General features: G+C 41.0%; 2 protein-coding genes and 2 long non-coding RNA genes across 8 annotated transcripts; 3 read left to right on the plus strand and 1 right to left on the minus strand.

The window, feature by feature from the left end:
- Positions 1-752: 752 nt before the first annotated feature.
- Positions 753-33,158, minus strand: GPR137B (G protein-coupled receptor 137B). Of its 3 annotated transcripts, none has more exons than XM_062637401.1 (9): positions 32,808-33,145; positions 27,770-27,862; positions 25,817-26,263; positions 15,984-16,033; positions 10,788-11,010; positions 7,493-7,646; positions 5,273-5,397; positions 2,383-2,507; positions 753-1,362 (listed from the first exon to the last, which is right to left on the minus strand). In XM_062637401.1, exons 3-9 carry the CDS (start codon positions 26,183-26,185, stop codon positions 1,251-1,253), a joined length of 1,158 nt encoding a protein of 385 aa, XP_062493385.1. In that variant the 5' UTR covers positions 26,186-26,263; positions 27,770-27,862; positions 32,808-33,145; the 3' UTR covers positions 753-1,250. The 3 variants fall into 3 exon arrangements, with proteins under 3 accessions (XP_062493385.1, XP_062493386.1, XP_062493387.1); XM_062637402.1 differs by lacking the exon at positions 32,808-33,145 and adding an exon at positions 28,304-28,321; XM_062637403.1 differs by lacking the exon at positions 2,383-2,507 and having other exon boundaries at positions 32,808-33,158.
- Positions 2,246-3,162, plus strand: LOC134173425 (uncharacterized). Its single transcript, XR_009968246.1, has 2 exons — positions 2,246-2,611; positions 2,719-3,162. It is a non-coding gene; the product is annotated as an uncharacterized LOC134173425 (long non-coding RNA).
- A 15,468-nt stretch (positions 33,159-48,626) lies between the features above and the next one.
- NID1 (nidogen 1) lies at positions 48,627-93,301 on the plus strand. Of its 3 annotated transcripts, none has more exons than XM_062637407.1 (20): positions 48,627-48,860; positions 56,213-56,512; positions 57,713-57,942; positions 58,603-59,030; positions 60,144-60,293; positions 61,667-61,918; positions 63,089-63,289; positions 64,646-64,891; positions 65,824-65,967; positions 67,206-67,334; positions 70,653-70,796; positions 71,491-71,613; positions 79,272-79,496; positions 80,167-80,339; positions 81,831-81,957; positions 86,571-86,742; positions 87,265-87,422; positions 88,793-88,916; positions 90,047-90,159; positions 91,835-93,301. In XM_062637407.1, the coding sequence occupies exons 1-20, from the start codon at positions 48,657-48,659 to the stop codon at positions 91,954-91,956; spliced, it is 3,765 nt and encodes a 1,254-aa protein (XP_062493391.1). In that variant the 5' UTR covers positions 48,627-48,656; the 3' UTR covers positions 91,957-93,301. The 3 variants fall into 3 exon arrangements, with proteins under 3 accessions (XP_062493391.1, XP_062493392.1, XP_062493393.1); XM_062637408.1 differs by having other exon boundaries at positions 79,275-79,496; XM_062637409.1 differs by lacking the exon at positions 70,653-70,796.
- Positions 93,302-99,744: 6,443 nt separating this feature from the next.
- On the plus strand, positions 99,745-101,616 carry LOC134173430 (uncharacterized). The gene is made up of 2 exons (XR_009968247.1): positions 99,745-100,817; positions 101,052-101,616. It is a non-coding gene; the product is annotated as an uncharacterized LOC134173430 (long non-coding RNA).
- Positions 101,617-144,179: the final 42,563 nt, after the last annotated feature.

Below are 144,179 nucleotides of genomic sequence, written 5' to 3' on the forward strand. Positions count from 1 at the left end.
TTAGATTTTCTCCTAGGGAAATCTGAATTGATTGGCAGTATTTGTTTCACATGGGAAAGGAGGAGTTGATGCTTGAGGTGTAGAGTACTTCACAGTAGAGCATACTAGTCCGTACTGGGCACAGTAAAAAGACCTGGAGTAGGGGTTCCTACTCACCTTAGCAAGCCTAAAAATAATTAATGCTATGCACTAAATCTATGTGCAAATGTCACACACTAGCATGATATTTATCTACCCTTTCCACCCCAAACCCCCACACTTAGCCCTGAACGTACAAGGCTGAAGCAGGGCTTGGCTGACCTTTTTCTAGTTATACAGAATTTATCCTCTAGGTCCACCTGAGGTTTTTCTGCTGTATGTATTCCTGGCACTTGCCCTGTTCACAGACTGTGCTTCCTAGGTCTTTAATATATAACTAAGTACTGTTACAGTATTCTGGCTAGGTATTTGGCTTACTCTTCTACATAATATACCTAGAGCTGATTGACAGAGGTGATCACATAACTAACTTTTCAAACATAGGAATTTTCAGCCTGCTTTGCTGTTCACAATGCCCCAGCAGAGCAGATGCCCATCCCTGTGCTCTGAGACTGGCCCTCCAGCTGCTGAGAAGATAACAATCGGCTTAAACAAATGTCGTGTGTTTTGGGGTGGTAGCTAGAGTGTAGATAACCTTTAGCCTCCAACCAGCTGGCCACATGGACTAAGCAGTGATGATCCAAAGAGTAAATTGTGCTCTGAGAACGTAGCAATAAGTTGAAAAGACAGTCTTTAATCGGGTTGATACTTTTCCTGTACAGGCTTTCATGTGCATGTAAGAATTGCTGCTGTCATGCGTCTGAACAACCAATTCAGCTGCTTACATTATATTTACCATAATCATGTATTTCTAACCTAATATACAGTGTAAAAATAAAAATACTTAGAAAATAATTATGCCATTTCACTTCATGAAATCTGCTCTTTTAAAATGAGCATAAAATGATTAAATTATGTGCTCTAACAACTCTATTCACAGCCAAAAATACTGTGGCTTAGAACAAGGTATTAATTAGAACAGTCTTCAAAGTTTAAATCATTAGCTTATACTTTTCCTTTAGCTATGGAAAGCTTGTGGCAAAGACAAGTTCTTCATTTATCTGTGCTTAGGAACACTTCTAAAAACCAAAAGGTGAAAAATTGCTAAGCTTTGTTTTGCAGAACACTTGTTTTAATATTGGAATGTCCTGGGACGCTGTAGTTGGTTGAAGTTATATAGGGCTTGGCCGGTCTGTGTCCAGGGCTGGATCATGTTGGAGGGATCCGATGTAAGCCATGAAGCTGTTGTTCTGATGGCCCCAGTCATAGTAGTCTGGAGAGAAACTGGAAAAGGAAACAGGAAAGTTTGTGACTGGCAGGTTGTTTCTGTAGATATACCCTGTTAGGCAATGTGGGGAACATGCAACCACATAGAGGTAGTTCTCACACTCAAGTGCAGAAATAGGGGGTAGGATGATCAATAACTGCAAATAGTGAATATCCAGCTGTACTGAACTGTAGTTTGGGCTCAGAGGCAGTGACTACACAATCTTAGGTAAACGAGTGACAAGAACTATATCCAGGTTAGATTTCATTTTAAGATGACTGATTAATCTACTACTACCATAGTGCAGATACAGGAACAGTGAATGAGTAATGTGACAAGCTCCTTTTTGGGCAGGAGAGTGTCCTGGCAGTGCTTTTCCTTCTCTGAACAGGGTGCTATCATGCTTGCTGGGAACTGCTCCTTCCTGGAAGGGAATCCTTACCTAAAGCTCATAGCTACACAGAGAGAATTGACTTTTTACCCCAGTTCTGGGTTGTGTGGGATTTTGGCAGTTAGGTGGCTTCAAATAAGCTTTCAGCAAGCTGGAAAGCAAATGCCCCCTTCATTTCAGGTGAACCCCAAGACATGTAGCCATGTTACAGGGCAACCAAAGTTGAGAGGCTTCTCACCAGCATCACAAGCTGCTGTCTCTGCTGTCAAGCTTTTCCCCACTCACCCTGAGCAGGGAGACAGCATTCTTTTTCTAGGTTGCCTTGCTCACACACTTAAAATAGTGAATGGCACTTAGGCCACTTTTGGAAGAAACAGAGGGTGAAGCCTGCAGCCCAAAGGTCTGACCTGAGTTTTTCAAAAGGTGGCAGTGCTGTTACAATTCTTATAGTATGTTTTCATTCTTATTCTTTGCATTCCTTGTAGAGCCCTTGGCTCAGTGCTTTCCACTTTAGCTTCCCCTCACCCCCTGGAATTTACGCCACAATTGGAGCTAGACAGTTTACATTAGTCTTCTGCTGTGTGTAAGGGTTTTTCCTCCTCCAGTTTCTGTTACGGGAAGCAAGCAGTTCCCTCGTGTACCTCACCTGCCCTGTGCCCCCTGTGGTGCAATATTCCATGCTAGGTCGTCATCACTGTCGTATCTGCGGGGGTTGTCAAAGAAGTAAGATCTGGGACTGAAGCCATGGCTTGGGACCATTCCTGCATTGGCCTGGGGGAAGGGAAACCTCAGTCAGTATTTGCAACAGAGAGATCAACTGCTTGGGGCCTGGCTTCTAAAAGATGTCACTGCAGACTTACCTCCTGGTTTCCAAAGTAAAACTGGCAGGTTTATATTTCCTATAGGCTGTTTGCATTCTGTTTTTCTCTACCAGCACAGTCATAGTCTACAAACGGCTTTTCCTTTTCCTTCTGGCCAACAGATAGAACCTATTCCTGAAACCACCCTCTGCTCTGCATTTCACTTGGCTGCTGAATTCCTATCCATCCTGGACACTTTGCACTTTCAGCCTGGAGTGAGCAGTAGGGAAGCAGCTGAGGAGCTGCGAGATAGGAAATGCCTAAAGAGACTGGGGTTTACCCCCCACATTTGTAACCCTCTATCCTGGTGCATTACATCCCCTGCCTCAGGAACTGCTCATGCTGAACCTTGGCACCTGCCTCATGAAGCCACAGCTGGAAAGCCCCTTAGGATCTCTCTGAGCAATTTCAATATCTACTCTACAGTGCTCTGGGAGTCAAATCCCAAGGAAAGGCCCTTTGATAAAACAGGGAATGGGATATACATGTAATGCCTTCATTTACAAAGCGTTTTGCTTTTATTTCCCTATGAATCAAAACCGAAAACAAAAAAAAACAACAACAAAATATTCAAAAGGGCAGTCTGATTCTGGAAGTAGTGCACAGGGACACACAGGACCCCGCTGAGCCTCTTCCACTGATCCACTGCTTCCATCCCCAGGGAACAGGGTTCCCAGCACCTGCGGATAAGCCAGGACAACATCTTGGCCTTAAGCGGAGAGCAGTTTAATCTCCCCCTATGTTACTGATGTTAAAGAATTGACACAGATGAAATAAAAATAGGTGCACCTCTGCTGTCTCCCCAGCTCCAAACTGTCTGGCTGAAAGTGTGGCAAGGCAAAGGACTGCGCGCTGCAGTTGACCCTGTGTCAGCGCCAAGGCAGGCAGAGAGCTCCTTCCAGGGTGAACACAAGATGTCTCTACTCAAACCTTCTGAAGAGAGAAACTTAACACCAAAGAACAACTATTTCTTGGGATTGTTCCTTACTAACGAACATTTTTGATTTTCACTAAATGGGAGTTGTTAGGATTTTTAACTAAAAAAGGTTTGTCTTAATTCTAACCCCATGTTTTCTGGTCAAGTGTTTTCAGCCTACTGGGCCAATTTGGTGTTTAACTGCAGTAACAGCCTGCTGGAGCAGCCTACTGAACCGAGGGTCCTGTGGGCCTTGGCCTCCCTCTTGTGGCACACTTGCACTGAAGTTCACTTTTGCCTTGCTGGAGTCCATTTTTTGCTTCTTTCTAACACTTGTTGTTCCCAGTTTTCCTCTTACCATGCTGCTGTTTAACATAAATATTTTTACTGTGTAGAAAAAAATTCATCACTATGACAGATAACGTCATACCCTAAAAAATGTACCCATAAAAGAAGTGATATCACTGATTGGCTCTTCTGAACTGTACCATTATGAAGTTGGAGATTTAAGGCTTTCTGCAAATCCCAATGCAAAAATATAACATTACAGCTGTTACTGCAGCGCTCTCTGACTTGTGAGAGAATATGGCCTGTTTGACTCTGTCAGCCCTCATCTGAGTAGGTTCCAAGTCTGTATGTGACCAGCTTTTGGAAAGGAGAGATTAGGCCACATCCCTTATTTTCATCTTCTTGGGAATCTCTCCCACACTATCCAAGCTTGGCCACCAGGTCCAGCCTTACTAAACTGACTTTAAATAAAATGACAACTCTCTGGGGTCACTTTTTAGAAGAGCAGCAGCACTGGACTGTCCTTTAAAACATCTCTTCTTTTGCAGTTGTCCTGGGTAACTCCTCAGCAGGAGTGGGGCTGAGATGGACACTGAGGCCCATGGGGTTCCTTTAACTGTGCTGTCAGGTGTTACATCAGCCTGACTTTACTACTGTCTCTGAAATCTGCATATGAAAATAAAAACCGCCTTCTGTAAAAGCTTATTGTGTTAATTGCTTCTCTTACTTGTGAATTTACCATTCACATCCATCTTGGGGAATACTATCTTTGGTTTGGCCTATGGAAACAGAGATATTACCTTGGTAATCCTAGTGCAGGGCTGATATTCCCCATGTGCCTCTCAACCAACACATCCTATGCTAACCTGGAGACATTGCCTACAGCTATAAAAAAATGCTTGTCCATCTATTAACTACCTAAATATTAAGGATACTTACAGGGAATTATCCTTCCAACTCACACCTTAATCTCTGCTCAGCTGAAATAGCAGACAAATATGTCAGCAAGTGTTTATTACTGCATTGGTCTTTAACATGGAAACAGATGCACGGCTGAAAGAATTCAATCCTTTATTTCATACATGCTTTTGAACAGTCAGCACACATACATTTTCACTGCTATGTGGTGAAAGATCCCAAGTTTGGGTAACAAACTAACTCCTTTTCTACTGACTCCAGTAAAGTACTGTATTAACTCAAGGGGAAGATGTCCCTACATTAAGATGGCTTCCTATTTTTAAGGGAAACTGCCTGAGAACCAACCACCTTGTCTTCCTTCTGGGTAGATACAATGAGTTTCTTTCATGGGGAGTTAGTATAAGGAAGCGGGATGTTTGAGTTGCTTTTATTCTGCCAAGGACACATTGGAAAAAAAAGTCAAAAACGTACAGAAGCAGAAGCTGCTTCAGCAGCTGAGCCTCCAGACCTGCCTGGACACCACAATAGCAAATACAGTAACAAATTCCACCTACCAGATCTTTTGTAGGGTTTCGGACTCGGAAGAAATACACAACCAAGGAAGTAGGCAAGAGCTCCCAGATGAAAAGGATCACTCCGAACACTATGTAACCTGCATCTCCCAGCTGACATTTCAGATCTGCCTGTTTAAAAGTCAGAGAGAAAAGTGTTCAAAAGAAACAAAGACGGCAGCTTATTTAAAGGTGCAGGAGCAACATGTCTTCTTATAAAGATTTGTATTTAAGTGGCTGAACTGCTGGACAACATGGCCAGAAATTCCGTTTGGTAAAGCCAGATTAACCTGCCTAATGATTAAAGACATACTGAGAAAATCAATACACTGTCTCATTGGGTACATCCCTTTCTTTCTACCTTCCCTCTTCCCTCCTCCTCCTCCTGCTATCTTCGCTTGAGCAAAATCAGAGTTTACTGCAGGGGTCTTCCTAGCCTAAGAGCCTGGCAAGCAACCGTTTGATCAAGTGATCAAATGCAGGTAATGAGAAGTTAGTTTTCCAGTCTTTTCCAGCTCGGAATAATACATAAAGAAACAATTCATGCCCAGGTCTTCAAGGGCATTCCTGGCAATCTTGCTTTTAAAAATGAAGGCTTGTATCCCTTCAAATTGGTACACACTGTTAGCTTGAATAACCATGTTGTTATTCTGGCATTAGCTTTGAACTTCTCTCTAGGTTTCCCCTCCACCATTCACCATAGTTGCAGAGGGAAAATCCTGTCCTTTTCTGTGTTGTGTACAGAAGGGAAAAGGGTAATGTTTCTGACAGTGACCTGAGGCAGTACCACAGTACAAACATTGGGCTATACTTTCAAGAGCGACTTTTGATTCTGGTACCAAGTTGAATACCTGCTCCTTAGTTTCAGGCCCTTTACATATGGCTCAAATAATTTACCCCAAAATCCAGGCAACAAGTCAGACCAGATGTTCAAAAATCAGTAGCAGTGACTTAAGGCCTAAGGCATTCCAGTAAGCTCCCTATGAACAACCTCTGCATCCATGGGAAAATGTGACCAAATATTCTGACCATAAAGTTCCAGCCCCTGTTATTCCAAACTACATGAGTCAGCACAAGAAGTGGCCCCTGCAGGGGCTCAGCAGGAGCAGCAGTGACACTCCAAGCCCCAGCAGCAAGAGGGCAAATGTTTGATTCAGGAGGTAAGTCCCAATCTAGTGCCCTTCTGCCTAAACCTGTGTGTTCTAGTGACATGGCCTGAGAACACCTTGCTGCGCTCCCCTTCTCTGCACCATAGCAGGGTTGATTCCTGGCCCCTTGACAGACCCTGCTCAACTAACTCATAATGAAGTCCTCTGGGCAATCCTACCCTACCATTTACCTTGCTTCTCATCTACAGTTTTATCTACCGCTCAACAGAGAACTGTTAATGGCTCCAGGTTTGCTTGGCCACCCTGGCAACACAATGCCCTTGCGAGGCTGGGAGCACTGCTTTTGGAATGCAGGGGCTTGCTGAGAGGATGGGGAGACATCAAGTGTCTGGGAACTTGAGGCCAAAAAAATATACCCATGGTCCAAATGCAGGCCTGCCATTCTGCCTAGCTTTGACAGAGCTGGAAAACTTTGGGGATCTAACCACATGCTTCCAAGCAGAGAACGGAGCTGGATGCCCAAGTTTCATAACATTCAGTGAAGAATCCCCTGCTATATCCCTCTGTGCTTTTATCACTGTTAGGTTGTGAGCTGAATTGCCATTTGCAACTAAAGTTTGGGAAGAGTCTTAGTCTTATCCTCAGACTACAGAAGTTGTCATGCTAATGACAGGACTAAAGTAAGTAACTCCACAGCTCAGGATGCCAGTGGGAGATTTGGTGGTGACTTCAGAACTGAGCATTTCAGAGGAATCAGGTGCTGGTTTTCTGTTTCTCCAAGTACAGAACAGTCTTTCTAATGGACAAAATAACTGCCTGGTTTAATAAAAGGCACCTTTTTTTAACAATAAAGTCAAGATAGATAAAAGATTGAGGTTTTTTTTAATTATTATTATTTGCCTATTGTGTACCTCTTTCTTTTAGCACTGAAGGTGGGGTTTTTTTCTTCCTTAAGCTGAAATTACCAGAAATTTGTATTTCTGGAGGAAAACAATCTTAGGGCATTGAATTAAAAAAAAAAAAAAGGTTTTAATATATTAATTCCTCTTTTGATAGCATTTAAAAAATTAATCACTTACAGAATGAGTTTTTTCATTATCAAATATTTTCACACTTGCCTGATCTGACACGTTGTACCAATCATAATCAAAAGAATTGACTTTCTTGGTTTGGGAGAACGATAAGATGAACAAGTTGTAACAGGCTCGTGAGGTATAAAGTAGTATAACAGTCACTCCTATACTTGTCACCTGACAGACAGATGAGCCCTGGAAGAGATTTAAGCACAGGTTATTATTCATAAGGGAAGTTGAGAAGAACATTGCTTTGCATGGGCTTCACAGATTGTCAGGCAACTGTCTGTCTAATTCAATGGACTTTTCCTTCTTTGATCAGCACAACCTACACTATGTATTTTCCTGTATTTCATCAGTACAGTGGTTTCCAGGCAATGGCAGCAGTTCCAGCCCTTACCAAGATGAGGTGTGATTAATTCCTACAACTTTCTGTCTGCATGCTATTTTCAGAGCAATGAAAACACATAAGAAATACACTTGGTATCAGAGGGAGCAAGAGAATTCAGCCCTCAGCTCTCCATTAGCTATAGAGCATCCTGTATCACGTGTTGGCTTGTTAGCAGGATGCAACCTTGCATCTTCTTACAAGTGCTTGCTATGCACCTATTTCCTAAGTATCAAGTAGATGGCAAAAGTCAGCAGTTAAATACAACACAGGCAGGAACAAAACATCCTGCCTTGCCTAATGTCAACACAGAGGAGACAAAGTAGAAGCACGGTTTATGGGCAGAGTGACCATGGCAGGGCAGCCTGTGAGTGGGAGCTTGCACACAGGGAGAAGAATGAGACTACAAAGTGTGAAACCACAACAGTTCCTAAGCCCTGAGAGAAAAGTGGACAGGTGACCCTGCAGCTCTGCCAGCCCAGTTCCTTCAGCCTGCATTTATTAGTGTAAGAAGGAGCTCAGGAGTAGTTAGAAAAGCCTGCAGAAAACCAGCTTGCCTGTTTTCCCAGCAAAATAATGTCGGTTCAGGGAACAGCCAGGCTTAGGAGCATTACAAAACCCCCGGTACAGTCAACTTCCCTGACTGAACTCCTGATTACAACTCACTGGAACTACCACTCTTCACCAGACTATATCCTGCAGCCATGTCAGGAGTGAGCCAAGAGCCTGCTGCTATACAGGAATTGGAGCCAGATCCATAGTAAGCAGTGGAGAAAACTGTGGCAAGACCAGCAAGTAGGAAGTGCCACAAAGAGGAAATGTTTGCTAGGCACTTCTCTGCTCTCCTTTGGTATTAGCAAGCCAGTGGCGCCGTCATGGAAACCGGAGGTGAGGCAGGAGAGAGAAGGTGCTGACTGGCACATACCATATCACAGCTCAGTGGCATTGGCAGACTGGTGATTGCAGAAGTGAAGAGCAGAATGGGATTGGTATCTCCCTATTGAGGTTTCCCAACATAGCTGTCATTCTTTAATAGTTAATAGTTAAATATAGTAGATATTTAACAAACTTCAACCCCAACAAATACAAAAACAGGGGCAGAAGTGTCCTGATTTTGCTGCCAGTCAAATCAACTTAGTGGCTTGGAGAAGGGAGAGTGCAGCAGTAAAAATAAAGCCAGAGGAATCCTTCATCATTCGCAAGCCCCTACAGAAAAGAGGGGTCGCTCCAAGCTGGTAGCATGTCCCATTACATGATGCTTCCAGCCAGCCCAAAACTGGCCCAAGTGGGGACCAAAGGGCACCCCCTTGGTGCTGTTGTAGCCATGGTGCAGAGGTCCAGGCCAGATCCCCATGCCAGGTCATGGAGGTGAATGTGTTCCCACATGTTGTCAGCAGATTGGAGACGCAAATAAAAGGCTGCCAGTATCAATGCCTATCTACATACACTGCAGAGCACACATTATCTCCAATGCTGCTTCTATTGTATCACTGCAGAGGATGGATTCTTCTTCTTTAGCTAGGGTTTTTTTTTTTTCACACAACAGTAGCAGAATAAACCAGGATGTGTTTTTTTCCACTGCCAGCTCCAGCCATCTGTGTCCCTAAGGTATGAGCAGTCAAATCCTACTGGAAGTCCCCAGAGAAACTTCCATTTCAGGTCAGCAAAGCACTTTTTAATTCTCATTTCTACATTCCAACTTTCAACAGCTGAGCATTCTGACCTTTCCTGTCTGCAACAATGTCAGAGTTTGTTTGGGTTTTGTGAAATAACTTGAAGTAAAGAAGATCAGGTTTCCTGCAGGAGGAGGAAACGGAACAAAGTAATCTCCCAAAGCCTCCCTCAGGTTAACACTGCTTTGTTACAGAGATTTACACTTCCATGATTTGCAGAAGCAGAAAAACTTTTCTTACTAGTAAAAATAATCCATTGCCCATGCATGCCCTTTGGTCAGCAAATGAGAGGCTTGAAAGAAAATTAAAAAAAAAAAAAAATCAACAAACTGAGCTGAGTTTTTAAATCTATTCAGCCCTGAACTTTCAGTTGTTGTGCAATATGGCCAGATTTATTAAACAGGAAAAGTACTCTTTTCATCTGATTAAGTAAATGGAGAGAGGAATGTTATTATATGATTTTCTAAATAGCAGCTGAAACTTACGTTTTTAAGGGTTTACTGTGGTAATAGTAATGTGCTATTGATTAAACTAATAATTTCAGATTCAAATATCTACTGCAAATGCAAGGCCCTTTGAAAACCCTGTTTCATTATTTATAAATATAACCCATCTTCACTGATTTCCTAATAAACACTGCATGCTTATGTGATGCCACCCAGCACCTTGACTACTGAATGTGTGCAAAGCTGTAAACCTAACAATATTTCTTTAAAGAATATTTTGTAGCGTAATAGGAGAAATTTTTTTCCTCTTCTCCCCACTTGGCTAAATTATACTATATTCAGTCTTTTAAAACACATTCTCCTTATCTATAGGACATTATGCAAATATACACAGGGAGATTCCTCTGTCTGGTTTATCTTCAGCCTGCTCTTAACTTAAACAATTAACTTAATCAGTCAATAATTTGACAAGCTGAAGGATCCTGAAGTATAAACAACTGCTTTGTGGCAGTACTGAAATGGAGTGGTCCTCAGATAGGGACCTGGAGAAAGCAGTATCCACTTAAAAGCAGTTGTGAAAAACTCCAGCCAGTAAGATCTGTAAAGGCTGCCTAAAAAATACATATTTGGGGGCCACTGGAATTGGCCAAAAGCACCCTTACTGCCGCTTAGTATTTAATTCATATATTGACCTACATTGTGAGCCAAGTGCAAGCCATGAAGTTTAAGGCCTCCAGCTCTCAGGGGATGTGAAGAACTGCATGGCTTTTGTCTTGCACTGCCCTTGTCTCTGAGAAGGTACTTGAAAAGAACTGAAAATGTACCTTACCTTGGACTCCAAGTAAATGTTGGCTAAAGACATCTTGGAAATCTTATACAGGCAGATGGAGAGTGAAACGGCGCACAGCACAAACAACGTGTCATTAATTGCCACCCGGACAGAGACAATGATTTTTCTCTCTGAATTCTGTGTCCTCACCAATACTGCACATGTTAAATTCACCAAGAGGAAGAGGAGACTTATGAAAAGAGAAGCCAGGTAGAGGGGTAACCTGGGAGAGTGAGGAGAAAACAGTTTTAGCAACATTGTTCAGAAAGTGTATGTAATGAGACCCAAGTCGCGCCTGTTGGGCTGCCACAGCTGACAGAGTGACCATCAGCATATATCCAAATCAAAGTGCTCCAGATTGCCGGAGAGATTAATTTAGCTCATGTCAAACCTGTTTTTACAGTTACACAACAAGCTGTAAGTAAAAAAACTAATATCAAGCAGCAAAACATGTAAGACTGCAGCAGAAATACAACAGCACGGTTCTTAAAAACTACTTAAAATACACATGTACTCTCTTAGAGCATGCACTTCATACACAGCAAGACTGTCTAACTACTACTCACTGACAGGAGAAATCTTGCAAAAGGCTGAGTTGCTTGGAATGGACTGGGCTTGACCCTGGGTTTGCTATACCAGCACTGCTGTGAGAATCATCACTGACTGTTGATGTTTGCCATGAGATTTCATATTAAATTAGGGAATTGTCTAGCAATAGGGAAAATGTCTGAGTTAATGGTTCCCCAGCATCTTCATCCATTTTCCTAAATAACCTGGTCATAAGCAACTTCTTGAAAGAAACATCAAGAAAGTTAAATATGCATATTGATTCTGGGCTGGCATGTTGCCATCTATGCCAGGCAGAAGGCGTATTTGCAGAGCTGGAACAGAAATGCGACAGACACCCAGGAGCTGGACTGGTTTTCTCAATCTGTTTTTTCTCACCTACTCAGCCTTGATACCTGCAATATAATACCACATACTCAAGGAAAGCTGCTTCTAATTCCTCTCTACTCCTACATACAGCTGTGAAGCTTTCCACTAAAAAAAGGGGCATGTCTCCAGTTCAGGTGTTTGATTACTTCATTGTCATCACAATTACTAATAAGAGTCATAATCTGCAGACACTGAACAAGAGGTTTTGGCCACAGCTTTTGTGCCTGCTGGAAACTTTGAATATGGCAAACAACAAACACCCAGACTGTCTCTGAGAAATCCAGTTCTGATTGCTTAAGAATACTTTACTTAATTGTGGCCTTTTTCTTTCACACATTTGTATCCTTTTCGGATAGCATCAATGAAGCCGTAAAGCTGAAGCACAGCTGGTTTCTTTCCAGAGGGCAAGAAAGGAAGGGGTGTAACTTTGAGACCTTTTAAATGTGTAACGAACAGGGAGAACTGAAGGCCCAAAAGTCCCTGCTTGTGAATCAGTGCCCTTTCCAGCTATATCTGGCAGTGAATGAGGATGCTGTCTTTCCCTTGACAGTCATGGAAATTTCCTCTCAGGCAGAAGATTGTGCTCACTCTTAACCTTCCAGTGCAGGGCTCTGTTTTTAGGATTAGCAGCTAGAGATAGTTCCTTTAAATCTCAAAGTGTAATGCTGGAAGCACTGCAATCCTGAAGCTCCTCTTACAAAGCTTCCTCTGGGGAATGCAGTTCCCAGTTGCAGTGATTGTACCTTTATAGCTTTAATTAATATCTCAAAAGTGGTGGTCATGTGTCTTCCCTTTCTTCCCCTCCCAAAGTCTGTTCAATAGTCTCATCTCTGCTCCACTATTATAGTGCAGGTAAAACATTCTTGTGGGGTTTAGGCTTACAAGGAAAGGTATGCTCTCACACACTGTGCCTACTTGCTGGACAATAAGTACACGCTCTCTTTTTCCCCATCTTAGAAGGACCTTCTGCTTCAGTGCAGCCTGCCTGTCCTTGCTGGCTTGCCACCAGCAAGGCTTAGAGGTTTCCCTAACCAGCAGGCCAGGCTCCCTGATGGAGTTTAGCAGAAACAAAAAGCATTGTCACGCTTTCATGCCCACACAGTCCGTACGTGCCAGAGCGAGCTGTCATGGCCAGTCAGTGGTGCAGCTCTTCACATAATGATCTTCCATCCCCATTATTAACATGATGTGGCTGGGGAAATGGCTGCCTGTTTTGACAATAGGAGTTTGTTGCTGAACTTCTGAATAAGCACTGATAGAGATGCAGGCTGTGTCTCAGGGCAGTTTTAGGGTCTCTGTAGCTGCAGAAAGTATTCTCAACTTAAAAGTAGAATCTCAACTACAAGGGCACCTACAAGGCATGAATAAACATATGGGATTTTTTTAGAAAATAGAAAAGCAGGACAGGAAAGCTGCTTCCAGATTGCACCAGTGACTGTTCAAAAGCTCATTGTGCCTAAACCCCACTTCAGGGCTAGTCTCTTAAAAGGAGCTGTGTGTAATCCGGCTTGGCCAGGGAAGGCACGTGCCAGGGTCTTTTATTCTTTCTGCATTGGGCTGGATGCACCCTTACATTTTAATTTGAGCTCAAAATCAAACTTCAGATCAATGCAGTGAGCATTGCCTTGTTTAACAGGAAAATCTGTTTGAAACTACTGTATTTTATATGTGGTTTCCTCAAACCCATACAGGGTCTGAGGCTTGTGTGTAACAAGGCATGCACACACAGCACAGCAAACCTCATCCAGACCCACTTACTGTGAGAAGTCCCCAAGCTCAGGGAGATGTGCAGAAGGGCTGTTTAAATATAAAGTTGGACTGGCACAGGCTTTGCCTTGAGGTCTTTTGCCACAATGACTAACATCATGGAGGCTGTGCTGAGCAAAGTTTACTTAACATTCTGGATCGGGTAACATTCTGGGTAGGATTTTATCCGGTTTTGCTCTATCTGAAATTACTCTGATTTCTGCCAATACATACAGCAGTCCTACCCCACTGTTGCCCTGTTATGTTGCCATTATCTATTGCAGAAATGCCAATACCAGTCAATAAGGTCTGACACTTTTTAAAGGAAATGGGGAAAAAACTCAAAAGTAAATATTCAGCTATGAAAAAAGATCAAATTCAGTAAGTGCAGACTCCAGCCCCTGTCTGTATGCTGTCCATCTTTCTATCATCCATCTCTCCATCAGGATTTGAGCAACATGAAAGATTGGGATGTGGGGTTGGACTGGGTGATCTTTAAAGGTCCCTTCCAACCCAAACAACTCTGTGAGTCTGTGATCATTCACTAGCTTGTTATAATTAAAATTCAGGACCTCAGCTGTGGATGTGCATGTATTACACCACATCAATGGCACTGTGTGAGATAGGAAACGAGGTCAGCTTTATTTATACGGCTCTTTCACACAGGCTAAGCTCCTTCGTGCTAAGAGAGCTAGACCTTAAAACAAAATACTACTGAAGTCCTTTACCAACAGACCTAAATAAGAAAGAAAAGGCTAGACCAGATACAAGAGTGATCTGTGCTAGAAATGCAGTAGGCAAGAGTCAGGGTGGAGGTGTTATGGGGAGGGTAATCTGTGCATGAGTAATTCCAGTCACAGTACTTAAGTAGCTGGGAACGGAAATGCTCCAAGAACTTCATGCACGGTGCTAATGTAGTCACTTTATAGGTATTGACTAAATATCACAAGCTCCCTTTGCTGGAATAAAGACATTATCAAGCATTTTTCAGGAATAAAGCCTTGCCACAAACATCAGTAACAGATGGGATTCAGAGCTTCTGTCTCTCATCTCTAAAGCCAGCCAGGAACATGTTCACAGACCTGCCCTATATCACCCTGACCTGCAGCCCAGGCCTTGTGCCAAGCCATCCTCTTTGTTCCTGTTGCCTATGTGTACCACCAGGGGCAGGCACTCTTGCACTGGGGGCTGGCTGGGGACCTGGCTGGTATATGCTGTGCTTGTCTGGCCACCATACTCCTGGATTTCCTTCCCACAGAAAGCAGAGTGCAAAGGGTGGGGTGAATGTATTCGTATACCACGGTGTTTACCAGAGAGCATCCATCTCTTGCTCCTTGTGGTTTGGGATGTGGCCAAGGTACACACACAGACCCACTAACTTGAAAGCATTCCTGAGGCCACCAAAATAGATGCAGCCTCTGTTCCCATCCTGATAATTTCTGCATCAGCTGCGGTTCAGCATGGAGCCCACATCCCTCAGTCAGCCATCACCCCCTGTGTGTCCCACACCCTCACTAAGCACAGCCCACCCCAAGCCTACTCTCACCGTTCTGCCTTTCTACTGAACGTGGTTTCTGAAGCACCTGCTCCAGGATCACCTCTCCAGCTGTATCAAAACCCACCTGGATAACGAACTTTCCAGGGCAAGGACAATGTTAGTATTTGACTTGTTGATACAGTACTATGTTCTCCTAACAGTAAGCAAGTAACAGGTCAGATTTCAGTTTCAAATTAATCTTCCTACCTGAATTCAGAGTGTAAATTCTTCAGAATGGAGACAACCACACTTTTCCCCCCTGTCTAAAAAACATTGCCCAACTGAGGCTTTTAGGCATTGCCACAATAAACATTAATGCATTGAGCTCCTCCTCAGCTTTCTGGACATTACTGCCCTATAGGGATCTGTCAAGTAGTTCCTGACAATTTCTCCTGCTCAACAAGATCCCAAACAAATATCTCCACCTAAATGCAAAGTTATGATAACCTCAATCTCATGGAGTCAGGGGACATTATTTGTGAGCTCCCAAACACAGCATCAAGTTGAATTCATTCTTTCTTGCTCTTTTCCTTCAAAAGTCTTCTCTCACCTTCACAAAACTTTTGAGTCTTTTATTACCACTGACCTCACAGATTAACATATACCCAGTCCCGCTCATTCCTGTCAAAATAAGTATATCACTCTGCTACCTTTACCAAAGCACTGGATCTGAATTCACCTAGCAATACTTATGTTAAGAACCTGTAAACTAATCACCAGGGTCTGTTTCTCCTGCTTGCATCTGAAATATCTACCTTTGAAATAAGTGAATATCTAAAAATGGTGCTTGTGTTGAGAAATGACACAAACTTCTAAATGCCATAGGAAGAAGCTGGCCTCAGAACTGTCATCATAAAACACTGGTACATAAATACGAATAGCTGAGATATGAGTGCCACAAATTATAAAAGATGCAATGTTTTTCAAAAAGCATGTCTACTTTTCTCTAGCACATTAAATGTTTGCATGGTTCTTACCTGTATTTCAGTAGTTCTGGGGAATATTTTGACTTAGCTTTGAAAATCACCTGCAAACCAGAAAAGTACTGCATCAAATACATGATACACATAAATAAGGCAAGATGCTGTGATCTGCAGGAATCCTGTCTCACAGGCCACAAGAAAGGCAATGATAGGTTTCATTACATGAGATTTGCATTTATTGCTTATCCATGGCAGGCAAGCTCTAAGTAAATTATTAAAATCACTCAGCAGGAGATCATGATGTGCTTGTACACAAATTGTCTACTCCATTATTTTTACTTACTCTGCCTTGGGACTAAGATCCTAGATACCAGGGTTCATTAGAAGACAAGTATCAGTAAAATCATAGAGGCAAGTAATTATTAGGCTCTTATATGACCTAGCAGCATATGTGTCTCATGTAGATGAGGTTATACCAGCATATTGCATCAGATGCCCTGTTCCCATGAACAACCCATCATAGTACCCTGGCATGCAGTTGGATATATAAGCATTCGACACTGTCCCACACGACATCCTTGTCTCTAAATTCGAGAGACATCAATTTGATAGGTGGACCACTCGGTGGATAAAGAACTGGCTGGATGGCCACAAGCAAAGAGTTGTGGTCAATGGCTCAATGTCCGGCTGGAGACCAGTAAGGAGTGGCGTCCCTGAGGGATCAATGTTGCGACCGGTCTTGTTCAACATCTTTGTGGGTGACATGGACAGTGGGATTGAGTGCGCCCTCAGCAAGTTTGCGATGACACCAAGCTGTGTGGTTCGGTTGATAGGCTGGAGGGAAGGAATGCCATCCAGAGGGACCTTGACACACTTGTGAGGTGGGCTGATGCCAACCTCATGAAGTTTAACCATGCCAAGTGCAAGGTCCTACACCTGGGTCAGAGCAATCCCAGGCACAGCTACAGGTTCGGCAGAGAAGAGATTCAGAGCAGCCCTATGGAGAAGGACTTGGGGGTGTTGGTCGATGAGAAAATGAACATGAGCCGGCTCCAGTGTGCGCTTGCAGCCCAGAAAGCCAGCCGTATCCTGGGCTGCATTAAAAGGAGCGTGACCAGCAGGTCGAAGGAGGTGATCCTGCCCCTCTACTCTGCTCTCATGAGACCTCACTTGAAGTATTGTGTGCAGTTCTGGTGTCCTCAACATAAAAAGGACATGGAACTGTTGGAACAAGTCCAGAGGAGGGCCACGAGGATGATCAGGGGACTGGAGCACCTCCTGTATGAAGACAGGCTGAGGAAGTTGGGGCTGTTCAGCCTAATAGCAGCCTTCCAGTATCTGAAGGGGGCCTATAAGGATGCTGGAGCGGGACTCTTCACTAGGGACTGTAGTTACAGGACAAGGGGTAATGGGTTAAAACTTAAACAGGGGAAGTTTAGATTGGATATAAGGAGGAAGTTCTTTCCTGTTAGGGTGGTGAGGCACTGGAATGGGTTGCCCAGGGAAGCTGTGAATGCTCCATCCCTGGCAGTGTTCAAGGCCAGGTTGGACGAAGCCTTGGGTGACATGGTTTAGCATGAGGTCTCCCTACCCGTGGCAGGGAGGGCTGGAACTTGATGATCTTAAGGTCCTTTCCAACCCTAACTAGTCTATGATTCTATGTATGTTTGCACTCATGTTACATAGCCAAAAAAGATGCCATAAAGAACCAAACTCATTATTTTAGTCTGAGTTATTATCTGGTTTCTGCTTTCTGTCTTTTCACTAAACAGTATGTATTTTTACAGAGAGATAGCTCAGGCCCAGTAATTACCTTGCTGTAAGAGAAAAGACAAAACCTGGATGTTTTCTGCAACAGCGCTAGGTAATATTAGTCATAGGTGTTTAACCACCACCAGAAATTATACAAAAATATATGAGCATATTTTATATCTTAGTCACTAAAAAAAAAAAAAAGACAGGAAGGCATCACTGCTTTTTCATAAGCTAACATGGTTTCCAAACACAGTTAGTTTACAAATGTTCATTTAAACCAGAACTGAAGCACACTGATTGCTCGTATTGCAAAAAAAAAAAAACATTACTTATTCTGGGTTCTTTCCTAATTGTTTTCTCCTCAAGTTATTCTGCCTTATCCATTTAACTTTGTTTTGCATGCTCTTTAGTACAGCTTGCATAATATTTCCTACGATTATCATGCTTTCCCAAGGAAATAGGACTTACATGATCACTATGTGTAGGCATGTGCCTGCCTGTCAACCTGTTTATCTGTCCCTACACTGATCTTAAAATACTGCAGTCAGAGAACTGATGGAAAAACACTTGAAGTAGCAACAAATGAGCCTTTATCACCCTTCTAAAAGTTAATGACTCAAAAGAAGTGAGAAACCCTATAAATACATTTGATACATGACTTCTGTGAGGAGAACCCTGCGTAATGATCCTACACACCACCCAGTATGTGAGAGTCTGAATAGCAATGTATTGTAAGAAATGCCCCAGTGAAGGAAACAGCTCAGAGTCAAGCATGAGACATAGATTTGGAGAAAAATCAAGCTCCACTTGTTCCAGTGCTCCTGGAACAACTTGTCATTTAACTCCTATTCACCATACACAGCTGCCTTGACATGGAAATAATTTTTGTGATGTACCAGCCTGCTCAGGACCAATTGAACCAGCAGAGAACACTTGAGCTTTTCAGCTGGCCTGGAAAAAAAATCACCTGAGAATAACATTGAAAGGTTGGGGAAAAAAGTCTCTAGAAATATCCTGCTGGATACTGTTTTCAAATAGTTAACATCTCTGGCCGCAGCCCTTACAGAAGATTTCTGTGATTCATTCTCCAAATTCCTGGATCATGAATTCTCACAGGAGTTCAGGAAGGAGTTTTATGTTTCACTCACTTGCTACTGAAAACAGAGGTATAAGAGGCTTGTGTATATTCTGCATTTCTGTGGTGCATAAAGAAGGGCTGTCACGTATTAGAGAAAAGATGGGGTTCAAAATTCTTCCCGTATGCTTTTCTGTGCAAGATTTATTGCCCACCCTGCTTATTCTTGAAGAGACTGCAGGAGGAACGGATTCCTGACCTTGGTGAAACTAAACAAGTAAAACTTGTCTCTAGGGCCATTCCACAATCCTCACCTGTTCTGAGTAGCACTCACACATACTGTACCGTTAATTTTGACAGCTTTCAGGAATTGCAGAGTGTTCAGAGCCTGTGCACACAACTGCACAAGACAAGCAGTTTGCAGTGGGCAACAATTTGTGCTGGTCCACAAAACCTAGAAATTCGCAAGAACCTGAATACAATCTCCTGTGGTTTCCCCAAAATGATCCACTCGTCCCTATAAGGTCATAGAGCAGAACCATCACATAAACCAGTCCAAGCTGCCCTACCCAGCAAAAGCTCTGTGCATAACAGCTAAAACCAAACATGATGTTCCAGCTGCAGATCCAGCAGGATCCCCAGATGCAAGGTCACTAGAACAGCTGTTACTGTGATTCTACATGTGGTGGACCTGCTCCAGATGATAAATGCTTCTGAACTTTATCAGAGCAAAATGACTGTTAAGAAAGAAAATGAACATGGTACAGCGAGTGGATGCTATATGGAATGAAAGCTACAGTATAAAGCATGGACACTTACTAAATCATTGCTAGACAGAAACACCGGCAGCCAAGTTCTACCACCTTTGCTTAAACACTGATGGGGCCTCAGCTGCTGGAAGCAACACAACTGACACAGAACAAACAGCTGTTTAGTGGGAGTAAGGATGTCAGAAGCTGATCTCAATATACTTTATATGTGTGGGTGCAGCCTTTTGGTTATAACAGCTCAAGAGACTGGTTGTTCAATGGCCCCTCCCTGCAATAGTGTTGAGAAAGCTTCCAGTCAATATCTGACTCATCTAAGCAAGTCTTCCAGCAATCCAGAGCAAACCAGGCTATTCCTAAGAATAGACTAAAGAGCAAGCAGAAGGCAGACTTTAAAAAAAAAAGCTTTCTGAGAGCCCCAAGTTGAACAGCACCACAGAAAACTCAGTGAAAGTCCTTGCTAATTTTCTAATGTCTACAGGGTTACTTTTTCTTCTTAAAGGTATTTCCCCTTTCACTTGCGCTTTAAAGGAGAAATATCCTGTTTTGACTCCTTGTTTTTGCCAAAGGACTGAAAACCTCAAATTAGATTCTCACACTCCCTCCTCCACTCCCCTGAGGTATACGTCTGGCATACAAAACTGCAACAGCACAAAAAGACTCCAAGAATCTCTTCATAGAGTCAGGGAAAATTTCTGTTGCAGGAACTGATGTAAACAGCTGACCTTAAAGGCATTTTACCAGGCCCCAGCAGAGGAGCAGTGTGGATGGCATGGGAGCCCGTCAGCAGCTCAGCTGCAGGCAGCTCTGCAGAACTTCTGGGCAGCACAGTAGGCAGACAGGGCCAGGCTGCTGTAGCTTAAGGGGGTTCCAGGTACTGTTATGAAAGTTAAATCAACAGCCGCTCTGGCCCTATAAGTATCAATGAAACAGGTGTCAAAGCCAAGTCACATATTCCCAGAGCAAAAGAGAAAGAGAATCTCACTGCAGTAATTTTCAGTTTTGGAGTTTCAGCTCTGATTTAGCTAAACTGACATGACGGCTGGCAAAAACCTCACTGTACCTCTTGTGCTAGCTGATCAATTCACTTTTACAGCAGCCACAGCTTAGCTTACCGAAAAGCCTCAGGTATGTTAAGTGCTTACATATGTCTCAAGCTGGCCCTTTGCACAGGAATGAAGTTCAGCTTTATTTACCAGTTCTCATTTCAAAAACTCCACAAGGAACATAGGATGTACTTTTCCTTCCCAGTTCCTTTCACCATGGCCCCTCTCTTCCTGTCATACTACATGCAAGCTTCTCTTTGCACCCTGAAAATATGCCACAACTTCATGCAGGCCCATAGCCCCTCACCATTAGCACATACACCTTTCTTGCAAACCTTGCTGTATATCTTCCTGTCCCAGGCCAACCTTCCCCTTTCTCTCTTTCTCCTTTGTTCATTCTTTCATTTGGATCAAATTCCTCAAAACATGCAAGCTTTCCCTCTATTCTCTAAACTCTACATGGATTGTAAGACCTACAGACATGGGCAAGGTGACTACTCAGCTTTGTGTTGGTAACAAAAGCTCTGAAAGGACAGTGACCATCATGGGCAGCCAGCCACAGTAAACTTGCATGTGTAGCTTTCCTATCAAATTATTTTCTAAGTCAGATAATGTCATTCTTCATGTCAGATGCTGTCAGATGCTGTCAGCCTGAAGCTGCAATTTGTCTCCTATAGATCCAATACTGAGGGCAATGTCTGACACTCAACGTATTTGCTGATGCTTTACTATCCATAGTTAGACTACTGTGTAGTTCTATGTACAACTAAAATATGCTTTAAATTAATAATAGGTATATTCATTCCTACTAAAAAATAAATATTTCTCCTAAATAAAAAGCCTGGTCTGTCCTCTCACTGGTGGTATTATTTTTGAAATACTATGCCCAGTAATTAGAGGATGAGAAGTTCTCTTAATTTTCCTCCCAGAGCTAACACGTACCCCAGTTCCACTGAGATATACGTAATCTCCCCGAAAGCCTTGTGCTGGTTTTTCCCCACCCTGCCAGGCACCGCCAGCGTGGCAGCTCTCCTCTACACTGTCTTCCTCTGTGCAGTTTCTCTTCATTTGAAAGTCCCTGATTTTATCAGCCCTGCCTGGGAGGCAGGGTAAGCTTCTCAATCTGGAGAAAAGGGAAACTGGTTAAGGAGGAGGAAGAAGTAAATCTGCCTATCAGCCCCTCTCCACCCATACGGCCTCAGTTCTTTAGCTCAGCTCCTTAGTTCCTGGAGAAGTTCCCAACCTGAAGATAAACCTACCACCCACCAAATGATTTGCTATGCCTGACCATGGGGGAGGCCTGGGACTTCCAGCATCCTCCATGGCTCACGGTCTTTGGCCCTGACCTTCTTTCTTGAGTCTGTAACCCTGCATCCAAACTCCCCTCCTGGTTCATTTGTATCCTGTTCCCCTGGGAAATGTAAAGTTTGAGCAAACAGGATGAAATGAAGCAAATCCTTCTCTGCCCCCCCCCTCAATACACACCAGAAAAGGCAACTTCTTACTTGATTTCACAGAGCCTCTTTACACTTTTGTGCACTGTATTGACTGTAAAGCCTGAGGACTCATCTCAGCCTCCCTTTGTCAGGGGCAGGAAAGATTGGGCTAAGCAGGACATCAGGAAAAGAATGCTCGAGTCCTGGCATCCTCACTGACTGGAGTCACTGAAAGTGGAAATTGCCTTATTTGCTGATTTGCAGTCTTTGCTTTATCAAGCAACAGAATAAACCTGTGGGAGCTGCAGGTGTGAGCCAAAAATATCTATGGGATTTTTGGTCTCTGTAGGTGGAAACACACACTTCAGCTCCCTATCTGATGGGTTAAGATCAGGGAGCTGCTCTGGCTTGGTACAATGCAGTCATATGCCAGTGTTTTTCTATTGTTTTACAAAAGTGCCACTGGATCTGATCTTCACTTGAGATTTAGTTCAATGATTTCTAAGCAGACAGAGGCTTATCCTGAGAGGGTAGGTCACATTATTTCTTTTTTTTTTTCCTTTACAAGGGAATGAATACACACAAAGGACTAATAAATTCTAATAAGCGTTGTGCTCTCACTAGAAATCACATATTTTCCCCTGCATGGGATTTCTAAGAGGAGTTAATATTGTATAGGCCTTATCTGCAGCACCCTTTCTGTTCTGCCTAAGTAGGGCAACAAGACCACAGCAAAGGACCATGAATTTGGCTCAGATCCCTTGTTCTGAGTCAAAACTATTTTGATTGTAACTTCCCTTTCATCCATGGGTCCCCTGCTTTAGCAACCAGCCCCAATATACTACGGCTCCTTCTGCTGTATCTGCTGATGCTCAAGTCTGGGAACAACCCCCGCTGTGCTGACGTCGTTGTGGCTTATTTGTCATGCTACACATGAAATACAGTTGAAATTTGTGTCCCCATTGCTTTAGGATACCTATTAAAATGGGAATAGTTGTGGTTAACTTTCTGTCAAGTTCGAAGGTGCTTATTATTCTGAAAAATGTCCTCAGGCACTTGCCAAATGAGGTTTCTTGTTTGGCCAGGAGGATTTGCAATATAGTTTGAATCATTTTTATTTCTCACATCTATGTCTAGAAGCTTTCCTAGCAGTGCCACATTTATAAATGGTGGGTGCTGTACAGCAGATGATAAACACCTGCAAATTCCAGAGATCCCTAAAGTCTCTTCCAGTCCTCTGTCCCTGTACTGTACATAGATCCCTTCTTTCCCTCTGGCTAAGAACCAGTTAAGTAGCATGGTTTTCATGCAGTGAGACACAGCTGCAGACCCTTCCTGCCTGCCTTCTAGAGAAAAAAGGATAAAAGTTGCTTCTGAACAGGTCTGTGAAGTTATAAGCCATTACTGAAAACAAAATTCTTTATCCCCACCCCTTTCGCGCTAGTTCTTGCTTGCCTGCTGTGGAAAGCTAGATGCACATTAAACATACAGTCTCAAGAGGATGCTGAATTTCAAGCCAAACCACCTTTTCATGGTTAGAAGTAAAGAATTAATAATAGCGAATTAAAAATATGAGCACTTATTCTGTGTCTTACGTTATATATTGTACAATGGCTGTGCTTCTATTTCTTAAGGCTTTGCTTTGGCTGAGGAGATATTTGAGATGAGATTTCACTGGGAGCCACCAGCTCTAAAGCAAACAACAGTTCTAATAATACGCCTGTCTACAGTGGCCCACAATCTCTAAAGATGATGACGCATATCACGAACTCTGCAAGTCCCTTGCAAATATCATTTCAAAAGCCTCACAACAGCTCTTCAAGACAGGTAACTCTTGCAGTCTTTTACAGAGGGGCTCAGAGGAAGATTGTGAGGACTCATGATGACAAAGCAGAAATTGTCTCAAAGGTAGAATCAATAGCCTTAGCATTTTTTTCTGTTTCCCACCACTGACTTGTACTTCCTGAATGAGATCAGACAGCAATGCCAAAAATAATTTACAAGGACATACGTGTGCATTCTGTATGCTCTCTTTCTAGATCTTCCTTATATGAAAGGAATCAGTTATTGTCAACAGCTAGCCCCTGAGTGCTGGCACTGTAATGCACAGAGTGCAGGCTGCTGTGCCCCCCTGTGCTCACGCCAGGCTCAGCTTCTCCTAGTGAAGAGCCAGGATGCTGCATTCTGCCTCCAGACTTCCATGGCAGGCCTGCGTGTGTGTCAGAGGGAAGAATTAGACTTAGAGCTATGACAGTCCCAGTGATAGGGACTGGCTGTGCGATGATGGACATTTGCCCCTGTGGAACTGCACCATTATCAAATAATTCTCACAATAGCTATGGGATAAAGCATATGTCACCACATGCCTGAGCTGAATTTGAGTAGCATGTAGATGAAAGGTTCCTGTAACCCCTTAATATATCTCAAATCCCAGGGAGCAAAGCAGGTTGAGTTAGCAGGTGTTTCAGACACTGAATCCAGAAAAGTAAACCTAAGCACAAACTCTGTATGTGGTTCTAAGTATTTAATACCCTCTACAATTCAAGTGATCTTCTTAAAGCTGCCATGCTTACCATTGCTGCTTTTTCAGCTCTGAGATGGCAGCTCTCACGAAAGGCCTGATCTCTCCAGCCAGGCTGCTCAGGATCGTCATGCCTGTAATCACTTCAGAGCACTGTTAAATACACTAGGTACTACAGAAGTACCCAGACCCAGAACCGAGCTGGTTCCAAATGGGGCACACAGCAACACCCAAAGCATCCTAAGCACTGCTGGGGGTGCTCTCCTGGCCAACTACCCCTACACTGGGAAAAGGGACTTTGACAAGGGTCATCTGAGTATAGGCTTGGCTTCTTGCTTCAGCCACCTTAGTGGGATTGAGGAGGTAGGGAATCCACTCCCTGCTGTCCTGCAAGCTCCCTGTGTGATCTTAGATAAGCCCGGCAGACTTCCTTTGCCTCAGCATGCCAATATCCCATCCTGAGCCCAGTGCCAAGATACCCACGTTCACCATAAACACTTCCAAGCAAGTCTACCAGCAGTAACCTGGAGTGCTGTGCAGCCTAACTCATCTGGCTTAGCTATCCGCAGCACAGGTACACTCTCGAGACCTGCTTCTGAAATGGAGATACAATTTCCTCTAACTCATTATACAGCTAATTTACCTTTACATCAAGTGTCCTTGAAAAAGAGAGTGTCTCTTTATACAGCACTTAGCACTTACTGGGGTCCAGAGTCACTGCTATTTGTAATACAGATGACGATAGGAATTTGGGTCTGCGGCAGGACTTGATCAACAGTTTTGAATGTGATGCACAGAACAGAAATCTCACTCAGAAACATATAAGCCAACTTGTGAAAAACAGTTTCAGCAAAATTAGATATTACAATTCTGACTGATAGAGATCAGGAATGCTAAACCAGGAGGTTTATGAAGTCTAACAACAACAATAGGAATAAAATAATAATAAAAGAACAGCATTTTGGGTGTTCAGTTTTCAAGCTCCCCTGTACATTCTTTTCCCAACCTTTAAATTAAATGACACACATTAAATAGACAGTGCATATATATATATATATATATATAATTTGCCATTTCTGAAATGATAACTTCAGGTTCCAGTTTCATTGTAACACTGATCTCCTGAATATATATCAAAAGTTAAAATTTCCAACTGAAAACCTGGCATTTTCTTTTTGCATTACCAAGGTACATTTGTAAATTGCATTTTACATCTTTCGTATGATTCTTATAAAATAATGCTTTACCATTCTGGAAGATTTAATCAACCAAATATCTGTTGCTTACCTGAGTGAAGTAAAGATTCATCAGGGTCAGGGTGAAAAACTGGAGGCAGACTGGGAAGCAATAGAGAAGCCAGAAGATGAAGGGGCTGAGAGAATTTGCTGTCACAAAGTCTTTGAAGTAAAATGAAAAGAGCACAGTCCTGAGAGAGGCCCAAAACAAGCACAGAAACAGAAAGACAGTCTGGTAACTGAACCTCTTGTGCCTGTAGTGAAGGACCAGCCAGAGCTGGATGTAGATGAACACAAAAAGCAGTGAATAAAAAACAGTATATACAATGGTCAGGCCCAACTTCACATACGGAGGGACAGCTGGCGTCAGGGTCGGTGGAAGGGTGTCATTTTTCAGTGGATCCCACTCAGGGGCCTCCATTTGATATCAGGAATCGTCAGAATTATTTATTAAGTTTGGCTGCCGCTGTTGCCTCCTCCTCCTTCTCCTTTCATCTTCCTACAGCATAGGAATCAAGAAAATGAAAGAAAACAAGCTGCACTTCCTCTTTGGCAGCTCACTGTGGGCTGGTAGCACATGATCACTATTCAGAATGATTCATTAGGACTGCCTTTGTCAGCAATTGGCAGGGAACAGCTCAGAAAGCTGCCCTTTGCTGATGTCTGTGCACGAATCTTTACCATCCTCAAGAAACAAAGAAATCCACCAGCCCCTGAACGGTTTACTGCTGTTTTGTGGTTTTTTTTTGTTTTTCCTAAGGAAAATTATCTGGATTTTCAATTAGTTAAGTAATGTTCTATTTTCTACAAGAAGCAAGTACCTGACATTTTCCCTGTGGCAGCCACATCGCATCTTTGTCAGATTTTTTTGGTCTTGTTTCCTGTTTAGCAAGCACTTTATTTATATGCATTTTGTTAGGAATATTTTTAAGCACCTTAAAGTACTAATAAAATCAAAACCATTGTAATAAGCTGTAACAGTTCAGCTCTGCATTGCAGAAACCTTTGTGTTTATAAGGAAGTATACAATTTACAGCAAATTTAACACATTCTGTAACTTCTTTTTTCTTCTAACACAAAACATTTCATTAGAATGGAAGAAAAGGCACATCAGGGCTTTCAAACGTAGTGTATACAGAGACAAATAAACCCCCCTAAGTACTCAAATTCACCAAAGCATGCATGCAGCTACAGGTTCTTTTCTTCCTGGTTGTTGCCTATTTGTGCCATCACTGTGGCAACAGCTGACCAGACATACCTTCTCACAGGAGTGCAGATGTGCCCTTGGGATTAAATTGATAAATTAATAGGTGCCATGGCAGGCTGCTGGGTTCGACTCATGGGGGTGAGAAGTGAGAACTGAAACTGAGTGGTTTAGACATTTGTAGTGTGGTGGAAACGCTTCATTATCTCTAGGTCATGTATAGCACCATATACTATCAGACAACAAGGTTTTTCAGACGTGCGTTGGCTGGATTACTGCCATGTTTTGTTCTATCATTTACAGTAAGATGATTACAAGAAGTCCTTGTTACCTGGAATGATCCCCAGGGAGGACCCCACATATCTTGATTCTTTTAATGAAAGAGTCCATGAAATGAACTGATACAGTGTCCAGGGAACACAGATACTGATACTAAGTACTAATTAAAACTATGGTTTCTATTATTAATGGTCACCCCAACAGGAGTTCAGAACTACGGTTTTGTTGAAAAAGACAAATTTTATAACTGTGCTTATTTATAGAAACACAGTATATATAAGTTTGCATAGTCCCTGAAAAAGATCTCTAAGTAAAATCCATTCTGCTCTAAAAATACCCACACTGAACACTTAAAGCTATGTTCCAAAATCTGTGTTTAGGTACTGAAAAAAAAGGTTCGATTTTAAAGGTACTAAGCAAACACAGCTCCCCTTGACTAGAAAGGGATCTGTGAGTTCCAAGTGCTTCTGTAAATCAGGTCACTTCTATTGTGGTGTCTAGTTATGATTTTAAGATCCTTACCAGGAGCAGTCAGCTTTGGAAATCCTGGATAAACAGTTTACAGAGGCAGAGTAATACACAGCACCTACCGGGTGGCTGTGTTGATTTGACTACCTATAGAAATACACAAAACACAAAATGAATGATGGGAAAGAGGACAGAGGATAAGAAACATTGAACCACTAAAAATCATGTACATTTACAGAGATACATTGTAGCTTTGCACAGAAAGAGAATTTTATAGATTCAACATAAATAAACTTGGACTTAATTTTAAATTACCACCTGCTCTTAGACCTTGTGTATTTCCTGGGAAAAAAAGTAAAATTTACTCAAAACCAGGATAGAACATGGAAAACTTAGCAATTACTGAAGCAAGTTTGTCAGAGAAGCTGTCTGCCTTCAGGCCATCACATTCATTACACAAAAATGGAGAAGATAAAGGGCCTGGACAGGAGCTTAGGAGAGATATATATATATATATATACACACATATATATATATATATAAAAAATAGAATAGAATAGATACAACAATATATATTTCAATACATACTACAGAAGGCTCTGTCTCCCAGATCAGGAAAACATCTTCCCTAGATTGATGCATACTTCCTTCTGGCAGACAAGGAAAACCTCTTCCTAGCTTTTCCCAGTTCCACTAATAGGCCTGCCTTATACATCCCTTGGTCTCCACAACCCCAGTGCACACATGCACTATCTAGAGGACAGAGTACAGTGATAATAAATTCAGTGGGTTACACACCACCTCTCTACTTTCAGCATAAACTTTCTGATTATGCTTGTGGCTAACATTAACCCATGGTGGCCATAAGTACTCTATTGCTTTTTATCAGTGACCCATAATAACTCTTCACAGCTTGTGCTGTAAGACTTTAACCTGCTAAATGAGGGTAAAGGCTTCCGCAACATACCAGTAGCAAAAAACACCAGGATTTTGAGACTGTCACATGCCTGAAGAATACTATAAAATGTATATGAAAAAGAGAAGCAGGAATCCATTTCTACTCAACAAGCTGCTGGTTTACCTTACTGCCTTTGTGAACGTGATTGCCAACTCATGCTTCATGGGCAGCATGTTGTAAACAGCCAAAGAAAGTTGCTTCTCTCTTGGGTCAGGTGTTGCCAAGGGACAGCAAAGAACAGTGGTCACACAGTCTGCATCAGATGTGTCCTTGCCAGTAGGTGAGCAAAGGTTGGTTGGGAAACAGTGCATTGCAGTATTACAAGAAACTTCTTGATAGACCAAACTTCCCATGCAGCTTTCCAGTGCTTAAGAGGTCTAGCCACTGCTTGGTCTTCAGTACAGTCCTGCTGCTGTCCAGGGATGTTGAGCAATTCCAGGTGATCTGTTTGTGTTACTGTTTTCTTTCTAAGGGTCATTGTCCAAGAGAATAAACTTGAGTGGAACTCAAGGGTTTAAAAATTTGCTTAGCTATGCTGTCCCACTGCTATTTGACTTGAAATGAAAAAAGTAGATAACATAAAGTATCTGGATTCTGCAACTTGAACTGCTGCCCTGCTCCTGAGCAGAGAGGTCTAGAGTGCTCATCTTTGATGTCACTTGCAGTTAATAAATTTGCTGGCAAGATTGCTAGTAAATCACTGTTTGCTAAAGCGCTCTGCACCTAATGACTCTCACTGGTTCAAAAAGCCTTTTAGAAAGAGTTTTGCAGAAAAGAGCATTTCTAAGAAGTAAAGAAAATAAAGTAATTTAAGATTTTGTTAGATACTGAATGATCTTCATCTTTGATTTTATACTGTGGTAGTCCAGAGAGTTTGTCCTCAGTTACACTGGCAGGTTTCTCATTCTTTTGAGGTCTCATGCTTTACTGAATTGTGTTTCCTACAAATACCAGGCTTACAGTTTAAACCTCAAGGACTGAGTAAAGTATTGTAGCTGGACCTTAAAGTTTGTCCTTCTTTAAAAGCTGCTTTTCCCTCAGGTTATCTAAAAAATTGTGAGGGCCCGTTCAATCCAGTTCCATCCCAACTGAGACATATCAGAAGAGGCTTTCAGATAGGCAGGCCTCTTGCCAAACCACAGAAAAAGAAATGGTATTCTGGTTCAACACTTTCTTTTGCTCCATACTCCATGAAGCCTACGATTACAAAACTAGACAATAACATTTTGAAGGAAATAGTTTCTGCTATTTCTACTCAAAAAACAAGTGGGACAAAAATCTGATGTAGAACAAGATAGTGTCAAGATAGCTGGTGGAGAGTGGGAGTATTAAGACTCTCTGAATTAGACAAAAGGCAGTGGTACTGTGGAATTCATGATGATTTAATTCACACAAATTTGTCACAACATGTACACCTCCTCTTTCTTCATTTTGTGTCCTGCAGATACAGCAGCTCACATCTGCATGGTCCACTCATTTCAATTTAAATATTTTTGGTTTTTGGAAAGGCAAATTCCTCTGAAGCCTTGAGTCACGCTGCCACTAGAATGCAGAAAATTAACTATGTGGTGTAGGCACACACATTGTGCATCTAATTCTTAGGCCATTGCAATTTGATGTATTACATGACATGATGTCATGTTTCCTGATTAGAGATGGTGGCCGGAATGCTGAAAACAATGGACATTCCCTTGGAAGATGCTCAGGAATCTGATTTAACTACAGGGCAAGCACCTAAACTAGTGCCTGCCTGCTCAACAAGATGGATGAATTAAGCCATAAAATCTGAAACTGTAATTCCTCATTTGTCTTTGGATTCTGAAAACCTTACATTTGAAGTTTTTTGAATGTTACTGCATTGCACAGCATGAGTAATTATCCTTGGAAAATACTGCTGATGGGATACTTCTGTCCTTCATTTGATGTGGGCTCATCTCCAAGTCATGGACTATGTAACCATCTTCGGGATCCAGTGTCTCTGTGCCATTCAACATTTAGCAACTCTGGCAAAAGCCAAACAGAGGGCTGGGAACCAGTTTTCTCAAGAGAAAAAATGTCCTTTCATTGTTGGGCTTTCTCTGTGCCTGGGCATGTTAGATTTCACTATTAATCCTGACACAGACCTCATACTCAAAACATGTCTAAATAAAGCCTTCATAATAAACCAGGATTTATTATTCTAATCTCATTTAGGTCATACACTGGCATACAACACTACAAATGTAGGGCCTTAACCCATAATCCTTAAGGCAGCCAAAGCTTCCATTGCTTCAAATAAAGTAATGCCTATGCATCAAGGGCAGGAACTCACCACACAAACTAATCAGACTAATCCAAGTAGCTTTAAAGCAAGAAGACTGTGGTTTCATAATTTCAGCCAATACTTGACCCGAAGAAAATTTTCTAGAAGAATTAAATATGTTATCCAGTGAATAGAAGACGGAAAGAGACAGATTCAGTGAAACAGAAGCATCAGAACCACAGTGTTTTTTTTTTTTCATTTTGGAGTTTTGTTTCTATTAGGGTGGTTATACATAGATTTTACGCTCTCCTGCAGACTTCTCCATTGCACAACCTGCAACAGGAGCAGACTCAAGCTCAGAGATGCAGTCTGCATTCCAGACTGGTAAGAAAGTCTTGAACACCATGAAATTTCTGTCCATGCTGCATGTTCCTTGGGGTATAAAACATCTTTAGAGCTAAGATTAAAAAGCACTGAAAAGGATTTGTTGCTTTTCACTGTTTTAAGTTCTTTGTGGCCTTCAGTTTCCCAGATGCCTCCATAACCAAGAAGGATCCTTAAATCCATGTTAGCCCAAGTAGAATATATTATCTCCTTTGGTAGCCTTCTCTGCTTTCCTTGACTTATGGTTTACCCTGTTCTTTTCACTCCTTCCCACCCCACCCCCACTGGAAAAACCCGTAAAAGAGGAAGTAAAGCAGTTAGGTATTTCCCTTCAGTGGGGATTCCTTTAGATATATCAGTCAGCTGGGTATGAGCTGACTGGAAAAGGGAGGTGGATTAGATGTGAACTGACAACAGAGGGGAGTGGATTTGAGTGCTAAAGATCGCTTGGCCCAATGTCTGGGGTTTCATGTCATCTATGGCACATTCTGGCAGGGAACAACCTTGACAAGTAAAGAATAAAAGCCCCTTTAAATAGGGATGATCTTAGCCACATCCAGCAAAAGAAGTTAAATAATTTTCTTTCCTTGGCTTCTGATACTCAAACAATAAGAAGCACCGGGCTCACAGCTAATAAAGCCCCACATGTAAGAAATCACCTGCTTCAGCCCTGATGATCTGCTTGTTCCAGCAGCTAAGAATTCAGCTGTGGAAGCAAAAAGCCATGAATCTTGCTGCATCCTTCTCAAGGGCAATGTCTGGAGAGGCTTTTTAACTCCAATATCCTAAATCTACTCCAGTTGGTACTAACATCCATACTAGCTCAGAGGACTGTGTGATGATAGGAAGTGGGCTCACAGATGGACTGAGCAGCTTGATATTTCCTCACTTTCCAGAACTTCATTTGGCAAGGCTGCCCTCTGAGTGGTTGCTGTAGAAACCTGCCAGCTGTAGGGCTATACTTGGAGTAGTGATTAAGACATTTTTGTTGGTGAGGGACTCCAACCTGGCCTTTCTTGGATACAAAAACAGGGTGGAAAGTGGTAGCCACTGTGGCTGGAAGAAAAGGATCATGTCTGGGTCTGCAAGGTGATCTAGCTGTGCAGAGGAACAAAGAATTCCTGATCTACATGCCAAATCTACAGGTCAGGGATGAATTCCTACAGGATGAGGTTTCTTTGATTGTTAATGAATCTGTACTTAAGACCTCTGCAAAGACCCAAGAGACAAAAGTAACTCCTGGAGTAAAAACAAAACTGCAAACAAACCTTCACAGAAACTTTGTGTGCAAAATTTAACACACAGTATTCAGCCAACAGCACCCTTCCTTGCCCCATACATATGTATCACTTGTATGTTGTACACTATATTCATACGTGTGTTTTTTGCGCAGCTACTTCCCTGTTGCTGTATGACTTGTACAAGCCATTAGCCCATACCTGAAGACAAAGGACTCTGGTAGGTCCTCTAGGTTCAATTAGAAGAATGGGAGACAGCTGGCACCTTACCTGGCAGGGCAGAAGATGGTAACTACAGCTGCCTGGGCTAAGCTGTGTCCTCACCCCCTCCGAGGTACCCCTCCGTCAGCAAAAAGAGATGACGGCTGTCTGGGATCCTTCACTTCAAGGCACCAGTTCACCCCTGCCAACAGCAAGGGGTACAGAAGGCACGCTCACTGCCTCCTCCAGCTGCCTCGCTGTGGGAGTGGCCAAGGTCCTACACCTATCTCACCACGGGTTGGGAGGCAGAGGCTCGAAGGGACCCGCAGGCCCCGAGAAGAACGGAAAGGGGTGTGAGGGTGCGGTGAGAGGGGCTCCCGGCGGCCCTTCCCCTTCAATTACACGGGCAGAGGCCCAACGCCGCTCCTCTTGCAGAGGTCCCCCCGGAGCTGTCTCTCCAGCACCACCGCGCCCCCTAGTGGCGCAGCGCGGTGTCTGCAGCGCTGCCCGAAGCTGGCTGGAACCGGCTGGAACCGGCCGCAGGCCGCCAGGGTTACCTCAGCGTGTGCGGCGGGTACTGGTCTCCCACCCCGGAGGGTGCGAGGTGACTAACCTGTGTGCTGTGGATCATTTATTTGCTCATTTGTTAAGGCTGCCACGTACAGCATTCAGAGTTACAGGAGCCAGGGGGCTAGGCAGGCGTTTGACTGGTCTTGCTGATCTCCTGAGAAGGACGCGTTTTCTGCTCTCTCGAGGGCTGCCTGTCCTGAGGGCATCTGTTTTTTTTTGAAACGCTTGCCTGTAAAGAGGGGAGTTTTCTTCGTAAAACTCCCCTGGAAAGGAAACAGAAGTTGTTACATAGGTTCATGTCCTTCAGCCAGCTGCATTTAGCCAGGCGGTTGGTTTCCTGTCCCAAACAACGGCTTTTCCAGATTTATCCCTGTTGCAAAGCAGCACCCAGGATTGTCCCACTCTTTCTTCTGATTGCTTCTGCAGGGCTTTATGTGTCCATGAACTGTGGCCCGGTGGCAGAAATCAACTCAGCTTTATCTCCTCCTTAACATCATTAAAATCCCTTTATGTGAAAAATTATAGAAGCTGGCTAAACAAAAACTGGGTTTACTGGGGGAAAAGTGCTGAGAATATACTGTATGTTTGTATATGGAGCTACTTTTGCTTCTAACACAGTAAAATGGAAGAGGATAATTTCATTAATTTAATAATGAAGCAAGCTATTTATGTTTTTTTATACTGTGACAGAACATTAAGTGCATTAGGCTTCAAGCGGCTCAGCTGAACAAATTCCCTCAGTGGTGGAGCAGAGAACTGTGAGAGTGTGAAGAAGCAGAGCTGCAGTTGTTACTTCAGGGGCTGCTCAAAAGAGAAACTCTACCTGGAGAAAGTGAGCGCTCTATGGATCTCTTAACCTGTGGGGAGTTTTGTTAGAGTCTCACAGCAAGTTGTTTGGCATCATCATGTGATTAGCAACAAGTTTGGCTTTCCCATTTCTTTTCATTAACTTGTGTCTGTAAGTTTATTATTTTAAATAACCATCTTAGCTGCAATTCTAATTCCTTAATCATATTTAACAATACATTCGCAACACAGTTATAAAAAGAAATACATTCTGTAGCAATATTATTATATATTAATAGAAATATAAATTATAACTAAACAATAAATTATGTAATTATTAAGCAATAAGATATTATTTAAAGATTAGGAAAATTATGAATTAAGGTTGCAAATGCACATTTTATTTTAAAACCTTTGCAAGTGCGTTTTGATGTTACCTTTAGTGACTGTTTTTCCCCCAGGATCCTTGCTTCATTCAGAGGATAGAGTGGTAGTGCAATAAGTGTTCTAGGAGGAATCAAAGTAGTTAGGAAGTGATATGGTTGGTTGTAGGGTGTAAAATATATGTGAATTGGGGTTTAGTAAACTAAGGGTTTGCATAAGGGTGCATATCAGGGCTTTGTAATTACTCAGTGAGGAGATCTGAGGAGTTTTGCAGAGAGGAGAGGGTAGAAGCTGTCCAGTGCTACATGCTGTGAAAGGAAAAGGGGTATAGTGACTTAACAGCTGGGATGGAGGGCAGGGAGTAGGTGTTTATCCTGGACAAGCTTCTGTCACCTCCAGCTGTGCTGGCTGTAGTTTATTTGGGAGCAAAATCCAGTATGGTGCAATGGCAGATTTCCAATCCTCTTATAGAAAAAACAACATTGCAGTAAAAGGACTTCAGTCACTTTTGCTATTAAAATGTTTTAAGATGTGTGTTCTTATGTGCAGCTGTATTTGCTTCATCTCAACCATGCCACTGCAGAGAATGTTTCATCAGAAATTGCTGTCTTTTGTTTTATTTTCACATTTTGTTGCCCCTTTCTAAAAGAGTAATGAATGTCTCTATCTCAGCTAGGCAAAGGGTACAGCTGCTTGGTAAATTAAGAGAAAAAACATATAGAATTTCAAACTAACCTAACGAAAGAAACAGCAGCTGAATTTGATTTTGATTAATCAGTATGAAATGTTTTGAGATATGCATAACCTAATTTGTCAGTTTAAATGTGGGAGATGTACTAAAAGACAGCACTCGGTGGCATCAACGACAAAGCTAAAATCAAAAGTGATTTCAACTAATTGCCAATGCTTGTTGGGATTGCCATATGTTGGGGTATTATTTGCACAGTATATCCTCTTTATAAAAGTCTTACAGTGGTATATCAAAAGTGAATAATAATGGTTTAAAAAAAGTGAATTTACAAAGAAATTAGGTGTATTTTGAAAAAAAAAACAACAAAAAAAGCCCAAGTCTTTCTTTTAAAAAATAAAGCAACTCCCTCTCCTTTGATGCTTTCTCTTGTAAACACTGACAGGGACCATGGCAAGTTCTCAGCCTTTTTTAATTTGCTGTAAAACCATAGAATAGAAACATAGAATAGTTAGGGTTGGAAAGGACCTTAAGATCATCTAGTTCCAAACCCCCTGCCATGGGCAGGGACACCTCACACTAAACCATATCACCCAGCCTGGTCTTGAACACTGCCAGGAATGGAGCATTCACAACCTCCCTGGGCAACCTATTCCAGTGCCTCACCACCCTAACAGGAAAGAATTTCTTTCTTATATCCAATCTAAGCTTCCCCTGTTCAGTTTTAACCCGTTACCCCTTGTCCTATCACTACAGTCCCTAAGGAAGAGTGCCTCCCCAGCATCCCTATAGGCCCCCTAAAAAATAGAGAGGTTAATAAGGAAGGGATACAAGTGATACAGACTTAACAGTCTGTGTTAGCATTCATTATATATTTTTTGCTTTTCATTAGCATCAACCACATTTTTCACTAGTTTTTACATTTAAGAAATTTTATGAGGATTTTTTTTTGTTCATTTTGATAATGCAAAATGAAAGCATTTTTAAATTACATGAGAACCTACACACTACCAGATTATTAGAAAAAAGCTTGAGCATCACTAGAATTGGAATGGGTAAATTTACTAATGGTGCCATCACTTGTGTTTTTGGGCAGGGAGACAGATAATGTTGGTTTTACTACACAACTCAGGGTTATATTTCTGTCTTGGAAATCATTATTTTTTTCAACTGTACGTATTGACTTCACTCAAGTTTGTGTAATGTACTGGTAAGAATTTGTGGTAAGAATTCATTTAGTCACTGCATACGTAGGCTGTGTCTATCCACTCACATGATCTTGCAGAGCATATTTCAAATGCAGTCTATCCATTTAAATTCCACATAAATATTCAAATTACATGTAGTCACAGTAAGCAAATAGAATGTCTCTAAATGAGCTTCCCCTGTTTCAGTCTGGGTATTTTTGGTTTTATAATTGGTAAGAGTAGTCAGAATCAAACATACACATCAATTGGGCCTTGGAGTCATTGCTGTCCTGCAGGAGCAGCCACTAAAATAAGAATAAACTATTAACCTGCATGAATGCACATATTCTAAAAAGAAAGAAAATATTCCCCCCAAAAAATATGTTGAGGTCATGAAGTGGTTTAGGTAAATCATTATGCATGCACTTTTAGGGGTTTATTATTGGATACCTTGATATGGCTAAAGAGTTTCTGTACCTATACAAAATAAAGATTTTTAGATCATTAGTATGCAAATGATCTTCAAAGGGAAAAAAAAAAAACAAAACCCAAAACAAAACAAGTTCAAATATGCTAAATGTGTTTAATCACAGAGAGTCTCTATTTACTTTTTTTGGATCAAATGAAAGACATTTTTGCCAGACTGTCATGCACACAGACACCCTGTCTTCATCATATGTAGTGGCTTTTTGTTTGTTTGTTTGTTTTTTTTTTTGGTTGAATTTTGCGCATATCCAATTGCTGGGAATCTTGGAGGAAAAAATACAATGATGATAATAGCTAATTTAACTTGGTACTATAACTAAAGTGCTAATTAGGATCAGTGTGCTTGGGAAATACATCTTTTTGTATATGGTAGCACAGGTTATGAATCTTGTTATTAAGTGTCCTTTCTGTGCATAAGCTTTATAGTCTCCGCCTCAGCTTTTAAGGTATGCATGGTGTAGTGACTGGAGGCAGCTGGAGGCCACTACTAGAGAGCATGACCTATTAGTATGTTTAGTAAAATGGTGTGTTAGCATAGCAGATCTATCAGAGGCTCGTATCAGTCCCTTACTGCACGTGTGTTCATGGCTGTGGCCAGCGGAGGGTGCTGTTGTTACTGTTCTGTAGCAGAGCGCGCTGGAAGAAAGCTGTGTAGCGCAGTGTGCCAGCTGCTCCCCTGCCAGCATGAGCTGTGCAAACTCCCACAGCCTCGAAAATCTACGCAGCGGTTGATAGTGGTTGAGAGTGAGCGCCATCTCGGTCTGAAACACAGGTTGTGTTAACTACAGGGTGACCGGGAGAGGTGGGGGAGCAGGAAGGGAGCAGCTTCCCTTGTGAAGGAGTCTGCAGCAGAGTGCTGCAAAGAACTGTGTGGTTAGTGTCAGTTGTTTGTCTCACTTTCAATGTGTAAGACTTGACACCTTGGCAAGGCAAGAGGTTCTCGTCAGTCACTGGACCCTGTCTGTCACACTAGGTGTTTGAGCTCTGTTTCTATTTCAAACTATCTCTGTGGAGCTATGCAACAGAGATTTACCTCCTTTAGCATAAGCTTCGGCTGCATGGGTACATCCTTTGTGGTGACCTTTTGCTTCCCTTCTGATACTGTAGCTTCTCGGGTGTTTTCAAGCAATCCTGATGCCAACTTTGAAGAGTCACCTTTTACAGGTTGCAAGGTAAGCAAAAAGTATCATTTACTGTAGCCCATGCATGTTGAACAGCATATGCTTGGATCTTTGCTGGTTGACTTCGCATGTATGGGATCTCAGACAAGGAAAAACTTAACGGAGCCCTCAGCTTCTGCTTCCTTATATTGGCAGTTTGCCAGATATCCTAAAGAGAAAGCCTGCAATGCCAAGAAGTCTTTAATATTGAATGCGATCTGAAGACAGAAATAAACTGTTAGGCACAAGAAGCAGAAGTCAAACTCAAGAAGAAATAACTTCTAAATACACAGTTTAAGCTTCTCAGTGCCTCCTTTGTACTTCTTTGTCTTTTTGGTTGTCACTAACTTCACCCAGTTTTTGCTCTTCGGGCCACTACTAGTGCTTTTCTTGTGCCTTCAATCAAGTCAGGCATGCCTATTTCTTTCCATTCTCTAAGCACTCTTCCTCATTACTTAAGTGGCAGAATTTCTCCTTTATTCAAACACAGTAGGAACTCATTTAAAGAATTAACTCACCTTAGCTGAGCATTGCTGAAGGTAAGAGATCTTTCATGCAGGGTGCCAAGACCAGCAGAATCAGCAGACCTGGGGTTTCATTTGGTAGGGCTGGGAGTGTGCTCATGGTTAGGCAGCAGTCCACCTCTTGGTTCTTTGCCTGCAGGACTGGATAGCCCACGTTGTTCTCTTCTGGTTGCTGTTACTTTGTGATCAGCCCCCTCAAAGTGAATGAGACAACTCACATGCACAGATGCTGGTAATGTCAAGGGTTGTATTTGTATCTTCTGGCTTAAAAGACACAGCTTCTCTTTCTCTCTCCCACCATCTTTATCTCATCTGACTCTTTTTTGAAATCCATTTTTTCCCCTCCCTGTTTATTCCTCCTCAATTGACATTCTCAAAATAAGAGTGAGATTACTGAGGCCAATAGAAATCCAGCAGGTTTCCTCTTCTCAGTACTGGGTCAGGCTGCACCACTGCTAGGAGCAGCTGAAAGCAGCTGGTTTGGAAGATGGAACAGTAACGGAATTGTTACTCTGCTGAAGCAACACATACAACAAATGTTTGGTATCAAGAGAGATAAAGCATGTTTGGTGAAGACAAACTCTTTGGAGAAGACAGAGGTCTTGTGCTTTGGCAACGCTGAGCAGTCTGGGGGGGATTTCTGTTGTAAGTCAGTCCGAAAAGCATGAGAATGCTATAGTTCACTGTAGGTAATGTTCAGAAATCATAGAAAATAGAAAAATTATGAGAGTTATTGGCAGTGAAATAATAAGGGTAATGCACTTACAAATTCTTCTGTAGGCATAATATATATGATACTACATAAAAGCCTCAAGGTTGCAAATACTCAGGCAGAAATGTTGCCAACTTTGGAGAACACTTAAATACATGAAACATATGGATGTATGCTGATGAGCATCAGCAAACAAGAAAATTAAGTTAGTTTTGGTCATAGTTTGCCATGTAAAATGCACATAATGTTATGAAAACTTTAATGGTAAAGTGTTAAGCAAGAATCATTCCAAACAAGTTCCTCCCTATTTCTTTGTACTTTGCTGTCTTTGGATAGGGGGTTATTTGAAAAATACTGCACTGTCAGGGGTGATTTTCTGCTGCTGTTGTGTTATATCAGTCTGTTTGTTTTACTTTACTCTGAAGCATGCATCCTGTTTTCAAAGTGACAGCACAATTTATGGAGATCAGAAACAGCTTGTGGATATTGAAAGCTAGCCTTTTAATTCCTCTACCACACAGAATGGAAATTGTTGCAGAAATTTTGTATCTTTCTCGGTTTACTGGATTATAATTTGTCAGTCATATGCCCCCCTTTTGGGCTGAATTTGGCAGCTAGCGACATAAGTATTTGTCACATATCCACCTTAAAAAAAAATTACTCTTAATTTTTCTTTCTGATTTTTTTTTCTTTTTTTTTAAATTACTTTCTGCCATGTGGTAGCCCTCTGAATATCTCAAGTTGGTGAGCTTTCCTGAGGCTAGTGAGCATTAGGGAAAACTAACTCAGCTCCATGCTCTGGATACCCAGAGAAAGTCATTAGTTGTAACTGGCATTTGTCTTGGAAAGAAACATGATCTGCTTCACTTCAGAAAGCTGCTTCTCATTGTCAGGAAATCTCCACTGAGTTCCCTGTGTGTTTTCTGATTTGCCAGGTGGACAAGCTGTATTTCTTTGGTGCCTTAATTTTTCTATTTGTGAAGTGGAAAAACAATAAATGTTTCTTAAATCACCAGGAAAGGTTTTGAGAGGTGACAGAGTAGTAATAGAAAGCGCTGTTGAGACTATTACTATCATGATTCCTCTATGAAAATCTGCTTTATACTTTAGCACAGCTGCAGGGAATATGCTGCAGAAAATAATTACATTTTGGATGGGGCAAAGTCCTCTTCGGAGTGCTTAAATAACAGAAATGTATTGACTCATGGGGAAGAAGCAGAGGGCAGTAGATTTCCCTCAGTAAGAACACAATGCCCTTGTTCAGCCGTTGTGGTTTATTCTTCAGAAGTGAGATTCCTCCTCAGATGATAAAAATATAAATATCAGTACATCTACAGAAAACAATCATCATGTTAAAACTTAGGTCCAATGCAATACATGTTTTCTTCCATTGTTTCTTTTCAATAATTGCATCTATCTATTTTCAGACTACATAAGCTGTGTACACACAGTGAACAGGGGGTCTCTAAATGGCAAATTCAAATTCTATTTAAAGGGCTGTAAAGATGGGTGGGATTGCTGGATCAGATAATTGTTTTAAGGAACAAATGCATTAAATAAAATGCATAAATAAGAATTAGTATATTTCAAGAAAAAAAAAACACGGAGAATTAGGGATCAGATTTAGATAGTCTTATTTTGGATAATACTTTTTCTTTCTTAAGTAATTTCCTTAAGTTTAGTGGCCTTACTTTTAAATAAGAATAGCCCATGCTGGCAGCATTGTGCTTTGAAAGATCTGTGCTGCTGGAAAACTTTCAGATATTTTTCATGCAGGAAGTGCTAGAGAATCATAAAAGATTTGCAATTAAAGGAAAACAGACATGAGTTTCTCTGAGAAAGAACTCAAGGAATGAGAACTGGTCAATGAGCCATGAAGCGGGTCAGGCCTAAGATCCCAAAAGGTTAATAAAATGCCTCTTCTGGAAAAAGACAAGGAAGGAAACCAGGGTGAACATAACCGGTACAGAGTTAACGGCCCTATCAGTGAAAAGGTGAAGGAGGAGGATGTTAACAGTAAATTCGGAGAGCTCAAGGGAGAGAAAGTATGACAAGAAAGATCATGTGTGTAGGTGGAAGTCCAATAGTGACTACAGAGCAAGAATAAACATTACTTGAAAAGGGTTTAGGTAACCTTTCATTTGCAAGTGTAATTTTTTCATTTGTAACAATCTTGTTGTCTTTCCCTCTTGAAAAACTTAAAAATGTGTCTCTGACTGCAGATACACAGGTACATCTGTATTGCTAAATGAGAGAGGCAGATCTCTGAATGGATGTCCAAACTGCTTGAGTGTTAGCTGATTTCCTGCCTGCTCCAAACTGCTCTTTCCAAGACCAATCAAGGATGTGGTCTGGGGACAGTTTGCTCCAAGGACCATGCTCAAAAGGCAGTCCCAAGCCAGGACCAGAATTCATTCGTGGCCCCATCTAATTATCCAAAGCTAGCCCGAAGGCTTTGCAGCTTCACGTACCTGCACATGTCACAGGCTGTGATGTATGCCCTTAATTTTCTGCTGTAACTAAGCCACTTCTGGATTCTTAACAGTTCACTTTATTTCAGACACTGTGAACTGGGGGAAGAAAATAAAGGAAATGTGTTCCAGGGCTACAGTAACCCAGCAGAGATCAGGGGCTATATGCTGTGTGGCGTGGGGACAGCCAGTAAGATTTAGGGGTTAGCAATTTGGATGCAATCCAGTCCTTGCTACTTGGCCTCAGGGATTACACCCTGTCCCTCTTTTAATTGGGAATGTAGACTACACACAGAGATTGTTCTCAGCAGCCTCTTGTCGAAAAAAAGAGTTCCTGCTTTTCTTGCTCCAATCCTGTAGCTTCTCCAATGAATAAGTTATTGCATCAATCCTACTATTTGCAAATAATGCCTCTTTTTTTTCCCAGGAGCAATGTGATTGTTTCTGTACAGAGTTGCTTTAGGGGAAATCCTCATATTTTATTGTTGCTCTATGACAAAACTACTGTTTCACATCCTAGGCTAAAACACTAAACTGTGTTTGGGAAGAAATGAGTGGGCCACTGTTTATGTTAGTCTGCAGATTCCAAGTGAAGTGGACAGCAATATAAGACCTTGAGTCAGGAAGAATAAATAGTTGTAATTCATGGAGTTATTCCTGGGTTTTTGGATCTGGACTGTTTCAGGCAAGGGGAAAGTTCACAGTCTTTACACAGCTTTTAAAAACAAAGGAGAGAAAAATACTTCAGCACTGTAGATGCCTAGTGTGTTAGAGCCAGCTACATGTGTTATGTCCAACATTTTAAGCATATCTATAAGCACACAAATTAAGCCTTCAGATTAAAAATGTACTGTAAGTTTTTGAATTTATGCATGTCTAAGCTAAGAATTAATGATTAAATTAATAGGACCTCATAGCTGCAATTTCAACTCAAGGTAGTAGAAATGTTATGAAGAAAAGAAAAATAAATTAAAGAGCCCCAGTGCCAATACTGAGTTTCTATGCAGCAGTTTTTACTAGTAGTTTGTGTGTAATGATCAGCAGAATTGTCACTTCAAAATTTTGCCTCCTGACACCATTCTTGGAGTCTTAAGGTTATGATTCAGCCATCCTCAGGCAAGGTTTTGCAAAGAAACATTTTAGCCTTTGAGCACACACTTATATCAATCTCACTCAGCAAACTGTCTTAAGCTCACAAATATATTTCAGTAAATTGTAGGAAGCTTTGGTGTGTGCTGAGTGAATTCCCAAAGGTAGGAGAGGTCAGGAAGCACATCTTTTTGGGGGGTGGAGGAATTTTTTTCTTAGTAGACCTAGTTCAAAAAGAAAATATTTTCAAGCAGCCTCCTTAAAGGAAATATTAAAACGTAGCGTTCAATCTGGCCAAGCATGGACTGATATAGGGAACTTTGTTCTTTCTCTGTGCAGGGCTTTTGTGTTTCACCTACAGGTAAAGATGAACCAAAGCCTAAGTTCGAGACCATATAATTAGTAAGAATAGATGTTATATTTATTAAATATTTCTTCCTTTATTCAGCCCTGTTGTAAAAAAAGAGAGTAATTAAAATTGTTGGCCTTTGCTGCACCATAGCATCACCTACCCTGAACAAAATTCAGTTTCTCTGTCTTACTTGCAGCTGTTCAAGGTGATGATATATTCTCCTGGGTAAATTTCATAGGCTTAGGCAATGGATTCCACTTCAGAAAATCAGTTTCAGAAATAGTCTTTTTCCTTGTAAAAAGGATCGTCCAATGATGATGGGGGAAAAAGAGTTAAGTGTCTTTTCTATACGATCATGGTTATTCAGACTCACCTGAGAAATCGTGTATTCTTTTTCTAAATGACAGCTGTTGCAAGTTGTGATAGTTCAGAAAGCAGAGAATCTAGGCAGGGCCAGGCACTGTGAGGTTGGGTGCTCTGTAGGCACAGGGAGCAGACATGAGGTAGTAGCTTGGCTGTCACAGGAAAGACTGTGCCAATGTTTCAAACTTTATTTGCCCTTATGAATGTAGAAAAGTTGAGGCTGAGCTTCTCTTGTAATCATTTGTTACTGAATTTCTAGCTGCCACTAGCATCAGACCAGTGCTTTGCCTCTCTTTTCTTCATGATTGTCCTGTAGAAGCTTTGCTGCTGGGGCTCAATGCAATATCTTTTTTGTGTATTCCATGTACAACCGAAATTCACAGTCATTGCAGTCGAAGTCTGGGTTCCAAGTAAAACAGAATACAAAATTTAGCAATACTTTTGATTTGGGTGCACATTCAATCTGAAGTGATGGTTTAACTTCAGATACATTAAATACCATCTCATCACCAGACTATAAGATGTATGTTCCCTGCCTATGTTACCTCTGTCCTAAAATCTGACACAATAAGATACCAGTGGGTCAAAGTACTTATTTTTCTAGTCTCAGAGTAGATGAGAGGTAAAGGATACCTTTTCTACGTCTGACTTCCTTTCGTATTTAAACTGCTTTTCCACGTGTCATTCCCATTGTTTAAAAAACAATGTTCCTTCATTTGTGATTGGGTTTTGCATATATGAGAAACTGCTCATACATTTTGTCTTCCTGTCTTCTGTGTGTTTTTTAAAAGTCAGTACTTATTGTCTCTTTGGAGTTTTCTGTTGCACAAAGCTAGAAAACTTAGATAATAACAAAACAGGACTAGGAGTAGAGGTAGTAGTTGACTTGGTGTAGGTGTACTAGTTAGTGTTGTGCTGAATATTGAAATAGAAGACTAATTACATACCTTCTTACACTATTACAATTCTCTCTTAGAGAGGTCTAGTATTCTTACTGGATTAGAGATTCCATTCTTGAAGGACAACAAGCATTAGGATACAAGAAGGATATTTTCATAAAAACATATAAAAAGATAAAAAGCATCATATTTTTCATGTGGCTACATGACAGATGGGAGGATTGTAAGACTTGCTTTTTTATGTAGCCAATTTCTGTGATGCTGATATTTTTCTGTCCTGTTTTCCATCTAATTTTCCCTCAGTTACAAACTGGGAGGAAGAACAGTGTTCATGATTCTGTACAAACATAACTTCACTGCATAAATTCTTCCATGATAATTTTTTTTCATTCTCTTATTAATGTAGTTATCTATTCTAATAATGCTCCATGGAAAGAGGTGGAGGTAACCTTAGAAATGTAAACAGTCTCTCCTAGCATCAGACCTAGGAAGAGCCTGAGAGATACTGTTTCTCCCGTGCTTCTTGCCCTGCTCCAGGCAGTTAGTAATCCATTACTGCCGTGGAACATTACATCGCATGAGGGTATGTCTTCTGTAGTGACCAGGTCATTGGCCAAGTGTTAACACTTCCCTATTCTTGCCCAGCTGTTCCTTAGAACTGGATATGAGTTCACAAGGAGCTTGTCCTTTTGTTGACCTGCAAGATCTCTGCGTGCAAGAAAAAGAAGGAATTCTACAATCTTCCGTACCCTACATTAATGCAGAGGATGAGATGCAATATTGCCCTTCATGTACATCTCCTCTCAAGAGCATTTAACAGTGCTTCAAAATTAGTCTTTCTGTAGGGAGTTCTGCTGTAAAATACACTTTTTGCAGTTGATCCTGAGATGTGACATGGCTCATGTAGAGTTACAGATGGAATCTCATTGTTTTCCACTCTAACGAACATTAAGTTCCAAGACAGAGTGATTTAAATTTATGGTGCTCACTCCATGATCTTCCTGAAAGCCTTGCCTTTGACCCTGATTCCCATGACCTTCTCCCTCTAAAAAATGCTCCTTCTCAGCAGACCTCAGTCCTATTCTTTCCTGTCGTTACCCCAGATGCTCAGTTCTCTCCATTTTATTACCACATGGTTACCCTCTCCTTTGATGATCTGTCCTCTAGAATGCTTTGTCATCTTTCAACAGCAGAAGATCATCATGAGGGGCCCATCATTTCCTCCCTCCAGTCATCCCAGCAAACGGATCACTAACTCTCTTCTCTCTGTTAATAGAACCTGAGGGTGGGGATTGAGGAGGTCAGGAGAGTCACAGTATCTGCAATCCGCTTTTCCAAATCTCCTCACATGTGGGCAGTGAAAGTTTTCAAATATGTGTGTGTGTTTGTGTGTGTGTGTGTATGCCTGTGAGCTATTTTAGTACTGTATGAACATAGAAACTCAGGTCAAAATCAGTTGTCTTCTCTCATGATCAAACACAGAATTCTCTCTTAAGTTTTATTCTTTAGTAACCCTACCAAACCTAGTGTTAGACACTTGGAGCTTTCTGTCATTCTGCTTCTACTATGCCTAATCTATAATTTTTCTGAAAATAGACCATTGTAAGGAAGCATTTTCTGACACTTCCATGGCTTCTTTTGGTTACTGTGATCTCCTAGTTATCTGTACTTCTCAAACTTACCCATGTAATTTGTCTGTTTGGTAGCACTCTTCAGATATTTGAAGACACTCTGTAGCTTTGGTGGAAGATGTTAATCAAGTGTCCTCCCCTTTATCATTTAGCCAAGTACACATATTTGGTTCTTGAACAATTCCTTTTATGCCACTCCCTTTGGTCCTCTGATCTTTTTTAGTGTTCAACTCTGAAGTCTCTCTAATGGTGAATTTTCTGTGATAACACTGATCTCACAAGCAATCTCTGGAAAAACAGCATCATTCTGTCTTAGAAAATGTCACTTGTAACACAGTAAAACCTGCTCATTTGTTCTACAGGATCTCAGTAGCTGCTCTGGGAATGCTGTTGCTTTGTAAACTGCTGTCATCTCTGATTTATGATCTATTGAAAATGTGATGGTCATCTTGGCATTCACTAGCTATGCTTTGGAAGATTTTTCTTGGTGGTGTGTTAGCTGATGATATTGCAGTTTGCACTTGAATATATTTCTTCCTTCTCAAATCTTGCTAAAGTCTTTCATGTTCTCCATTCTGGTTGGTGTTAGCAATTAGTATCTCCCAATTAATTACGTATTATGTAAGCATGCTTTTCCATCCTTTTTCAGGTCATTACTGAAGATGCTAGAAAGGACAATTGAAAAAATTTTTTTTTAGTTTTAGAACTAACATATCTCATTACTCCTAACAGTGGCAGCTGCAAGCTCAAATTATTCAGCTACAACAGAAACACTGCAATCCTCTTAAAAACAGAATAAACAATCACAATATACTGACTAATGGACAAAGGATTTACCATGACATTGCTGTTACTCTGTTTTAAACAGGCAGATGAAGATACTTAATTCTTTGGCTTTCAAATCAATTTAAAATTTATTACAGTAAGTTTCTGGCTCCCCAGTGGTCCTCATCCTCTGAATTCTGGACATAATAATAGGAAATCATGTGGATCTGACAGGAAAATGTTACCTTCGCAGTTTTCTTCTTGCACTTATATCTTCTTTTTTTTTTCACATTGACTTTAGTATTGAAGGGAAATGTGGCTATGGAAAACTTCAAGCCTAATAGGAATGACATTTTTTGTTGTGAATGTGCGAATGTGTATATTGGATCCTGGAGGTGTTAAGGAGTTTGGTTTAGGCTTTCTCTTTGCTACACTGCACAAGCACATCTTGCCTTTAGGTTCTGCAGGTTTGGGAATGGGCTTATGCTGGAGAGACAAGGTTGTAACGGAAGGATGAATGGTGAAGGCAGTAATATTCCACTGTATACATTTAATGTGGGTAAGAAGTTACAGTTTGTTTAACTCCTTGTTTAGGTATCCATTTGTCAAATGAGGAGAAAGATACCTCAGCTGGCTATCTTGAGATGTCTTTGTGAATATGTTTATGCTCAGATAGAGTAATGATCCAGCCAAGAGGCTGCTTTTCTAGCAGTGATTAGCCAGCTATCCCTGAATCCACCAGTTACTGTCTTAGGGGCTCTGACACTATGGAGGGAAGTTGCAGGTACAAGTACAGCAAGAACTGAATTGTGTGGAGAGGAGACTTGCCTTCCTCCGAGAGCACCATGCCGCTTGCTTCTGTTACACCGAAATATGAAAGTCAATTGTAAATAACTGTAAAAAAGCCATGTACAAAGCATGTGGGTGGCATTTCAGCTGCTTTCCCTCTGGTGATTTTCTGCTATAAACATTCTGTGGAAATATTGGGGCTTACAGTTTGCTGATCAAGGCTTAAACACTGCTGTCTTCACTTTGAAGGTTTAGGAAAGATATATTAAATGTACCCAATTCTTCTGTTGCTTCAGAGTTTTACTAAGCTATAAACTAAGAAGACATAGTCAGAAAGAACATATTTAGATATCCCGTATTTCTTTTCTGTGTATCTCATGTCAACAGTGAGTTTTCATTTACAGATTTTTTTTTTTTGTTTACAACTAAGTGCACGCCTCTCATTGATGATACTAATTTATGAAATACATTTCAGTGTATTTCTTAGTTTTCCACCGCCATAATAAGCAGCTGGCATCAAAATGATTTCAGAATACAGCAGAGGGGCTCATACGTTTGTTCCACATCGATTTTGGTACTTTGTGCCTTAGCTGTTGCCGCACTGGTGGAAGATCCTGCAGCTGCTGAAGTAACTTGGAGTCTGCATTTCCCTAACTCCGAAACCGCAGCGGTCCTGGGAGAAGAGCCACAGCTTTGAAAGCAACTCTCGAACTCCTACGTCCCCGCACTCACTTAGCTTCCCAAGTTCCTCACCCCTCAAGCGGCACGCTCTGATCCCGATAGCGGCTGAGCCTCACCACCCAGCGACCCCCGGAGACCGCCCCTCCGTGCCGGAGTCAACGCCACTACGTCCCGCCCCGGGCTGTGGGAGTAGACCCCGGGGTCGCAGTGGCGGGCGAAGCTGGGTCCGGGTCGCTCCGGGCGGGGGAGGAGGGGGGGGGGAGGCGTATGAATCCTGCCAGCCCCTCGTCCCCAGCGAAGCCATTGGCCGCGGAGCCGGCCAGGCCCGGCCTCTCGCTCTTATACCGGCGGGACGGGGCCGCTGCTCCCGGATTCGACGGGATGCGCACTGTGCGGAGCTGGCCGCGCTGGGCGCTGCTGGCCCTGGCGTTGCAGCTGGCGCGGCCCGCCGAGTGCCTGGTGCTGCTGCCCCATGGCGAGGAGCGCGGCGATGCCGCGCTGGCGCACGGGGACGATGTGCGGTCGACGGCGCTGGAGCTGAGCACGCCGCTGCGGTTCTACGGTGCTGCCGTCCGCTCCCTCTACGTGAGTGTGGGACCGAGAGGGCACGGGGCCCCGCTCCGGCTGCCGGAGGGGTGGGAAGGCGTTGGGGTCTCCCCGGGGGGCTTGTCCCTTCTTGCCGTGATGTTGTCTGGTTTGGGGTTGATCGTACTTGTTGGGTTTCACGTCGGTTGTGTGAGCTCCGTGATCAGTTATCGGTCCAAACAGCTTCACTGTTCCATCTGTGTTGTTAGGTATCAGGGCCGTGTTAGTTCTCGCAGTGTGGTTGTTGCTGATTCTTTGCAGTGCATGGCAGCCTGTACTGGAAGGCGATAGAACAGTCAGTAAGAGAATAGAGTGTAACCGGTTGTCCAGAGTGAGCACCATCCCCAGGCGTTTTTTGTGCTCCTTCATAGGGTGCACATCCAGTTAAGGAACATGCTCGTCGTGGTCTATGTTTTGTGTGCTTCAGCGTGCCAAAGTCACAAACTGAAACCGTGAATTTCTAACCAGCAGCCCGATATATCCAAGATTAGCACCTCTGAGCACTGAGTGCTTTCTGCCCATTAATATCTTGGGCGCTCTCAGATGTTCATTGCTCAATGGTCTTTGGGGTGGGGAAATCCACACCAGAGCAATTGCAGGCTTTGAGCTGCAGGCAGAGCTCAGCTATGTGTGCGTGCCTTATAGCAGGATCCGCATCCCAGAGGTGTGTGTGCATGTTTATAGCTAATGGCAGACATTTAGTATGTAAAGGTGGGATTGAAAACAGATTGTCTGAAACAAAGCTGGTCAAAAGTAGCTAGGAGGAAAAAAAAGGTTTATAACGGCAGGATGTTTTCAAAATACTGCAAGAGTACTGACTGATCTTAGTAAAGAAGGCCCAGTGTGTGTTTATCTGGTCAAGTTAAAACCCACCTTGCTGTCTGAAAAAAACAACATGCTTTGGGCATCGTCAGTCTGGAGGACTGATGCAACGTCATGAGACTCTGGGGACTTATCTACATGGAAACACTTGGAAAACTAGACCTTCATTTGGTCACAGTTATTCAAAATGTGATGCAGTTCCCAGGTACTTGAGTCAGTTTTATGGGCATTCACCAAAGATTTAACATGCTGCCACTTAAGTTATATTCTTCCATTTTCCACCCTGCCTGTTCCTATATAAATCCTGGAATTACATCCAAAATCCAGAATTTTGAGGGATTTGAGTTATGCCTGTGTGGAAAATGGATGTCTTCACTGCCAGCCAGTGAAGACCAAGTAATTCACAAATATTAAGTGGAGTTCAGACTTTGGTGTGACCCTTAGTTCATTGTCTTGTCTTCCATACTCTAAGTTGGTCACTGATTAGCCAGCAGAAGTAAAAACCACACTTTTTGAAGTACAGGCATATTCTTGAAAGATAGCAGGCTCTGTATCCTGTCACTGAGAAGAAAAGATAACCAGTAATGTGGCAGATAAGTGACAGAAAGGGGACAGTGATTTCAAAGAGCAGTAAATCGGCTAACCACACTAGGTTTCTTTAGTTTAATGATCTTGTTACTTGCCTGTGCCATAAAACAGGAACAGTTCTAGTTAGTGTTTGTCTGAAGGAATACCTGTATAGAGGCTGTGTTCCAGAATCACTTTTAGGGCTCTCTTCAGCATGATTACTCAGTAAGAAGTAAGGGTGATTTTTAATACAAAATCTGATAATGAAAGGTATTTTAGTATTAGTCTCCATAGTATAGTGAGTCTTTTTATCTTGCATTTCATCTGTCACAAGTATTGCAAAACAGAACAGTACAAACTATATGGGGATAGGAAAAGGAGGTGCTGGGTCTCAGCATACCTGTTAAGGAAATGTATTGAGCAGTCTTAACTGCTCTTTCACAGTACACAGCTTTATTGTATATTGGCAGTGAGTACTTATTAAGCTCTCTGATGTTATTCAGTAAGCAGAATTTACCACAGTATTGCTAGTTAATAGTAAATATTATCAAGCTGATATCACTGATGTGTTGAGAGAGACACATTATAATACATAAAGGAGTTCCTGAATCAGATTTTGAGTTGTCATGTAATACATCTTTCTGTATAGCTCATCAGGATAATGTGATAAGCTTATCTTAATTTTCCAGTGCTTGATTTTTGCGATTTTAACCTTCAGTCAGTTGCAAATCTGTGTGCGTTCTCTATTTCCCCCCCCCCCACAGCATTTGAGAAGCTGAGTTGTTTGAGTTAGCTCTACACATGAATAAAAATGCAAGGAATTCCAAGGAATGATTGTTTAATGTCAACTTGTCATAAAATTCTTGGCAACAAAACTTTTATTTAATATAAGTGAAAACAGACTTTGACATACTATGATCTTTGAGATGGTGTTTTCCTAGGCAAGATTTATAGCACTGAATTGTATCAGTAACCCATACTGATCTATTTGTTTTAATAGCATGCTTTTATTAAGCTTTTAGCAGTTTACACTAGGGCTCACTGGTGTGGAAAAGTTAAAGGATTAGGGATAACTTCCTTTTAGGGAAGGATCAGAGTCCTTTAAGACGAGCTTGGATCAATTTTTTGATCAGTACCTTTACTAACTTCCTAAATTAAGAGTTGGTCATGTTTGCATTAGAAAGATTTTTTTTTTTTTTTTCTGCTTTAAGTCCACTGGCACTCTATTATACAAATAAATGACATCTTTTCTAAACTCTCTTATGCAGAAATACTCGAGTCCTCAAAATGCCTAGTCATTGAATAGGGGAAGTACCTCATTTGTTTGAAACTTTAGTTACTATTATACACACACAGATACTCTTTTTTTTTCAATTGAAGTACTTTGTTCCTTGGTTCTCGCTTGGTTTTTCAAGGTTGACCTGTCATAGTGGGTGATTTGTTCTGCTACAAACTACGAATGTATGTTAACTATGCGTGTAATCCAGAAGTTTAACATGCTAAAAATACATCTGTGTTAGTTCTTGTCAAGTTACATAGTATAATACCCTAAAAGGAAAGATGCACCGTACAGCTGGTCTTTAGACAACGCCCCCTTCCTCTTCTCTTTTGACAGGAATGATACTTTAATGAAACCAGTTACTTACCCTGAGTTACTTATCTTTATTTTGGGCTTCACATTTTAACCTGTGTGTCCTTAAAAGGAACATGGTAAAGTTAAATCATGCTATTCACCATCTCTGTCAAAATAAATGTATTGTTAAATCTGAAAACTAAAAGCACTTCTTTTTTCAGTAATAATGGATGTTCTTTCTCTGCACTAAAAATCCCTTTTCAAAGTGAGCTGTTTGTGTGTGTATTTTCATTTAATGGCTTGCAAATGTTTTCTGGGTGATTGAGTACTTGCAACCAAGCATTCCCTTCACATTTAAAACTGAACTGCCTCATTTATGAATTACAAACAAATGAAAATGGGGTTGGCGGTTTTGCATTTTCTTAATGAAAATGCTTGTTGCATTTAAGTTTTTAGCAAGATAGGAAATGAGTATTCAGAAGCATGCCCCTGATAGGTGAAAAGAGAAGGGCCAAATGTTGGGTCATTTCTTCTGCTCTCTACTTTGTTCAGTAGTATTAACTAGTACTGACTGTGTTTTCTCTTAATGTTATTTTAATCTCTGCCATAAATGGGGGATCATGAAGCCACAAAGTCTGCACGCACCAAATCTGATGGCGAGCATGGAATTTGTTTAAAATACTTCAAACATCAGTCATCTCTTACAAGAGAAATTAGAGTGGGAGTAGGGGTGCTTGTGTACAAAACGTGTAAGCAAGGCGAAGGAAGGGAAGAACTTCTAATTTACTCATAAATATATTACTTTAAAGGTGGAGTGCATCTCCTTGCTAAAAGGTCTTGGCAAGTAGACTGTTATGCCCCCCCCAGCCCCTGTCTTCCCTACTGCTTTCCAGTGGTATAGTTTAACAGTATAGTAGGGTTTCAGCTTTGCTTTACAGGGTTTTGAGGCATTTTCTATCATGTCACAGAGTTTTGGGAACCTATCTGGACTAGCTCTCTGATGCATGTCTGCCTGCAATTGCAGGGTCTAGACTGGAGAAACCCAGTCTTTTTAGTTCTGTATTCCAGAAATTCACAGTTCACCTTAGGATCTGTGGCTACTGTTTAGTCACAAATGATTAGAGGAAAACCAATCACAATGCTCAGCTGCTTCTCTCACTTTCTAACATGACCTGTGCTCCCATCATGCTTATGCAGATTATGTACTGCTTATATATCTTAGATATGCTGTTCATCCATAAAGTCAACTTCCTTTTTTTAACATGACCTTGATGTTTTTAACATTTTTCACTGTAGCGGGTAATGAAATTATACATCCGCAGAGAATGTAGTCATCATATATCAAGCCATTTTTAAAGTAGTCTGATATACCATGTGAACTGTATGCAAAGCTTAGCTAATGGTTCATGCTAACCATTGCCCAGTTATGCACCAAGCTGATTGACCACTTGCCTGTGGCAGGGGGCATTCTCTGACCCGATGGGTAGCCAAAGGGTAAGTGTTCCAAGATATAGGTGTGTGTTGCATATGAAGGGGTGATCTGTAGCATGAGTTTCTGTACTAGATCCTTTTTTTGTTTGCTATATGTAGTAGTAGTGAGGGTGGTCCGAATTTTAAAGGCTGTTGCCAAGACACATGTAGTCAACATCCTTGACATGTTTGCACAGCCCACAGTTTTTCTCTGTCTTGAAGAATATATGTAGTAGTGGCCTCCTTCTTTCCAAATGAAAAGGGAAAGAAAAATATGAAGATTATGAGAAGAGTTAATAAGTATATGAAGGAGATCCACTGAGGATGACCAGTCAAACCACAGGGAATCCAGTGAGCTGAATAGTTAGGGCTGGAAAGGACCTTAAGATCATCGGGTTCCAAACCCCTGCCATGGGCAGGGACACCTCACACTAAACCATGTCACCCAAGGCTCTGTCCGTCCCTGCCTTGAACACCGCCAGGAATGGAGCATTCATAACTTCCCTGGACAACCCATTCCAGTGCTTCACCATTTATAGTAAAGAACTTCTTCCTTATATCCAGTCTAAACTTCCTCTGTTCAAGTTTTAACCCATTACCCCTTGTCCTGTCACTACAGTCCTTAATGAGGAGTCCCGCCCCAGCATCCCTATAGGCCCCCTTCAGATACCAGAAGGCTGCTATGAGGTCTCCACGCAGCCTTCTCTTCTCCAGGCTGAACAGCCCCAACTTTCTCAGCCCGTCTTCATACAGGAGGTGCTCCAGTCCCCTGATCATCCTCGTGGCCCTCCTTTGGGCTTGCTCCAACAGTTCCATGACCTTCTTATGTTGAGGACACCAGAACTGCACACAATACTCCAAGTGAGGTGTCATGAGAGCAGAGTAGGGGGCAGGATCACCTCCTTCGACCTGCTGGTCACACTCCTTTTAATGCAGCCCAGGATATGGTTGGCTTTCTGGGCTGTGAGCACATGTCCTTCTCTTGTTCTGCTGCATCTGTAAGTAGCAGATAGACCTGGGGACAGGCTACTGGGCTAGAAGGTCTTGCAGCCTGAGTCACAGTGGCCATTCTGACCCTTTTCCAAGCACTAATAAAGGTTGTGTAGTGTCATAAACTTCTTGACCGTGTGAGAAGATTCAGCAGTAGTTTGTTCTTCTTGGACTCCCAAGAATCCCTGTGAGTCAGATAAACCTGTGGGAAATTGCAGTTTAGTTTCATTCCTTATGGTGCCGGGTTTAGGACCTCCATCTCTTTGTGAGTCATGTGTGTGTGTGGCAGCAGCTCTAGAATGGTGAGTGCCTGGCTGCCTGTAGGTAGTCAGGTATGCCCTGTTATTAGGTAGTCAAGCACTGAGAATACTTTTCTAAGTGGCTGATCCATACAGTGCCATACATGTCTGGAAGAAGGGCCCAGGTCTTGTGTGTGAGCAGTTTGTGTGCGAGCAGTTTGTGTGCTGCCTCGAGGCCTGACACCTGTAGTCTTGCTTGCTGCTTCTATGGCTGTGAGAGTGAGCTCTGGTTTGCCAAGGGATTTCAGCTGTCATGCTTGGACAGGCCCCAGCATCTACCTGTGTGTATGTTATTTTTAGTCAGGTGGTTGGCTGCAAGTCATCATCTCACAGACCAGCTAAATCTCACTGAGCCAGTATATATGCATTTTCATACCAAGATTTCACTTATATATGTTACTGTGGTGTTGTACGTTGTCTGTCCCCTGTGTGTTGTCTTTCCTCTCCTTTTCCTCCCCCAAGTAATAGGGCCAGTTTGCCACAGGACAGTGTCAGGGCACTCACCTATAAGGAAATTTATAGGGTAGCCTGTATCTGCTATAGAAAGCCTGTCTCCTAGCCTCTATAGCCTCTGGTATAGGAGCTGAGCTCACAGTACGTCTTAAGAGTGAGCAGCAGCTTGTTGCAATCAACCTTGCATGGTAGCAGAGAAGTTCCAAGAAGGATGGTTGAAATGACGATTAAAGCAGTCCTGGCCAGACAAATGGAAATCTGTACATCTTCCCAGAAGACTTTCACCTAAACTATTACAGCACTTAAGTGTGGAACAGGTTTTTTTGGGTAAGCATCTATGTATAAATTAGTTCTTTGCTCAGAAGTTATATCAGCTTCTGAGGCAGTGCTGTAGTAGCAATGAAAGCTCAGCTGACCCACTTGCATCCTGACTTCCTAATGAGGTTTTCGTGGGAATGACATGGTCTGCTGTGTGGGACAAGACAAGGCTCTTCAGTTTCTCCTCCCCCTGCCCATTTGTGGTTTGTTTTTATGGGCATCAGACTTTCTCAGAAACAGACAGCTTTCTAAACTGTCCAGATTGAGTGTTCTCCTCTGCCTTCATGGTAGAAGTCCAGATTCCTAGAGGGTATGCTATTACTTTGATAGAGCATCTCTGTAGTCTACGTTGCTTTACACCAGATAAGAATCTAGCTAGCTGGTTAACCAAAAAAGTAGCTGTTGCAAATACTTGCTTTGTCCTTTCCATGCCCAGTGATGCTGACACTTGTCTGTAAACAATTCTTGACAGACTCAGAGAGGGTTTGTGCTGGGTCTCATCCTGAGAAAGACTTGGAAACTTGTGAAATGTGGTGGTGTTGTAAACCTTTGTTAGGAGAGGCAGTAAGTGTCTGACCTTTAAATAACTAAAATCTTTATCTAAGGAAAAAAGGTTGGTCTACCTGTAAAGTAGGCATCTGGGTTTGGACAAGTGAAATCCCAGGACTCCTGACAAAATAGGATAAAAAAAAAAAACAGCAACAAACTTGAAAAAATTCTGTTACTTTTCAAGTACAAGATTGACTTTTGACTCAATTTCTTTTGGAAATGCAATCAAAATATTGTGATTTAAAACACATAGGTGTGGGAGACAGCCATATGAACAGTATCTATTTTATAATTTCCACCTTTTTTATTAGATTACCACTAATGGGATTATTGCAGTGAATCAACCTTCAAGTGAAGAAAAATATCTCGGTCAATTTCCAATCAGTTTTGGGGCTATTGCTCCTTTTATGGCTGACCTGGACACAACAGATGAACGTGGAACTGTGTATTACAGAGAAGATTCATCCTCGGATGTCTTGCAACTTGCATCAGACTATATCAAAAGAGGTTTTCCTGAGACTACTTTTGATCCTAGCAGTGTTGTCATTGTTACCTGGAAGCTCGTGGCTCCCTATCTGGCATTGAGAGAAGATCATGCTTTGGAAGAAAAGGTGAGTTTTGAGACATGTTGGACACATGGTCAGCTGAACACCATAAGCTGTTGTCTTGATGGCTTGAATTCCTTTGTGTTTAAAGGAATCTTGTACAGTTCAGAATGTATTTTATTGTTGAAAAAACTGTAGCAAAATAGGAGTTTCTAGAATTTTTACTTCATTTTTAATTTAGAGTATTGTATTTATTCAAAAGAAAATCCTTGAATCTACATAGCTGACTTCTTTGTATTCCCTGACAACTCTTACTCTGAATGTTAAGTTTGTTTGGGAATAACTGAAATCGTAGGATATCCTGCCCTCCATCTGTGCAATTTAATGCAGTCAGTCTGCATTTTTTAATAGACTCTTACATCTTTTTGACATCAAACTCTCTAACTATGTGGACTAATAGGAATTTGAAACTGTGGCACTCTTTTGGACAAGTGACACTGCATTTATAGAAATGCTTTGTAGCTAGTACTGAATGAAGAAGCAGTTTGAGGTTGCTTTGTTTTTTTTGTTTTTTTTTTTTTTAATACATGCAACCAGTTTTCCCTTTTAAAACCATGTTAGGTACTATCCTGAAAAAAAAATGTCACTTTATGTACCATAATTATCCTATCTGATGACTCTGCTCAGAGTGTTTAAAGTTGAGAACATTATCACAACTTAGAAAACCTTATTTTGTCGAGTTAGGCATAACCATTGTGTTTATAGCAATGGCCCTGCACTCAGGTAGCAGAAAATAACTGATGCCTGAGGTGCTGTCTTGATGGTTCCAAGACAAGATATTTTCAGCAGCATGAAACTTGAACTCTTCTTTAAATATTCTGTTTACAGAACTTTTCTCTTTAGTCTAGCACATCACTCCCTTTATTTTAAGGAGGTGATATAGAATACTATGCAAGCTATAGAACTTAGAATTGTTGTGTTTTAGGCAGCCTCTCTGGCTATGTTTTAACAGATTTAACTTACCTTTGATAATGCTTTTTTTTTTTTTTTAGTGTTTATGCATATTAAAGCTAAAACTGCCTTAGCAAAACTTAAGCATGTGTAATACTTATTTCTCCTAGGAAGAACATGATGCATTATGTGTGATGGAAATTCTGACTTTGACTTAGTATTTAAAAATAAGTTATTCCATTGTCAATCATGACTATTTTTTCATAAGTAAATGGATGCTTTTCCTTTTTTCCTTTTTTTTTCCCCTCTCCACAGAGAAACACATTCCAGGCTGTTTTAGCCTCTTCTGACTCCAGTTCCTATGCTATTTTCCTTTATCCAGAAGACAGTTTGCAGTTCTATAGCACATACTCCAAGAAAGATGATAAAAAGATTCCTGCTATGGTTGGCTTTAGTCAAGCCTCTACAAACTACTACTTCTGGGAAAAGCCAGGATCCTACAATGTCATCGCTAATGATGAAGACAGCATTAGAAACCTGCACAAGTATGCTTTTTTTGTTTGTTGTTTCAACTCCTTAAGAAAACATCGAGGAGTTCCATATTTTTCTTAATTGTAGTATGAGCCAATGAGAAACAATAAGATCCCATTAGTCATTGCATGAGAAATTGCAAAGGCTGTCATTGATAAATATCCACCCTCATGGGAAATATGAGGACTTTGTTCTAATTTGTTGAAAGTCCATGGTTCCGTTGTCAGTGGCAGGAGCTGCTCTTTAGTTATCCCTTCTATAAATAAGACCACTTAGACTTTAACTTTCCTAGTCTATCCTGGACAGTCTTCTCTTTTGAAAGAAAGGGTGAACAAGAAGGAAATGGAATGAGTTAAGAAGTTCTAGTAAGTGTTAGCAAGATCTCTGTGGCCCAACTGTCTCCTTTTATTCCCATCACTTTGGAGACAAGAAGACTAGAAATTCTAAGGAAGTGATCTCTGGGTGTGGAGAAAAAGATGCCATCCAAACTGTCAGGGATTTTTATAGCTGAATAAACTGTACCTGTAGATAAACTGTAGATAAATATGTGGATAAAATAATTCAACAGTTTCATCCTGATACTTGTCAGTGAAGGATAGCATTTTGTGTAGGCTAGAAATACCACACAACTTGTACTTGATCATTTTGATTTGGTGTGTGCTTATCTTTGATAGAAGCAGCAATGCTGGAAGGAGAGGAATCTGGGTGTTCGAGATTAGTAGCTCATCTGACAGTATTGTGCCTGCCAAGATAAGCAACATTTTGGAGAGCCTAGAGTCCAATGAACAAGACCAGGACTTGACTTCAAAACCATTTATGTCAGATTATGGCTCCACTGAAATACAACAGCAGTATGTCACCAGTAGTACGGATAGCACAGAGGAGGATCAGCACTACGTTACATATAGTGTTCCTCAGCTGGCTGAAGAAGACTATCTGACTTCATACCAAGATGTAACTAGAACACCTTCAACTGAGTCTTTTTACAGTCATCAAGACTTCCCAACAGCAAAAGCCCCACCTCGCCTGTTCCAGGTCCAGCAGTTTCCCCCACAGCAACCCCAAGTCATAGATGTGGAAGAATTTGATGAAACTGGTATAGGTAAGGTCTTTTGTACTGCTTGGGTCATTCCGAGATGTATAGGCTGTGAAAACACAGCGACATGAAAAAAAAATTGAAGTACTAAAGAAATAATCAATTTCCTTCTCACTACCTTCATATCTGAAAATCTAGATATATTTAATAAGTTTGTGTTATTCATCAAGCTACTTAACTTGAATGTCATCTTAGACTCAAATGTTGCCAGTCTGGTAAACTAGTTTCCCTGTCAAGCTCACAGGACAGCACATTTACAGCTTGTCTGTGGAATCTGAATCCCTCTGAAGGAAAGATTCCTCCTACAGAGATATCATATTCCTAAAGATGACACATTCTTAGTGAGAACTGATTTCCCCATCTCTTTTGCCCAGGACTACTGTTAAAAGTATGATCTTAACTTAAAACAGCTGCATTAAGTGGCTGCTTCTGGTAAGAATTAGTTGATCAGTTCTACTGAAATCTAGCTTTTTTTTTCTCCTTTCACAGATGTGTTACTGAATACAGGTTATTTAATAAAGGTTAGGAATAGTAACTCTTGTAAAAAATGTTTGCTAGGGTTTCATGGCCTCAAGTTTTACAGGGTGGGATTAGCAATTCTAACCTCTGAGCAGGTGTTTATAGAAAAGTCAAAACTGTGTGACTGACTGTCCAGATGTTGTTTCTTGAAGCAGATGTGAGAATTGTTTTCTCCATGAAATGAAAGGGTAAAGCAGTTAGGATTACAGGGTGCATCAGCTGGTGCACGGTCCTGGGTACTGTACTGATGTGTTTTATTTTGAGGTTGGAAATTCTCCTTTTTGCCTTGTTTTGGAAATGAGGGCAGGTTAAAATTGTGTGTTTTAATTTCACAAAGACAATTCAACATATTGGCTGAAGTCAACAAAATTAAATGGTTTTCTAGCACCTGAAAGCCCTGATGTTTTCTTCAAAACAGTGGAATATTACTTGCATATTGCGAGGTTAACAAAAATCAATTTCAATTGTTTGTTTTCCTTTCAGAGAAAATGAAAAAAACCCTAATCAAGTTAGTCTAGAGAGAATTTAAACTAAAGCAGGTATATGTGAGCACTAAAGTAATTACATGAAGTATAAGCATCTGGGTTTTTTTTCCTACAGTGTTTCGCTACAATACAGATGTTCAACAGACCTGTGCTAACAACCGCCACCAGTGCTCTGTTCATGCCATCTGCAAAGATTATCCCAACGGGTTTTGTTGCAGTTGTATTGCTGGTTACAAAGGAAATGGCAGACAGTGCATAGCAGAAGGTAACATTTTTGAAAATGAGGTGCATAAGCAGCAATCACACACGGCATTCTTGAATGAGGTGACCTGTTCAGTACAAGAAAAGACGTGGTTACATACGCTTTGAAGGACTTATCACTGAGATGTATTGAAAGATATCTTAGGAAGTGAGCTACACTTTCTAAAATGGTGTGGTTTTTTTGAATGAAGCAGATTATTATTTCTAGAAAGTCATGTTAAAATGCCTGATGCATGTAATCGACAGCCTAAAATAAACTCTTCTGTTATTGGCACCATTTAATAGAGTAATATCCGGTGTTTTGGCTTGTTTTGTTTTGTTTTTTTGTTTTGTTTTGTTTTGTTTTGTTTTTTGTTTTTTGCTAGAATTAGTGATGAAAGTCCAGTGTGTTATAATCTGATATGGTCCTCACTCTAGAAATGGACAGTTCAAAGAGGATGAACAAATTTACTTTGATTGTTAAACTAAAGAGCATGGCTCCTCTTTGTCTGACTCTTAAACTTTACTAATAGGCTAATCTGCCAGGTTTTATTAGATACCCATTTAAACTTTGTTCCTGTGTAAAATCCATAAAGGAATTCCTTATGTATACACTTGTAATCCTCAGTGACATGACCCACAGTATAGATACATTTCAACAACCAAAATAGCTGACTACAGACTTTGTGCTTTATAAGACAGGAAAGCAAAAGCTACTACTTAGCTTTCAGTTCATGAAACTGAATTTTCCAGAGAAAGAGAAGGATCTGGTGATAATGGAATTTGAATTTGCATGTAGGATACTATATACAGAAGAAAACTAGCAATAGAGAGTATTGGTGCTAGAGAGCTATTGGTGTAAAACACTGACAGTCTTTAAAATGGTCAATATTTTTGACCACTGAGTCAAAAAATAAAATAGATTAGAATAATAGGTCAATTATTCTAATATCTAATTGCATTAGCCTTCTAATAGGGAATGAACAAATTCACATTCATTAGCTTTTGATATGAAGTGTGATCTTCAAAGAATGTTTCTGTATGCCACTTACTGTCAGAGATACTGTACCAGCATTACGGAGTTATCCTTGCAGACAAAACTGTTGATGAGGATTATCTGTTAATTAATAGTTAAAACTGTTAATGAGGGCATCTCTTCTGGCAGTTTTGGCCAGTTAATCATCTGTATAATGACAACACACACACAGGCACATATGTACATGTGTAAGCAAATTAACACACTGCTTGTGGGCAGTTTCCTGTTTGAATTCTGTGAGTGTTTGTTTGCCTTTTATTTCAACATCAGTAGCTTTTAACACAGTGAACACTCTGAACATGTTCCTTAGAAAGTATGTGAGAACCGTCATTTTGTTCTGATGGATTGTATTGATTTTCCAGGTTCCCCTCAGAGAGTCAATGGGAAGGTCAAAGGAAGAATCTTTGTAGGAACTAATCCTGTTCCAATTATGTTCGAGAACACTGATCTCCACTCCTATGTTGTGATGAACCAAGGGCGTGCCTACACTGCTATCAGCACAATCCCGGAGACTTTGGGGTATTCTTTGCTGCCTCTTGCCTCTATTGGAGGTATCATAGGATGGATGTTTGCTGTGGAACAGCAAGGATATAAAAATGGCTTCAGCATTACTGGTAATTTCTAAGTTAAAATAATGTTCAAAAAACTGTGCTATGCATTCCTCTGTCTTGAGAGAAAAAAGTATATTTAGAAGCAATATAGGATGAAAACATGTTTATTCTGAGCTGAAAATAGATTTTTCATAACCAACCTCACCATTTTTCTTGTTTAGAGGGTATAGATATTGGGCTTTTTAATTTACTATTGGTGCACAACCACATAAGTCTTTTGGGAAGAAGAATGTCTTTTCTTTTGCAAGAAAGTCATTATTAAAAAGGATCTGATTTTTGGTACTAGAGTTTACAGAGCTACTGAAGAAAGCTGTCCCTGTATCTGTAAGAGGGTAAGAGGTCTGACATGTTAATTGCCTGATTGTACTAACGGAGCAAAAGAGAAGTGAATATCTGACGTCCTGAAGGTCTGAAATTCTGAACAGAAGCAATTGCTTTATGGTGCAAATGATTCAGTTAATTTTTTGGAGGAAAACCCCATTTCACAATTACATGTTTTCATCAGAATCTGAGGACAAATCTGGTTGGTTTTGCACATGAATTCAAGTTGTAGATCCCATCTGTTCTACAGGAACATGTGTTTCTTTATAAAATTTTATACTTTACAGCCCTCTACTATGAATTTAGTTGCACATAACCATTTGTTTTGGGAGGGATTCTTGGATTTGGTATGTTTTAAGTTTGTTACAACATACATTTCATCTGGTTTTGATTTGGAAACAGTTGTACCAGATTTTTAATTCTTTTTTATTTTTTTATTTTTAACTCTCTGTATTCCTAATGGGGGTTTTTCTCTAAAGTGTACAACTCCTTTGACATTTCACTGGTAGGATAAGACCTACTGTTAATAGTTTTGTTGGAACTTTTTTGTTTGTTTGTTTTAAATTTAAAAAAACCCAAACCCTGCTTCTTCAGGCTTACTTGAAATTTAGTGTGTCCAGTGCTTAAGAAAAGACAGTTTCCACGCAGCATTTAGTCATATTTACTATACCTCTTAAAGTTATTTCTGTAGAAACCCAAAACATTAGCAAATACGCTGCATCAAAGCTTGCAGAAAAGACTTATTTATATTTTATCTACTAGAAGCAATACTTTGAATAGAAAGTATAATTTTGATATGGCATATGCTTCAAAATATGATATCAAGTGGTTTAACTAATACCATTTCTTTAGGTGGTGAGTTTACACGTCAAACTGAAGTCACTTTTCTTGGCAACAATGAGAAACTTGTTATCAAGCAGAAATTCAGCGGAATTGATGAGCATGGTCACCTTACCATCAGCACAGAAATGGAGGGCAGAATACCTGAGATCCCATCTGGTGCATCAGTCCATATAGAACCATATACTGAACTCTATCACACTTCCAGTTCTGGTAAGGTTCCTTAAGAATGAAATTATAAGAAAGTAAACAATCCTACAGTAAGATAATTTGGAAAACATCATTTTATTCTCTTCTTAGCAAGTGTACTTGGAAACCTTTGATTTACAGAAGGTTGATTTTTTTTTGCTTCTTAGGAACAGGTCCCAAAAGAAGGTGGATTTTGTGTGGGGCAATGCAAATATTTCTAAAACTTTTTATTGAAAAAATTTGTTTAACAGTCTATGAACAGATGTTTGCAAAATACTCTCAATTTCCCTTTTTGTTGGCTTTATCTTTACATTGCTGATGGCTGTCATACAAGTTGCAAAGCTCTTTGTATGGTCTACAACAATTCAGTAGGAGCTGTGCTGGTATGTGCCTTTTTGTGGTAACGTCATTAAGTGGGCTTTGGTCTTGTCTGAGAGTGTGCAAACCAGTTATTTACCAGGACACACCATGTAAACTACATTGCAGTAACTGTGCCTTGTGGTAGCGATATGCATTTGTCAGTATTATTTGAGCTCAATTTGAACAACTGACCGGATAATTAGGAAGCTCTTTATTCCCTGATCAGTTTCATCTGTTGTCTCTTCAATACTTTCTTCCTCTCTCTCTTTTCCTTACCCCAGACTCTGAGATTTGGTAAGGGAGCCATTCTTCATTTCACCATATATAGGGAAATCTCCCTTCTTTTGCTTTCCTCTTCCTGGATAAAATTATGGGTATTTCAGCACATCAAAATCAAAGTGATGCTGAGGTGTTGACAGCTTGGCTAGCTGGCCAGCAGCAAAGAGCAATAAAGAGAAAGCAGTCTGTGAAATGCCCAGGAATAGTGGAGTATTGAGGAGCTTTTCTGTTGGTGGGAGAATGCAGAAGCCCGGATTTGCTTTGAAGAGTTTTGGTCACAATTTTTCACAATGTAGAAAACTTGTGAAGCATTCAAGAGCTCTCAGACATGCATCTTCTTCAGGGCTGTGTTGAAATCCAAGGCCAGTATCCTACAATGAACTAAAAGTGGGTGTAGTTTAGTGCTGGTGAGATGGCTCTTGTCCTTCACTTACAGATCCATCTAAAGAAACCCCTGAGTTTTCTGAGTTTTTCCTTGCTTTACCTGGCAACTTATAATGTTAAATTTTTGAAAGGTAAAGATAAATTGTGTGACTCATTCATCAAAGCTGCAATACCTGATAACAGGGTAAGCCTAGTCAAGTGCCTATTCCTTTGCACAGAAATACGTCCGCTTTCATAGTTTCTTTACTTTGAAATTTTGATTTACACTGCTCAGCCTGTATCTTAAGTCTACAGATAGGATTTGGTGTACTATTTTTATTTCCTGTTCTGCTCAGTGTTTTTCTTGCCATGTTCCAGTGATCACCTCATCGTCCACAAGGGAGTACACGGTGACAGAGCCAGAAAGGGATGGGGTTGCTTCCACATACACAGGCGCTTATCAGTGGCGACAGACAATCTCATTTGATGAATGCATTCATGATGACTCTCACCATGCTACTTCTGCTACTCAGCAGCTCTCAGTGGACGGTGTATTTGTCTTGTATAACAGAGATGAGCAGATTCTGCGATACGCTATGAGTAATTCCATTGGCCCAATCAGTGGTATGTATGAATTGGAAATCTTTCTTTTTCTCTTTTTTGAGTAATTAAGAGCAGGCTTCTATATTATCTTAGAGTGCATTAGTTGGGTATTAATGAATTGAATTAATTTGTTGCATTAGTCAGTAGAAGGTCCATCAATTAAGATGAAAAATGGGACCTCTGAAAGTTTGTATCTTTACTTGGAGAAGAATATTTAAGGGATTATCTCCTCTTGAAATTCAGTGGAGTTTGCATCTGATTGCTTGAAATAATCTCAATGTGCCACCTTAATTCTGTTGCTGCCCAAACACATGGAGTGTATCATTTACCTAATTTATAGTTCCTCTATTAATGATTTTTTTTTTTGTATTGTCAGAGCAAAGGGCAGAAGAGTGAAACAAAATTTGCCATTGAAACAGCTCATTTCTATAACTGATCTTGAAACATGACACTATCCTGGAAAGTAGGCAGCCTATGAAGTGTATTTTCTGTTTGAGCTATTCAAGTTTGTCTGTTTGCCCTAAAATCAGAAAAAAAGCAATTTGAAAATTAACACTGGCTGAGTACAAGAAAAGACACTTTTGTTGGTTGCAAAATAAAGTTCTATTAATTAAAATGAATAAACCAAGCTGTTAAGAATCACATTTTGAGTCTAGTGGCAGTGACTGGGAGATGCATTATCATTGTCAGTCTTACTCTTTAGAGACTTTTGTGTAGCTTCTCTATTTTTTTAACTCTGCAGTCCTTTGCACAAGTAACAAGGAATACAGGGTGCAGTTGCCATGTCTAACATTCATGTCCTGCATATCACCTGCAAGTCCTCTTCTTCCTGGTGCAAAAAGTATTCTCTTTCCTTGTTTCATGTGTTCTACAAGCAACCTCCTTCTGGGCTTTTAGCTGAGTGCTATGACTTGGGTAGAGCTGTTGTGATTAAATATGGTCTCTCTTCTCAGATGGCTCTGCTGACATTAACCGGAATCCTTGCTACACTGGTACCCATAACTGTGACACCAATGCAATCTGTCGTCCAGGAACTGGAAATCGTTTCTTCTGTGAATGTTCAATTGGCTTCCGTGGAGATGGAAGCATTTGTTATGGTATCAGAAAACTTTCATTACAAAATGACAGCTAATGTAGAATTTATTTTGCTTGAGTGTATTGACCCTTAGGACTAGCCATTCCAGCAAAGTGAAAATATCCTGAAAGGCTGTTTTAGGGAAAGTGACATGGTTAATGGTGGACTTGGTGGTCTGGGGTCAAAGTTGGACTTGCTGATCTTTTCCAACCTATTTGATTCTATGATTCTAAGATAGGTTAGAGGGATGCTGGGGTAGCTGGCGTAGTTCAATAATCAAAGTATGCATTTGACTCTCTTGAAGGGTCAAACTTGGGTATGTTTTTATAGCTTGCAAAACATCTTTCCTACCCAGCTTGTCTTTTCATAAAACTTGTAGGAACTAAGTTGTGAGACATTTACTACAAGTTCTGGTTAAAATGAGTCAACAAGGTTATGAGCTCTTGAGGGAGATGAAGAATGGCATACATACAGATATGTGGAACCAATTGAAATAATCTATTTTAAGATCTGCTTTGAAAATCCTTTTTTGTTGAAGGAGACTTTTATTTCTCAGCTCTGTATTTTGAATGTATCTGGGGTTTGTTTTATAATCAAGTCACAGCACAAATACTTGTTTTCAAGAGATGAAATTGTGTATTAATTATTAACCAATAGGGATGATACATATTTTATTAACTGAGTTGTTTTAGGCAGTCTTGTGTGTTTGTTTATTTAATAAACCCCCCCAAAACCCAACCCTCTCTCCAATCCTTAAAACAATTTTCAAATGAAAATGCCAGCACCACATTGTCCCTCTCAGTCCTCTGGTGCTGTGAGCTGAGCAGCAGTGGATTAGAAGTGTATACGGATAATGAAACGGGAAGTATTTCCTGAAGTTCACATTCCCACAGTAGTCATCACTGCTTCTGATCACCTTGTAGGCTGCATTTATTGTTTTCTCAGTGGTTCCTTCTTCCTGATTTCCTGACCTCTTCAGTGGTTTTGTTTCAGTTTTGTGGTTTTGTTGTGTGGTTCATCTTGGGTTTGTTTGTTTGTTGGGTTTTTTTTTGTTGTTTTTTTTTTTAATGCAGATTAGTTGAAGATACAGTTTTCTGAAAACTTATTTTCAGGTTACTAATATCTCAAGAGGTATGGTCTATCAAAGATGTGGTTTAAATATGCAAATCTGCTATTATTGAACAGTTACACCGTTTCTGTTTTTCTGATATCAGTATTAAATGTATCCTTGTAATAACTGGATTCCTTATAACATTCTAGATGTTGATGAATGTTCAGAGCAACCAGCTCTATGTGGCAGCAATGCGGTCTGCAACAACCAGCCGGGAACCTACCGCTGTGAGTGTGTTGAAGGATACCAGTTTGCAGCTGATGGGCGGACTTGTATTGGTAAGTTTCACATTTCTTAAAAGCAATGCCCACTGGGCTTTTGGGCTGTTATTCATCTCACAGGGACAGATGATAACAACTTTAGGGATCTGCAGTGACTTTTAACATGAGTTGAACTTAGGAACTCATGGTGCAGGTAGTGGTACAATCCATTAGGTAACAGTAACTGAAGAAGCTGCCCAAAGTATTTTGTTTTCATCTTACAAAAATTCCCCGTTCCAAATGTTTCCAAATAGAAAGTGGAAATTACTGAATGCTTCTGTCCTTTCTGTACCAATAGATGTAGATTTCACATGGAAATAAAATCCAAATTTTTAAAAGCAGGAAAATTAAAGTGAGCAGTTACTAATTTCTATGATTCTATGATTTGTTGATATTTCACAGCATCTTACATACAGGATGAGGTAGGGCTTTTTCTGCATTTTCTGCAGTGCTGCACTTTGGCTTTTGCAGGCTTTGGGGTTTTTGGTTTGCTGGTTTTTTGGGGGGGTAGTTTTTTTTGTGTTTTTTTTTTGGGGGGGGGTGTTTATTATTTGTTTAGTGGTTTTTTGTTTGGTTTCATTTTTTTTGTTTTTTTGTTATCTAATCCAAAATTAAATTTAACAGATTAGACTTTAGTTACAGATTCAACACTTGACAAGGCAACACACAGGTCTAAACCAGTGTGAGTGTGTCTTGGCTATTGCAGGCTTATTCTGAAGTGATAGTTAATCATGCTGGAAAGAAATTACAACTACAGATCATTTCACTGTTAAAAATTTTGTGATTTGGAGGAAAGCTAGCTGGTCTGTTGATGAGCCATTAAAACTTCAGTAGTTGTCACTGAACTGGTTATTTAATTAAAAATCATTTTTTTTTCTGGATGGAGCCTGAGTTAATCTGTACTTGCTGGACTAAGGTTGCAAGGGATTTTTTTTCCAGTTTGCTCTGTTTTTCACTGAAATTGTAGAAATTCGATTTGGTATCTGGCAGAATTGCAAGATGATTGTGTGGGATGTATATTGAAAGTGAATTTTCCATACAGAAAGAAAAACCATAAACTTTACACCCCAGAACATTAACCTGATTCTTTCTGGTGTCATTTATATTGCAAATATCAAAAGCTAAATAAAAAATAATCTACAAATGGCAGCTAGAAGAGCTATGACTCTACAGCTAGAGCTGCAACTGTCAGGATAGGATATAGATTAGGGTTTTTCTTTTTTTTTGTTAGAAATTTTGTCTGTTTGCAACCTGACAGTAATTCTGTACTGACAAAACCTATACACACTCTTCCAGTACCATTAAACCAGTTCCTGTTTTATTTGGAAATAACTGATAATAGCTGAGGATTACATTTGCTTCTGTTGTGACTGCTTTGTGGTAGGAGTTTAGTTACACTCTGATAAGCTAATGCATTCACGTCTTTCCTCATTATAGCCAAGAGTGTTCTCCAGTTAAGACTGAGAAGCCTTCATCTTTCAGCAGAAAGTTGCATTGCTTCCCTTAAAGTGTGGCTTTACATGCTGTATATTGCATTCCATCACAAGCCCCTTTTCTCTACTTCAGTAATAATTGCCATTCACATCTGTTCACAGTGCACCCAAGTTTCCTCTTTGTTGCAGAACAGTTGGAAAAAGCAACTTCTGCCACGATGCTGGAAGGGATAGGGTGAGATGTGTAAAGGCAACTTTATGTTCTTTCCATTATGTCCACCACTGCACTTCCATCACTTGGACCTGAAAGGGATCATTCCTCCCTCCAGCCATGACCATGCTGGCTTCACTTTACCACTTTTTCATGAAGTTAATGTGTCACACTTCTAACAAGTACTAAGTAATTCCTTGCCCAGCTTGAAGGACTTCAATTTGATCCCTTCCTTCGATCAAAAACTAAACTTTGCATCTGTAAGACTGAAGAGAACCAAGATGAGTTCTAGTTTCTCAATGGACTGAAAAATATCATGGCAATCTTTTTCCCCTTTCCTCAGGGGAGGATTTTATAACCCACAGACAACTTGACCCCCAGAAGTGGCAACAGTTAACATCTTTGTGCTTTTGCAGGTTGCAGTGGGACACCAACTCTGATTCAGCTTTTCTAGTACTGCAGCTTTTTTGTACCGACTGTGAGACTTGATGGATCTCTTTAGAAGAGAGTTGTAAATATATCCTGTTCTCCTTTTTGTAGGCTGAGGAACAGGAAGATTTGGGCCCTCCCTTTGAGCTCCAACTCCCAGTCTTATGCATTTATTGTGCAGTTCTGAATAGATTATTTTGTAATATAAAGCTTTGTCAAACAGAGATATAAATGATTCTAAGAATGATGTCATCTCCTCCAGAGAAATGGAAAACATGACTGTTTTCAGATCTGACTCTGGTAGATTTTTGTTATTTCCCTGCTGGTGGTGTGGTAGTTCACATATGAGTACTGTGATGAAAGGAGCATTGTAAAGTCTTGTCTCGGACCCCTGTCAACTCCCTGTAAGAACTGTGTAAAGAAAGCCTTACTTGATTCTCTGTCACAGCAGCTGGAAGTCTGTTCCTAAATCTACACACTGCAAACTCACCTCTTTCTGGGCCCAACTTTTCATAGTATTTTGCCTCCTCCTGTTTTAAATACTATGGTTTCTTTTCCACTTCTTTGACATAACAGGTAAGCATAGGCAGGGCTCCAGTGACTACCTGAAATAATTTGTGTGTAAAGCAGTGCAATACCTTCAAAGTTACTGCTGTCAACAACAAGAAAGTTCTAAAAAGCTGCAGGACTGGTCTTAGCTTCCACTGTTGGTCAAAAGTCTCCCCAAGAGTTGACAAATGTGTCTATCTGCTATTGAGTGAGTCACAACTCCTCTTTGTTGCCAAGTGATGACAGCCCTTGGTCAGTGCTAGATGAGTGTAGTGGGATATCTAGTAATTCACAGTGAAGTGAACTGGCCACTAACTGACACACGAGGTATGTCTGTGAGATGACTTGCATTTCTGTATTCAGGACCCCTTATTCTTAACAAAACTGTCATGGATATTAGGGTCTGTCATTGTGGTAGCCTTTCTGCCCTCTTCAATATTAACAAATATCTAGGAGATGCTGAGGGCATTAGGTTCCTTTTAAAACATTCATAAGAGGATTTAACACCAGTGAAGGGGGAGATCTTGACCAAAAAAAAAAAAAAAAGAAAAAAAAATCCCAATCCCCAAACCAGCTCAGTTAATTTCCCTTGTTTCCTTTCTCTTCTGTATGCTTTCACAGCTAATCTTCTCTCCCTAGAAACTTATCATGAGCTTTAGACTTCATGGAGGGAAATTCAAATTTTCATCTCCTCTCTTTATATCTAACCTGCAGCTGTTGAGTATGCCATAAACCATTGCCAGACAGGCACACACAACTGTGACATTCCTCAGCGCGCCAAGTGTGTGTACACCGGAGGGTCTGCCTACATCTGCACATGCCTCCCTGGCTTCTCTGGAGATGGACGAGCCTGTGAAGGTGGGTAGCACCATTTGTTGGGGGGTTTTATACTCTTTATTGCACAGTTTAGCTGAAAGTGTCTACCTGAAAGATAGCTTTTGTCCTTTTCTCCCCTCACTTTTGAGTTCACTCTTCAATATTTCAACTAAAGACTGTCCAAAATGAGTTAAATACAGAAATCGCAGTATTGCAGTTAGCAAACAAGATATTCACCTGATGCAATACTTTGAACTATACTGATGTATATGAATGAGGCAGTGGCACATGATGTTCAAGCTACGTAAAAAAAAAAAAATCATATTCTGTTTCATATCAACTGGAGTGCAGTAGAGGAGCAGCTTTACCTAACTATGTGTTGGAAATGTCGCTGGCCAAATCCCACTTATCTTGCTGTGTTAAGTCTTTTCCTTGAGGAACATGGGCATGTATTTCTAAAGTACTATGTGAGCTAATGCTAGTTGTTAATCAGAACAGCAGAGTGCACAGATTTGCCAAGAGACAGTAGCTAAAATACATGCCTGCTTTTTTTTTTTTCTCTTCCTCCTTCTTTGCATTTCTGTATAGACTTTCTTTCACAGAACTGTCTCTTAACTCTAATCAGAACCTAAAAAAAGAAGCCTGAAAATAATACGGCAGGTTTGCACTTTAGTTTGTGGCTCTCATTTGTCCATCAGGAGGAACTGTTACCTGAGATTGCTCTTTTCTTTTACAGATATAGATGAATGTCAACAGGGCCACTGTCATCCAGATGCTTTCTGCTACAACACTCCTGGTTCCTTCAGCTGCCAGTGTAAGGCAGGGTATCGTGGGGATGGTTTCCGGTGTGTATTAGGAGGTAAAATTTTACAGTTCTTGAAAGTTGGATAGGAAATATAATTTGGGAATTGAAGGATCTATGTTAATTTGGTTCTTCTCTGGAACAAATTGTGTATTGTCTTATTGAGGTCTTTATTCTTTCTCAAATGTTTCAGTTTTTGAACTTCACCAAACTTGTGTCAAAATCTGTTATCTTGACTATTACCACTTTTCTGTGATACCTTGTTCAATGTGCCATTTCATGCTGTGTTTGTTCTATACTCAGCAGTTCTCAGCCCCAAGCTGATACTGTCTTTTGAAGTTGCCTTGAGTAAAAGTTTGGTCACAGGTTGATTTGGTTTGCATACCCAGTAGTTACTTATCATAAAATATCTGGAATTATTGGCACTGTAAATGAAAAGCAACAATTTCAGAAGAAAAGTGAAGGATGAGACCAAACTACTGTTGTCTGCAGTGGGATCTAGATGCCACCATGCCACGTATAGCCAGCCAGAGTCCAAAAAGAATGGTACTTAGTTGTTTTTCTATTTACCCAGCTTGTTCCATATTTAGCAGAAAGTTCTTCACCCGCCCACACTTCTGTTCTTGTGTTGTACTTTGGGCCTTGAAGTATAAAACTTCTGATCTTGAAGGTATGCTTAAGAAAAGAAAGTAAGGAATACCAAAGCACAAAGTAGCGTCATTCAGGTTGCTTTAATTAAAAAGCATGGCAAAACCCATGGGACAGCACTCAGGTTTTGCAGAATGTCAAACGCTTCCATTGCTGTTTTGCAGTATTTAATTCTGAAGCTCTAGCTTTTTCCACTTTGTCAGTCCTTCAGTATTATGTTTAGCTAGCTTTTCATGCATGAATGTCCATGTGTATTTTCATTTTAATGCCAGATGAATGAAGAACTACCTAGTATTTCTGACCTGTGTCAAAATATTTAGCTAACTAACTAGCTGATAAAAGCAGGATTATTCCTCCTAGAGGAGAAACTTGATGTGAATAACTTGAAGCAACATCAAACCTCAAAGCTTCCAGTTCTTCAGGTAGAATTACAGAGGCAGAAATAGTGCTTTCATGGCTGGCACATCCCCTTTGTAGCTGAAACAGATGGTTTGGTAGGCTGATACTTGAATCCAACTGATTTACTTTATTACCAGGGCACAATTTCTTCTGAGTGTATGTGAGAGCATACTTTAGTTGGGGGGGGTTTGTTTGGTTTTGTTGTTGTTAAGAACACCACCTTTTCATATGCAGTAGTTAGTGTGTCTACTAAACTGCTAAGCACAGTGTACTATTTTGTAGTAGCTTTGTGTTATTTTTTGTCCTTATCCTGTATGCTTTTTTACGTTCTACAAGCAAAGCAATTGTATCTTGAATGTTTTGGGTTTGTTTTGTGTTTGTTTGTTTGTTTGTTTAGTTTTTTGTTTAGTTTGTTTAGTTGTTTGGTTTTTTTTTTTCATGGCACAGCTTTAATGGTAGTAATAAAATATTTTGGAAATTTTTGTTGTACCTACTGTTTTAGTCGGTGGGATCTGCCAGGTTTTGTTAGTCTTCATATATGCCTCTCTGATTAGTTCCTGTTTTTAGCACTCTTGTACTACTAGTAGAAGACATGCTTTAGAATCACTTGTATAATTTGGCTTTCCTCATGAAAGGCATTGAGCAGAAAAAAATCTGTGTAGATTAAAAAGTCCTACTTTTGCTGAATCCTGACTGAAGCTGAGAGTAGCTGTATTGCTCTGCTGGTATGCAGCAATGGCAGTGTTTGCAACAAATTTAGCTACTGCTCCCTTCTTAGAGAGTTAATAGAACAATAGCTGCCCTTGGGATGTCATCTGTTGCTAAAGTGTCAGTACTTCTTAAATGGATATATCCAACAGTTAATCATTGCCAGGAGATAGAATCAAAATACACTTTCTGAAGCCTAGCAAAAAGCATCTTAGTTTACTTTAGCACCCGATTTGTAAAGTAAGTTGCTTCAGAATGGAGACTCCAGATGAGGCTGTACTGTATTCATCTGAGAGAGAATAGAGACCCTTTCTTCCCCTTTTTAGCCACTAAAGCTTTGATCTAATTAGCCTCAGTCAAGTAATTTAAGTCTTTCCTGGTTGTTAATGGCATGGAAAGTTTCATTCATCTAAATACTCAGTTCTTTTTGCAGTACCCTTTTCCAATCCATGCATACAATTCCTTGCTTCTTTGGTGTCTTTATTATTCTATGAAACCTACTATTGAATCATACCACTGCTGAACAGTAACTCTTGAAACAAATAGATTAACAAGTAAAATGGATTTGAATAATGCACAGGAGTCTGTAGGAGTGAGCCAATAAGTTAAGGAAAGAGTTAATGATGCTGGAATGTCCCACTGCTCACAGCTATTAAGGAAGTCTGTACTTCATTATTTCCTCACGCTTCATTTTTCCATTTCAAAAAACCAGATGTCTGAGTGCTTCTACCCCTGCAGACCCCAGACACTGTTTAGTAAACAGAAACAAATCTAGATTCTTGGAACTAGGGGTCTGATTGTTAAGTGTCATTTGCTGGTCCGCTGTATATAATCCACTTCACATGAGAAATGCACTTAGCAAGGCAATGCTGTAAGTGAAAGATTACAAAGGAAAAATGAAGGGACTAAAGCAAGTCTGTTGATTTTTGAGTTTTATACTCCTCTCTTTTTTTTTTTTGGGGTGGGTGGGGAAGGGGGAGACAAAGTCTGAGAACAGCAATTCAACATGTCCAATATAACTCATTGTGATACATGGGGAATAAAGTAATCCACATAGGAAATTAAAAAGTACTCTCTGACTACATACTGATTCTGGACACAGTTTTAAATTACTTGTGCCTTTAGCTTGCGAATGAATGAAAACCTGTTTGAGTATCTATGTCAGATCTTTAAAAATTTCTAGATGTCTTTGCAGAATTTAATTGAATTTGGTTTAGGGTTTCATACTAAAATCCCCTGCGAAATGGAAGATGTCCCATATATCTCTGTTTCTCATCCTGTTTCCTTAGCCTCCCTTGTTTTTGGAAAAGTCCATAAATCATTTTCTGCAAAGTCCATAAATCATTTTCTGCAGTGCTGTTTCAAGAGCTTTCCTTTAAGATCTTGAGTACTTCTACAGGGCTTTAGGTTGCGGGTTTTTTTCCCCAGTTCTGTTTATTTCTTTACTTACCTGAGAAGTGCTTACATGTTTGGTTTTCATCTGGCTGCTTTGCATATCCATGCTATTCCCATTTCATTTTTTTCAAGTTCCATGATATATTTCCATGACTTTTAAATTTCAGATTGCTACTAGTAGCTTATCAAGCAAGTGGATGCACCGTTCTACATCTCTAATCTGACTTGTGTGTACTGTGGTGTCCATGGAACATAAATTCTTCATCAAGCCTTTAATCTCTGTTCCATGCTATAGTTTCTCTCTTAAGAGCTCTTTTCTCTACACTGGTTCAGTTTTTCATTGTCTTTTTGAACTGTGGGTACCAGAGAATCATCTCCCGAATCCCACGTTGCTTTTCTATACCTGTGTGTTGCTGAGCTCTTATTTATACACCCTCACAATGCCTATAGCACTGAGCTGGGTGTTGACAGCTTATCAGCTTGCACTTACCTGCTGATAGCTCTTTTTGGTTGTGGTTTCCAAGAGAGGTCTATATCTTTAGAGGATGGACTACACAGCTATTCCAAGAAGTGTAACTTTCCATTTGGCTGTGTGAATCTACTGGTTGATTTTCATAAGCTCAATTTAGCTAGTGATGAGGTCCTGCTGTCATGTTTATAGCCTATTTGTCTTCCAGAAATGATGCAATCCTGATAAGGGTATCAAATTTCTTGATAAGGAAATTTAAAACCAAGGCTAAGGTAATATGGAAATTTACTAGAAATATCACTACTTCATGACATCTGTCTGCTGTCTCAGGTGATTTGTCAATTTTTAATTGTGTATCAAATTATGGTAGCTCACACCATGTTGCTTTGTCTTGAAAATGATACTGTCCTGTGGGTGTAGGTAGAGTGCCATAGGGAAACACAAGCTATTGGATCAGCGTGTTACCCTCATCAGCCAAGCGTCAACTGCATTGAAAGAAAGTGGGAATGGATTTTTACTCACTTTTTTTAACAACATCTAATCAGTAATGTTGAAACACAGATACTGAAAAATATTGAAACTTGGTTCTGCTGCTCATAAAATGCTGTTGCCAACACTACCTTACTGCATTACCAAAGATAACCCAGGTCTTGCTCTTACTGTTTGTTTCACCTCTGGCAGTATGAACTAACCCTAGTGTATACCATTTTTCTTATTATTGACATGATCATTTGCCTTGACTTTCCAATGTGGGCTTCAAGATTGGTAAGAACCTCTGAAAATCAGGGCTGATAACCTATAGATAAGGAGTCTTGAAATAGGCATGACTTGGTTTCCATTTGTTGCAATCAGGTAAAGTAGCAGATCTAACAGCACCGCTACACCCAGTAGGTGTTACTTGCTCTTAGCTCTACCTGCTGTAGTTGATGGAAGTGTTTTGGTTTTTTTTTCATGCCAATCAAGGGATCAGAGAACTGTCCTAATGTTAATTGTTCTGTATCTTTGAAGTCTTGACTGGATGAAATATTACTGTATTAATATTAAAGGAAGAGCACCAAGAAACCTCATTTAGGCTGCTGTAATGAAGGAAAGGAAAGTTACTAACTAAAAAGGTTGTGTCTGGAAAGCTGGCTTACAAAGTAGCCTTGCCCTTGGACTACTTAAATATGTGCCAGTTCTTGTTAGATATTTTAACTTGTGCTGTTAGCTGATCAAGGCAGGGAACGTGCTTTATTTACTGTGTCAATCTCATCTTTCCAACTCTATCATAGCTAGCCTCATCTCAGGCAGGTAATCAATGGAATTTAAAACTTACAAAATTGATCCGTCTTCTCTTAAGCACACCGAGTAAAATGTATTAACTGTGTAAGCAGACCATTTATCCCAACCAGATGTCACTGCTATCTCAGATTATTGAGCCTTTATTGCTGCATAGGCTACAACACTGGACTGGGATTCAGCTTGATTTTCCTTGGGTGTCTCTAAACTGTAAGCACAGTAATTCTGCTCATGATTCAGAGATTAGGAGAGAAAAAAAATACAGGGTGAATTCCAAGTGCCTGGTTTGGACCGTTATAACTAGTTTAGGGGTTGTTTTGATTTATAAAGTTTAATATTGGCTAAATTCATGTTAGTTGAAAGGAGTTTAATGTTGAAAGGCAGGTTAAAATGATGGAGTCGACACATATAAATAAAGCCAGTACTACCATGTTCCTTTCCAGAATATTTCTTTAACATGGATTACTTATCACACTTGATACTGTTAAAAAAGTTATAGCAAATATAAGATGCTTTCAGGAGCACAGAAGCAGTAAAACACAAAAATTATCCCTAAAAGTGAGTGGCAATAGGGTATTTGACATCTCTTTATGCAGCCAAAAGATCAGTGTTGATGAGACTTTTTTATAAAGAACAAATTGTATTTTCTGCCTTCTAGAAGCTGAGTACTAATTTTGAAAATCATTTTGCTTGACTAGTCTCTTGACTTCAGTGGGGCTAATTGCACAAGCAGTCCATTTGTGAGATTGATCTTGATCATTATAAGATCAGTACTCTTGAAAAATTCTATCAGTATTCCTGTTTAAAATCTGCAGATAGAAATGTGAATATTGTCTTGAAATTGGAATGTACACTGGTATTTCAAGTTACCAATAATACTAATATATTTTATGTATTATACCTGGGTCCTGTCTGGGTCTATACACGCTCATATTTGCTAACTCATTTTCATAAAGTTGATTTAGTCTGTGGATTAAAAAATACGTAAACTGTTGAGTATTCCCTAATTCTAGGAGTTTCATATGGGAAGGAAAACCAACCAGCTTTTACACTTGCTTTTATATCCCACTGAGGTGGAGCTAATAGCATCTCTCAAAGATGACATGAATACAGTCAAGATTTTGTTCTGCAATAAATAAACATAGGGTGGGTCAGTCTACCAATATTCTTTATTCCTCCTGCTTTCTCTTGTGAGAAATGCATATAATTTGAGCTTAAAAAAAAAAGACCAACCAAAAAACCAAACCAAAACCTATCACAAAATTATCTGGTTGCTAGAATCAATATTTTTTACCTGTATATTCATAGTGCATTGGATACATGAAAAGAAAATTTGAGATAGAGGCACTTTCCTTCAGCCTCTGGCTTTGTAGGTTGATTCAGTGCTCTCCACCACCCCCATTACAGCTGGTGCCAAATATTTCAGTTGTTTAGAGTGAGCTGTTCTCCAGACATCTATATTTCACTAATTGTGTCCAGGTGCATGAAACTTGTCCAAAGCTTTTGCTTGCATAACTAGTTTAATATGAAATAGAAGGATAGTTTTTTATTATTTGTGTGCTTTACACAACAACAGTCTGTGGGTGTGGGGGATTATCTTTACTCAGCTGGGCTGGGTCTAGTCTGAACCACACATAGCTAATGCTGTCCACCAGGCAATGTAAAAACAAGGAAGGAATAAATGGAAATGTAATGTTAAAGCCTCTTCAGCAGGCAGTTTGTGGTAAGTATTTCTAACTGTCTGCAGGAATCATTGACAAGGAAAAGAAAATAATTAGAGCTCTTTCTCTCCCAGTGCACAGAACTATTCAAGGTCTCAAGTGTTAAGTAAAACTAAGCCAGGTTTCTTTGTCTGAGAAGGAAAGATGTTATTTTTATTGTATTCTTTTAATTTCATTTTGTTGTTTTGTATCTAGAAGGGTATATCGATCCAGATGACATCCCCTATCACATAACAGATAATACAATAAGATGTATCTTTTAGTCCAGACTGTTTTGTAAAATTGAAACCAAACTAACTGAAACCCTGAATCTCCTGTTAATCTGGGAAGTTAGTCTTTCCTATGTAATCTCTACAACAATACATATGCATGTGGTGTAGCTGGTTTGCATATGTTTCTCTGCATACACAGTAGTATTCCTTTTTTCTACATAGCCTTAGTTATGCTCTTATGGGTAGTCTGTCCTTGCAGTTCCTTCTTAAGTCCAAAAGTATCAAACGAGTGCTCAAACTTGATAACCAAGCTCTAAAAAATCTAATAGACATCAAAGCAACGAGGAGTTTCACTTCCTAGGTTCTGTAGAGGGCTCAGCATCTGTCTCATGTTGCGGCTTTCTCTTGTGGCTCTGAAGGGAAATTTGACTTTTAGTATTACAAAAAATCCTTTATCCACTGTATGGTCTGGCTGATTAGTTACATTTTAAGGTCCATGGATAATCATCATGTAAGTAGATGTAGGGTTCACAAGCCGGACAGAATGTTCTTGCTAATGTGCCTCAGGGAGAAAGACTGGGTTTTCCAGCTTCTGTTTATGACCTTTCAGTGTAGGAAGCTACAGGGGGGGCTGTTTGTTCTGTTTTAAACTAGACAGCAAAAAATAAAGTGATGTAAGTTTAGGGCAAATGAGACATATTTACACAGGGCAGACTTCCTGATGGTGAACTGAAGGCATATGCCTTCAAGGTTTGTAACACTGCCGTGCTCCTCCAGCAGTAAGAACACTTGCATCATAAGTGGTCAGTATACATTAACTGTTTATGGAACATAGTTATAATGGAAATAGTCACTGGTCTTTTTCGTTTTTTTCCTTCCTCACAGAAGTGGAAAAGACCAAATGCCAACACGAGCGAGAAGCAGCTCTTGGAAGTGGAAGCGCGTTCTTTCCAAGGGAGATGGGAGTTCGTCACTTCATTCCCCAGTGTGATGAACATGGGAATTACCTGCCTACCCAGTGCCATTCTGGCAGTGGATATTGTTGGTGTGTGGATAGGGATGGAAATGAGATTGATGGCACCAGAAGTGGCCCAGGAGTCCGACCACCATGTAAGTGGCTGAAGTACTTGTTCCTCATAGGTGTCTTTCGACCCAGGTGCACTGTCCCCCAAATGTGGGTCTTAGTCATGCCCCTGAGAAATACAGCACAGGCTTGGAGCAATGCAGATCTTTGCTGTCTCAGTGATAATATGGCTCATGCTGCAGCCATTCAGTAACTCCAGCATGTGCATTGCCTTCAGTTAGGGCACCTGAACCACTGTGGTGAGCCTCTGGATAAAAATTTGGTTTTCTTACTTCTTTTCTGCCTTGAAACTGTGAGGGGTCCTGTAGTTTCTGCCATCTGGGAGATGTGGCAAATCTGAATGCGTGGTAACAGACTTGCCTCAGGACAATAAGAATGCTCCTTCCTACATCTTCCTCACTTCAGCTGTGAAATGCATCCTTCTGTGAAATAAGATAGGTCCTTCTAAAGAGTAGAAGGAAAGAGCAACTACAGAACTGAACATGAAAAGACTTATTATGTCAATTGGTCCTTCTCTGTCAGCCAAGGGGGAAAAAAATCAGAAGCTTTCTGCATCTAATTATAGCTATTAGTGTCTGTTTATAGGACTGTTTCCTTCTACGAAGTCTGACTGTAATTGTGTCTCTGCAAATAACAAAGTTTGTTATGCTGTACAAGCTAATTTTATCCCTATCTGTTTCCTTCTCTATTAACAAGGTCTGAGCACAGCTGCTCCTCCTGTTGTTATTGGGCCCTCTGTTCGACCAGATACAGTACCTCTGCCGCCAGGAACACACTTGCTTTTTGCCCAAAGTGGTAAAATTGAACATGTTCCACTAGAGGGGAACAATATGAAGAAAAATGGTGCAAAAGCACTCCTGCATATTCCAGTAAGTAACCTACTATACTAAATCTATGTATTTTAAGATGTGTGACAAAGATGAGTGTTTTATCTATATAACTTAATAATTTAAGTTCCAAACTCCATTTTACCTTTGATTAAAATTTCAGTATCCCATCACTTTGCCACTGAAAATTCCTGACCTGCATAGTCAAAAGCCTAAAACTGAGCTATAGAAAAAATGCTTTGCCTTTAAAGAATAGCTCATAAGACAAAAATCTAATATTTGTGATCTTGCGTGCTTCCAACAGTTCATCACATAAACTCTCACTTCCATTTGCTTTCTGACTCTGATATCGAGGTCTAGGAGACTTACAAGACGAGTATATGGAGAGGCCTTATTTTTCTTTCTCAGTCATTCCAGCTTTCTTCCTAAGTCTTGATCTCTTCCTGGTTTTCAGTCAGTTCTCTGCACTTCTTGGCTACAGATATATATAGATTATTATTGTTTGTTTTTTGCTTGCTTCTCCATGTGCAGGCCCAGTGGGTGGCAAATCTTTTTCCCACACTTCTTACTACTGTCCTAAGAATCCTTTTCCTTGAGAATGAATCCCTTCTTCTGAGAACCTATCTTTCCCATCACCTGTGACACAAGCCAACTCTTCTCGCTTCCAATTTCATCACATTAATTTGTTTTGCCCAAAGGCTGGGATTTCTGTTTTTGTTCCAGTGGTACTGTATTTCTAATAGATAGCAATACCAGGTAGTATGGTGGCTGCTTTTGACATTGCTTGTGAATATTAAGGAGTCCAAATACTGACTAAATTACACAGATTTAGTTCAGTAAATAGTATCACGAACTGTGCTGTGATGTAAAGGTAAAATCAAGCTTTTGTCTCTTGACTAAAGTGCTGTTGCAGTAATATAAAAATGAAGTAAAATAGTGTGCAAAATGGGTGGGTTAGGCATGTTATAGAGACATGATTCTGAATCCTTATCAGATAGTCTCATTATTTGCTTGATCTAGCTGAAGTATCTTCAGGAAAGGGCTTCCAAGAGATAAGGTGCAACTAAATCTTCCTTAGAACTTTCAATTAAAATGAAACTTTCCATCTCTAACAGTGTTGTCTCTGTGTTGTCTCAGCATTGTGTATTTGCAAAGTGACAGTGTTTTGCAGCATAGAGGTGTTTAGATTTTGTAACCTACGCCATTAACGTTCACTGAGTAAGAGTGTCTGGTTTAGTGCTTTTTGATCATCTTTCTAAGAAGTTGCGAGTTACAAAAGCAACAATGGTGACAGACCTGAGAATCCGTGTGAAATTATTGTTTTACCCTGAAAGTCACTTTCATTTGCCTGGAGGAAAGAGTTTCAACTCTAAACTCAAACTCTATCTTCTTCTGCCTGGACAATTGCAGATACACACATACTAGAATTTGGGATTTTTTTTTCAGGCTTGAGACTTAGATCCGTAAGCTAGTGCTGCTGGCAAATAATTGTTATGTAGCATAAGGTGATGTAACTTGTTTGTTGACCAACAGGACAAAGTTGTTATTGGAGTTGCTTACGATTGCACAGACAAGATGGTTTATTGGACAGACATCAGTGGCCCTTCAATCAGCAGGGCTAGCCTGAATGGTGGGGAGCCAACAACCATCATCAAAACAGGTAATAGCACAAAACTCTTCCTCTTGCTACCCCCTAAGAATGGCATTAGACATGAATTTAGTAACAGGTATTTCCCAGCTATTGCCTGAGATATAGCATTATATGTGGGAATTATTTGGATAAGCAATAGCCAAAAAGCCTGGATAACATAAACTAAAAAAAGATCTGCTCCCTGTGCAATAGCCCTTCATCTGTCGTTCTACTGCTAAGATAGGCAAGAAGACGGCTCTCTTTAAATTAACTTTACGGCTGGAAGAGGAGCAGCATGTCAGTGAGATGTTTCTGTCCTTAACTGCAGTTGCAGAATACTGTATCTGTCAAACCACTGAGTACCTTATGAACATCACTGGTAACATTTTTATAAAAGGTTGAGAGTTTTTAAAGATGAATCAAGCTGCTTTGGTGATTTTTAAAGCCTATCTCAAGGCACTAATGTGTGCAGGGTTCAGAGACTCATAGTCTGGGCCTTGGACAGTGTCTCAGCTTCTCACAGAAATGGTTAGAGGATATCTGTACCTAATTACAGTCTTAGGTACTGCTTATGTTTTTGCTGCGTTTAGGAATGTTTAAAAAAAAAACCAAAAAAAAAAAACAAACAAATAAACCAAAACCCAAACTCGTCCTCCTTTGGATGCTTTGTCCCTTCTAGGGAGGAATTTTGAGGCAGGCTTTTGAGGCCTTTAATTCTCTCTACGTGTGGTGGGATCTTAAGGGCTGCCACTAAAGTGGGGCAGCACAGCTAGTAATCTCCAGGCAAATCCCCAAGTCATGACAACCTGGATTTTTAAAAAAAGCCAAGGCCTCACTTTCCCCTGTTGAAGAGTGGCTGTGCTATGTTGTGCTCAGCCTGGCAGTCTTTGTGTAGCCTACCTCTTTTGTAGTCATGTCTTGTCAACCATGCTGGAAAGGCTCCATGCTTCTGGGCATGAAGAATGGAATGCATAGGTAGGCTAAACTCATATTACTGTAGATAGATATTATTCTTGCTTACATGCAATGGCTACAAGATGTAACTATGTGAAGAAGGTTATCATTAAAACCTAGGTCATGTACTGGAGTTAGACCCATCATTGTTCAGTGTACTTATGATCTGAAAAGGGGATGATAGATTGTCAGTTTGCTGTTGAATGGGTATTAAATGCAATCAAAACTCAGGCTGAGTAGAGTTGCATTTGTATGTTCTGTGGAATATCATCTGTGGGTGTCACTTATTTTTTTCATCTGGCAAGCAAGGCAGATGCTGGCTAGCTGAGATTTAGGTGTCAGTTTCTCTCCTGTTCTCTGCCTGTCAGCTGCCTGCTCTGGTGAGCAGAGGCTGAAGAGAAGAGCCCCGGCTCTCTGTTCCTGGGCTGTGGGTCAAACAGTTGTGAAGTCACAGCTGAAACAGTTTCTAACCACCTTTCCATGCCTCCCAGTCAAGCTGTAAAATAAAAGTGAGTAAAGCCACCTTGTTCAGTTTTTGCCCTTAGAGTTGCTCAAGGATTTGGGAATTGGACTAGAGGGTATTGTGAAGTTAATGCTTTTATGGTTTATGTCCTCTTCTTACACTCCTTCCCCTAAGGAAGTTGCCTGTGCTGTGATCCTTTGCAGATCCCTTGTCACAAATACTTAGGAAATGATTTTAGAAAAAATGATCAACCAGTTTTAAAACTCTACAACAAACTTGCTTTCATTTTCTTTGGATGGGTTGAGTATCTCTGCCTGGAGTTTGTACTTCAAAATAACCAGCTTGCTGGGACTCCATTCAGGCTCTTAGGGGCAATGGAAAATGGAAGCAGCTTGGATCCTACCATTGTCCTGCAAATGGAGAGCTTAAGACCATCCCTAACCATTCCAGCAATTACAGAGCTTCATATTTCTGTCCAGTTTGAGATATTTGAAAGATGTCTTTTTCATCTCAACATATTTAATCTGAAAGGGTCTCTAACCTGTAGTGTAAGCGTGTGCCCGTATATTCAGAAATTCTCCATTTCTGTGGGTAAAGGATTTCTAATTTCCACTATTATTTTCTCAGATTCTGCCCTTTAAAAAGGGAGGGATATTGCTATTGCTAAAGATTGGATGTGGATGTGAATTAGTCTAATGAGTGTGAGCACACATTAAAAATCTTGCAATGTATAAAATATTTTTAGAATATTTGTGAATGCTTTCAACTAAATTTGGTTGGTTTAGGTAATTCAAGGTGCTTCAATGCCACATGGAAATGTCACAGGTTTTATCTGCTACAAATAACATTGTATGTGCACAGACATCTCATGATTTCTGTTCTGTTGTCTGCATACAAAGTGAATGCCGTTCCTGAAGAGATGTTGAACACTGTTGCACTTTACTTTCCATATGTTAACAGGCTCTTCAGTAAGGAGTCAGAATAAAAGAAGGCTGAATATTCAGTATTTGAATGGATGTCTTCAATGCTGCCCAAAACTGAAACTTTAAAATTTCAGGAAATAAGAGAATGCCTCCCTCTTAGAAAACTCATGAGAATCACTTGTTTTGATCTTTGCCTTCTCCTCCTGTGAGCTGCAGCTGCTTTCTTCAGTTCTCGTATTTTTGTGGAATGCACTGTTTTTTTTTATTTGTGAAAACTCTTGTGATCCAAGTTGTGTTACTTTGCAGAAACATGTTTTATTGTGGAGCCCCATCCAGTTCTCATCCATCGCTGCAGCTGTATAGCCTGTGGAGGCTTTCTGAGCTTTGCAGCTGTGGAGGGCAGGTTGGGAAGGAGAGCTTTCCTCTTTGTACTAGTAACTTATCCGCCATACATGACTATACAAGCATGTCCTCAGGGACAGAGCCTCTGACTATCAGGCCTGATGACAGTATAGCAGGAATATATTTATGCCCCAGGAAAGACTGGTGATACATGAAGGCTGTGTATTCATTTATCCTTCCATGGGGGACAGTTTTTTATGGCTCATTGTCAACAGGACAAAGAGACTTCTTTAAATCTCCTGGCATATAGCTGACACAAGAAAAATGAAGCAAGGAAACCAGTCAGGGAACAGGGGCTCCTGAAAATCAGTGGCAGAAGATCTTTTGCCTGCTACTTTCTTCCGTTCCTAAAAGAGACTGGGAGCTCCACTGCCGCCAGTTGGTAATCTCAAAGACTGGGGATTATCACCAACGGCACCTTAAAAAAGGAAGCCACTGCCACGAGCAAGAAGAAAAGTAGAAACATTTGAGGGTCAGAAATATACGGTGAGGGTGGTTTCTTGCAATGGCAAGTTTAGCTCCTCAGGGGCAGTTGGAGAAGTACAGGTAATAGTGTGAAGTCAGTGTAACTAAGTTAAAGGATGCCAAGTGCCCTTTGGAGGACAAGAGATATAACTGATTCACTTTCTTGGGCACCCACTCTGTATGAGTTGTGAGTCAGAATCAGTGAGGTGCATCTTATTTGTTCTTTTCTGCCTCTTCAGCAATGAATATACATCCAAAATGTCATGTGTCCAGGTTAAGTGTGGTAAGTGTAATCTACCTGTGTGAGAGGACAGAGGTTCTCTCTGTTGATTTTGAAGCTATTGTGCAACCGTTATTCATAGCGAAGTCACGGTAGCAAGTTTTAGCCAGCTCTGCCCAGTGTTCTGGACCATATGTCTTTTCTCCACAAAGGCTGTTTGTCTCACATACTGCTTGTTTAATGGCTGTCAGTAAATAAACTGGAAAATCAACCGCATGCTACAGGGTCACATTGTGTCATTCTTGGATGGTTACATGATGTGCGGATCTGCATTTGAAAGGTGGCTCTTTTCAACAGCTGGCTGGTATGAAGTGTCACTTCATCTTCTTTTGTGAGTGATTATGTACAATGCTCTTTCTTTTGGAACAGAAATCAGACTGAATTTGCTTTGTAACTTGCTTTGACTTCACTATAACCCACACAGCCTGCCTGCTCTTTTTCAGTGGATGTATGAATCTTGTTTTTCATAGTGGCTGAATTAAACCTTATAGCTACATATTTACTCTGCATCCTTCATCTGTGCTAGAACTTACTGCTTTAATATTAGTAATGTCATTATCTGCTAGTTCCTGTTGCTTTTGGAACAACTAACTGCCCAAGAAAAACTGTGTACATACAGTACTAAAATGTTCCAAAAAGAATTGCTCTGCAAAAACAAAGAACTGGAGCTAAATACTAGTATCATTATCTCTAGTGCTTTGGAGCTTGATTATCTTGAAGGATTGCATTGGCTAAATTTAGCATAAATCCGGTTTTCAGAGACCACATATGACAGTACCAAAGAAGAGGAAACATTAAGGATTATAAAATCCATTATAGATCTTGGCCTGTTAAGGAGAATAGAAAAATATTCTGATAATCTCTATTTATTTCTCTACTATCAACTTTTTTTTTGTGCCCACCCCCCAAGGGAAGCTCATGTGCGCGATGAGTTGCTTCCTCATAGAATCTGTTATACTACGTATTTATGAAAATTTTGTGCATTTGAACTTCATAAGGCAAATTGCATATTTGTCTTCCAACTGACATGAAGCAGCTTTTGTTGGACCATAGCCAGAAAGCAGAAGAAAATCTATCTCTAGTTAACAGTTATGCTTATGAGACTGACATTGTGTATTAGGAATAAATAGGCATGTTTTAATCTGTTTTCCTGCAGACTTGGGAAGCCCTGAAGGGATAGCTGTAGATCATCTGGGTCGCAACATCTTCTGGACTGACTCTCAACTGGATAGAATAGAAGTGGCCAGGCTGGATGGGCGCCAGCGTCGCATCCTTTTTGACACTGGCCTGGTGAACCCCAGAGCAATTGTTGTGGATCCTATGAGAGGGTATGAATATGTTGTCAAGAGACCTGTGCAAAGTTTGGTTTTTATTTATTTGTTTAACAATGGCATATGTTTTTAGGCTGTATGTAGACAATAATAGCACTAGCTTTTCCTAAAGCAACTAACAAACAGAAATGGTACCTGTGTCCTCTGTCTGAGTGGTACACTGGAAGTAAAACTTGTAAAATACCTGCTAGGTAATACTGTGATATTTTGTTGAGATGTTTGTCAAATACTTATTTGTACCTCACTTTAGGTACATTGTTTGCAGGATGACAAGTGTTGCTCTTACCTAAAAGAATATTTTTTTCTTTTTTCAAGGTTACTGGTCTAAAATACTAGATTTAAATATTTGTATTTTCATTTCCATCAAGACAACCCTTCTTTCTGTACAATGTCATCCTTATTTCTTTAAATGATTTAAGGTGTGCACATATTACTTTTATGTCCTTAGCATTTTTCTTAATTACAACAATATTCTGAGATCAGTCACTGTCTTAATTCTTACCTTTTTTTCCTCTTAAGAAACTTGTACTGGACTGACTGGAACAGAGAAGCTCCTAAAATTGAAACCTCATACATGGATGGCACAAACAGAAGAATTCTTGTTAAAGATGATCTTGGGTTACCAAATGGGCTGACATTTGATCCTTATTCCTCAATGCTGTGCTGGGTTGATGCAGGTGAAGAGCTGCTAAAGTCTTTCTTCATAATAGTAATAGAATGAGTATATCCAATCCTGAATTATCCACAGCCAATTAATAGCTCTTTGGGCTGCATCTCAGTCTTCATGTCTTTCTTTTTGGCTTTAATATTTTCTCAATTTATTCATTGTTACTACTGCTGTAGTATTTACATCAGAGTGTGTGAAAGCTGAAAGATTTCAATTCTGATCACAAAAATTTCTAGAAATGCAACAGGTTTGTATATGTGTGTCTTGTGTGTGGCTATGTCTTTAGGTAGTGCTTAGGCCTTTGTAAAAAAAGTTGTGATCTTAAGACCAGGAAAACACAGTGATTCATTTAATCTGGCCCTACAGAATATCATAATGGCACTGTTGCAAGACCTGTAACCTTAGGCAAAAGTCAGCTTATAAGTGACTGAATCAACTATTGAAAAAGCAGGTCACACTAGATTTAAAGATCAAGAGATGAAGGTTCTGCCACCAACCCATTATTAGTTGTGTGCCAGTGTCCCGCCAGTCAAAAACAACAACAAAGTGCTTTTAATTCTCAGTTAAACTTTTTTTTTTTAATCTTGCTGTCTTTCATTCTGTAGACTGTGCCAGAGATCTCTTCCTGTGGAGGTGCTTTTACACTTCAAGTCACCTTTCAAGCTTTTGATAAACTAAAAAGATCGAGCTCTCTTTTTCACTGTAAGACACTTTCTCCTAGCTTTAAATGTATCTCCTGGTGCTACTTTTTTCTTCTTTTTCTCTCTTCCTCTCATTCTCACATTTTCTTTCTTCTCTTTTTTTCTTTTCCCCTAGTTTGAAACTACTTAAGAGAAACCTACAGGCATTCACATTCACTGGCAGTGTTCTCTGTGTATAGTAGCCTTTCAGGTAGACCTTTTTACATCCTATTTGCATCTACAAGTGAGATATTCTTTCTGCAGTCTTGCCTTCATGGCCTAACCCAGCAAGCATTTTGGGAACACTCTCGCCAAACTAACTTTGCAAAAATGCCTTCCAGAGGAGGTAGAACTGGTTAGTGGCTGAAGTATCCCTCCCGAATAGAGTCAGCTTCCACTTCAGCCTGAGGATACTGGTATCTGAAGCAGGAATCTCAGCTTGTGAGCAATGGCCATGGTTTCACTGGCCATGTGGGGTTCCTGTAAGTGTGTTGATTAGCATTAGTACCAAAGTGCTTTACCATCCAGTCTTTGGCACACGCCGAGATGTGGCATGGGGGTGTGCTTTGACTAAGCAGAGTACTGAATGACTTCAAGGAGAATTTATTCAGTTCATGCTTGCATACTTATGCATATCTTTAATCCGTCATGAGAGTTCTCTTGCTCTGGTTCAAAGGCTTAATTGTTTTACTACACCCAGGTACCAAGAGGCTGGAATGCATGAACCCTAATCAGCTTGGTAGACGAAAGATTGTTGAAGGAATTCAGTATCCTTTTAGTGTTACAAGCTATGGGAAGAATTTATACTACACAGACTGGAGAAGGTATGTTATCTGCTAAAGAAATTATGGATTGCTTTAATCTGTTCTTCTGCCTGGTAGAAACTGAAGTAGATACTGCATTTCTCGTGTCTGACTTCTCACCCATTCCTGTTTTGTTGCTTTCCTAGTGAAAGATGATACAGGGTGGGGTGGATCTGTAAAGCTGACCTATTGATGTTGCCAGTTAACTGAGATTTCATTTTCAGCATAATGATTTGTCCCCTATGACAATATTTTAACAGTGAACTTTTTTGGGAAAGGAGTGGGAGCTAACATGTTTCCCTTATGGCTGTTCTTGCTGTGTCGTAGAGGGTTGAAATTTATTACTCATGGCTTCCTATGCCCTATATTATCTGAGTGTTCAACCAGCAATAAGAAAAAAAAACATACTTATTTTGCTGTCTTGCTGACATTTTATTTGTGGCACATTATGTAAACCATTGACATATGATCATGTCTTTAGAGTTTACTGTATTTTACAGAAAAAATATTTAGTTTTCCTTGACATAAATGGTTGTGTGGGCTCTGTCTGCAAACTCTTACACAAATGAATTCGTCAATTCCACCAGGAAGAGCTATTAATATGTGTAAGGATTTCCAAGCTAGAACCTAACAGCTGGGAAATGCTACTCTAAAATAGGCTTGTGAAATGGGAAACTGTGTTACAGGTCTGTCAGTAAAATGCCCTTTTATTTTCAGGAAGAAAAGATTGTTTATGACTAGCTGTATTCTTTCCAGATATCAAGCACCATCTGAAATACAACATTGTCCATGATCATTATGTATAATAGCTGCAATGTCTGCTCTCCCACAGAAAACATCAGGGAGGCAGAATACAGGGAATGTGTTGAATGCAATCCTGTAGAAAGACATTGTTCAGTGTTGGAATTACCTTCAAACTTAGTAAGGTGGCTCTGTCTAAAATTTCCTAGCTGCCTAGAATGAAGGTTATGACTCATTTGAGTTGTCCAGGAAAGATGATGTCTTGGAGGATTTTGCCTCTGGCATCATTTTCTAATTGTAAAAAAAGAAGCAACTTCAAAAGCCTTCCTTTCTTTTTGTTTATTTTGTTTTGTTCTCCCCTGTACTTCCACATTCATCTCATTCTGTATGTTCTGTTCTGCATATGGCAGGGATGCTGTTGTAGCAGTGGATCGCACGATTTCAACAGAAAATGATAACTTCCAGCCTCACAAGCGCTCCCGTCTGTATGGAATCACTACTGCCTTTGCTCAGTGCCCAGGAGGTAATCCAGATGATTCTCAAGTTTTTCCAGCTGTGCAGCACCTTGGCAGATAAATGAATGTAGTAGTGGTTCCCACTGACTAGCTGCCAACTGATCTAGGTAGCTAGTGATGACCTGGTCAGTGATTAGATTTGATTACTCAGAAATTAAAAGCTACCTATTCTTTTTCTATTTTTTTTTTTTCCCCTGTGAAAGCAGCAGTTGTGGTTTCCATATGAAACTAGAATAGAGAGGGAAGAAGGGGTCTGGTCTGTCCTTTTTGAAAGAACAAGTGTATGATCAATAGAAGTATCTGACATGGCAAAAGCTGCTATCTTGTCATTGTCTAAATTGAATGCTGTTTTCATGGTTAGGGCCTTATTTACTTATTTATTATTATGACCCATCCTGGCAGTGTTCAAGGCCAGGTTGGACAGGGCTTTGAGCAACCAGATCTGGTGGAAGGTGTCACTGTCTGTGCTAGGGGGGTTGGAATTAGGTGATCTTTAAAGTCCCTTCCAAACCCATTGGAAGGGTTTCTGTGATTCTATGATTTTTAACTTTAAAGTACAGAAATATCATGGTCTTCCAGATGGCCTTAATGAGATCCGATGTTTTTAGAAAGGGAATGTTGAGAACACAGCAGGTGGTAGAGTAGCTGCTCTGGTCTTTCTGCTCTGTTGAATGTTAAATTTTTCGTATACCTTATTGAAAAGCTCCTTGTGAAACTTGGAAGAGAGGAAGTTAATACCCTTGGAATAACAATTTCTCCTTGGGAAGCAATATCACTGTTCAGTTATGTTGTTCTTAGGAAATCACGGAAGAGTTCACTTTTTTCATTATTACAGCATGGCTGGAAATACAGAAGTTGTAGTGTTTCTACTTTAAGACTACAAACAACTAAGATAATTTCTCTTCAAATGGTTCAACGTATATAGTGAAAAACTTACTTGAAAGCTTTCTTCACAGCTTAAAAGCACATATAAATGTCATAATTAAGACATCAGTTACATTGTTTTTACTAGTTAATTCACTGTTCCATTTTCGTAGGCAGTGTAAGACAAAACAACATTGTGTGCTCTGAGTAAATGCGTATGTTTATAATATTCAGAACCTTGGTATCATTTCTTTCTTATCATATATCCATTTCAAGTGTTTTTTTCTGGAACAGATGCTTTACCCCTTAGATCCGTTACTTCTGGCACTGGCTTCTCTTTCATTTTACCCTTCCACATTAATGTGCTCCTGTCCACCTACTTAATTTTTTTTTGGTTTTGTGGGTCACCCCTCCATGTGTTTTGCAGTGGGTGGTATCCAGGGATGATGTCATGTAGTATTTTGGATTTTGTCCCCATGTGCTGCACTTGTATTTCCTCACTCACTGTCTTCATTCTAATGTCTGTGACCACTTGGCCAATTTATGAAAGGCATTTCAGCTCATTTTTTTTCATGTTGCCTCTCCTGCTCTGTCCTTATATTATGATCTTTCTTTGGGGTGAATATCAGAAGCTGACACAGGGGTATGATGACTCTCCTCTCCCTAAAGCATACTTTTGTTTCACTCTCAATCTTCTTACAGCTTGTTTTCCTAGTGTAGTCGTGTAATCTGCACTTCTTTTGTATTATGCGGATTGGTTTTACTGAGGTTTTGCTGTTTTTTTTTTCTTTAACGTTTTATATCTCTGTTCTTTTCCAGGACATAACTACTGTACAGTGAATAATGGCGGCTGTACTCACCTCTGCTTGGCTACCCCAGGAGGCCGTTCTTGCCGCTGCCCTGACAACACAGTGGGAGTGGACTGTATAGAAAGAAACTGAGCATTAAAATATATTAGAGCAGCAGAAGCCTTTTGGAAATGTGCTGTAAACAATTCACTCCTATCAACACAATCAGGCCCTAAAGATAAGTGCTCCCTGCTGCTGAGAGGAAAGCCATGATGCACATATACAAGCACACACACAGGCAATAACTGTTTTGTAGCAGTTGAGCAAGACAGAGCTGCCCAGGTTGGGTCCAACTGTATCTTGTTCCTTGTAATATTATCTACTTGCTTTTAAAGGTAAATGTGGAGACAGTAGCTCATGTGATCCTTTCACACAGCAAGTGATTCTTTATAGGTGATCAATACTGCCTAGTGGATGTATTTGAAGTTTTTGTTAGATTTTAAGAGATTTATTTTTCTTCTGAGGTGAATTCCTGAGCAGTTTCCTAAAATCCACTAAACAAACTTCAGATATAGATCTCAATTGCTGAGAGTTCATCAAAGAATGGATGTTGATTCATTTGAGACATTTGGCTTTAGCGACACACAGTCACATTTGTTTCCTGAGAGCTTTTAAAATAACAATTCTGTGCTTGATTCTATTAGCCTGAAAGTGGTCTTTAAATTCTAGCCTAGAAGTCTTCCTCCTTTAGCAAACTCTGCTATGCCTTTTTGTAGACAATGAGAAACCACAGCAGTTAAAAATCTGATTTCCAGAAATGTCACCTGTGTCTTGGTGCTTAAAAGACAGTAATCCCCTATTTGTGTGCCAGTGTTTAGTAACAGCAAAAAGTGTGCTGAAAATCAAAGCAAAGTTGATGTAATTATCACCAGTGAGTTTGGAGCAGGTAGGGAAAATCAAAATGCATATTCTTATGTCAAATTAGCAGTACAAATCTGGGAGTGAAGTTTGGCTTCCACACTGTGTGTTGGGAAGGAAGCTTATCCACAAGCCAGCCTGCAGCAGCAGAACAGAATGGGGCTTGTGAAGCTTCTGCCAGAGCACATTTCACAATGTCATGATCAGAGTAGTAAGCTAACATCCCCATTTCCTCACTCCCTCTTCAGACACAACCGTAACAGTTTTAAACAGAGCCAAGTGAGTCTTAACTGTGTGACAACTTCCTCTTTAATTGTATATTTATCATAAAATAACAAAGCATATAAACATTTTAAAGATTTTTTAATAACTTTTTATAACTTTTAATTCATTTTATTCATACACTTAATCAGGTATGTTTTAATGTAAATAACAAAAATGTGTTGAAAAGAAGGTGCTTAATAACTCTTTCTCCAGAATTATTCACATATCTGGTGAAATATTAAAGTTTACACTCTGTACAGGTATCTACAGTACAGTCAATAAAAATGTTTGGGTTTTATTTTCTGTAAAAAAGAAAGTTATGCCTGCAGAAGGAAGTGTTATGTGGTGTCTCAAATCTCTTTTCCTGTTGAGTTCTGGGTTTTAGCTAACTCTTTTATCTAGTGATGGTCTTTCTCTTGTAAGATGCAATACTGTAGGGGAAAAACTGCTCTTTGGGTTTTTGTATGTTGAAACTCATAGGATACTTTTATTTAAAACAAGTATGTGAGAGTGCTTAAACAGACAGCTCCCTCTGTTCTGACACAGGGCACTGTTAATGGCTGCTGAACTTTCAAGTAAGCAAAATTCAGTTATATCATACTTCAGACTTACATGTTAGTGGAAATATAGGGCAAGGACTAGATTAAGTGTGTGTACTTGTCGCAAGTTCACTGAAGTGTGAGGTGGTGATGCTGAGATTTGAACTCGGCTTTTATGGCTACAGCCTGTCAGTGCCTCAGGGAGGGTGGCAAAAGGCTCTGTAGTACTGTGTAGATAGACAGCTGGAGCATGCCTGTCAAGGGAGCTGTTGGAAAGGTGGACAGTGAGTCAGCAAAGAGCTATTGAGATCTAAAGGGTGGTGTGTGGAATTACAGAAGGAGGTTGGTGTTGATCCGTAGTGGAGACTACACATGATATTGGAGGAAGTTGGGTCTTTAGTTTTTTATTCACTCTCTGCTTTGAATTTTTTTTTCTTTTTTTCTTTTGAGCCTTCAAAATTCATGATTGCCTGCTTTGTATATGGACCAACACAATATTTCTCTTTGTGCATTATGGCAATCGCTAATTTACTAAATCCCAGTCAGCTAATTCTGTGCTTATGAATGAACAATGGCGGATGTCAAAGAAAATATACCTCAGCAGAACTTCTAGCATTAATATGTGAGCTCCTATGTAGTCTACAGGACAAGGAGAGAAATTATTTTACTATGGGCTCAGTTTTTAAACTGAGTGTCTCTTAATTCTGGTATCACATCTGGCAGTAGGTAACACCTAGATTAGGGGAAACTTCAGCAGATGCGTGTCAGCAGTATAGATGTGGCAGTTTACACAACTTTGAACCAACCTTAAGCACCCTGGTCCCTAAAAATAAGGAACTTTTTTAAAGGCTTCAACAGGTTTTGTTTCTCAGCAAATACTTGTTGAACACTTTAGCTGTTGTAGCTTTATGTCAGAGCGCAGCAACGGCTAAACTGTCCTTTCAGGGAAAGGAGCCCAGCAGAAGCAGTGGCTTCACCTGCAAGGAACCAATCCCACTGTACCCCAAGTGAGGCAGATAATGCCATGAGGGTAGTTGGTTCAGCCCAGGGGCCAGAACATCAGGCAGTTCTGTAGTGACAAGGTAGGTCCAAAGTCAAGTTGGGGAAATTGAGTCAGGATCACAATCAGGTCTGGACAGAGTGATCAGCATCAGTGGTTTCCAGACATGTCAGTAGTGGTGAGGCAGGTCTGCAGTTAAAGCTGGGAAGATGGACTGGATCTGGATCAAAATGGGGTGCATGGCCATAGCACAGCTCAGGCAAGAGCCAGGGTGAGAGCTTCAGCTTTATAGCAGCCTTTAAGCAAAAGAGCGCTGCCCTTATTGAGGCCTCCCAACAGACTGTTTGAGGGTGAGCCTCTGCTGAAGTTCCTCCAAGTTTTTTTCATACCTTCTATCAACCTTCTGGCCTTGTACAGTCGGCTAGCTGCTAGTGGTCAGAGCGTGCTCCAGGTCTTGACACTCTGGAGTTCTTTATTCCCATATAAATTTGCTTTCTCATTGAATCTTGCTCAATCTTTGTTCTCCAAAATGATCTGTGGTGTTGAGTTCCTTATTTTTATCACAGCTGGGGCAAGAATCTTATACTTTGAGATTTGGTGTTAGCTATTCCAGGGTATCTGTCCTATGCCTATCATATTTTTTCAGTTAAATGTTCACAAGTGTTTTGAATGCTGCAAATGTGAGTTTTCTGGTTCCTTCTTTCACCCCTAAAGAGTTAATGGCATCTTTTTATAATACAGAGCTTTCTCATGCTGACATGTCTAATTCATCTACCCTCTCATTTTCCTGACTTGCTTATTAGTGTCTGACTATTGTCCTTTTGTTTGGGAGCAAGTACATTTCAGTTATATTTTTACATTGCATTTTAGTCTAAAAGGGTAATGGAAAATGGGTTGTGTTTTATTTCATTATTAACATTTTTTTTTTTAGCATTATAATAGGCTGGGACTGGTGATCATATCAGTCTCTGGTTGAAGAAAAGATCCAGTGTGACTCCAGTTCACTTGTTTTGCTACAAAAAATAGTAGATTTCCAGGAAAGGAGAACAGTTGCTCCAGTGGTTAAACAAAAGACAAAATACATCTTAAATTTATTCCAGAGGTAAGATAAGTGTTTTCTTAAATGTTTCCATTCAGATCTTCCAGCACACATGGAAATATTTGACGGTAAGACCATTAGTGATGTTTAACAACAATGTAATAAGTTGCAAAACAGTGAAATTACTTAAAGTAGCACTGGCTTCCTGGTGACTTAATGGGGTGGTTCAGCTACCTTTCCATCCAAAGGGTGTTTGGAAACCCCTACTTTACTCACTTTTTAACCTGTAAAGAGTTCTTTCCTCATGGTGGAAATTCAGTGTGGCTTTCTGAAACACAGCATCCTGTCCAGTGTTGTTCCAAGCTGGGAAACTGCTTACTCTGCAGTTCTTCAATTGCACAGTTTTGTCACAACATATTAGATTTTTAACTTGCAGGCATATAATCAAAAACGACAGATGAATACTAGAGGATAATGGCCTTTCAATGGTAGTGTCACAATGCATCAGTTGAACCTATGGTTAAATGCAAACCTTTCTGTGTAGTATTTCATAGTGTATTGCTTAGATATCTTGTTGGGGATTAATTAAAAAAAAAGGCAGGATGTGAAACTCACATGGCTATACAGAATACAGTTGTGAGAAGCCCCCTGCTTGGCCAGTCTGCAAGAACTAAATATTACCTCCAGAAAGTCTTGTTCCTATCTGAGTCCCTAGCTGGGGATTTGGCAGCAGCCTGGTCATAATGTGGTTGAATCACCTCCTTTGTTTAAATTCTACTCCACTTGAAATCTGCCCTATATCTTAGGATAAGTTTAGGACAGCATGCCAACACTATAGGTGACAGGTCAGTATACTGTATCTTATGGATGTGCATATTGTTGACTCTAGGGTTTGCTTCACTAACAAAAGGCTCAGCTGCCAGTTGAATGCAGTGTGTGGGCTTCCCTGCTGCTTTGTGGCAAAGCAGATGTGACTGTAGTAACTTAATGTCCTTTTTCCAGAAGGATTCTGGAGTTGATGAATGGGGACAGACTGCCATTCCTGCAAGTAATCAGGATGGTATATTTGAGCCTTTAGTTTCTTTGTCTTAAGAATTCACCAGAGTCCATTCAGTTTGTGGTGGTGTTTCTTGCTCTGGGCAGGAAGTGTTTCCTACCCAGTGGGGTGTCTGGAACACACAGGAAGCACATAGAGGATCTGCTTAGTGCAGGGCCTTCAACTTGAGAAGAATGGGGTGGTGTACAGATGTTTGTGGGGTATGCCAAGTGGCAGCTGTGGATCTGACCCAGTAACTTGCACAGGAGCATTGGGGATGACAGTGGAAATCTTTCCAGGAGCTGTGTAGTATTATGGAGAAAAGAGAAATGTGTTGGAAGGCAACTGAAGGGCAAGATTTTATGACAGTGGTTGCAGATGTGTGTGAAGTTTGGGAGGTGGGGGAAGCAATTAGCATGATGATGGTGATACTGTGCTTTTGTGGCCCTCAGTTAGTTCAGCAGTATGATACAGGGAAGGAGTGAAGGAGACCAAGATGCAGAGTTGTTAAGCTACAGTGGGTTTTGGAAACCTTTCCAGTCTCTTCTTTTCCCAGTACTACCACAGTATTGCACTGACTACAGCAATGTCTTCAGGCACTGTGGGATAAACTGTGGGATCCCAGATCCAATTCTGTTTAAGGACAAAACCCAAGAGCACAAATTCTTTCTACCTCTCTTCCCTACTTTATGCAGATGAGAAACCCAAGTAGATAAGCCAGAAGAGAGTAAAAATGCAGTCCATCCAGCTTCCTACCAGAGGGAGGGCATGCTGTCAAGCATCGTTTCCCTCATTTCTGACACTGCCCCAGAATACTCTGGTGAGCCACTGATGGCATTTCATGGTGCAGCTGCTCTTCCATGTTGATACTCCCCAAATGGTTTCTAATCCCCACTTGCACCACCCCTTCCAGGACTAGATCCTCTACCTATGACTTGCTGTGCACATTAACGGCTTTCAAAGCGTGTCACAGGGCTCTTTAATAATAAACAAGGACAAAAAACTAGTCTGCTAACAAGCTGCTAAAACCTAATTCAGCAGCTTGAATCCAAAGGTCCCTGTTGACATGTTTGTAAGCATGAGATTTTTTTTTCTCCTTGCATTGTATTACAGGCTATCTTACTGGTTATTAACCTTTGAGCAGATGTATCTCATGTATTTTTAAGTGATTGCACTGTAATTAATAACTTACCTTAGAAGCCTGTTGTCCTTTCAGACATACGCATTTGGGAAAAGGCAAACCACACAGCTAATTTCATTCTCTTCCAGGCAGAGTAACCTAGGATCTTGGCTCCTAAGTGACACTGCAACCCTGACACTGATTTCTTCACAGCAGCCTGATGTGGTGATAACTGGCTTTTGTGCTTATATGCTTTGTAACTCAAATGTACGCATGCTGACATGCCATACTGACATTTTCTGCTGACCTTCACCTGCACAACATAGAATTTTGCTTTATATCTGTTTCAGCCTAAATCCTGATATGTCTGCTAGAGCCTGTGCTTTTACACTCAACTAGTAAGGCAGAGTATGAAGTCCGATGTGGCTTCTGTATCAAAGAAAACATATTTGGTCCTGACCCTAAAGAAATAGGCATGATGTATCTTCTCCAGATAGATGTGTTCATGTCCTGTCGTGGCAGGAGCAACTTCCAGCAGTGTTAGATGGCTGTGGTCTTTGTGTGCTTTACCCTACCTGTCTGTGACTTGCACTCCTTTAGTAGGTCTTACTGATTAACTTTATGAACTTGAGTGTCTGGACTTTGCCAGTAAAGATGTTTTTTGTATCACCCATTGATTAAGACAGAGAGAAGGAAACTGATTCTCTCAGGAGAGGTGTTGCCACAGATTTATGTGCTCCCTGCAAAAGCTCAGTCCTCTCTGGGTGTTCCCTGGAATCCAGACTTTTTGACTACCAGTTGGCAGTACTTGTATTTGTCTAATTGTTTCTTAGCTTGTCTGCTAGATTGGCTCCCTGTGAGAAATGACATTAGAGTCTGAAAACCTCTGCAAATTACACTTTTGTTTTGATACAGTGTTTTATTACTAGTGGGGCAAGAAAATACAGTTTCATTTTTGTTCTCTAGTTCTGTGACACATTTATGTCCCTGCGATTATGCAATTTTTTATTTTTTATTTTTTCAATTTAAACTTGAATTTTTTTTACTTGAATGAAGAATCTTATATAAAAAAACCAACAATTCCATAAGACATTGTTTTAATGAGCAACAAATGTACAACATGTACAAATACACAATATGAGTGTGTTCACAGATTTTTATCAAAAGCTTTTTCTCCTGGAGCCTCAGCTCTTATGCATGACCCCAGATAACCCCGACTGCAAAAAGCAAGTAAAAAAGCTAACAATGTGATGCTATTTTTTCCCAAATCTATTTTAACTTTCTGCCTTCTTAGAAAATCCATAGAGAAATTTAGATTGGAAGGAACCTCTGGAATGTGTCAAGCCCAATGGCCTGCTCAAAGCTAGGACAACTTTCACATAAGAGCAGATTGCTCAGGACTTTGCTCGACTTTTGAAATCTCCGAAGATGGAGGTGCTACAACCTCCCTCTCAGTACCAAACCACTTTGGTGTTGGAAGTCCTCAAGTCCAATGGGAATTCCCTTTGATGCAATTAGTGGACATTGCTTCTTGTCCTTTCGCTTTGTGGAGGATTTGGCACTAGGTCTTTTCTCTAGGTAGCAAAAGACAGCAGTTGTTTCATCCTTTCCTCATATGACACATAGTCTACCCCTCGAACCATCCTAGTGGTCTTCAGTGGACCTTCTCCAGTTTGTGAGTATCTTTCCTGCCCTTAGGCATGACACATGTGTACTCTAGACATCGTCTTGTGACACCCGAATAGATGGATGTAATTGTCTTGGTACCTGACCAGGGTTTTGACTTTAATGCTTAGGGTGTCAATAGTGAATGCAGTTCTTAAGAAGAACTGTCTATAGAGACTTTGGTTTCTTACACTAAGCTTCCCTTTGAGGGGGGGAGAGTTGGTGTCAGGCTTTTCCCCTGGTCATTCTGAAAGCAGGTTAGTCTTCATGGCTCTTTGTATTTCTGTCTTGTTGGAGCCTTATTCCAGCACACAGAATAGGTATTTAGCCATTTGTTGGTTCTCTTTTCAATTCTGGAGGGGTGCTTTGGTTTAACCCCTGCCAGCAACTAAGTACCAGCCAGCCACCCCCACGGTGGAGGGGGGGGAGAGTTGGGAAAAGGTAAAACTTGTGGGTTGAGATAAGAATGGTTTAAGAATTGAAACAAAACAAAGTAAAATATATTAGTAATACTAATGATAATAATGAAAAGGAGAGACGGGGAGAGAGGGAGGAATAAAACCAAAGAAAATTAAGTGATGCACAATAGAATTGCACACCAGTTGCTGACTGATGCCCAGCCAGTCCCTGAGCAGTGATTGATAGCTCCCAGCCAGCTCCTCCCAATTTCCATAAGAAGCATGACATTCAATGGTATGGAATATACCTTTGGCTACTTCGGGTCAGCTGTCCTGACTATGCTCCCTCCCAGCTCCTTGAGCAGCTGCTCACTGGCAGAGTATGGGAAACTGAAAAGTCTTTGACTTCAGAAGCACTACTTGGCAATAACTAAAACATCAGTGTGCTATCAATACTATTCTCATACTAAAATCAAAACACAGCACTGTACCAGTTGCTAAGAAAAACAGTTAAATCTACCCCAGCTGAAACCAGGACAAGGGCCTGAGCCACTACCCCCCTCCACTGAAAGCCCTGGAACTGGCAGAAGTCCTGGAAAATGAGAGTGCTCTATACATACTCCATGTCCGAGAGAAGTTAATCCACCAAACTGCAATTTTAGAAGGACTAGTGTAAACACAGGAGGCTTCTGTCAAAATGCAGCCAAAAGGCTTTTGGGTACAGAAGGGCAGGAGTGCTTGGAGGGAGCTTCACAGGGAAGGGTGGCATGAGGCAAAGAAATGTCTCATTTAAAGTTCTGCCGGGGCCTAGGGACTGGGCAGGTTCAAGTTATAGAGCAGGATATGCACCAGCTAAAATTTTGATCTTACAGTGACTGAGTGTGCAGAACGGGGTGTGAAGGTCTCCGTGCTGCGCCTGTGATGATGGGTATGACCCCTTCTGGGTCTGCTCCCCATTCCTTTCATGTGATTCACTGAACAGTGATGGCTACTGGTGGTGTTCCAGTGTCAAGGGGTTTTCTGTGACACATTACTGTTTGCTTGCAAGTATTTGCCAGGAAGTGGTGTTAACAGCTTCAAACTCACTAGTGGGATGTTAAAATTTCCAAATTTTAGGTGGTTAAAAGGAAGATTATTAACATAGGAATCATGTCAGCAGCTCTGCTACCTATCAGACTGTAGTCTTAAACCATGAAGTTCAGGAGTGCAGCCCTCAGACTTATCTGCAAAGATACATGTGCTGCAAATGGGTAGGAGGAGGTGTAGGAGGATGGGATGAGGCTAAGTATTATCTCAGAAGATCAGTAGGGCAAGAAGGACCCTCATTTAACTCATTTATATTATACTGAAGTCATGATAGATGCTGTCATAGGAAAGGGAGCCTTCTGGAACACGTTTAAATTAAAGATTTTGTTACTTCAGTTACTAACAAGGCATAATACAAACAAAATAATGGTTCTAATATAACAGTCTGAAATACAATAATGGGTTTGGAGAATGTGAAACTAGTTGTGTGTCACAGAAAGCTATGAGATCTCTTATTTTCTGTATCTGTCTGTATTTCAGGTTCTGCATTTGCGCCACTCTGAGTTGTCAGTGCTTTCATGAGCTCATGAGATATTTAAAAGACAGTTAGTCCAATCACAGGATACCAAAGTATTCAGCAGCAAATACAGCTGAGTACAATATACTTTCAGGCAAGTCACAGAATTTAATACTTGATGCCAAGGTATATCAATAAGTTGCATAACACAGTGTTTTAAACCATCTAACTACCAATGTTTAGCCACCTAACTGCACAGTTTATCATTTTAAAGTTAACCATAGCATTGCATATGGATCTGGTATCATTATCTTAACACAAAATTGCCCAGTATCACTTAAGTTACAGTAATTTCCAATTCAGCATTTCAGGAGGCTAGGTAAATCACTAATTCCAAAGGAAGAGGCTTCACAAATAGTTTTGGTAGGCACTTCTCTATTTCCGTGAGAGGCTTCCCAAAGCTGTGCAAGAGAATGATCTTTTGTTCTTTGTATGTTGGATCTGTGTGCTGCCTGGAGCTCCAAGATGCATCCAGCTGCAGCTGCTTCACAGGGAAAATAGATTGAGTGTCAGAGACTTTTTTTTAGGCTGCTTGTAATTGTCTGGAACCCAGAGCCTTATTATTTTGCTGTGCAGTCCCCTTACGGCAACTCAGATGTCTGTAATTGTAGTGGGGTTTGTGGGGGAAAGGGGTGGGGAAACAAAAAAGTAAAATGAAGGTAATTCCATAGAAAATGGGACTTGAATGGTTTAGATTAAGCTAGCAGTTACAAAGACTACATGTAACCTGACTGACATCAGTGATGTGTGCCTGTGATGGACACACTGGTTTCTAACACTCTTACAGAGTAAGAGTCCAATTGTATGTGCAGGTGTCATTCTGAGGAGAAGCTGAAAAAGAGAATTCTCTTAAATTGCAGCTAAACAGCCCTGAATTCGTGAGTTCCGTCACTGGGTTGGCTGTCTCCATGAACAGCATAGGTAGCTCTCAACATCTCTCATTACCAATCACTAGAGCTGATCAAAAGGTCTCAAATGAATTCTTATATTTAGTTTTAAATCACCCCATCCCCCACTGTGATACTGGTAAGTAAAGGGGTTTGCTGCTTTTCCACAATGAAACCATGCTTTCAGAGACTTGCTATGCAAACAGTAAAAGTGAGTTCAAGCCACATTTTCTAGTCATTTCACTGCAAATCTCTGGATAAATGCGCTTTAATGCTCCTTTTCTATTGCTCCTTCCTCTCTTGCCTTGCAGAAGCTGTTTTCAGTCTTGCTAAATGAAAATTTAAGTGTACTAACTCAGCAAGTAAAGAGTTAATGTGCCCTGGGTTTCTTGCTAGTGAATTACTGAGGCCCCCTGGTGCCTTATTTATTAGATGAGCTGGGAGCAGCGTGAAACATTGCAGTGACTAAGTTTTCCGTTTGTCCTTGCATTTAGTTATACGGGTAAAAGCAGAATAAAGGCGAAGGAGAAAACGCTCTTCCAGTACACATTCGTGTCTGGATCCCCTATTTCTTTACTGCTGTCATAGCCTTTCTTTCTCTTGCAGTTTGCCTCATAACAGTATGGTTCTACAGTAGCTCTCAAATGAGAGGTGAAAGACCACATACCAAGCTCCACAGCACACAGGAAGGATTTAGTTTGTTTTCAGACTGTTGTTTATAATCTCTTTTTCTTGCTCAGTTGGACAGTGGTGTTAGTGTTTGCTCTCTGGACTCCCCTTTTCATTTCTCTTTTCTGTTCCCTCCACCCTCCCTCCTACTTTTAGAGAGGATATTTTGCATTATTTCAACTCTGGCTCACATTTCTTTGGTTGCAGTTAGGTGCTCTGTAGTTCATTGCTTCTGTTTATGCAAGAATCCACATCAAAGACTTTATCATTCCCCACTTAAAGGACTATACAGAGATCAAAAGTATGACTTAAAAAGCCAAATCCCCCTGGAAAATAGCTTTCCCAAAATGTCAGCAAAAGCTGTAAGAGTGAGCATTCAGCAGTTCAGAAGGCTGTATTTTGATTAATGCAGGTGTGGTTACAGCTCATATAACTGGACACCATCTAGTGGCACAAGATCAGAAATAATCTGATTGCAATTGTGTTGATCTGTTCTCCGGGGTTTATCCAAAAGCTATATTGAGTCTTCTTGCTTAAGATCTTTCTGTGATCACAGACCAAAAACTTACTTGTAGTAGTGATTCATAAACTCAGGAAATTAAAAGTCAGCTTCTTGTCAAATCATCTATTACCAGTTTGCAAACAGTACCAGTGTATTTATAATTTGAAGTTATTTTCCAACCAGTATGATCAGTCAGTTTAGGAGTAGTCTGATGTGTAGAATTCAGTAATGCATTTGAAACTTGTTGGTTCCTAGACATGCATGGGTTTTTCTTCGGTTGCAAGTTGGTTGGTTGGGTTTTTTTTTCTGCTCTGATTTAAAAGCATGAATTACTTGAGTGCAGTGCTGAAGAACAACTTTGCAAGTACTGCTTAGTATTCACATCATGGGTTTTCCCTAATATTTGTGTCAAACTTCACACATTCAACTGGAGAATGCAGTGTAAAAAAAAATGTGAAAGACAATTCAGTGTTTGGTTTGGATGTTGTTTCCACAAACAGACATGTTAAGGCTTTTGTGTTTTGCCCTTTTTTTGTTGTTTTTTGTAAATAAGGTGTTACTTTTTTTCCTGAGTTCTGCTTGCTTTTGTGCTGCAAACAGGATGTTGAGTAATTTTGTGTTGGCAAGCACAGCATGATGGATGAGTTGTGGAGGCTCTCAGCTGATAGTACAGATTCTTTTCTTAGCAGAATAAAGCCAACTTGAAAAATAATGAACAAATCTCAACCGTGTTAATACAGGGCTGTTGTACGCTGTTAGAGGTACTAAACCTCAGAACAGTACCAGGTATTTTCTTTTCCTGAAGCCTGCATGGCCTCTCAGTTGGGAATGAAAATTTGTCAAAAGAAGGTAAAATTCTGACTAACTGCAAATTTGAAATTCATCCCCTTCTCTAAAATGGATATTTCTTTCCAGCACAGGAAGCCAATACGGAGTTTACATCCTGCTTGCTGGAGCTGTCTCCTAACACAAATAGATGTCACTTGTTAGCAGTGTATTTCAATTCCTTTCACTTCATTTTTTGACAGTCATTCACTCTTCAATAGTTAAGTGGAAGACAAGGTCACTGTTTTGAAGCCCAAAGGTCTTAAATTGGCATCTAATATGAGCTGCTGAGAGCAAAACAGAGCTTTCTCCAAGAACAAAACAGCTGGGTTTTTACAGCGTCCAAAGAGGAAAGTGGAGTTTAGGAAGCGGAGAGGGGCTGAAATTTGAAACTTTGCAGCTGGGTCTCATTCTCTTTTGTGACAAGACTCATATTTTACCAAAGCTTTAGACTGCGCACAGAAAACTTGAGGGGTGAACTTCTGCCTTGAAATAAATATGTTAAAACATACAGGTTCTACACATAAAAGCAGAATGAGAGATCTTGCACTAACAGTCATATATGAGAAAACCCTGTAGATAGAGTCTTGCTTTATCCAATGTCTCCAATGAACTGCATGAAAAGTGGAGGTCAATGTAAACACTGGAGTAAATTTAAAGCCTCAAGCTCAAACGTATTTTTACTGGGAAAACTCTTACAATATTGACTCTGCAGTCTTTGATATAGGAAACACAAATAGAATATCTTAAATCCTGTTATTAATCAGTCCCATTACCACTAGGTAAAATATCTGAAGCATCAAGTAGCAAACATGATGCTGATACCACAAGTCTCTTTCTTTTTTCCTAAGAGGCACCCATGGAAGCCTATCCTCAGCCAGTCCCTGTGGGAGCACAGCCACTTCAACACTGCACCCAGACTTGCTGACAGCACTTTGAATTACCTTTTCTACCTTCTTAAGAAATGAGCATCAATGTACAATCAGCCTTATACAGCCCCAACACCTGCAGGTTTTCACCTACCCAGCAACCACCAGCTCTTTCTCCCTAGTCTAACATCAGGAAGCTTGTGCCAGACGCCTCCTCTCTTCAAAGTCTCACTGGCAGCTGACTGGTTTTGTAAAACTCCAAGAAGTTGTCTTTGCTGCTTTTGGCTGAAGAACTCAATGAACAGACTGATCTGATACAGAAATGAGATTGCTGACATCCCTGTTGTTTGAAAGAAGTCAGATTAGTGTGAAGCTGTGATTTATTACAGCAAACAGCTGGGGGGAATTTGTTTTAAGCACAGGTGTGAAATAGAAGTAACATACTTCACTGTAGATTAGAAGCAGCCAGTCTGCATTTAAAAGAGTCTTTGGCAGCTACTGAGCAGAGGTTGTTAGAGAGCAGGAAAGGAGAGAGGTTTGGTGGTTAGTGCCTGTTAGAGTGAGAGGTGAGGGGGTTATGGAGTTCATTGAAGTTTTGTAGCACTTGCTGGGGGTTGGTAGAGGGGTCTGCCTGATGTCTCTGCTTCTGTGGGTGCACATTCTGCTTGAATAGTCTGCAGGACTGCAAGCTGTGCATGGTAGAACTTCAACAGGCCTGAGAAGAAATAATGGGTAGATTCAGAAATATTAGAAATATGCCTCAGTTCTTGTGTAAATCAGACATGGAAGGGAGCACAGAACATCCCATATTCCAAGCTTGGACACAAGGCTTTATGTCCAAACCTTTTCTGTTGGCAGGCTTATGACAGAAAGACAATATGGCTTGCTCACTTTTTTTTTGCTTTAAAATAGAGGAGATAATAGCTTCTCACCTCATGGTTTTGCTGTCAGGATCAGCTTTAGACCATTAGTATCAGAACATCTACAGAATTGTCATTTGACAGAACTGGGGCACATACAGCCTTGGTCTAATGTGGGGAGATGGGTGAGAAGAAAGGCTGTGTAGGTCTGACCACATTTGCTGCTTCACTGGCAGTGACAGTAGCGGGTCACAGCTCTGCTGCCCACTCAGTAAGTCACCAAGTTCCTCACACCACACTGTGAGACTTTTTACTCCTGTGTGTGAGCTATTCATTAAGGTGTCTTAAATGAGGGTTAAAGCCAGATTCATGGAGATGAAGGAAGAGCAGATGATGGAAATTTTGAGCCCACTTGCATTTTTAAACAAGTGGAACTCTTCACAACCCTTCTCGAAAGCAAAGATTGGGAAAATGCTTTGTCATCATATATTTGCTGCCCATAAAGAGCTTTTAGTACATAGACCTCACTGCTTACCTCTGTTATTGTGCTAGAGCTACCAGGCTGCGTTAGGGAAGGGCATGCTTTTGAAGAGGAGCCCTGCGTAGTGTACCCGCTGTACTAAACCCTCTGTAGTGACTTGCAAGAGGAAGGTTTTTCGGAGGTAACATAGGAGGCACTGTGAGAGTGCCATAAGAGAAGTAGCAAATCTACCCTTTTGCTAGGGTGAAGCTAGACTGTAAAAGTTTTTGAAGAAAGGACAAGAAATCGGTACTGGAGACAACAGGAGAAGGTTAAAGTTGAGGATGTTAAGAGGAAGAATCATGACAGTTTGGATGACTCAGAGGAAGAGGCATCTGGATCAGCAAGTAGATGAGTTGCCAAAGCAAGAGGTTAACAGGTTTGAATGACAAGTTTAGCCGCCCTAATTATGGACTTGAATGGTGATATGGCTGCCTGGAAGGAGTGTCTGGACAGAAAAAAGGGGAAGGTTTCAGAAGAGAGGCTGGGTGTTGTGGTCTGATCCTGTAGAACAAAGTGGAAGGGGGTTAACACATCTCTGCAACCAATGTTTTGTGCTGCATCTGAAGGTCTGCCGACATGGTTTTCCTAGCAAGCAAGGCTATGCATTGTGAGATTACCTGAATGCAACAGTAAAAATGGCATAAGCATGACAGGGAAGTTAATGGAAGAGTTCTATGAGAAGAAGAACAAAAGGCTTAAAAAATAACATACACAAAGACATAAATAATAGGTTCAATCTAGAATTCAAAGTAATTTGACTTAATCCATCATAAGTGACAGAGAAAGCTACCCGTTAATGTGTTTAGAATGCACTGTAAATAAGGTCAATACAGAATTTCAAATGTAAAATGCTGTTTCTCTTCTCCTCCACTTCAGTGCAACCAAACTCTGGGATTTGGAAAAGGATTCACCTCCGTAAAGTGTTCCACAAATGGAACCCTTCCTATATGGTCAAAAGGCAGTCCATCAGTTTTAGAAATATTTTACATAGAGAGCTGCTAAACAGTAATTGTCTCATACTTCACTACAATCCCCAAGCAGTGGCGGTGATCCTTGGATAAAGCCATTAAGAGAAATTGCCAACTTGCCAAATCAGCCAAAACAAAATGTCAAGGGCTTCTGCAAAGAATTCTCTACTTTCCTTCCAAGGAATGCTGAGGTTAGAGCTCTGCACTATTGTATGTTTTCACTACATACTTTAGCCGGTGGGAGAGTTAACGCATCTGCATTTCAGTTTTAAAATCTGCTAACTAGCAAACAAAAACCAAATGTGGCTGCTCTGCAACTGCATATTCACACTGATCAACCAGGGGAGCAGGATGTTGTCTAATGCTTTGTCCTACTGCAACCCTTGTTTTTTGTGGGATGTTCTTGACTTGTGTGTTTTGGAAGGGTGTTTTTATTTACCCCCTGTTCTCTGGTTTCTCAGGGCCTGCATAGCATCAGAGTATGGCGTAGCATTCTCAAATCTTCAAAAACTGGTAATGGTTAAAATGTTACTGTGTTTTTGGCTTAATATGTTTTGCACACCTTCTGGCGCAAGGCCTGAGAAGAAAAGCAGAACTGCTTTTGAGAGTATTGTGTTAGATAAAGAGTCCTCCTTCAGCTGAAGGTGTTTCCTACTGTCTGCTTTTGCCCTCTGAAGCTGGGTGGTGGTGGTTTTGAGCCAGGGGCTGAAGGGTCCTGCTCCTGAGGGCAGGCACAGGGTGTCTGTCTGGGAAGCCTATTGTTCCAGCTGGAGTTTGCCCGAAGGAGCCAGAGCTACTTCGAAACATTGGATCCATGTTGACAATCACCAGCCCAGCTGCCTGCTTAACCTTGGGGAGGGAGAGCTGAGCTCCAGACAGCAAGAAGCAGTACCTCACACAGTACTGAGGTAGTACTTAAACACCTCTGCTCACACAGATTTTGCCCTGTGTGCTGCAGGTCCCTAATGGAAGCACTGATGGTTTGGGCAGAGCTCACTGCTGGGTGGACAGCCAATTTGCAAAAAAAGGGATGGTGAGAATCAATGCTGTTGTTCATGGTGGCTTAGTGAGAGAGCAGTATCAGGGGCCCAAAAGTGCTGCATAAGCAATGATTGGCACAGCATAAGTAATGGTATTTCTCAGGACTTAATCCTGAAACCGTGAGATAAAGTTCAGGTGGCCGAGAGCCCAGTGAGCTATGGGGAATGTCCCACAGGGAAGCCTGGGTGGGAGCAGTACTTGCCACTAGGTGGTAGTGTACCAACACAGAACGGGTTTTCCCCGGCTCTGAGCCTCTCAGGGCTGAGGCAGGGGCACTCAGCGAGACGCTGGGCAAGGTTGAGAGCTGCAGAGCTGTGATGCCTGGACTGCAAACCGATGTAACTGCACCTTCCTGCAAAGCCTGTGGTGACTGGGGATTTGAACGGTACCACCAGGAAGAACAGAAGGTAAAGAAAATAAAATGTTAGCAGAAAATGGAACAGAAAAGATAATCAGATAGCTCTGGGAGTGGAACTCTTTTCTTCCCATTAAAAATAAAAGAGAAAAAAAAACCAAACCAAGCCATAATCTGCCTGAACATGGTGAGGCAGACCCTTTGGGGTGGCACTGTGCCAAACGGACTTTCTGGGTTACTGGAAAACAGCTATTCTAAGGAAGCTGCTATAATTTCATTAAATTGTCTTAGAGTTCTTAGCTGTTATCGTGCTACTGAGATGACTCTGCATTAAGGCATCTAGGCCTAGGCAATCTTTAGTTTATGGGTCCCTGGGCAGTACTATGCTTCGCAGCAAATCTCCCAAAAAGCTGCACTGAAATAGTGTTAAGCTCATTTCCATCAGTAATACATATCTTGGCAACTGACGTAGTTTTTCTAGAACTAACGCATTATGAATGTCAATGTTAAGGTTCAGTTGAGGCACTCAGACAGTGCAGGCAGAGAGAAGCTGTGAAATAACCTTCGTTCTGCTCTGTACTGGCAACAGCCTGCAGTAATACCGGGGCTGGTCAGTGATCTTATCATGCAATAGTTCCCTATGGAAACAAAGTTCCAACAAAATAATGTGTTTTGAAAATATTAATTAGAATCATAGAATCATAGAATCGTTAGGGCTGGAAAGGATCTTAAAATCATCTAGTTCCAACCCTCCTGCCGTGAGCAGGGACACCTCACACTAAACCATCTCCCCCAAGGCCTCACCCAACCTGGTCTTGAACACTGCCAGGGATGGAGCATTCACAACCTCCCTCGGCAGCCCATTCCAGTGCCTCACCACCCTAACAGGAAAGAATTTCTTCCTTATATCCAATCTAAACTTCCCCTGTTTAAGTTTTAACCCATTACTCCTTGTCCTATCACTACAATCCCTAATGAAGAGTCCCTCCCCAGCATCCTTATAGCCCCCCTTCAGATACTGGAAGGCTGCTATGAGGTCTCCACGCAGCCTTCTCTTCTCCAGGCTGAACAGCCCCAACTTCCTCAGCCTGTCTTCATACGGGAGGTGCTCCAGTCCCTGATCATCCTCGTGGCCCTCCTCTGGACTTGTTCCAACAGTTCCATGTCCTTTTTATGTTGAGGACACCAGAACTGCACACAAGACTCCAAGTGAGGTCTCACGAGAGCAGAGTAGAGGGGCAGGATCACCTCCTTCAACCTGCTGGTCACGCTCCTTTTGATGCAGCCCAGGATACAGTTGGCTTTCTGGGCTGCAAGCGCACACTGAAGCCAGCTCATGTTCATTTTCTCATTGACCAACACCCCCAGGTCCTTCTCCACAGGGCTGCTCTGAATCTCTTCTCTGCCCAACCTGTAGCTGTGCCTGGCATTGCTCTGACCCAGGTGTAGGACCTTGCACTTGGCATGGTTAAACTTCATGAGGCGGGCATCAGCCCACCTCACAAGCGTGTCAGGGTCCCTTTATTAATTTATGAATAAACTGATCCCTTTGTTGAAAAGGTTCTAAATGTTTTGTATTAAAGGCACAAAAAGCACCTTGCAAAATAATAATGGAAGGATAAACTACAGTAATAGGGTCATCTGAGTATCTCAAAAGAGGGGATGATACAAATTGAGAAAATCTGAGATAATTCTGTGTCAGTATGAATGTGCCATTCAATTCTCTTCTCTATGCAAAAGGCCTTTTATATATGGCACTTTGAAATAGCAATGTGTTTAAGCCAAGACCAGAATTAAGTATACGTTATGGCCAAATACTGCAGAGTTTAGTGGAGTCAATATACATTTTAGCACGTATTCATAGAATGAGAAATTACCGTCAGATTTGCCTGGGAGCTTAGTGCTTGGAGGGGTCTTCTAAAACAGTCCAGTTGTCTGCTGTTGCAGGCAGCCTTGTCCTATTATACTTTTATCAGGTTTATAAAACATCATCTTAAAACTGATTAGGCCTCTTGCAGCCATTGTTCCTGCCTGGAAGTTTGTTCCAGAGCATCACTTTATTGATGGGTAGAAATAATACTCGTCTAAATTGTTCTTTCTCTTTCTTTGTGTTTCTTTCCAGTGTTTTTACAAAAACCTGGAGATGCCCTCCCAAACTTTGTTAGATGAAACAAGCTTAGCTCTTTTAGTTGCCTCTTATGAGATAGTTTTAGATTCCTCACGTCTTTCTCTGCACCCCTTCCAGCATGAATTCATTCTTCCTGAACAAGGGGAGGCATGATGCTGTACTTTGTTCTGGAAAAACCTCAACCAAGCAGTGCCTCACACCATGGAATTTGCACACAGGGCTTTTCTGCAGGGTTACTGCAGTGCATGCAAGCTTTTGGCAGCTAGTCCCATCATCCATCATCCCAGGCATGCCCTACCCAGCCCAGCCGAGTGTCCTATGTCATTACATCCTCTCCATTGAGGAAACAAGCTGGAGGCAGAAAAAAGAAATAAAAGAACTGGGCCATACAGGGAAATTCAGCTCCAGTCATCTTCCCCTAGACAGGCCACATCAGACAAGGCTTAGAACAGTGTGATTATAGACTCTATAATTTCTGATTTGGTCACCCATAATAAGAGGGTGTTTTATCCTTTATTGAATGTTTCCATATCCCTGTTCTATAAACACAGTCACAAAATACTAGGTGCAGCCAGTCCTATATGTTTGATAGGATTTGGAGTTCTTCCAGTTTGGCCAGATAATGTCTTATGCTAATGCTTTCCCAGGTAGTTTTGAGGGATATGGGTTGGGTAAGCAGTAACAAATATAACAAAGGGTCTCGGATCCCTGCTACACAGTGCAGAATGAAACTGTCATTCTAGAATCATTTAAAATTAAAACATGTTAGGCCTACTAATGTTATTTAAAAGAGAAAGCCAGATTTAGATTGTACCCAAACCCGCTCAATCTAGTGAGTTTATTGGAAGTGGGAAATGCTTTTCTGTATTTGCTGGATTGCAAGTTTGTGACAAAAATGGAAGTAGAGTATAACTGTTGCCCGTGAACAGTGTTTGGAAGGACACCATAGGTTCCTGTGTCAGAGGTGCTCTAAGGATAAATACAGCTACTGCTTTTTTTGAACTTAGTTCTTGTTTTGCCTATTCCATTTAATATCTATTGATTTCTTTGGAGTAATTTCTCATTTATACAAGTACTTGGTCAGAATATAGGAATATGGGTAAGACCCTGAAGAGCATTTGGACAAAGTGAAGAGTAAATAGTATATTTTGTTCAGTTCAGTGTTTTTCAAGCTAATGTGGCTAAGGTGGTATCCTCAGCTATCTTAGTCCTTGACTGTATTTTCTGTTCTTCTTATGTACCAAGTTCTGCTTTTGCTGCATTTCTTTCTTGAATTGCTTTGCTAATATATGAAAGTCAATGAAGTGTTAAAAAGATGAAATTGTCCAGATATTCAAGCTCATGACAAATAAGTGGATCAGCTTGTTTGTTTTTTTTTTAAATAGGTATTGAGCCAGTCAATCTGTTCTGTTGCTTTGCTCTGCTGAATGAGGACCACTTTGCCATGCGGAAGGCTAGACTGCCTAAAAGGGAGCCTGTACAGGGGACAGGTGTGTAGCTGCATCTTCCTCTGGCACATTTAGAGGAAAATATATTAAAAGTAGCGTCTGCACATAACAAATGATGGACATTGTCAGCCTGAGAAAAACCATGTAATACCTACTCCCCTTTTCTATTTTTTGTTCAATATTTATTATTATTATTTATCCCCCATTGACTGATACAAGATAATGAAGACAAATGCAGGTATTTATCACAGCCATATTTTTCAGTAGGCTGTACCTAGTGAGAGACAAGATTACCTCTGTATGCTGCAGACCATATGGAGATAAGCAGTTTCACATGGCACCTTCTCACTTACCCTCCCAAGGAAAGTCCCTTAGCTGAAGAGATTTCTTAATATGGGGCACATAAATAACCAGTAATCCAGAAAAATTCTGCTGCCAATCTCACAGTCTTGTTTTGGGATTAGGTGTTCTGCTTGAGATTTCCTGCTCATTTTCTATCTTCCTGACTTCTGAAACCCTTTTCCTTTTCCCTGCTTCTAGCCTCTCAATCTTTCTTCTGGAACAAGTAAGAACAAACTTTTGCTATCTAGTTGTCGATGTCTCTGCTTCACAGGAGGAGAAAGTGCTAAACAAGAGTTGGTGCCTTTCACTGTAGTTCCCTGAGAAAAGCTGTAAATGCTCTTACTTGTCATAGAGATTCTACCATTGCTAATAATTAGGACAGAGATCTCGGTTGTCATACATAAGGCTTATGTTCAGTACTTGATCAATAAAAGGATTTGATCACATGAAGTTCTTGATTAGATCACAAGCAGAGTTGTGGTTAAAGGCCCATAAATATAAATAAAGATATAACTAAGTCTTTGCAGACAGGATGGGTTGTAATCATGAATTTGTATTCCAGCCATGTTCAGTTTTAGGCCAATAGATCTTTTCAATCTATGGAGTGCAACACATAAGCATTATCCTTAATAAAATCTCCTTTATTTTCTGTTGGCTTTGTACAATCAAATTGTATATCTCTCATGTGATTACATTCTGCTGGACAATTAGCACTGATGGAGTGTTTTGGTTTATGCAGGTCCAAAAGCAAACTCAGGCACCTGGGGGCCTTTTGGTTCTCTTTCCTTCTTGTCTATAAACTGAGAGAAAAGGTCCTAACTATTGCATGTCCCTAGCGGGGATTGGAGATTAAATTGGCATACGTTTTATAATGCATGTTTTGCCTGAAAATAACTTTGAAACCGAAGCTGTTGTCAGGACTTGCTCTTCACTTCTTTATTTTCTGAATTAGTGGAAAATACCAAACTGTGTCATTTAGGCTGACAGTTGCTCCGTCTCCTGAACTGGAGATAATGAAACAGTAGCAGGTGTTTATAAAGCCTCTTCTGCAAGCTTGTTCTGATATAGGCAATAATTAGCTCTCCTGGGGATATGCTTCCCAGCAGCCTGCACAAGTGACTCACGCTGACTTCACTGGGAGCTCCACGCAGGGAAGTGTGTCCCTTTATATAATCATGGGGAAGAAAAGTGCTGTCATCTTTACTTAAGGAAGGCAACTTGAATCATAGATATAGCTGGCTATTTTTATATCAGCCTCCAATTTTACCCACTACCATTGAATTCTGTCTGCTGTTAATGTTCTTTCAGAGATTCTTTCCTACCACCTCTCCTGTAGTGTTTGATTTCCTCAGGAATAGTGGCCTGTATTTTACTGTTTAGGCACCTCATCCCCACTGATGGTAGTATCGCCCCAGAAAGACGAAAACAACTGGTTCCTCTGGCTCTGAGAGTTCTCTTGTCTACTAAAGTCATGCCAGTAAAAGGTACCAGTTTAGAGTTTTCTCCTGCTCTTGCCTACTCCTGCTATACATTACTGCAGCTGCAACAGTTTCTGCAGATCAGATCCTGGCATATGTTGGTGTGAGAGAGCTAACTACTGCTTTCTGTTGTGTTTAAGCCTTAGGTGTCCTGTTTGCGCAGTGCGGTTTGTGAGCCTGACATTTTGTGCATTGTATAAGCTACAGATGAGTCACAGAGTCAAAGACTCATGGGAATCTTTCCAGTAACTTCAATGGGCTTTGTCTCAAGCCTCCAGCACCCTTGACTGAAACAGATGGTGTGTCTGAAGGAAAGCAGGCAGCCTGATGGACACCATTGACGGCTGTATGAGGTCATTGACGCTGATTTATACCAGTTGTTAGTGAAAAAACATTTTACACTTGTACAAAGCCTTTCCTGGACCTGCCATACCAGGTCCAGTCCCATCACCCCTTTATTCCATCATCCCATCCATGACAGTGGGGGCTGTAAGTGGCAAAGCAGCGATAAATGTGGGGTAACCCCTTTCTATTACAACCTTCTCTCTCAAGCACTGGGAATTGGAATTGGTTTAGTCTCTAAAGCATGGGGCTTTTTGACATTTTCAGATTTTAGCATTTATTCCTGAAACATTTGACTTGGAGGGGATATAGTGTTCTAATAGAGATTGGCTGACATTTGTACGGAGGAAAATGGAAATGCTAACGTTGACTTCAAAGGTAGTACAGTGGAAGTCTGTACACACAGATACAGCACAACCTTTCAGAAGTCATCCTATGGTAGAGGGCAGCAGCTTAAAATGTATAGTTTGTGGTACCGGAAAACCTTTAACAGTTGTGAAAGTATCACTAGATATTGCCTGTTTATGTAGAAGTAAATTGACTCCTGTTATTAAGGTCTCATCCTAAAACCTGACAGAAGGTAAATCATACAGCAATCTCTTTTGTACCTCTGAAACATGAAGGAAAGGTCTTTACAGGATGTATCTCTAGGCAGTTTACAGATACTTGCTGTATCTTATTCTAATTGCTTATTTTCCAGTAAGATTCTGGAAATCGTGATAAATTTCAGCACTTCTTAGTCTGGATAGTTGAGGGTTGTTCTGGCTTTGTCTGCTGGAGCTACTGACCTCAAGGCCAAGGTGACAAGGAAACCTCAGAATGTCTTAATTTCTACCACCTGGAGAGGATTGGAAAGCTCTTCTATTCTGCATTCTAAACTGAGGTAGTGGAGATAACTCATTGAGCTTGTATTTTTCAGTGAAAATGCAACTAGGGAATTCCGAGTCCCAAAAATACAAGCAGCTGTTGGTCGAGATGTAGAATGCAAGAGGGAAAATGTAAATATCTATAATTAAGCTTCTAAAAGTGAATGGAGGTATCAGACTAAAACTGGTCATGGTACTGAGGACAAAAAAGCTAGTTCTAATTAAATGTTCATTGAGATCAACTACTTTCACACAGTTTCTTTTCTTCTTGAAACTATCACGTGCGCAAGGGGCTCTCTCGCTGCTCACACTCCATCAGGTTCATGTTTTAGTTTTCCTCCTGGGGAAAAGAATGTGGGAGAATCCTTCTTCTTGAGAGTACAAACCTAATCTCCAAATCAACAGACTCCGTGACTCATGAGCTTTCTCCTCTGCTCAGGTCAGCCACTGGCAATAGCTTCCTCGCTATTCACAGCCTGCTCCTCTGAAGGTAGGACTGCTGGTCATATTGCAACCCACTGTCATCTTGATGATGAAAGAAAAGAGAAAACTGTTTGTATGTCCCTAATAAACTGTGATACGTGATGAAGAAAATAGGGATGTAAGTCCAGCTTTAGAAAGAGAAGTCTTCAAGGATTCTGATGTACTTTTAATATTTAAAAGAAATCAGGTAACTTTTACCTCATAATCTCCCATATCTTAATAGATTGGTTATTATTTTTAGGGAAGAACGCAGTTAATGTTTTATTGACTTTGGCTGGTTTTTACTATCTAGAACTATTTTGAATTGGAGTTTGCAGCAAGTATCACTATTTTTCTTAGGAAAAGCCAAGAAATTGTCTGCATATATACTTTCAGATGTATTGTATATGTGATAATGATGAACTGAATTACACCAGGTTCCTGCTTTCATCTATATACATCCAAATTTGGTTTGGTACCATATGGGAAAACTTCCTTCTTAAGAAGTATTGTGTTTTGCCAGCTACTAAATTTTTAAGATTTCTCATACACTGCTTCAAATCTGGTTTATTGCTTCTAATCTAAAAAACCTACATTTCCTATGATACTAATCTGAAACCTCAGCCTACAAAGTGCTCTGCGTACAAATCTACTTGCAGATAGCCAGGAAATAACAGTGGGGATACACACAGTTATGGGACAAATGGAAGGAGGAAGAAGAGTTGCATTTGGTGAACTCCTCTTAATTTCAGAAATGGTCTTGGGGAATTTCTTCAGAAATGTGCTCTTATCTTAAGGCACGATTTGCTTAAGGGGGTGGTAAGGTTTGGCTATATATATGTTCCCTGTTCCTGCTTTAGAGCGTAAGACCATTTCTTCTGCTTCTTCCTGTGGCTGAAAACAAGCTGGCTCATGGATAATCCAACTCTGCATTCCCATTAGCAGAGATAAGGAGTAAAAAAGGAGAGGGTTGTTATCTGCTTCTTGCTGTTCAATGACACAAAACGAGTCAGTGGTTAATGTGCAGATATGCACACACAGAGACATTATGGCCAAAAGAAAATTACACTATGAACTCTACTGAGCTGTTGGAGGCTTGTTACTTGCCAGCAGAACAGACCCTTGGCAGCCCTTGAGGGGAGCTCTGCTGTGGCATTCCTCTCTGCAGGAGACACTACACTACTTACCCTTTCTCCTGCTGTCTTCTGACTCTGCATTTGTAGGACTTCAATACCTAACTTCAGCAAGGATAGCTGGGCCAAACTCTATATGAAAAACCACGAGTAACATATTTTCCTTGCTGAAAAGTATTCACTTTATTCAACATCCAAGCAGTAAGTAAGGCACGTGAAGCTCCACCTACCAAAGCATTAGGTCCCACGGCTCTTGCAGGGGACTCAAAAGTGCAGCTGAGACTTTGGTAACTCTCCTGTTTCCACACATGTGGCTGTCTCTCAGGTAACTGGAAGCAGTTTGACTGCTGGCTGGCGAAATGGCTGAGGAGCACAGCAAGGCTTCCAGCATGCAAAAACCTGAAGTGCCCTGGAAGGTTCCCTTGCATGCTCACAGGTTCACCATCTGTGTTGTACGGGTTAAAAGACCTACAGAATACAGACAAGGACAGAACACTGTCCTCTGGCTGGAACTCAATTTGGGCACCCCTATCTAAGACCAGGCAGATAGTGGCCTCTTTAGCCCCTGTGATGACCCTTCAGACCTCCTCTCCAGCTTTACTACACCTTCTTGCAAAAGTCCAGTTAAGTAGCACTCTGGGATTATGTTTACAGGTATAACTTGTCACACATGTAGAAGCAGTGTCTTCTGAGCTTTTCAAGGCTTTGTTCATACTTTTTTTCAGCGTTTCTGTGGGGTTTTTTTCCTGTCTCTATTGTAACATATGGTAGAGAGCATGACAAAGCTTTCCCTTGTTCATCACTTGAGCCATGGCTCCTGTGTGCTTTCACCAAAGTAGAGAAACACTGATTGCTAATGGCTTGACATCTGTCTGGTTGAAAAAAGACAGAAAGCAACTCTTAGGAGCTAGTGGTGCATTTCATATCTATTGAAACAGTCTGCTTGATGATTTCAAGTGCTGCTGATGCATGACTCATACAGAGAAGCTATTCATTTTAGATGCAGGTCATGTTGCCCTAATGCATGACAAGTTATATATGGTGCCATAGGTCATGTATCATGATACTTTCCTGTTTTCAACAACATGTATAATATTTTTAGTTCCAGTACATCTTGCAAACAGATTCTTTTATAAAGCAGAAGTACAAAACTGCAGCCATTTCATATATACCCAAAATATTTAGCAGAATCAGGTTATTATTCTACTTCCTTAAATGTTATAACTGTGTAGTAACTTCATTTGTAGTGAGTGGTCAAATAGTTTAATCGCATTAGCTACCATGAGTATTTAACCATGTTTTGTTTCTGAGGTCTTTGTAATTTGGTTTAACACTGCCCAGGCTGTTAGACATAATGTATTCAGTAGTATCATCTGTTGTACAGTGAGTAAAGCCTGAAGAGTTAGTAGCACACAGTAAATAAAAATGTAGCCCAAAGCCTATGGATAAAGCAAATACTTTCGATGAAATACAGGTAGAGAAAGAAGTTTTAAGCTTTAGTAAAATATGTGTACTCTTGTCCTGGGTTCAGCAGTAGCAGTCATTTTTCGCCTTCTTGGTAGCTGGTGCAGTGCAGTGTTTTGACTTTCGGCCTGGGAACAGAGCTGATAACAAGGATGTTTTGGTTTGGCCAAGGACTTTGTGAGCCTCACGCTCTGCCAGGGAGGAGGGGAAGCCAGGAGGAAGCAGAGACAGGACACCTGACCCAAACTGACCAAAGAGGTATTCCATACCACAGCACGTCATGCCCAGGATGTAACTGGGAGTTAGCCGGAAGGGCTGGGAGACTGCGGGGTTGGAGGAGGTATCGGCTGATGGGAGGGGCTGGGGAGGCCGAGTTACCAGTCAGCAGGTGGTGAGGTGTTGTATTCTACTCCCTAGTTATTTCTCTTTATTATTATTATTATTGATAGTAGCAGTAGTGATTTGTGTTATGCCTTAGTTACTAAACTGTTCTTATCTCAAACCGTGGGAGTTGCATTACTATCTTTCAGCTCTGGAGCAGGTGTTTGTTTATTGCTTCATTCATTGAAAAGTGCTTTGTGATTGTATTTTGGGTTTTTTTGCCCCACTAAAATACTGTGATTTGTATTCCTCCTTGTTAGAGGATGTATTGAAATGTTCACTGTAGTGGTTTAATGAACAGAAACTTTGTACTTCAAAATATCTTTCCTAGTGCCTAGATTTCCTCTTGGTATCTCATGAGGGCCTTTGCCTTTTACTTTTTCCTTTGTCCTAGGGACCTCAGTTAGGAGCTCAGTCCAAGCTGATGTCTGTATTCAAACATTTGGGACTTTGATTTAGGTGGCCAGATTAACTGCCTGCCTGAGCAATTGCTGTGGTCTCATTGGCCACCATGGTCTCAGATGACCCAGGCAGGGATCACATGTTATTGACCTGAGATGTGGTGGAAGTACAGCTGAATACATTAAAGAACAGCATGACTTTCCATGTGTATTTGCCTGTGTATTTGTATTTAACAGCTGTGAGCCACTTCCACTGGCAAGAAGTTACTGAGCACAATTGGGAGCCAGTCTTTTTGCCAAAATAATGTGTGGTTTCTTCTCTTCAGTATATCAAAGAATTTTAACATCCCTTGTGAAGAGATGTTATTCTCTTTTTCATTGAAGGACTTGTTGATTTTTAAATGACAGAAGTTCTCACAGCAGTTAATGCATACTGGGTGTGGGTTTTTTTTGTTTGACTGCAAAATATTAGCTTTCCTTGCTCTTTTTCTCTTTTTTTCTTTTTTTAAATTGCACTTGCAGAATATCATGCACCAAGCTGGTAACTGGAAGTAAATGTGTTTGTAAAACAAACCCTAAAATCTGTTGAGTTTGTAACAGAAGCATGATATCAATATAAGAAGTTCTATCAGAACACATGAAACAACTGTAATGACCTTAAGTTCTTCATGACACAAAGTAACAGCAGCTTATGAAGCATTTTAGATTAGTTTATTTTCCTTTCGAATAAAATGTAGGTCTCCTTCTACTCCACTAATAATTAAGAATAATGAGACTGGAGATGAGGCAGTTGTTCTAGACAGTCTCGGGATGAGGACAGGTTGGGCTGGGCTCTGAGCGGCCCGGTCTACTGGAAGGTGTCCCTGCCCGTGGCAGGGGGTTGGAACTAGGTGATGTTTAAGGTCCCGTCCAACCCAAACCATTCTGATTTTCTGATTTACAGGGAGCCATCCTGTGGCTTTTCCCTGTACAGAATTGGTGTTTCACAGCTGGTTGCTTTCAAGTAAACTGAAAATACAGAATTGAAAACTGTGAGCAAATATGAAACACAGCAAAATCCTAATTAGCTATGTTCTGTTTTGCCAAAGCAGACTTATAGATTTCATACAGTACCAGTGAACACACTCAATCTTGTTACTTACAGAGCAACAAAAGAGATCAAAGACAAATATTTGCATTATTAGACAGGGATGCTAAATCTGTCAGGATCAGAATATATAATAGTGCTTGCAGGTATTTCTGTTTTCTGTTTAGAAAGAAAGTAAATGGTACACTCAACATTTACGCTTTAATTCCAAAAGTATTTGGAAAAAGTTCATATTAAAAACTGCTACTTAAATATTTTCCAGCCTTTAGAATGAGTCACTTACAACCAAGAGTTAATTAAAAAAAACACAAACAACCCAACAATGATTGACAAGTTCTCTAAGCCTCTGATGTATGTAACAGATAATATCAGTAAATGTCAAAGTCTTTGACAGCTTGCTTTTAAAAGCTGGAGTTCCTAATTTTGGGGACAAAACATTGCTCTTTTGAACACCAAAGTATAGTTCTTTCTGTCTTCTCTGTGATGAATGAGGAATGAGTGGACACACCTTCCCTGTGGAAGTTGTCACAGAAGTTACATCAGTGATTTGGCTTGTTGATTTTGGAATTTATCTTACTTTCTAATATGTTTACTGTATTCCAACCCTGCTTTTTAGTTAGAGATGCTTGGAGTGAATGTGACTCAACTGCTTTATGGGCTTGCCTGAGGAGATGGGATTTTAGAGTTTTTCAGTGGTTGATCTGAAGTTATTACTAAGGGATAACATGAGAAAGATTTCCTGGAAACTGTGATCATCTGAAAGGAGGGAAGGTGGCCTTGGATCTTATTATAGTGACTCACATTCCCTCTGGAACAGACACGAAACAATCTGTGAGGAACTACCTCCTGCACCAGCTAAGACATGAATGCAAGTATAGCATTAACTTTTAGCCACTTTTAAAATTACATTTAAAGCAGCACATGGTATCAGGACTGTGTGATTTACACTAGCTGGCTATTATTTTTTTGGCTAAAGTTACCACTTTACTTACTTACTTTACTCAACCATGGTATACAAAAGAATTGTGTCGGTCACCCTCTGTTCAATTGTCCTTCAGAGGACCTCAGGTTTGAAACATTCTTGGTTGAAAAGTCCTCCCAGTCTTGGCAGTAGCATAGTATAATAGTACCTGGTTCTCTGTTGGGGTAGTAGTGGCACCAGAGTTCATGTCTTAAGACAAAAAGGGAAATTGCAGTCAGTGTTATTAGTGGCTGTCTTCACTGGGAGCAGGAAGTAAGGAGTAATTAAAGATGTACTGTTTTCCTGCACACTTAACTTAAACTAAGTAACCGGAGCCTAAGGTGGCATGTTCTTTCATGTATGTGTTTGCTGGGGATGGAAAAGCTGCTGACGATTACATCTCCTTGAAATCAACATCCTGGCCCCTGTTGTCTTCAGGGGGAACAGAGGCCAAAGCTGCAAATCCTATTGGATGATCATAAATGAAACAAAGAGTTTCAGTATGCAGTAAAATCCTGCATGGCTGTGATTCAAGAAAGTACCCAATGTTTTTTTGTTAGGGAAGTAAATAATGTAGAAGCAGTTTCAACTTTTTAAATGCTCCTCAGGAAAACAAAACACAGTTTTGACTGTGCAGGTTTTTGTGCTCCACACCTTCATGGATTTTTTCCACCTTGAGGATTTTAAACTTTTTTAATCACAAAAAAGCTTGTTATTTTCTTGAATATGTTACAGTGTGCATTTGTTTCCACAGCTGATCACTGAAACCCCAAGAAGGCTGCTGTGCACGTATAATCAGATTGCTCAGTTAATTTGTGGTTTTAAATGGATATGGGTTTTTTCTCTGCCCCCCCCCCTCCATGATTTCAGTGTTGATGACACTGTTAATAAATTCTTAATGAGCAAGAATGTTATATAAATGTTGGGTAAACTAGGTCTTCTTTTATATTCAAAGCATAGCATGCAATTAAAATGTACCATGGATAGCTTCATTTAACTCATCTCAACCTACCCACTCTGTGCTGAAATGAATACAGCCTGCTTTTCATCCTGTTGCGTTAAATGTACCATACTGAGCTAAAAGTGGTAAATTCTGAGGGTACCCAGTATTGTTATCAGAGCCAGATGCTGTACGCTTGCAAGACATGCTTCTGTACAGCTCTTCTAGTTAGTCCTTTCAAAACAGCTTTATAATCAATTTCCTTGCAAAAAAAAAACACTGAAAGCACAGTTTTCCCATTAAAGCTGACGATCTATTAATCGTTTTTTTCTGTAACATATTCTGGTTTATTCATGGTGTGATCCTGGTTAACCAGCGAATAGCAGTGCAATCTGTAAGGCTTTTTAAAAATTAGTCATAAATCATTGCTATTAAAAACCGATATTCAGGATCACTTCTCGACATTCATTTTCAAAGCATACTGTGGGGTTTCTTCAAGGGTTCCCCCCAGATTTACAAATGTGATTTTAAAGATAGAGTGTTATATTTAAGAATCACCAACCAGAGGTTGAAATCTTCTGAAAGCCTTCCTGTGGCAACCTCTGCCAAGCATTGCTGGCAAGTAGGGGGAAAAGAAATCCGAACAGAAAATGAGAGCCCTGCACATTTTTAAAGCACAAAGAAATGTTTAACAGTTTGAAGTGTAAATGAATCTAATTTCTTCAGTAATCTGAATTTTTTAAGGAAATACATATTTATGGTAAATCCTCTTTTTTTTTTTTTTTTTTTGAAGAGGACGGGCATGTGTCATAAGTTCTGTCTCTCTCACCAGGATTTTCTGGTGGAAAAATCCTGCTGTGCTGTGTGTGTTGTTAACCAGCCTCAGAATACAGAGAATTATTTAGCTCTTGTATACTCCAGGGTAAGGAAGGCTCTGTAAGCTTCCACTTACCATACCAGGCCCCAGAAGCCGTGAAACAATCTTCCTATAGATCATTACATTTGCTCTACAATTCACAATGTTTCTGAAAATACTAAGTATTAATTTATTTGTTAGCCTTCTGTTTTCAAAGAGTTTGGTACTTTCACTTTCTGTGCTTTGATCCTCAACTCTAAGGGTATGGGTAATTCTTAAAGGGGAAGTGGAGTTTCTTCGTTGGCCACATAAATGCAAGAGCTGGGGTTTTATGAAAGATGAACTTTCATAAAGATATTATGAAACTAGAGATGACCTCATCAGAATTAGCGTGGCTGAGAGGACAGCCTTAGGGCATGAGAAGTACTAGGTGTTAACGAACAGAGTGAAGGGGGAAGATAAATAATTCCGAGCTCTGGCATTGCATGCCAAAAGCCAAGTTACCTGCACTGAGAGTTCAGCTTCACTGTTCCTTTTCATTGAAGGCACCAAGCAAATATTTTCCTACATGCACCCGTTTAAACATGATTGGCTTGTCTATAATACCGGGCAGAGATTTATCTTATTTACCTAAGGTCGGTGGGATGATTTCAATCCACTTAACCACCTGTAAAAGATTTGGTACTTATGTGTCTCTAAGGTTATGTTTTCTTTAAATATGTTGTTCACTCAACAACATGCTGAATATATGCAGTAACAAAGTTACATTGGCCTACGTGCAGGGGCCAGAGTTGTAGATCAGAAAGGGAAAGAGCTTTTCAACTGATATTCCAGCTGTTGTCATTGCAAATGTTGGAGTGGTGCCTGTGCAACTCAGTAGGTAAGCCCTGCCAATCTATTAGCTAAATGGTTTAACATGGAATTTGATTGACTTTCATTCAAATTTAATTTTTCTTGGAAAACCTAGCTGTTTGTTTTCTGGTTTTGCTAGAGTTGTGGCTGATATCTTGAGATCTACATTATAACATGAATAAATAGATGATTGTATTGATATGGATTTTTGTTTGGCATCAGCAAGCTATATTCATGACTGCCACCAGCAGCTGAAGCAGCCAGATGTGTGCGTACGTGCGTGGTTTTTCAACCGCATAAGCTTCTGCACAATAAATCCATTAGAGCTGATTGCTCCCCTTTCTGTAAAAGGCTTTGCTTTTTCGCTTCATTTTACTATCTCTAAGTCTAACTCTAAGTCTAATTCAGCAAATAGCTTTTAGTAAAACCCTAAAGAGTAGGACATTTGTGAATTATAGAATTTAATGCATTAGTCACAAAATAGCAGATGAACTTGTTAAGGGTGAATCATGACTTTATTGCCTGCATCTTTGAGATGTAAAACGGACCTTTGTGGCTTTATTTTTTTTCTCCAACCTTCTTTATTCTGTTGTGAATGACAGAGACCTCATCTGTTTTATGGCTAGGAAGACATACTGTATGAAAAAGGCACCCGCTTTCTCTCTGGCTTTAGCCTGCACTTTTTATTGTGTTTGCTGATTATTACGTGTGAAACCTCACCCTTTCCTATTTCTGAGCAAGCTGTAAATATGGCTTCAATACACACTATGTTCAATGCAAGCAGGGTCTGTCTTGGCATTTTGCACTGGGTCTCAGAGTGGCTTGCAGAGGAGGGAGAACACCCCTGGTCCAGCTGCTGCTAGTGGTGTGTCAGAGCACAGCTGGGGCCAGCAACTGTGTGTGGTACAGTCTCCCAGAGCAGAATGTCCTCTCTTGAAGGCATAATTTCAGTTTCCAAATTATAAGTCACTCGATGGCAGTTTATCTCCTTGGCCTTGAAGTGAAGCTCACAGCTTGAGAGTCAATCTTCTCTCACAACTACTATACTACTTCAGGATGTGGCAACCAAAGGCACCTAAAGGGAGAAGTGATTTCCCCGTGACCCCCATGATACATTTTGTACATTTACTGATGTGTTTGTACATTTCTCAGCACCCAAAGCTGCATTTTGTGGCTAAATCGTTACAACACGTCCCCGCCAGCAGGAAGAGATGTCTTCCTTCCTCTCCACATCCCTCTCACTGCCCAGTTCCCAGCTCTCCCTTCTGCCCACTGCTACTTATGAGACCAGTCAGGGAGCTGTGACAGCCCGGTGGCTTGGCAGCACAGAGCCAGAAGACAAGGAAGGAAGGGAAAGCTGGGGCATGGGAGAAGATGACATCCCCTTTTGGTGGTTCTGAGATAAGCTTGTGCCAAGGCCATAAGGCATGTAGCTTCACCAGAGTTTCACTTTTCCCATCCCATAGGTGGTTAATCGAAGAGTTTTTCTCATTGCCATGCAACACAGAAAAGGGTTTTTTTGAAGACTTGGGAAAAGCATCTGGATGATAATAAGATTTGAAGGTATGTGATGGGTTCTCCTCAGGGAATAAGTTGTCACACTTTCTTCTCAAGATCCCTGCCTTTTTTATGGTCTCCCCAAATACACCCTAAAGCAAGAGACAATGCATCTTCTTCATGGGGTAGATTCAGCAGATCCCTCAAGACAAGGCCTGTGAGTCAACCTCTTACTCATTTCCATGCACATGCCAAAGAGTCTGTGTTTTAAGGCATGTAGTTTCCAGGCAAGTAGTGCCATCAGAAATAATTGTAGTGATGCAGCTCTCTCTTCAAAACAAACCAGCATTTCTTAGTTCACTGGACATAGTTGGCAGTGCCCTTTGATTAGCGAGCTGAGTCAGAATTCAGATTATGCCTACAGATGCAGAAGTAGCCATGCACTGCTTTTGCCAGGAAATATCTTGCTGCTTTCTCTCCCTCTGTGTGCCTCCTATTATGCCTCTTTGCCTAGTATGCTATGTCCTTTTAAAATTTTAATTACTGAAATTACTCCTCAGTTACCGGACCTTCTGTTATCTCCACCATCAGGCTTTTCCCTCTGGAAAAAAGCCCATTTGGCTCTTGGCATATCATTTTATACCAGCCTGTCTTGGGTACTGTTTGCCCATATTCTGCTTTCTGCACTCACAGTGTGTAGAAACTATGTGTGATTAACTATTTTTCCACCTCTCCCGTGTTCAGCAGCAGACAGGAACCTGGAGGAGCACAGACATAGTTCAAAAAAATAACACCCAAATCTCCTCAATCCTCACGGAGAGTCCATCCTTGAAGACCAGGCCTGGCTGCACTTTATGGACTTTGTGAGGATTTTGTAAATAAAGGCAATTCTGTTAATGGATAACGAAGTCAATAACAAGACTGGGAAAACTGCTAATGATATATTTTCCTGAGAGCAGGGCAGAGCAATTTGTGTGATGATGTGTGATATCCACATGCATACACAGACATAGCCCAAGGAGAAGTGGGCAGAGTATTACAAGTGGCATGCAAGGCTTCCCAACTCACTGCACAAATAATACAGTCAGGGGAGCATCACTGAGAATGAGTCCTTCCAAAAACCAGTATTATGTAAAGTCAAAATTCACTCCAGTCGTGATAGGTTTGATTTCATCTTTGCCTGCCCACACTTTGGATGAGAGCGATAACTTGTGCGAGTCCTTGACCTGGAAAATCCGGGTCCCTGAATGTTGTTGTGTTGACTGGACGCTTCTGTTATGTAAACACTGAATCATGTGGAATACAGACAAAGAAGAGAACTGGTTTGCACTGGGATGTAGCCCTATGGCATTCAATCATCTCCATTTCAGCCCCACCTCTGAAGAAGATGGTTGCTTTGCTTGGGGCCACTGCCTAAGTGCCAGCTGTTGAAAATTAATGACCACTTTGTTCCCTGCCTTTGCATCGGAGAAGCTGATCGGCATCTCAGAGACCTGCCCATTATCTGTGTGGCATTTGTGCTGGGCCTGCCACAGTCAGTACATTCCAGCAGTACTTCTGCTAATTAGCAGGGCATGGTTTTGAGAGACCTCTGACCCACCATGGGCATCTTCTTCTGCAGGCTGCAGAAGGGCTGCTGCACTCTCCCATCTTTCACTGCCTGTCTGTGGGCCTCACTCAGTAACAGCAGATGATGCTCTGTTCAAAGGGAGCTTTCACATCTGTCTGTAACCATAGTGACCAGCTTGGTCAGAGTGTTTTGGTTTCCAGGAGCTAGAAATGCAAGTGCATGTGTAATGTTTCTCTTCTGTGGCTTCTCCCTTTCCTGAATATACCTGAATGTATATACCTTCATACTATAGCCATGAAATACAGCAGGCTTATGGAAAGTAGTTCCCCTTGTTGTTTTTAAAATACTTTTGGAGCCTCTTTTTTATTTCCAAAGGAGAATCGCTTGGCTTCCAAAGTATGTGTTTAAAACAACATGACTACTTTGACCATCCTTCACCCACTGGATTTATATAAATAGCATCAGTAAAATAAATACTTGAAGGATTACTAATACAATGCAAATCATAATCTTAAAAGGTACCTGTCTCTTGCTCCCTCTTGTATTACAAACTCTGTATTTGCTGGGTAGTTTCCCTTTTCATTAAGAAGACTTATTGCTGCTTGGCTTTCTGCCACTTCTCATTGCTTAACTCCTTTTTGATAATTAGCAGCTCTCCTGTTTATTAGGTTTGTATCAGTTTAATGAGGCATCTCCACTGGGCACTGTTAAATCTCTCTTGAGCAGCGCTCCTTGTGCTTAGTGACTAGCTTCTCTTGTCTCTACAAGCCCATGTAGTGAAATCCTAAGTATCTCATCCTGAGATGATCTTAAGGTCCTTTCTGACCCTAACCGTTCCATGATTCTAAGTGCAGCACACAGTTAGTGTTACAACATGCAGTAGTGGAGGAAAATGTCCTAGTCACAGGTTGACCTCACAGCCCACTACTTCCGTACATGAATCTTGATCCTGCAGTGGCTCCTATGCAGTTAAATGACTGTCCCCACCACTGGAGGCTTTGCAGACCCCTGGAGATCTGCAGGCAGAGCAGCACATGAGTGAGCCCCAGCTTGAGAGGAACACACTGACATAAACCTTTTTTAAGAGGAGCAATACAGACACGCCAAATTCCTTGTAAATTATGTGCATAGTAAAGTTAGAAAGTTACTGAGTACCAGAGTGACCAAAGGAGGTGGTGTGAGTTCTGCTGGGCAAGGCAGCACAGTCTAGATAACTATTTTCGCTACCTCTCCATGCTCTGTTTTGTCTGTTAGACTGATTATACTTAGCCTGTCATGTACACAGCTGCTATAGGAGTATGTATGTAAACATTCACTAAAATAAATGTACCAGCTTTGACAAACACACCTCCTCTCAATGAACCTGACCAGGTAGCATAAATTAGTACAGGTATTAAAAGCAGAGATGCTAAATAGGAATTTCTCCTTTTGTGTGTAGATGCCAGTAAACTTACCACCTTTGCCATGATAGTGATACCTATACCACAAGCAGCCTATAGCCTAACACACTGTCTGCACTGTGGAGATGGAGGAAAGGAGGGTTTTCCTCAAGGCAGTTAGACTTAAAAATAAGAATTTAATCCTTTAACAAGACATAGGTGGCCTCATATTTATTCACTAATCCTTCAGAGCATAGAGTGTGCCTAAGACCTCCATTTATCTGCCACAGAAAACAATGGGCTGTGGGAGTCACAGCCAGAGCTGTGTTTACCGTGCTATCACACAGGCAAAGCTCCCACAGTACCAGGCCTCTGCAGCTCCTTGCTCCCCTTGTTTTCTGAGGCTCAATATTACAAAGTGACAGAGCAATTCTGGCCATGCTGAAATCTCTCAGCTTCCATGGAAATTAACTGAAGTGGAAAGTGCTAAATACGTTCCAAGAGTTACTTGACACTCTGCAAGCTGAAGCTGTAGCAGTTTGTCATTTATTTTTCATTTGCATGTTGGCCATCTTGCTGCATGGAGCCTGATGTGTACTTGTACTGAGGTCTCTGAATCACTCCAGCATTAAGATGTGGTGATGAAACCTCAGTTTAAATGCAGGTGCACTTGTGTAGTTGTTATACAGTCTTCAAAGGCCAAACTACTCTCTATCATTCTGAAAGACTGGGGCTAAACCATCACATGCTGCTTCTTTGCTGGGGACTGTCAAATAAAAGTGCTCATGGAGCGACAAGTATTTACAATAAAATCTGATAAATAGAGGAAGGAGGCAAAAAAGAGCAAGCAAAGCTTGTTACCTGCATACCACATAATTGGTCACTGGCATTCTGAAGTTCCCTTAAGACAACTGCATCCTTTTAAAAGAACAGATGTACAGCTTATGGTATCTGACGCTTGCCGCAAACTGGAAAGTTTGGAAACTGAATCTGAGGACGTGTGCCTACTGAAGTCTGACTAATGCTTTGTGTCTTTGTTACACTGACTTGATCCACAGTTCAAATTACGGCTCAGAAACTGACCACATAATGTGGTAAAAGAGAAGTTTATTTGTATCAGACATAACCTTTGCATCTCTTATGCCTAGTCTATCTCTGGGTGAATGAAAAAGGAAATAAACTATTTCCAAATCTTTTACCCATCTAAGAGCTATCTTTGCTCAAGCTTACCCTACTTCTGTTTTCCTTTTATTTTCTGCCAACATTTGCAAAAGGGGTCTCTTTTTACTTACATTTCAGGGAGCTTTTTTTTCATGGGCCAGTGTTAGATAAACTCACTAGCAGGCAAGTGCATAGCAGAAATAACACATATGATTTAGCTGACGAGTCACATGAAACAAATAATGAATTATGGATAGTACAAGATAAAAGAGAAGTCACAAGCCCAACGCAACATTGAAGTCCTGTTCCTCATGCTCCTAGGACAGGGGATGTAGAAGTGGCATGGGAGGAGCAGGGCTGAGCCACCCTGTTTCTCACAAGCAAACAGAGCTGTGCCAATCTGGCGGCCTCTTCCTGCTCTGGCTTGTAAGGCTGCTGCCTCCTCCCCTGCCTGAGGCAAGGCAGCTGCCTGCTGCGCTCCACCCCTGGCTGGCCCAGCCTGCCGGAGCAGTGCTGGGAGATGCTGGCACTGGCAGTGCCTTCTCCAGCACCTGTGAGTCTTCTCAAGCTTGCCTCAGGAGCTCCATGCCACCTGGTGCCAAGGACGTTTGGAGGGTGCCCCAAAGCTGAAGCACTGGGCCACACTGCAGGGAGTAGAGCAGGGTCTCTTTCACCTGGGCTCAGAAAGACAAAGCAGAGCACTTGACATTCCCAGCTGGTTGATGTCCATTAAAATCAACCAAGATGCTGTTTTCCTGCTAAGACTCTGCTAATGTGCTTAGGTTTGGAGGGTCTTATGGCAAAGAAAAATGCTGGGGATGGGTCTGTGAGAAATGGTCCCGGAGGGCTGGTGCTCATGTAGAAAAGGCAGAAGGATGCCTCCTTCTCTATGCCCTTTCCAAAACACCTTCCAGCCCAGTGCAGGGACTTTGCACCATCTTGTCATCCTGCTTCTGTAAGGAGCTGCCTGGGTCTTGCTGTCACCTTGGGACCTCCATCACTTCCCTTCCCTTAGTGTGGGGCTATCAGGGGGTTTTGAGAGGCTGCTGGAATCTGTGTTTGCAAAAGCAGCTTCTCCTACCCTCTGTTCCAGACTAGCCTGCAACCAGAGGTAGCACAGTTGTCCCCTTGTTGCCATAACAAATAATGTGAGTCCTATGCCTGTCTTGCACCTCTGCCACAGAGTTGATTTTAACAATTCCATACCCTCTCAGGGCAGAGTCTCAGCCCTGAGCTGCTTGCTGATGCAACCTGCTTTAACCTCTGGCTGAGGGCAGTCAGCCACCCATCAGGGTGCCTGCTTACAGAAAAGCCATAGGAAAGTGAGGCTGGGTACTGCTCAGAAAGGTAGGAACTGCTGTAGGTGAACTGCTGTTTATTTGTAGCATTTACTTTTACTCACAACACAATGTCACTCAAATGAATACTTTTAGTCAGTTCCATCTGGCTGATCCATTCCTATTTAGAGGTAAATTTCATGCTGGAAAACATGTGAAGTCACCTGACAGAAAGGGAACAAAGGCAAAGCTTTCCTCTGTTACACAGAATGATGATTTTGTTGTTCAAAATGATGCAATTATAATGAGCCTGATTAATTAGCTCTCTTTAAAAGTCATACACCTTCAGAGATAGTGAGTTTTACATTTAAATTCCATTTCTAAGTGACTTGGTTTGACCTGTTTTGCTAGGAATAGTAATCCAGTTCATGAATACCATCTGCCCATTCAGACTGCTCGTGCACCAAATGTCTTCAAGGCTGGAGCTTACGGCTTTAACTATCACATGATACAGTCCCATGCCTCTTAATCAGAGCATCAAGTGATTTATTCAATGTGCTTTTTTATATCCTGCCACAGCCTGCCCTCTCAGAGGTTTCCAACAGCTCAAGGCAGCCAGAATTCACTCTCAGGGCTGTCTGTTTTCTGACTAGCAAAGCTTTTAGAAGCAGCGGCCTTTTCTGCTTTAGCTTGCTGGGCTTGTTTCTCTTCCTACAAACGTCCCACAGAAGAGTGAACATTGTCAGACAGAGCATGCAATTCCACAATGAAGGCAGCAAGATCTCCCCTGCCTCCATGCATTGCAACCTGATTTAAAGAAGTCATTTATTTGTACAACACCTGGCACACCGGGACCCCAAATGGGCTAGCCTTTAGGCTGTACCACAGTGTAAATGTTAATAGATTGACAAGATTGCATGAGTAAAACTACTTGGTGTTTCCGTGTCACATTGCTACAGAAAAGCTCAGCCTGTGAGAATTTGGGAATTGGCATTTTTGTATTTACATGGCTGTGATCTGAAAATGGCATCTTGTAGGAGAGCCATGTGTCAATCAGTATGCCACTGAATGCTTACTCCAAGCTCACTAGTAAGATGAGCAGCCATAGTCATTTAGATGCATACAGAGCATTCAGTTAGTCAAATTTTCTGCTGGAAATGTGACTAGACCTGGTTGTGCAAATATGGTCCAATCATCAGACATTTGATCCAGCATTTTTTATATCAAAATCCTGACCTTTTCCATCTGTATTGAAAGCATGAGTCAAAGATCTGTTCAAAGAACAATTTGGCCAACAATGGAGAGATGTTACAGAAAGGAGGAAAGAAACAGATGGTTGGGTCCCTAATTGTAAATGTTTTATCTGTGTAGGACAGTCTGCTTATTTGTTATATTTCTTATTTCACATCAGTTGTAGTTGAGGTTTATGCATCAGACCCAGCTTTGATGTGAAATTGCTGTTTGATAACAGGGCGGGCTCACCGCACATACAGCAGGGGACCGGGCAAGGATGGACAGGAGGGAATCCTGCATGACAGTGTACATTTCTTTGTAAGTCTGTGAGCCAAACCTTGGGGGAAAAGGGCTAGTAGTGAAGTTAGAGCACCATCCTAAGTTCAGCCTTCTTCTAGGCATGAAGGACAGGTAATGTCCAGGGAGAAGGGCATGATACCATGGTCCCATGGGAAACATATGACAGGTCTTGGCTTGAATGATCAGATTAGTAACAGGCAATGACATTACACCATTCTGACTATAAAGTGCTTCTGGATAGGTCCTGTATATAAACAGCATTTCCCTAGTGTTGATCATAACACGGCCTGTCTTCATCTCCTCTGACACCTATTTTGGTGGTAGAATCACTGTCAACATTTTCACCAACTAACCCTCCTGGAACATCTGTGCCACAGTCTAAGAGCAACAAGCTTTCCCTTTGGCTCACTAACAAACATACAGGTTTCTGCCTTTAATTTCTGTGTAACAGGCCTGTCTTTTCAGACAGAAGTGGTTTGTTTGCAAAAACTTCGCAAAGTCAAGGGTCTTGCCACATTAAAGACCTGATGGTGTGGACAGAAACCTTGAAGGCATTTTTTCACATCTTAAAAGTTCTTAGAATCCCGTAAGCTAAGGAAGCACATCACTCACTATTTCCTAGGGCAAACAGAGGCCAAAGCTATTGAGGAAAATATTTGAAAGCTGAATGTTGATCTCCTGACTTGCTGCCTGTGACTCTAATAATCACAAGACCATCCTTCCTCCCCAAAAGCAGCAACCAAAACCAAATTGAAATAGGACAATAAAGTCTCTCATTTGAAAGCACTTAAATACTAAGATCAGGGATGTAGGTTGCTGTATCTTTTTATTTTAGGTCAAGGTGAAAATAGGGAGGGAACTATTTTAGTATTTCCTTTTGAGATAGTTATTTCCCTGAATGCAGGTGCATGGTTTGATTCTGGCCATTTTATCAAAATGACAAGTTCCATCTGTGACTGAGTTGCACTGTGTTTCTCTTGCAGTCCTGAGAGCAGAATATAGGATCTGTTACACTGTACACAGGGTGGGGAGGGAGGCTGTTTTAGAGCAGTGGAGCATACAGCCAGGGATACCACCCCCAGCCCTTCTTGAATCTTTGATGACTTTCTGCGTTTATGTGTTTTAGGTGGAACATCACACTGGCACTGAAGAAGTAGAGCCCTCCAGGATGAGTCATTTGTGTATCCTGTGATTGTGGTTTTGTTTATCAGCCTGCCTAGATTAAGATTAGCATCCTTTGAAGGGGGACTAAAAATTGTTGTATGTTGCAGCTAAATCAGCATTGGCTGTCTACGTTAGTATTGTCTTCTAAATTTTGTAGTCTTTCTCATCCATCTTTTAGAGATTTTGTTTTACCAGAAATAGGCATCTAGCTTTCTTAAAGGGCCTAGCATTGCTACTACTGGACAGGACAGTACTGTTGAGGTGAAACTTACTATGACATCCAAAGTGTTAGAGCATGATTTCCTAAATGTGTTCAGTATGAGAAGGAAGTGTTAAAGCAGCTGGTATGCAGAGTGCATTCCACAGGGGAGACCCTTCGGTCTCCAGTATTGCCTTGTGAAAAATATGTATTCAAGAACTGACCTGGTAAAGTCAGAATCAGGATAAGCAAAACTGACCTTGCTTATGCACTGTAAAGGCTTTATCCCAGATGCAACGGTCTTCCTTCTGTCTCCATGGTGTTCCTATCAATTCTGTCTATAGTCACAGTGACTTGGACAGCAGTCCCAGCTACTTGAAGCAATAGCTTCCCGTAAGTTTTCAAATGGAAGCCCTGCTGTATAATGGGAGAGGACAGAGTACTATTATAATATGCTGGGCTACTCCACTCAGTCCTGCAGTGCCGGCAGTGCTTGAAAGCTCTTTTCTCAGAAGAGAGATGAAGGTGAATGGTAAGTTTTTATTTCCTGCTGGTCATGAATAGCTGAGAGATAGCTGAGAAGTTTTCAGGACAAGCCAGAACTCTGTATGATGAGACAGAGACTCAAAGATAGCTCCCAGAATTCATGATGTTGTCATCAAACACCTTTGAGCAGCAGTCTGACAGGATGGCTCCATGGTGGCACCTGAAAGAGCTCTTTGCAACCTCTTTTAGATCCAGACTCTGACCATAAAATGGTGTTCCTGGGTCCCAAAATGGAGAATAGCAACTGCAGAACTGCTGGATGCTGAAATGAGTTTATCCGTGTCCCTGTCAGGAGCACTACTGCACCACCACTCTGCCAGTTTGAAAAGGAGCACAGTGGTGGCCACCTGGAAACTTCTGTTTTCCCCTTGGCAGCATCCCTCAGGCAGTGGCTTATGGCTGGGAGACCACACAGCGTTTGGAGGCAGAGGTGAATGGTACAGCAGCACTCCTGAGAAATGCAGGTAGATGAGCTCCCCAAGAAACCTCAAGAGGAACTTAAACTCTTTGGTTCTCTTCTCCAACATTCCTGTGGAATCATAACTTAAACCAGCCTGTGGTGATGCGGATGTTAGAGTGCTGCTGTGGTAAGGGCTGGGACATGAATATCTTGTGACTAGACACACTGCATACAAGAATAGTCCATACGCTCTCTTTCCAAGTGAACTACACTGAAGCTATTGTTACTGTCTTGCTGAGCATCTGACTGAACATACACAACAAGCATTGATGAGAATTACTTTTGACTGCTTGGGTAACCATGAATAATTTTACTTGTGTTTTCAACTAACTCTCATACCAGGATGAAAATTACTAGAAAGTGCTGAAGAAAATGACTGAATGAATTTCTGTAACCAATAGTGGACATCTGACACAAGTTTTCCTCAGGAAAGCAGCTGTAATGAATGAGCTGAGTAAGTTATTTAGAGATATAATCACAAAAAGTGTAATGCCACAGTCATTAAATCAGGTACAGAGAGAACTGAGCAGCTTGTCAGATAATGGTATAATGTGATATTTGGAATGGATGAATTTAAAGACAAATGTTAATGGGCTCCTTTATTTTTCAGTCAAAGCACAACTTACAATGTAAACCAAAACTAATTGTAACCAATACACTTGTGGGAAAACCGAGCATTTTCTGTAATAAAGATAGCCAACAAAATACCTAGTGCAATAAAACCTGATGAGCTATGTGATATTTTCATGTTTTGGTAGATAGTCATAGCTTCATTAAAAACTAGTAATATGCACTTTGTTTTCTATTTGTTGCCAGAGTAAATTCTTAAAAAGAAGATCATAGATACCTTGGGTTGTGAAGTAAGCACAGTGCTAAACTGAGCTAACAAGAACATCCTGCAACTAAAAAAAGAAAGAACAGTCTTCTGTGCATCAGGAATAATAAAAGGAGCGAGAGCTATGATCCTTTATTAAGCCATGCAGCCACTTACTAAGTGCTAATCAATAGAGACAGATTTAGAAACAAATGTTAAGTCATTTCCAGCAACAGAAGTAAGCAGAGGACTCGAAAATAGCATAGCAACAAACCTGCTGTGCCTGGAGGAGGCCATTTCCATCACTCAGGCTTCATTGCCGTCAGCTGTGACACATGCAGCCCATGGAAATTGTACCTTTCAGTGCTAAGTGCATGCAGCATTTAGGCTTTTCTGTTCCCAAATTACACATACTTACAATCTGGTCTAAGCAGAAGTGTCTGTTTAAAATTGCAGTCATGGTAAGATTTATGTCCTACCTGGACTGGAGCCAGCAAGTGACAAATCGACTTTGTACAACATGCATATAGACTTGAAAGCCTGATGCTCTCCATCCCTGCCAGAAGAGCATTTCCAGACTTTAAGGTGCTGCAAACTTCTGCACCTTCATCAGGCAGTTGTGCTTGTCTCCAGCACATCCTCAAGATGAGCAGGATCTAAACTCTGCCCTGGCTTCAGACCTCTGCACTCATGCTCAGTGTGTGGATCCTCTGCCCGTAATAGTCACCTACCTGAGAAAGGAGACCCCGTTCCCATTCCAGTACAACTGCATAAGCCCTGGGACTTCCCAGTGACCTAAGTACAAGCTGTAGCAGACCTCCAACCCTATGGATCCTCTGGTTTCCTGTTCCATAGGCAAATAGAAGCTCAAGAAGTTAGAAGAAAACAGGATTGCACAAATTTCAGACAGACCTGTGCATAGCTTAGACAGTACCTAACACAGCTGTATATTACCCTCACAGGCCACTTCATCCCCATGAGTCTGGGTTTTCTTTGGTTTATATGAGGCCCTTGATGAGCCCAGACGAGCTCCTTTCTTTCTTCAGTTTAAGGCAGTTGCCTTGGCTTCTTCTACTGTCAGCGTAAACAGAGGGAGAAGGGTATTTTCAGAGGCCAGTTCACCCTGTTTATGCAACATACCTGTGCTAGGATGGACTGATTCATCTTCTGGAGGTTCCTATCTCACCCCATGGACCATATAAGAATTTTGGTTTAGACTGCAAGTCTAATTTGCTGGGGGAGAATTAAATGAGACAAACCTCAAGCCTCATCTGCCTATTGCAGATGTCCAACTTCCAAGCAAAACTCTAAAGAGCCATAAACATTTGTATAAATGTCCAGGTAGATGTATAAACAGGTTGCCTGCTCATCTTATGACACAGAGATACTACAGGGCCATGCAGGAATTGTTTTAGGTTTCTGTGTCAGACAGAAAATTCCACTATAGTATTTCATAGCCTCCTGTGCCAGGTTTTGTCTCCTTGAAACTGAGAAGCAGCTTTCTCTTGGTATAAAAATAGGAAAGAATTTTACATCTGGAGAATTTCCAAGAGCTTGCCAAAATAGAGAAGACAAACTAAATAGTGATTACTTGTTTTCAGCAATATTGCACTGGCAGTGATCTACATCTTCTTCCTTCACACAAGCTGGTCCTTGCACAGGGATGCCCAAGTTATCCCTCAGACAACATAAATTTGGAGTAAATCCTCTGAAATTAAGGTGTTGTAGTTCTGGTGACTGTAAATGCAGACTTAAGCACAATACAACTGTGCTTAGCCAACACCTGCAATGTTTGACCAGTGTATGGTAAACTTTGCCTTCATGGTGAGGCTTAGGAGATTGACATGCTGACTGATATCAAAATGGATGGTGCTGCCCTTCATCTTGCAGATGCATGTCCCCCTCTTCCCTTGCACTGGCATGGTACTCGTGACTTTGCCGTCAAGCAGGTCAGCAAGCTGATCTGGTTGAAAACTTGCCCTAGAAAAACAGAAGATTGTTTTTCAGCTGGGTCAGTGGGCTGATCCAGCCGACGATGGGATAAGCATGAGCACTCCCTTTCCAGCACCTGGGCTTAGTGAAACCATGCTCTGAGATGTGGCTATGTAGAAAGTAAAATATGAATGTGTCCAGCAAATAGTTGAGGCAAAACCCAAGACCATGTTGTACTGACAGGAGAAGCCATCAAGGTAATTCAGTATATTAAGACTAATGGGTCAATTGTCATGATGGTATGTGGCAGGAAAGCTCAAAGAAGCAGTCTAAACCATCAATTCTTCATGAGAAACACAAATATTACATTGACTGCTCAGCTAGTGCTCAGGGAGGTACATCAAGTGTTAGTGACTTCTCAGTTCTGGCTGTGCTTTTGGCACTTGTCTGCTGCCAGTGCACTCACAGTGCAAAGGTAATCTTTGTACCTCCTCCAAGGGTTCATGGCTCTGGATCTCTTCCCATTTAGCTCAAACCAGTGCACTTGTGTTTGCCATAAAACAGTTGGTGCCTATGAAGTTGGGATCACTCACATAAGTAATTTGGTACTTTAGAACAAATACAATTTCTTTATTGTGACTAGAACAGGAGGATCCTAGCCTTGCCGTCCTTGCAGATGGAAATTTAAAAGGAGGCATCTAAACCTGCAGGCTCAGAGATGCGTGTGTGCATGTGCAGATTTTGACTTTCATGGTTTGATCAGCCGTTTATTATTTTTATTGTTGTGCTCAGAGAAATGACATCACTTGGAGACCAGAAACTTTTTTTCTTTTAAAATCAGCTCAGAATTGCTCACTGAAAGTTTTTTTGGCAGAACAGGACAGAGTTTTGTGTTCTTCACACAGTCATCTCAGCCCATGAATGGGACCTTAAGGCTGAACTGTTCCTTTTTTATATATCTATATACAATACTCAAGCAAACAAAATGGAATGGCATATTGGAAAGCTTTTAGCATCTTGTACCACTTAGCCCAATTTTTTTAGCTGTCTGCATTGTTTACTCATCCTCCTGCACTACTGACAGTAAAAGCCTGCAGGAATTCTTTTTGTCTTTCTTTCCCTTCCTCTTTTTTCCCCCACCAGCAGCACTGCAGACACAGTAGCACAACCAATTCAAAGAAAAACAAACCAAAGCAACCTGCAAATTCCAGACCTCTGTAGGACAAGCTGCTTGTGTGAAGCTGAAAAAGAGCCAGAGCATACAGCAAGGAGGCTGGGATTCCATCCAGTCTGACAGAAACTCTGAGGCCTCACTGCAGCACTTTGTGCAGATGCAGCAGCATCCCTCTGACCGGATCCATGTGAAGTGCTAGCAGAAGAGTCCCTAGAAGGAGGATGCCCAAGCAATTCTGTGTCACTGCACCCTTGCTTTTTAGTTGCAACTCTCTGAGGAACCAGGTATGCTCTACAGGTTTTTAAACTGTTTTTATTCCTTAGGATGATACCTAATTTCCAGGGGAAGGGTAAGCTGCATGGAAACGGGGAACACTGATGAGGGAAAGAAAGGTCCCCAAGGAGGGTCACTCACCCCCACTATGGGGTAGTCAGGTTTCTTGTGGGAGGAAGTGCAGGAGAAAGAGCCTGAGCAGAGGTGGCAGGAGCATTTGCCAGGGTGCAGGCTGGCAGGGAGGTTTCTGGTGAGGTCTGTGTGAGGGCTTAGAAGTGAATAGCAGCTGTCACACATGTTTTGGTGCTTGCCTGAGGACTGATATTTGTGGCTTGATATTTGTTTGTCAGCTTGTGTGTCACATCAGAAGGCAGGTGAGCACTGCTGGCCAGGTGGGAAAGAAGGTTCAGGATGGTGTGTGCTGGGTTAGAGAAACACTGAAGCTTATAGCAAACCCATTTGCATCAGTGTGACTTTGCTGTGACTGCTCTAAGCAGTAGAGTAATGCTGACAAAACTGTGAACAGGATTTGGCCTTATAATGTGAAAATTGGAAGATTTGGCAGAGGGCCTGGAGGGCTGCTGGAAGCTACTCTCTGGATGTATAAATGCATGTGTTTCTAAAGAAGTCTGTGCTGGTTGCTGGATAGATATCTGAAGCCCTACGAGCATGCATCACCTTTCATAGGAAACAAAGAAGCTGGAGCATTTCAGACAGCCTCCCCACTGAATTATTCAATGCAACTAAATAACTACAGAGCTCCACTGAGTTACAGAAAACTGCAAAACTGGCTCCCATCCTTGCCTTGAATCAATGCTATTTCATCTTTCTGAGTGCTACAGTATAGCATCAAATGGGTGCCTTGGAGCAATGCTCAAGACAATTGGAGAAAGTCAGAAAACACAGTAAAATGAGAATGGAGGGGAACTGGCATAAGACCAGCAGAAAGGTTCAGACTGAAGCACAGATTGCTGTTGGTTGTGGGGAAATGACGGCATCTGAAATAGAACATGCTTTGTCCCCTGTTGTGTCTTCAGAGCTAGTGCTTGTCCAAAAATGCTAATCTGGAGACAGCAGTACCTAAAAGAAAGCAGAAAAGCGCAAAGGCTGAGTGGTGTTACAGTGACTACTTCATGTGCTGGGTTTATTCCAAAGCAGGTGATACAAACCATGCATACCATCCACACTGGCTCCTTTGCACCCTTTTGCTTGCTCAGCATCATCACTCTTGTCAGATCTTCTCACTGTGCCAGAGCTGAGCCTGGTATATGTACCAATGATTCTAAACGTCCTTTTTCCAGAGCTGTCAGGCTGGGGGGGGAGCAGCCTGTCCCCATTAGAGCAGCCTAAGGAAATATTCCTTTTGCAGTGCTGACACAAACTCCCATGAATAGGTGGGGAAACAGGCACTGAATCAGCCTCTCACCTTCCCCTGACACCATACCAGTACTTTCTGCATGGGGGGACAGGCAGCCACATACCCCTCAGTGCCAGAGGACTATTTGAGAACAGCCCCATAATTGCTCTGTGTCTGCTTTACCAGCAGCTAAGGAGCATCCCAGATGCTCCTTAGCATTCCATGAATGGAGGTGGGATACTGTTTCTGAAGATGGAGACATCCAATGTTCTAATCAGAAAAAGCACGTCTATAAATACAGAACGTTTACCTTTGCTGAATTACCTTTCCTTTTCCAGCATAGATAATTCACTAACAAATGCATGGCTGGACTGAAAAAAAACTATGAGATTGCTAATCAGAAATCACAGGGAGAAGTGCAATATGAGTCTCATGCAGGAGAAGAAATGTTTTAAAGAAGTTAGTTTGGGGTTTTCTTATGCAGAGTTAAAATGTTTGTAAAAATCACGGTCAGTTTGCCAGAAAATTCTAATGTTTATCTCATGATTTATTCATACTGTTGTGATTAACTTTGTGTTGTTGATCTGGCTTATCTATTTTCCTTTAAAAAAAAACAACAAAAGGTAACCAATAGAGAGAGTGTGTGTGTGTGTATGTGTGTGAGTGTGAGACACAGTTTTGCTGCTGAATCCTTCTAATGCAACACTGACTATCATGAAACTCATTAAATTTGGAAAGGCCCAGCTTTAAAGAAGAAAAAAGGAAAAAAGGAAAAGAAAAACACAAATGCTTTAAGTTTGTCTTTATGTTTATATTTCAATCATAGAATCATAGAATAGTTAGGGTTGGAAAGGACCTTAAGATCATTTAGTTCCAACCCCCCTGCCATGGGCAGGGACACCTCACAATAAACCATGTCACCCAAGGCTCTGTTTAACCCCGCCTTGAACACCGCCAGGGGTGGAGTATTCACAACTTCCCTGGACAGCCCATTCCAGTGCCTCAGCACCCTTACAGTAAAGAACTTCCTCCTTATATCCAATCTAAACTTCCCCTGTTCAGGTTTTAACCCATTACCCCTTGTCCTATCACTACAGTCCCTAATGAAGAGTCCCTCCCCAGCATCCTTATAGCCCCACTTCAGATACAGGAAGGCTGCTATGAGGTCTCCACGCAGCCTTCTCTTCTCCAGGCTGAACAGCCCCAACTTTCTCAGCCTGTCTTCATACGGGAGGTGCTCCAGTCCCCTGATCATCCTCGTGGCCCTTCCCTGGACTTGTTCCAACAGTTCCATGTCTGTCTTATGTTGAGGATAGCAGAACTGCACACAATACTCCAAGTGAGGACTCACGAGAGCAGAGTAGAGGGGCAGGATCACCTCCTTCAGCCTGCTGGCTGCTTTTGATGCAGCCCAGGATACAGTTGGCTTTCTGGGCTGTGAGTGCACACTGAAGCCAGCTCATGTTCATTTTCTCATTGACCAACACCCCCAAGTCCTTCTCCTCAGAGCTGATCTGAACCTCTTCTCTGCCCAACCTGTAGCAGTGCCTGGGATTGCTCTGACCCAGGTGTAGGACCCTGCACTTGGCATGGTTAAACTTCATGAGGTTGGCATCAGCCCACCTCACAAGCGTGCCAAGGTCCCTCTGGATGGCATTCCTTCCCTCCAGTCTATCAACCGAACCAGACATCGGCAAACTCGTCCATGTCACCAACAGAGATGTTGAACAAGACCGGTCCCAACACCGATCCCTGAGGGACACCACTCGTTACTGGTCTCCAGCCGGACATTGAGTCATTGACCACAACTCTTTGTGTGCGGCCATCCAGCCAGTTCTTTATCCACCGAGTGGTCCATCCATCAAATTGATGTCTCTCCAACTTAGAGACAAGGATGTTGTGTGGGACAGTGTCCAACGCTTTGCACAAGTCCAGGTAGATGACATCAGCTGCTCTACCCCTGTCCATCAGTTCTGTAGCCCCATCATAGAAGGCCACCAAATTGGTCAGGCAGGATTCCCCTTAGCCATGCTGGCTGTCACCAAGCACCTTGTTGGTTTTCATGTGATTTAGCATGCCTTCCAGGAGAATCTGCTCCAAGATATCTGACCTGAAGTGATCATAAGGAGTTGCAGAAATACTGACCAAATTGGTAGAAACTATAATATGTAATATAGTTAGCAGGTGCATGAACATGTGTGATACAGTGAGGAAAAAACTATATAGTCTTTGTAGAACAAAAAATATCTCACACGTCTTCTGGAGTTTCTGGGGAGGAGGGAGGAGAGAGGAGTGATCTGTGAAGTCTCAGAAATCTGCTCCTAAGATTTTTTGGCATAGAAGTTATCTGGAAAAAGAAGCATAGTTTGAGGTGAGAGAACTTCCTGATGGCAAATTACTCTAGGCAGCAAAAATAAAAGTCAGCTGGAGAAAGGATAAAGCTATGAGTTATGGGGTTAAAATGGCAGGAAAAAGAAATTAAAAAATCAGCATTGATAACAGCAAAGGAATGCACCCCAGTCAAAACAATCCTGCCTTTGCATGGAGAGAGAAGTGTTGAAAAGGGAGTTCCCATTACTTGGGTAGAAGAGATCCCTGAGTTACGGCGCACAGTTTTATGAAGTTGTCATCCCAGTGCTCAGTGGTGGAGGAGGGAAAGCAGTATAACCTTAGGAATTATTAAGGAGCGAATAGAGAAGAAAACATAAGCATACTATGCAGGAAATCTATGATGAACTCAAATATTGTCTGCAGTTCCAGTTCTCTTGTGCTAAAACAGAAGAAGAAAAGGTTCAAAGAAAGGCTGAAGCAAACGGTACACAGAGAATTATTAAATAGTCTGGGACCCTCCAGAGTGGAACAAAAGGAGCAGAAGGGAAATTTGACAAGTCTTAAACCATGAGCAGTGTAGAGAATGAGGCTAGAGAATAATTATTTCCTCTTTCACAAAGCAGAAGAACTAGAAGAAACCAAGAGAAATGGGCAGGTTAAAAGTCCCAAATACATAAGAAGAGGTACTTTTTAGCCACCTCTGTAACTGAACTTTGGAATGCTGCAGGACTTGGTGGGTGCCAAAGACTTACACGGGCTCCCACAGCTACTGGACAAATCAATAGAGAGAAAAGTAACTGAAGCTCACAAACCAGGAGGATACCACATGTGTCCCAGGAGATTAGTGAGCAGCAGTCTGCTGCAAGCTAGAACAGATACTACATGTCACCGTACACTTTTGTTTGTGTAGCTTCCTGCAGGCAACTGCAACTGATGCTGGACTGAACAACCCTAAGGTCTGACCCAGTCTGGACATTTTTAAGACACGTCTGGAATCCATGAAGAAACTGGAACAGTGAGAACGCCATGGAGGTATTTGCATTGAAACAGAACCAAAATGTGTATCCCAGTCCCCACCAAACTAAGCAGCAATGAAGAGAGGTTAGCTGTCGTCAGAAGAATAAGCAGCCTCAGACTGTTTCAACTGTGTCCAGGCAAAATGAACAATTTTTTAGTTTTTGCAAAAGGAAAAAGGAGGGGTACATCAGGAGTGGGAGGGACAAGGTGAAAGGATTCAACATGAAAGCTTGGCTAAGCTTTGCCCAGGCAAATATAAGCTGCTATCACCCCTACAATACAGTCAGTGGTGTTTGGTCCTGCAGTTTCCAGATCTACCACTCTGATGATTTGCTCCTTTGAAAGACAGATTGTTATTCTGATAAATTCTCATGGATAACCTTTATTGTGACATGAATGGATGAGCAAGTTATGACAAAAATATGCATATGATAACAAGGTCATTTTCAGGGGCCTCTTTGTGCTTTTGT

This window comes from Pezoporus occidentalis, unplaced genomic scaffold (assembly GCF_034315485.1).
Source record: "Pezoporus occidentalis ecotype Australia unplaced genomic scaffold, CSIRO_AGI_Poc_V1 ctg52, whole genome shotgun sequence".
Taxonomy (NCBI): Eukaryota; Metazoa; Chordata; class Aves; order Psittaciformes; family Psittacidae; genus Pezoporus; species Pezoporus occidentalis.

Coding starts and splice junctions, on each gene's coding strand:
- NID1 (XM_062637407.1), top strand. CDS start 48,657: ATGCGCACTGTGCGGAGCTGGCCGCGCTGGGCGCTGCTGGCCCTGGCG. Junction 48,861..56,212: donor CTGCCGTCCGCTCCCTCTAC/GTGAGTGTGGGA, acceptor CTTTTTTATTAG/ATTACCACTAATGGGATTAT. Junction 87,423..88,792: donor GCTGTGCTGGGTTGATGCAG/GTGAAGAGCTGC, acceptor TACTACACCCAG/GTACCAAGAGGCTGGAATGC.
- GPR137B (XM_062637401.1), bottom strand. CDS start 26,185: ATGGAGGCCCCTGAGTGGGATCCACTGAAAAATGACACCCTTCCACCG. Junction 7,647..10,787: donor ACATTTACTTGGAGTCCAAG/GTAAGGTACATT, acceptor AATCTCTTCCAG/GGCTCATCTGTCTGTCAGGT. Junction 2,508..5,272: donor GAAACCCTACAAAAGATCTG/GTAGGTGGAATT, acceptor CCCTTCCCCCAG/GCCAATGCAGGAATGGTCCC.